Source organism: Rattus norvegicus, chromosome 12 (genome assembly GCF_021556685.1).
Source record: "Rattus norvegicus strain SHRSP/BbbUtx chromosome 12, alternate assembly SHRSP_T2T, whole genome shotgun sequence".
In the NCBI taxonomy this organism is placed as follows: Eukaryota; Metazoa; Chordata; class Mammalia; order Rodentia; family Muridae; genus Rattus; species Rattus norvegicus.
The window spans coordinates 4,354,899-4,499,077 of NC_141545.1; the positions used below are offsets into that span (position 1 = coordinate 4,354,899).

The 144,179-nt window shown below is 40.3% G+C and overlaps 1 protein-coding gene, 1 non-coding gene and 3 pseudogenes across 2 annotated transcripts; 4 read left to right on the top strand and 1 right to left on the bottom strand.

Annotated features, from left to right (window-relative positions):
- Positions 1-2,637: 2,637 nt before the first annotated feature.
- On the top strand, positions 2,638-3,551 carry LOC148001982 (18S ribosomal RNA; annotated as a pseudogene; the record flags this gene model as incomplete).
- A 1,101-nt stretch (positions 3,552-4,652) lies between these two features.
- LOC148001983 (5.8S ribosomal RNA) lies at positions 4,653-4,805 on the top strand. Its single transcript, XR_015634981.1, has one exon. It is a non-coding gene; the product is annotated as a 5.8S ribosomal RNA (ribosomal RNA).
- A 26,032-nt stretch (positions 4,806-30,837) lies between these two features.
- On the top strand, positions 30,838-36,382 carry LOC148001984 (reticulocalbin-1 pseudogene; annotated as a pseudogene).
- Positions 36,383-42,084: 5,702 nt separating this feature from the next.
- LOC148001985 (uncharacterized) lies at positions 42,085-110,653 on the top strand. Its single transcript, XM_087579622.1, has 5 exons — positions 42,085-42,280; positions 43,203-43,362; positions 45,517-45,700; positions 76,512-76,560; positions 109,714-110,653. Exons 1-5 carry the CDS (start codon positions 42,151-42,153, stop codon positions 109,815-109,817), a joined length of 627 nt encoding a protein of 208 aa, XP_087435748.1. The 5' UTR covers positions 42,085-42,150; the 3' UTR covers positions 109,818-110,653.
- Positions 50,134-50,699, bottom strand: LOC148001986 (partner of Y14 and mago pseudogene; annotated as a pseudogene).
- Positions 110,654-144,179: the final 33,526 nt, after the last annotated feature.

Consider the following 144,179-nt stretch of genomic DNA (forward strand, 5'->3'; position numbering starts at 1 on the left):
ATCCAGGAGTTGTTTAGCTTATCTCTGCAAGACCAAGTTGCCTTCATATGAACTATATGTATTCTTTTTTTAATTCTCAATATTATGTTCTGTTGCTCTGTAATACTAGGCAGGAATTCCATGTATGTAATTTTTTTTCTTGCTCCAGAAATGGGAGAAACGGAACACACATATGTATAGAGATACTTTCTCTAAGTCTGGGTATGTATCAGCTTTACAGAATTCTTACCATATCTCATGTCAATCTATTTCCTTACTTTAATTTATGCATATATTTTAAGTCCTATATTTATAGAATTCTAATTTTCTGATTCTTTTAGTTGAGTATTTGCTTGTTTCTGCATGTGATTGCACACATGTGGATGACGGAGTACAATTTATGGCATCCATTTCCTCCTTCCATTGTGTATGTCCCAAGGACCAAACCAAGGTTAACAGCCTTGGTAACAAATATCTTTACCTACTGAGCTATTTCACTCTTCCTAGTATATTTCATAATTTATCGTTGCAAGCCCAATTGCTACCCCATGCCAAAAAATGAATGTTTTCTTGCTGGTGTGTGCTATAATCTAAAGCATTTCTTTAGATTAAGTCATTGTCCTCTTTAAATACCTTATTATGATACATATAATATCTGTGGGCATGCAGAAACACATATACATACATAATTTCACTGACATACACTGTCGGTGCCCCATGCCTGCACCGAGACGGTACCAAGAATCGGGCGAAAGCCTGCGGAATTAAAGAAACACACACACACAGGTTATTATTAGCCATTATTTTGTAAAATTTTTAATATCACTTCAATACACAAGCTTAGAGATATACGCCCACAAACTCTCACCTACAAACTATATAGGAAGGTTTTTTATCAATATGATATAATACTAGAGATAACTTGGAAGAGGAAGAAGAAATCTTTTTTTTTTCTTTTTCTTTTTTCTTTTTTTTCAGAACCCAGGGCCTTGGGGCAAGCGCTCTACCACTGAGCTAAATCCCCAACCCCAGAAGAAGAAATCTTAACTAAGAAAAAAATTCTTCATAAGATTGTCCTATGAAAAAGCCTCTGGGCACTTTCTTGATCAATAATTTTGTTGGAGGGCCCAGCTCCCTGTAGGTTGTCCCACTGCTTGGTTTATTGTTCTAGCTTTTATAAAAACACAGGCTGAGCAAGGCATAAATATAGACCAATAAACAATCTTCTTCCCATGTCTCTCTAACATTTCCCGCCTGCTTAATCACTGGGATATCTTCCCACCCTACCTGATGCAACTAGGATTTGTTTTAGTGATTTTGTGTTTTGGACTGATGGCTGCTAATGGGATCATAAAACAAGACTTAAGTTGAATCTTTCAACGTTCTAGAAAATGTGTAGAATAATTTTATTCTAATACCCCCATCTTTGAGACACAGGACATCATATATGAAAGGTCAGAAAGTTTCTGCCATAAATATAGGCATCCTGAAAGGTTAATTCTTTACAACCAATAGGTCCAGGTAAGAACTAGGTAGACAAATATTAGCAAAATGATTGTACATTGTAATGTTAGTTCATATAAGGAAGTAGCCATGTTTGAAAGTGTTATATAATTGAGGGCCATGTGAAGTAGTAATTCAAAGAAAAAAGTGACAGAATGTATCACAGATAAAATATGCCCAAGTCACATGAGAACAGCTTAGGAATAAGAGAATACACAAGAGTAGAGAAAGAGAGACAAAAATAGATAATAGAAAGACAGAGAGAAGTAGAGCAAGAAAGAGAAGTTGTGTGTGGCATGTGTTTACGGAAGCTTTCTGGACATGATTTTACAGATTCAGGTTCTGAGAGAACAAACTATTCACTGGGGAAAACAGAAAAAGCTGGAGAATTAGAAGGATCCAGAAGATTGTAACACATTGTCCAAGTTAATGTGAGTACAAGTAGAACAACTCATGAAGATGCCAAGAGAAACCACATTGAATCAGGCAGCTTGGAAGGTTGGATTACATGTAGGCTAGAAGCTCCTAGTATTAGGTCTATAAATAGTAGAACAGAGGGAAAAAATACTCTGGCCTCAACCTAAAGGACGTATTTGCATAGCTTGGGTAAGACTCTTATCTCATCACTTTATCTAAGAAAAGAAAAGTGACATTCACTTAGAAAGACATACAGACGGGCACACAGACAGAGAGACAGACACACAAATACACAGAGACACACAAACACACAAACATAGAAACATAGAGCAGTGTGGGGAGGGAGGGAAGAAGAGAGGGAGGGAAGAAGGGAGAGAGAATGCTCGCAGTCAAGCATTGAACTGAGAACAAGGTTCCAAAAAGAGAAGTTAGAGAAAGAACTGAAGTAGTTGAAGGGGTTTGTCACCCCATAAGAAGAACAATATCAACCAACCAAACCCCTGCCCTCGATCTTCCATGGACTAAACAACCATCCCAAGAATACACAAGGATGAGCCTATGGCTCCATCTGCATATGAAGCAGAGGATATCCTTTTCAGACACCAATGGAAGCAAATGCCCTTGGTCCTGTCAAGGCTTGATGCCCCAGTGTAGGGACCTGTCAGAATGGGCAGGTTGGAAGGTGTGAGTGGGTGAGTGAGGAACTGCCCTCATAGAACAGGAGGCATGAGGGGAAATAATAGGTGGTTTCTAGAGGGCAAATCAGGAAAGGGGATAATATTTAAAATGTGAATTAAAAAAATCCCCTCCCCCAATGAAAGAAAAAGAAAGAGAAATAGAGAAAGAATAACAAATGGGGGTGCATAACTAAACAGAAGCAGGCTGGCAATATGGCGGCATTATTCCCATGATAGTCAAGCAGCTTCCGGGAAACCAAAGTCTTAGGGTTCCAGGGGAGTATGGTTGCAAAGCTGAAACTTAACGGAATTGAGGGAAAGGCACCACCAGGAGTGGAGCCTGCAGCTTAATTTGACTCAAGAGGGGAAACCTCACCCAGCCCGGACACAGACAGGATTGACAGATTGATAGCTCTTTCTGGATTCCATGGGTGGTGGTGCATGGCCGTTCTTAGTTGGTGGAGCGATATGTCGGGTTAATTCCAATAAGGAATGAGATGCTGGTTAGCTAACTAGTTACGCGACCCCCGAGCGGTCGGCGTCCCCCAACTTCTTAGAGGGACAAGTGGCGTTCAGCCCCCCGAGATTGAGCAATAACAGGTCTGTGATGCACTGAGATGTCCAGGGCTGCATGCACACCACACTGACTGTCTCAGCGTGTGCCTACCTTACACAGGCAGACACGGGTAACCCATTGAACCTCATTCGTGATGGAGATCAGGGATTGCAATTATTCCCCATGAACCAGGAATTCCCAGTAAGTGCGGGTCATAAGCTTGCGTTGGTTAAGTCCCTTCCCTTTCTACACACCACCCATTAGCTACTACAGATTGGATGGTTTAGTGAGGCCTTGGATCGGCCCCGCCAGGGTAGGCCCAAGGCCATGGCGGAGCGCTGAGAAGACGGTCGAACTTGACTATCTAGAGGAAGTAAAAGTCGTAACAAGGTTTCCGTGAACCGGCGGAAGGATCATTAACGGAGAAGGCCGAGGGGGTGTCCGGTCCTTTCTTGGGCCTGTGTGAGTCCCTCCTCTCACCAGGAGGCGTGTCCCCGGGTCCCAGTGGCCTTCTTGGCGCGCGCTGCGGCCGGTCGGCCAAGTGAGTGTTTCGGGAAAGGCGGGGGACGTTACAGAGCGGTGTGGTGGGGGGTCGGGTCTGGTCTGTCCAGGGACCTCCTCTGTTCTCTCTCTCTCCCTCCCTCCTCTGCTTCTGTCCTCGCCTCTGTGCGCCTGCCTCTGCCTCCGCCTCCGCCACTGCTGCCTCCGCTGTAGCCGCCTGCTTCTCCCTTGCCCGCCCGCCAGCCACGGCCCTCGGAGGACTGAGGTCATTCTGCCTCTCTCTGGACCGGCTCCGTAATCTCATCTCGTGTGCACCGGGGGCGGTACATGATCTCTTCCCGGTCGGAGGCCGGGACGTGCTCGCTGTCCTCATGCCACCTGCTGCCCCTCCGCCACAGCTCTCGCGCTCTGACGGTGCTGGGGTGGCTCTGTCCCGTGCGGGGGGTGCCTGTGCCGCGGGTGGGCTCACGCATCCACCCCGCCTTCTGGGCCTCGCGTGGCCGCCCCGCTCTTGTCCGGTACCTACCTGACCTGTTCCAGCGTGGAGGTTTAAAACCCGGGGGGGGGGGGTGTCGCCCTACAGTCCGTAGGTCGTCCGTGGGAGGGCTTCCCGGTTCCTCCCCGCACCTGGTGCTCCCTCAGACTCAGCGGGCCCCCTCCGGCTGCCAGCGCTTCCAGAGGCGGCGGTCCGGGGTCCGTGTCGCGAGCCCCCTCTGGGCGCCCTTGGGGTCCCAGCCCGAGCGCCCTACTTGTCCACCCATTGGCCGGCCGCCGCCAGGTGCTGGGTTGGCAGCGTCCCATGTCCCATGTGTCCTGCCTTTCCGTTGCCGACCCTGTCTTTTTTTTTTTTTTTTTTTTTTTTTTTTCATTTCACATGTATCCTTTAGTTTCCCGCTGGCTGGCCTGAGGTGGAGCCGCCTCGCCATGGCCCCTCTCTTCCCATGCAGCAGGGGCGGACGGGTGAGCTGGTGCCATCTTTAGCACCCATACGAGTTCGCTCACACCCCAGATACCGATACGACTCTTAGTGGTGGATCACTTGGCTCGTGTGTCGATGAAGAATGCAGCTAGCTGCGAGAATTAATGTGAATTGCAGGACACATTGATCATGGACACTTCGAACGCACTTGCGGCCCTGAGTTCCTCCTGGGGCTACACCTTTCTGGGAGTTGCTTGAGGATCTATTGCCACCCCCCTGCGGTTTCACTGTCTCGGGGAGGGGGGGCGCGTTGCGCGGCTGGGACTCTGCTCGCAGGGCCTCTCCCCTCGGCCCTCAGTCTCCCTAAGTTCAGATGTGGGCGGCGTACGGCGGTCCTCCACGCCCGGTGGGTCTGGGATCGCCTTGTCCTCCCTGTCCACCAGCGCCGCTTGCCGGCCACCCTCCTCGTGGCTCCTTCCTGCTCGCTCAGCCGCTCCCGCTCCCATTCTCGCCCGCTCTCCCCCACAGTGGGGACGTGTTGGCGTGGGCTGGTCGGGTGCCTGGGCGCGAGACGGGCCCTGTCCCAAGGGTCGGTCACAGTGCCTCTGGTCTGGTGGGAGGCGGGCCCCGCCCACTGGCTCAGTGCATCCATCGCCTCCATGCACCCGCCAGTGCTCACAGAGAGAGCGACCTGGGAGGGTCGGATGGGGGTAGAGGGGCATATCGCACCCGCCCGGGCGGGTCTCAGGTACCTCTCCTCCCCCCCTCCCTCTGCCGGGGGGCAGACCGCTCGGGTGCCAGCCGGCGGGATGCCGCAGCATCCGTGCGCTGATGTGACTTGTCCCCGGGATGTGGGAGCTGGCCGGGGTAGAGAGGTGGCAGGCCCCAAGCCCTCTCGCTCTCCTCTCCATCCGTCCGCCCGCGGCCACCCGTTCCTTCTTTTCCTCCTTCCCCTCTCTACCGAGACCTCAGATCAGACGTGGCGACCCGCTGAATTTAAGCATATTAGTCAGCGGAGGAAAAGAAACTAACCAGGATTCCCTCAGTAACGCCGAGTGAAAGAGCCTAGCGCCGAATACCCTCCGCGTGCCGTGGCTCCGGAAATGTGGCGTACGGAAGACCCACTCCCCGGCGCCGCTCGTGGGGGGCCCAAGTCCTTCTGATCCAGGCCCAGCCCGTGGAGGGTGTGAGGCCGGTAGCAGCCCCCCAGCGCGCCGGGCCCAGGTATTCCCGGAGTCAGGTTGCTTGGGAATGCAGCCCAAAGCGGGTGGTAAACTCCATCTAAGGCTAAATACCAGCAGGAGACCGATAGCCAACAAGTACAGTAAGGAAAAGTTGAAAAGAACTTTGAAGAGAGAGTTAAAGAGGGTGTGAAACCATTAAGAGGTAAACGGGTGGGGTCAGCGCAGTCCACTGGGAGGATTCAACCCGGCAGCACGTGTTCGGCCGTGCAGGTGATCCCAGCGGATCTTTCAAGCTCCCCGTTCCTACCGACCCCTCCACCTGCGCGTTTTTTCTCCCCCCTCCACGCGTCCCGCTGTCACCGTCCCTGCTCCTCCTAACAAGGGGGTCGGCGCACGTTCAGGCGGAGGGCTTGGTGTGTGGTGGGGGCGCGCGGGTTGGGCCGGGGTTGGGGTTGGTGGGTGCGGCACCCAACCCACTCACCCCCCACCCCCGTCAGTTACTGGCCTCCGCCGGGCGCACTTCCACCCTGGCGGTGCGCAGAAAACAGCTACGGGGCCGCTGGGAAGGCCCTGCGGGGAAGTTGACTGGGGAGGCAGTGTGGCATCACCCGTGGGCCCCGGAACACCCCATCCCAAGTGTTACAGCACATGCTCTCCATACAGAAGACACTGACAGACAGACAGACAGACAGACAGACACACACACTCACACACACACACACACACATATTTAAATATTTAAAATGATGTTTAAAAAAAACCGTCTTCCTGTTTAACAGAGGTTTAAAGGGAAGTTGGCTGACAGAACGTTTTTGTGGTTTTTTATTCTCTTTTTTACCAAATAGGAGGTAGATTTGTTGGCCCTTCTATTAAAAGCCAAAGTATTAAGTGGCCAGCCGATGTTTCAACTTTTCCCATTCTGTTCCTTTCACGAAAACCAGGGAGTGTTGTTTCTTTGGCTCTTCCTTTTTGAAACAAAATGCAAGGAGCTCTACCAGTTGACCTAGTTTCCCTGTTCATTTTCCGTCTTCCACGGTATGCTCGATGAAATTAAGTAAATAAATGAAGTTTCTAGTTATTTATTTGTTTGGGAGACCTGAACTCTCACTCGAGATATTTCCATCCCCCCCCCACACACACACAAGTCCTCCTCCCTGTATGTGGGGGAAGCAGGATGGGTGGACTGGAGCTAGCTGAGAGGGGGTGGGGTGGGGTGGGGCTGGAGAATATGCATGTCCCTGAAGGTCTATCGGGGAAATACTGCTGCTGCCCTAGCATGCTTTGCTTCATTGCTGAGTCAGGTGGTGCCTCTTTAGGGGGGGCAAGTTTTCTACCTCAAATCAGTGAGTGATGATTTCAGTGTGAATGTCTGATCCCTCTATGTCCTTTCAGTGCTCTGGCTCATGGCAAATGACTGAAGAAAACCTTAGTTAGACTCACACCCAGCTGTTTGGAAAGGGTAATGGAGTTGATAGCACACCCTCAGGTGTGCTCACTCTCAACACCCAGCCTCGCCCTGCCAACTCTGGATTTCTAAGTAAGGCTGAATCTGGACCATATTTACAGGATTTGGCATTTCTGATTCATGTTTAATGTTTAGTTAAATAAAGCTTGTGAAGGGCTGGAGAGATGGCTCCGAGGTTAAGAGCACTCACTGCTCTGCTCTTCCAGAGGTCCCGAGTTCCATTCCACAGAAATCATATAGTGGCTCACAACCTTCTGCAAAGGGATATCCCATGTACTCTACTGCCGTGTGTATATGAAAAGGGCTTTAGTGTGCTCATATAAATGAAAATAAATAAATAAACCTTTAAAAGAATGAAGCAAAATGAAGCTTGCACAGAAATTGAGCATCTTATAATGCCAGGCATGTCTACCCACTCCTTTTATTTTATTTCGTGGGTGGATCACATAACCACAGAGGTGGTTCCCCTTTCCTTAACCTCGACAGCCCAACTGGGACAGAAGTGCAAACTATCATCTACCTATCTGGGAGTGGAGTGGTTGGATACAGGGAGATGGAGAATTTGCAGTTAGTAAAGTTCTGCTGTCGGTTTTTATTTCCTTTCATTTTTGGATAGATATCGGGAGCCTTTTTTTTTTTAAGTACAAATTTTGTTTTCTGTGCAACATTCTGATCATAGCTTCCCATAGCAAAGCTCGTTCCAGATCCTTCCTCCCTATCCACCACCCTATTCTACCCAAGGCCTGCCCTTATATGTGGTTGATGCATACCCAGGTGAATCTCCATTGGAGAAAGCATGATATTCACATCTCCTATGACTGTCAATGGCAGATGACTTAAATGCCAGTGACTTCGGACGTGACTCCATTTTTCCCTTGGAGAACTGTGTTTGGATTTGTTGAACGAAGGCAGGCCCTGTGATTTGAACCAACCAAACAAACACACCAAAAAAATATTTAAAGCAGGCAACAACTGCCTGCACGCCAAGAGACTGTTGACTCCTCTTTGGAGCTAGTACGATGTGAAACTTGCAGAATCCACACAGCACCAAGGGAACACTTTAACAAATTATGAAGAGAGAGAGAGAGAGAGAGAGAGAGAGAGAGAGAGAGAGAGAGAGAGAGAGAGAGAGAGAGAGCTGTTTATCTACCTCCTCTAGTTTTTCAGACTAGAGATTTCATCTTCAACTGCTCTGGTGCTGGTGGTTTTACCGCTGGTTTGGGGGGATTGGGATAGGGATAGGAAGAAAAAAGGCTTGAGTGCTGATTTTAAAGCTCTCTTTCTCTCTAAAGCTCTCTCTCTCTCTCTCTCTCTCTCTCTCTCCCTCTCCTCCCTCTCTCTCTCTCTCTATACACACACACACACACACACACACACACACACACACTTCCTAGGATGAAAGAAAAAAATGAAAAGGAAGGCACCCATGGTGATTCATGACTTTGATCTCACTTTGATCTCAGCACTGGAGAGGAAGATAGGAAGACCTATCTAGATGCAATGTGAAGAAGGCCTATGTCAGATGAGTTAATGGCTAGGGAACTGCTACCTGGCTAGTCTGGCATTTTCTTGCAGTTGTTAATATTATAAGGACACTTTCTCATTGGTTGTTTCTGCTGTTACTGCCAGAATTCATTACATATTCTGTTAGGTTCTTCTGTGTGATAACACACTCAGAAACCAAATACTGTAGAAGTAAGTCTAACTGCTTTCTTTGTTGTCTAGTTACCCGCAATAATCTTGGACCTGAACTGAACACCTAGCAGCATTTCCCGCACCCACCCATGTGTAAGCTTTTATAAGCTGGACCACCAACACTAGAGGGACCGTGCAGACAGAGACTATTTGGAACCAGACTTCTATTTTGAGTTTTTGTTTTCTTGTTTTTTTCTCCTGTCCTGTCCTGTCCTGTCCTGTCCTGTCCTGTATGTCTGTCTATCTGTCTGTAAATCCACACATATAGTTCTTTCCACGTCTTATATTTCAATACAAATAATGCTTGTTGTGATCCTCTCATTTCATTCAAGGGTACTACTCTCTAGATCAGAGAAGCCCCCTTACAATTCTCCACAGGTAGTGATGACCCGAGTGTTCAGTGTGACTAAGCAGGAATTACATGGTTGCCGCCATTATACTTGATCTTACCGAAGGTAGGGTTGTGGGGCATGGTTGTCACGATGGTGACCAATAGACAGTGATTGAAGAGATGGAACAATAACCTACAATTCTCCCTCTCTGTCAACTGTTTCTCTGTTACTCTCTGTCTCTCTTCCCTCCTTCCCTCCCCCCTCTCTCCGAACTGAATGAACATTGGAACTAACGTAAATGTACATGTGAAAAGAAGCCAGGTGTGGTGCTGCAGGTCTTTAATTGCATCACTTGAGAGGTGGAGGTGGGTAGAACTCTGTGAACAGGCTGCAGACCTGATCCAGGTACTGATTTCCAGGGCTTTTGTGCAAATACCCCTTACTCAACTAAAGGAATGAAGAGGAAAATAAAGAAACAGATAAACCAAACAAACTAAGAAAAAGGAAAGGCAGTAATGGGGTGACCTGGCTTACAGAGGAGGGGCAAACATTTATCTGTCATTGCCTCCTCATTTGAACACACAAGGGGGAGAGAGAGAGAGAGAGAGAGAGAGAGAGAGAGAGAGAGAGAGAGACATCTGTTAATCTTTTTGTCTCCCTTCCCTAGTTTTTCAGACAGGGTTTCTCTATGAATTCCTCTGTAGACTGGTGGCTCAGAGGGCAAAGCTGCTGGCTGTTAAAGGTCTAGGTAAAATAATGTGATGGCCTAAGGGAATTGTTAAGGCCTAGATGCCGTGTGAAGGAGGCCTACATCAGATTGGTTACGATAACTCTGACCTGATTAACCTGCCCTTTTTTACAGTTATTATTATTGCAAGGACGCCTTCTCATAGGTTGTTTCTGCTGTCACTTCCAGAGTTCATTACATATTTCTCTTAGGTTCTGTATGACACAAACTCAGAAACCAAACATTGTAGAAGCCAGTGTGTCCTTGAGTGGGTGTCTACAGTGCCTGTGTGCGTGTGTGCGTGTGTGCGTGTGTGCGTGTGATCGTGCATGCCCAGGGCCATTCTAGAGCCCACCCCAGATTTGTGTTTCAGAGATCTTTACTTATTTATTTTTCCTGCCATGGCTTGTGTAGGCACTAAGTCACCACACTTCCCAAAAAACAAAATGAAACAAAACAAAACAAAATCCACCAACAAATGGACCAAACCGAAACCCCAAGCCAAACAAACAAATATTCCTGCCTACCTGTCTGTCTATCAGGGCTACAACAGAGAAGTGGAATCTTGAATAAACAAACCTTGAATACCTAAGTCTGCCTGTTTCCCCTCTTCCCGCCCTCCAGTGCCCCCAGCCCATCCCCTAGAGCTGTGAAAGCTGAAATGGAATCCAATCTATCATGTATAACTCACTGTGCTATCAGGATTGAGGCACATGTTCTCTCAGCTGCTGGGAATTTGATCCAAGGGCCTTTAACTCTCCTGAGCTAATGTCCTCTGACCAGGATCCTAGTCCTTATTCAATGGCGAATTTAAGACTGGGCCTCCTGCTTGTTCCAATTCAGGCTAAGAGTTCAGGGTCAGGCCACACTCCTGAGCCCCACACAGGGCTGCCTGCATACTCTTGTGACTGCAATAGAGGCAGAGTGCTCTCTGCCCAATTCTCTTCTCTCCTCTTTGTCACAGCCATGGTCCCCAAGAGCACTTGTCAAATACATCTATCTCTGTCTAAAAGTTAAGTTCCCAGAGAATCAATCCCCATAACTGATCATAAATGAGGATTCACTCTGTGTATGTATATATTGTTGCAGTTTGTTGCAGTTTCCTCTCCAACGCGAATCGGCCAGTACAATGAAAACGCAACTCAATTAATATGAAAACAATCTAGCGTCTAGATTGGGCAGATCCACCCTACACTGTCCTATTCCTAGCTCCCAACTCCCTCATCCCTTGCACCTTTTATTTGCCAGGTCTCCAGCTTCTCCTTCTCCCAGTACAACTCTCTCCTCACTTCTTTCCTTTCTCCTCCCTGACTCCTCCTCCTCCTGACTCCTCCCCTCTCCTGACTCCTCCCCTCTCGCTCCCGACTCCTCCCTCTGCCCAAATCTCGAGTTCTTGCCTTTATTTTACAAATTCAGAGAGAACTCCAAGGCAAACCACAACATTTCTCCCTTTCTGTCCAGTTAAAAAACCTTTTCCCTATACATATGTGAACTAAGTATTATTACCATTCTGCAATTTATAAAACCAACAATACACTCATCACCCAGTCCATCAATTTTGTTCATCAACCATGTCATCTATACTAAAAACTATACCTGACTATATCCTGGTTCTAGATCCTATGCCACCTGAAAACAACCCTAACAGATTCATCATCTTTCCCAATACTAAACCGCTTGGGTTGTCTATGAGACTACCAGTCTCCAACCACATCAGAAATCCAAGAATGATTAATATTACCTGAAAATATGGGAAGCACAAAACATGGCTTCCAAGCTTAGCCAATTTATAGAGACTACTGATCACCTGGACAGTCCCCCTATTCCTTAATATGTCAGAGCTTCAGTCTTCAGCCTTCTGGCCCAGGATCATCTGACAGACCTTTGTAATGCAGATTTTGAAGGGCTGATCACCCTGCCTTGGCAGAGATTATCAGTCGAGTATTCTGCATAATTTGTCCTTTTCTGGACAGTGCTTTGTCTGTATATGAATTGAAGCAATTTGCTCAGTGGCTGTGTCACCACGATTTGAGCAACTCCATTGATGCTCAATTTCTTCTTCGAGTCTAAGGGGTCCTGTCAGGGGCAGAGAGGTCTCTAGTCAAATGATCTAGATGAAGAAATGTCCATAAATGGGTTATTCTGTTGACTTCTGATTCCCTTGAAGATTTCCTATCTACATAGGCGTTTCTGAACTGTTAAGCATAGACTACAGTTGGCCCTCTCTAATCGAAGTATTTCCAAAACCCATCTAAACTGACTCAGAACCATGACTTTGCTATCTGGTCTTTAGTTGGTACTGGTTAATCAATTAAAAATAATGTATAATAGCATTTATAGGACTGGGTCCAAGACTTGTATTCTTAGATGCATAGTGGAGGCACAATGCTTATGTTAAAGTAGCAATATTAATCTCAATTATAAATCAATAAGAAAGTATACCAATGAAAACCTCGCATTTGTGTAAAATGCATTCTATACCAATGAAAAGATTGCAGCTTCAACTTTGTATCAATTACAAACATTTCTCTCAATGTAAGATATAGCTGTAAAATTTTGTTTAAGAGTAAGTTTGCTAATCTATCCCTGTTTGTCTATTTCTCTAAATTCTATGTATTACTATATCACCCCCCCTTTTTTTAAACTAAGAAGGATAGAAAAGAGGAAAGGAAATGTAGCAATCCCTGAGTTTAAATTCTCTAGTTCCCCCTGACCAAAGCTACATTTGTATAGTATCCCTTAAAAGAAAACATATCCACAGTTCTTAGAATAACCAGAACCATCCACCCCAACATAAGGAACTGGGACAATGATCTTCCTCATCTGATTCCAGCTGAATTGGGGTGAAGAATTCCCTTCTGGGGCCCAAGGGGAATTAGGAAAAGTTGGCTTTGTCGAAGTAGAGCTAGCTGGGATTCGCCTGCCAGTCACTCTGTGCTGAGAAAGTTCATCGCTTAGCTGACATCTTGACTATGACAGTCTGAAGGACTGGATAAGTAAGCTGGCCATTCTGGAAAAGTTCTGAAAGCAAGCCTTTAAATGAAGCAGCTTCAGTGTAATTGAGGGAGAATCAAACACGAAGTTGGACTGGAAGGTCCCGGAATCTCAGCATCCCAGAGTGTGGATTATTTCAGGGCTGTCTTTCTCTTCTTTCATCCTGCAGCACACAAAACTTTACAAGCATCATATAGTTCTGTAAGCACATTCACATGGAGTAAGCAGGGTGCACAGCTTAGTTAATAAAGATCAACAAAGAAAGGTGACTGCCTTTCTTCAGGTTAGTTTGATCATATAATCAAACCGTAACATAATTTTGTAATACATGCCATTTTACAGGATGCTTGTAATAACAAGTTATGAGAAATTCGTACTCAAAATGTTACTGGCTGTTTATAGACATTTTAGTCTCAGCCAGTTCATACACGGAGACCTAAACATCCTCATATATACATCACCTATTTGTTGATTGTCTTAGTCTCCCTTTTCTTCTGTGTTGCCAAGGACTTCAGGAGGTCTCCCCTTGTCATGTCTGATCTTTATCAGCTTGGAAAGAACCCACAGCTTTTCTTCTCCTGTAGAAACATAGGCATAACCCCTTCCCCAGAATAACACATTTCCCATTTTCCATTCTGACGTCAGAATATCCTTAATATAAGCAGGCTGGTTTAGTTCAGTAGCCTTTTCCACAATCCAATGTCTTTCAGCAGCTGTGCTGTTTTGTTCATCAGCATTTAAAAAATTTAAGGTTAATAAAGCACTATGTAGCCTATCTCTGGGAGTTTTTACTGCCCCTTTTTGCCTGTTAAGCATCTCCTTTAGACTTCGATTAGATCTCTCCACAATTGCTTGTCCTGTAGGATTGTGTGGTATACCTGTAACATGTTTTATATTATAATATTCAAAGAAGCGCTTAATCTTGTTAGAAATATATGCTGGACCATTGTCCGTTTTAATTTGTATGGGTATTCCCATTATAGCCATAACTTCTAACAAATGTGTAATTACAGAATCGGCCTTTTCTGATGCTAAGGCAGTTGCCCATTGAAATCCTGAATATGTGTCTATAGTATGGTGTATGTATTTCAGCTTACCAAACTCTGTAAAATGGAGAACATCCATTTGCCAAATTTCATTTCTTTGGGGGCCCTTAGGGTTAGTTCCTGTAGGCAATGCAGTTTGATTATATAACGAGCAAGTAGGACATTGTCTCACAATCTCCTTGGCTTGTTGACAAGTGATAGAGAATTCTTTCTTTAAGCCTCTGCTGTTAACATGGTGTTTTTTATGGAATTCTGAAGCCTCTAGTACACTTCCTATCAGTAGCTGGTCAATTTCATTATTACCTTGCGCCAGAGGGCCTGGCAGACCTGTATGGGATCTTATGTGTGTTATATATAGTGGGTAACTCCTATTTCTGATCTTTTGTTGTAGCTGAATAAATAGCGATGTCAATTCAGAATAATCCTGAATAAGTTCAGCAGTCTCTATGTGTAAAACAACCCTTTCTGCATATTGAGAGTCAGTTACTATATTAAGAGGCTCTTGAAAATCTGACAACACCATGAGTATTGCATACAATTCAGATTTTTGAACTGACTTATAGGGACTCTCAGTCACCGTGCTTACATTTTCTGATTTATATCCTGCCTTTCCTGACTTACTGACATCAGTGTAAAATGTAGGGGCTCCCGATATTGGAGTTCCCTTTATTATACGAGGGAGGATCCAGTTAGTTCGTTTTATGAACTGAAGTCGCTTGCTTTTAGGGTATCTGTTGTTAATCTCTCCTAAGAAGTTACTGCATGCTCTTTGCCAATGTTCATTTTGTACCCACAAAGAGGCAATTTCTGCATTAGTAAAAGGTACCACAATTTCAGCCAGATCCATTCCAACTAATTGTCAAAGTCTCAATTTTCCTTTAAGTATCAATTTAGAGACCTTCTCAATGTAGGTTTTCAGTTTCTTACTCTGTTTATGTGCTAAAAATATCCATTCTAAGATATAATCTTCCCTCTGCATGAGAATTCCTGTAGGGGGATGAGTAGAGGGTAAGATGACTAATATGCAGGCCATCTTTGGATCAATACGATCTAGATGTGTGTCCTGCAATTTCCTTTCTACCAAAGCTAGCTCTTTCTCAGCCTCAGCTGATAGTTTCCTTGGGCTATTTAAATCTTTATCGCCTTGTAACTTTTGAAATAAATTGCTTAACTCTTGAGTGGTCAAGCCAATCACAGGCCTCAACCAGTTAATATCTCCCAGTAGTTTCTGAAAATCATTAAGTGTCCTTAATTGATTTCTTTTGATTTGCACCTTTTGTGGCCTAATCTTTTGTAGACTTATTTTATACCCTAGATAATTAATAGAATCCCCTCTTTTATTTTCTCAGGAGCGACTTGTAATCCCCAGCAAGGTAAGGTTTTTTTTCACTTCATCAAACATTCTTTCCAGGATATTTATATCTGAATCAGACAATAAAATGTCATCCATGTAATGATAAATAATAGATTGGGGAAATTGTTTGCGAATCATCTCCAATGGCTGCTGTACAAAATATTGACACAAGGTAGGGCTATTCAACATTCCTTGTGGCAGGACTTTCCATTGATATATTTTTATGGAGCGACCTCTATTGAGGGTAGGCACTGAAAAGGCAAACCTTTCCTTATCGCCTTCATGTAGAGGTATAGTGAAAAAACAATCTTTTAAATCAATCACTATAACAGGCCACTCCTTAGGCAACAAAGAAGGCAGTGGGATCCCAGGCAGCAGGGAACCCATCGACTGAATAATCTTATTAATTGCTCTGAGATCTGTCAACACCCTCCATTTGCCAGACCTTTTTTTAATGATAAATACTGGAGAATTCCAAGGGCTGGTGGACTTCTCTATATGCTGAGCCTCCAGCTGCTCCTGGACTAGGTCTTCTAATGCCTGTAGTTTTTCTTTTGTCATAGACCACTGATCAATCCAGATGGGTTGGTCAGTCAGCCACTTTAGTGGCAAGGCTGTTGTTGTCTTAACAGCAGTGGCTCCTTGGGGTAGCACTAAATTGTCAGCCTCTGCTGTATCTTGCTTATGGACAGCTTGGACAGTCTCTGACTGTCCTTGATAACATTCCCTGACTGATTTAAAGTTTTTATTAGGAGCCTGATGAATTTCGGGGCCAGACCCTGAAACTGAGGGGATATTAATTTGAGTTTTCCACTGCTGTAGTAGATCTCTTCCCCATAAGTTAATGGCTATATCAGCCACGTATGGCCTTAATTTTCCTACCTGACCTTCTGGTCCTATACATTTAAGACACCTCGTGCTTTGTTTCATGTGGGATAAAGTGCCAACACCTTGAAACTGCATATCCACTCCTTGAAGTGGCCAACTAGTGGGCCAAGATTTTGGAGAGATGATGGTAACATCTGCTCCAGTGTCAACCATTCCTTCAATTTCAATATTGTTTACCAGTATTTTTAGTTTTGGCCTTTGGTCCTCTATAGACGTTTGCCAAAATATTCGTTTTTCGCTCCCTTTGAGACTTTTGGAATTGTCCATAGGACTTCCCTCAGCCTCCTCTGGTCCCAGAACATCTATTTTTGAAGTCGTGCCGTTTAATTGTTCTGAGGAAGAGAAGTCTCCCTGCCTGGCATTGGGCCCTGCGAGAGCCCCCCCTGGGAGTTTTTTGGGAGGATGTGGCCCCATCTGTCTGTTATTGCTCTACATTCCTTAGTCAAATGTCTACCTCTGCCACATCTTTGACACATTCCAGGAGGCATAGTCCCCCTTTTGGTATTACTTTGGTTTTTCTTGCAGTAATATCTGAGATGACCCTGCTCACCACAATTAAAACATTTGAAATCTTGGGTCATCTCTAGCTGCCCAGTGGCAGCTTCTCCTATCACAGTCGTATCAGGAGAACAAGATCCAACAATAGCTGTATATCTAATCCACTCATCTATTGGTGCAAACCTAACTTCAGTGGTCTGATTACTTCCCTGCATTCGGTATTTGCATTTTCAAAGGCTAAAGACTCAATTATCGCCTTTCTTGCCGCTGAATCTGATACACTCCTTTCCACAGCTGAGGTAAGCCTTTGTAAAAAGTCAGGAAAGGTTTCTTTAGGACCTTGTATGACTTGAGTGAATGTTTCAAGTCTTTTCCCTGATTCTGCGACTTTGGCCCAGGCCTTTAAGGCTGACAATCGACACCATGACAGAGTTTCTTCATCATATACAGCCTGCACCTCTACTTCAGCAAAGCGGCCTTCACCAAGCAGTTGATCTGTGGAAATCTCTCTGCCCCTAGCTCTATTTTGTCGTGCTGTCTCCCTCACTTCTTCTCTCCACCACGAAATCCATTGTAAATATTCAGCAGTTTCTAGAATTGCTCTTACCATATCTTTCCAGTCTTGGGGGACTACTCTATTTTTAATAGCCCAAGAAATCAAGATTTGTTTTACAAATGGTGAATGCATTCCAAAATTAGTTATGCTTTCCTTAAATTTCCTCAATTCTAACACATCCATGGGTTGCCATTCAAATTCTTCATAACCCTGTGGATGATCATCGTCTGGAGGCCTTTGTTGTACAGTAACTGAATAGACTAAAGTTTGTTTCCTAATAACCTTAGGTTGGCTTTCCCTAATTTTATCTTCTTTCTCTACCTGAGGTTTTTCTTTAGTTGTAATTTTAAATTCCTCTCTTAAAGTCTGTACCCATGCTTCATATCTCTCCTTCTGTCTTTCCCCCTGTTCCTTGAGTTCCTGAATTCTCTGTTCAAGGCTTTGCTTCCACACTTTGAATTTTTCTTTATATTGTACTTCTAATAATCTGCTATCCATTATCTTTTGATTGATTAATTTTAAAAAGTTATTCTCCAAGTCTTGCTTCCAAACCTCATTACTTTCTCTCTGCTGTTCAGTATTACCTGTGAGCTGTTGTATGTTCTGTTCTAACATCCTTTCCAGTTCCTGTCTACCACCTTCATTTTCATCTTTTTGTCTCTTATTCTGATCTATAATTTCCTGTGTCTTCAATTCTATTGTTCCTTCTAGGCTACATTGCCAAGACTTAATTTTCTCTTTCTGTTGTTCATGTTGTTCCATAATTACTTGTATCTTCTGTTCTAAGCCCTGCTTCCATAATCTTAGCTTCTCTTTATGTTGTAATTCTGATATTGCAGCCTCTGCCTTATTTTGATTTGCTAGTTTTAGTAAGTTATCCTCTAGACTTTGCTTCCAGATTCTATCTCTATCTCCCTGATGTTCAATTTGATCTACGAGTTGTCGAAATCTTTTTTCTAGTGCCTCTTCTAGCTCCTGTTGCTAAGACTTAAGCTTATCTCTCTGTTGTTCAGAGTCATGTATAAATTTCAGAAATTTCTGTTCTAGCATTACTTGTAATTTCTTTTCTAAGGCTAGAAATTTGCTATTTAGGTCCCTGTCTTTGAGAAGATATAGTAAAACAGAAGAATGAGTATTGCAATACCGGTAAATGATAAAGTGTCTATTTCCTCAAAAGTCACAACCGTCAGACCATTCAAAATATCATCCCATAAGGCCCAAAAGATATTCATTGTGTTTCTCATCTTTAAGTATCAAAAGGTTATATATCTCTCTTACATCAAAGTAGTACCTGATCCGAAGCCCTTTATACCTTTTTCTCCCTCCACCTCAGAACATGTGCAGTCCTCTCGATTCTTTGTTCCCAGAGAGGGGCCTCTTTGGGTTGTCTCCGGCTTTGCTTGGTCGTGTGGTGATCTCAGGAATCCTGTTCAATGTGCCGGCCAGAAAACTCCCTCACAGGTAGTTGTGCTCTAGGTTCTCCTATCCCTTTCCTCGATTCTAGATGATGCCCTCGGCTGTAGCTCTCTGTCTGGGGTTTGGGGAAGGAAGCCTCTCTGCAGTTCTCCGTAGACCCCTCAGACCCAGTCACCTCCCAATCCACCAGTACTCCTGCCTAGATCTCTATCAGAGCCCTATTCTGGGGGTGAGAGGGAAGTAAACTTTTATCTCATGTTAGTTGAGTTCTAATGGATACGTTGGGCGCAATTTTGTTGCAGTTTGTGGCAGTTTCCTCTCCAACGCGAATCGGCCAGTACAATGAAAACGCAACTCAATTAATATGAAAACAATCTAGCGTCTAGATTGGGCAGATCCACCCTACACTGTCCTATTCCTAGCTCCCAACTCCCTCATCCCTTGCACCTTTTATTTGCCAGGTCTACAGCTTCTCTTTCTCCCAAGACAACTCTCTCCTCGCTTCTTTCCTTTCTCCTCCCCTGTTTCCTCCCCCTCCTGACTCCTCCCCTCTCACTCCCGACTCCTCCCTCTGCCCAAATCTCGAGTTCTTGCCTTTATTTTACAAAGTCAGATTGAACTCCAAGGCAAATCACAACAATATATAATGTTGTAGAACACAGAATAGGGATTCTTGGTGAAAGCTTTGTGGATATGTGTCTTTCCTAGATGTCTTTGCCCTGGGATTTTTCTACATGACTTAGATATCCCCGCCACCTTGCCATTTCAGTTTTGTTTTTCTTTTGGATGCTAATGCTGTTTGACATAAGATCCAAGGCTGAACTTCCATACTGGGCTATGGTTTCAGACTTGATTTATAGCCATGTGGCCCTCGGGTTGCTTCCTTCTGATCCTAGAGGTTTATTAATCTTTCTCGAAAAGCTTCCAATACTTGATAGGATTGTGCTATATGCTGTCAGAGCAGAGTTACACAGAATTCATATGCTGACCTTCCTCTGATGATGCTTACCATTTCCAAGTCCTCAAACAGGGCAGCGCTTGGAAAAAAAAAAAAAAACCAAAACACCGCAGGCAAAGAAATCATATATGTGGGTCTACCCCTGGCTCCATGAGAAATGAAAGAGGAATAGATTCTTGGCTTACTGGTAGTATTATCCCAAGTCTAGGGAAGGGGACTCCTAGAGAGTACTAAGCCTTCTCCTCATCCATCAGAGTCTGTATAGCTTGTAGCTTTCATTTGGTCGGTGTGGTGACCTTAACATGTTCTAGGTATTTCTGCCATGTTACTTCTCTATATCTAGACAAGACCTCAGGTGTACAGTCACATTGGAAATATAAAAAGCCTCTCATCTGAACTGTGAAATTCAATGTGTGTTATATTTAAAACCACAATAATTGAGTGGCCATTGCCACAGTAAATTATTAGGGGGTTTCTACCCCACCATAGATCATTTAGTTCCCAAATAAAAGACACAAAACTTTTAGATTTATAAGAAGCCTGAAAGTACTAGAACTGGGCAGACATCAACCCTCTGTGCTATTTTTCCTGCTTCCCTGTCAATAACCCTGAGGTATGGATTGCCATGCCCTGCCTGGGCCACACCTGTTCTAACATTCTTGCCCTCATGGAAATATACTCACGGTCCACCTACCCTATGGGGTGGTGTCTCCTTCCTTCTCCTCCCATGTCCTTTCCTTCTCCTCATGGACCCTGCCTGAGCCCCCAAGCCCTGGAAAACTTTGCTCTGTCCCCTCTCTTCTGCCCAGCCCATGTTGTAGGGATATTTATTAACCAGTAAGGGATAACTCGGGAGACAAAAACAAACAAACAAAGAAACAAACAAACAAACAAAAATCTGGTATACATGAGGATCTCCTTGTCCTGGAGCAACCAGATCTTCGGGTACAGAATTTAGCATTTGAATATACAGCAGGACCAGACCAACCCATTATATGCCAATCTACTTTTAGCTGGACTCAAACCTTGGCTCTCACACCGGTTAGATGTTCAACTGTGGAGAAGTTATTTTACCTGTGTGTGACTCAATTCCCTTATTGCACAGTGAGGATGAAAATGAGTGTTTAATTCAGACTTGTCTTGGGGACTGATGAGTTAATGTACCAGTATTAAAATATTAAATACCATCTACTTTGCATAATTAATAAAAGTCTGTGGAAAGGGCAAAGTAATAAAGCCAGAAGAACATTTGATTAGAAAATAGAGCCATACAACTACCTCTAATAATAAACTGAGAATCAGGGAATGGTGGAAGACTAAGACCAGAGAATTGGGAAATCAAGGCAAGCCTGGGTCACGTAATAAGATCCTATCTCGAAATATCAAGACAAGTCATTATCGTAGTAATTATAAATCAAGAAATAGCCATTGAAAAAATTTACAAAATCAAGGCAATGGAGCAGTGTGGATGCTGTGTGTCAAGTCCCTCTGCTGTCCATCTCTGGGACCAAGTATGCACCAGATAAGTGACTGGAATTGAGTGCTGAGTGCCTAGAGCAAAGGGATGCTGGCTGAATGGCCACATTTGAACAGCACTAATACAGGACTAAATGCTAAGAAAAAAAAGTGATATCCAAAACATGTAAATTTTAATGTCCTCCAGAAAGGCAAAACCACAATAATTTTAGTTTGTCAAGGTGCTTGTGTCCCAAAACTTCTAATATTGGTAAGGATGCGAAAAACTCTTCTGATGCAAACCAGTTGCCAATAAGAAGAACAACCACTGTCCTTACCAAGGTGACCTGGATGCTGTCAAATAGGCCGAGGCAGCCTGAACAGCCATCAGAGTAAGTTAAACACACAGATATCTGTCATTTCAAAAAGGGGAAAATGAGGACTGACCCCGCCCCCCCTTTAAGGAAAACCAAGAATACTCCAGCATTGAGGCTTACAAATCAAAATATGCCAAGAAACTTCATAGAATATACATTTATCCTGTGTGCTACTGAGTGTGCGGGTGTGTGTTTTCTGTGTGTGTGTGTGTGTGTGTGTGTGTGTGAGTGTGTGTGTGTGAGTGTGTGTGTGTGAGTGTGTGTGTGAGTGTGTATGTGAGTGTGTGTGTTTGAATGTTTGTGCATGTGTGTGTGTGTGTGTGTGTGTGTGTGTGTGTGTGTGTGTTTGTATGTCTTTGTGCACTAATGCTTCAATTAGCTGCTATGGTGAATACTATCCCCAACTCAATTATGAAGGTTAATATTAAGTTGTAAGTAGTATGTGGAGAGTGGTCACAAAGAATAATCAGGAGTCTTCTTCTGTTAAGTTGTCTGAGACTTCCAATTGCTGCATGCTGTGAGTGGGCCTCACATCTCAGCACACGAATGTTTTTATGTACAATTCCCGTGTGTTTTACTTAAACAATTTTCTATGAAAAACTTTAAGAATTTTTTTCTCCCTTTCATTTTTTGGGGAGGAGCATGGGTCTTTTTTTAATTTTTTTTGTTGTTTGTTTTTTGTTTTTGTTGTTGTTGATAGTGGTGTGTTTTTTTTTTGTTTGTTTGTTTGTTTTTTTGTTGTGGTTGTTGTTGTATTTTTTTTATTTATTTAATTTTTTTTTTTGCTTATTTTAGGTCCACAGGATTTTCTGTAGCCTGTGAGGAAATCCTAGATTTAGGACACTGGATCTGTACACCTTAGAGAATTAACCACTTCACTGCCCATTTTTTTTTTTTGGTTTCTGTTTTTCTTTTGAGATCTCACTGTGTGAGCAGAGGAAGCCCCGAGGAAGTGAAGCCCTGAGTGGATGTGTGCAGTAAGCATGAGCATGTCCATGCCAAGGACACAAATCCATTTATCCATGGGGAAAAGGCAAAGGCCCCCATGCCCCTTGAGGCTCAGACACATGCCAAATCCTTCTCAGGATGGTGTTGATAGTGTGTGCAGAAAAAGTCTACTCTACCTTTCTTCCTGGCCCCATCTGGATATTTACAGCCTGAAGACTGCTCCCTGCAGAGACTGCTCCTACTGAGATTAGCTAAATCTGCCCCTTGTCATTTACATATACATAGTCCTCCCCTCCTTGTTTATCTGCAAGTAATGCCCACCTCCTTGCTGCTGTGTGCAACATCACTGCTTTCTGGCCAACTATATAATACACATGCTGAGCTTCTGGGATGCTGCATTTTCTCCAGCCCATGGACCCAGCCTTCCCCATGTATGTGTGTCCAATATCATTCTTCATTTCCTCCTCTCTCTCGGTCAGGCCCAAGTCCCTGGAGCCACGCAAAGGACTTGGCAATCTCAGTCTGCTCCACTTTGAAGGAAGTGCTTACTAAACTGAAATCTAAAGGACACAGTGGATTAAGCTCCCTATCAAGTGTCTTTGGTGAGGGTTGGGGTGGGTGTGAGACCAGTTACATTCTGACTATTGCAGAAGAGTAAAGGATTCACAGTTTGCTTTTGGTAAAGGTAAGCTCCCCAAGAGGCTATCATTGCCAACGTTTTCCCAAGTCACTTCTAGGAGGTCAACTGACTCCTAGGTGAGTCTTTGGTTACACTGCTTCAGTTTTCTGTGGCTACACTGTCCAAATGACACCCACTGGTCACACATGGCTATTTGAGACAAACTAAACTTAGAACTAAAATCTTCCTCTTTAATTACAGCAGGCAAACCAGGAGCAAACAGCCAGCCAGAATCCATAGCCAGAAGCACAGCAGATATTGAATATTTCTATCATCTAGAAATTACTCATGGACAGCAGTGGTCTAGGTTCCTGCTGTCTGGTTTTTCCTTCAGGGAGAATTACTTGCTGTACCAATATCCAAAGATTTATTTTTAAAACAACTTTACCAAAATATGACTTACTATCCCCTAAATTAATCCAGTTTAAGTCTACAATGCAATGGTTCCCCATAAATCTACCCAAGTTCATCACTAGACCACAGAACAAAAGAAAGAGAGTGTATGCAGTTACATAAAATAGTATGCAACTGTAATGACCACTGCATATTTATACTGCACTACTTTTGAATTCTTCAAAATTCATGCCTTTTATTGCTAGTTGTACAAAAATACAGTATTCTAGAGTTAAAAAATATTATACAGTATTTCATTGAGACTTTAAAATTTATTATCTTTTGCTAGTATTTTTAGATTCTTTATAAGAGTTTTACTTTGTGGATTTTTTTTTTTTTTTTTTTTTTTTGCCAATCTGGTCACTATTTGATGCCATTTCAACGTTCTCAGGATTTTGTCGAAAATATTACCACAATGATATAGTGATACTCATTTTCTTTAGGCATTTACATATGTATATACACATATATGGGAAGTTATATATACATATTTTTATGCTATACTGTTAGAATCCAATTCTATTATACATCAACATATACAGTTTGCTCAATCTGATTTCTGCGAATGTCATCAGTCATGGGGAAATATTAAGAGCCTGAATAAACATGGACAATATTTGCAGAATTCACATAAAATTGAAGATGGTATATAAGCAAAAATGTGAAGTATATCACTTACAGCCTTCATATAGAATGCACTTTAAAATGTTTAACGGATGAAAAATATTTCAATTATCTTTACCTACTTTTTTGTTTTTTTCTTCAAAATGTGTCTCCTAGATGATTTGAATTATATATGTCGCTCAAGATTCTTTTGACAACTGTAACCTAATGCCTTAAATGTGTTTCTGATATTTCTATTCAGTTGATCACTGTTCAGTAACTGTACCAAGTTGATAGGTGTAATTTTATTATCACTTTCAGAATGTAAATTTCATGGGTGAGTATACACTTTTGATTCTAGCTCTTGGGTGGCATAGGCAGGTGGATCTGTTTTTTGAGGTCAACCTGGTCTACATAGCAAAACCCTATCTTAAAAAATCAATCAATAAATAAGCAAATAAATAAAAAGATTCTAAAATATTTGAAATTTGTATGAACACAACCACATCTTTAATAACAATTGAGTTTTATTGCAGATAATTAGTATAATTAATATTTACAAAATGTTACATAGTGTCATATAGGAACTCAATTTCATTGTAAATTAAACCTGCTTTTCTCTTTTCATTGGTTGCTCTTAGTTAACATTTTTATACACATATACAATTTATTCCGATTATTCTCTCCCCCACATCATCTCATCCCTTCCCCTATGACTTAAACATACATAGTCTTCTAAATTTAGGCTTTCCAATGTCTGATTTCTCTTTTATTTATTATACATTCTTTTACTTTTCCATCTACATTTTATGGTATCATAATAAGAAATCTATTCTGTCATTAGCATTATCTCAGTGTTTGGTAGGAGACATTCACATTCTTCAGTAGCTTGTCATCAGTGCAAGAAATGACATTGAGGTATCTCTCTGTGTCTCTGTCTCTCTCTGTCCCTGTCTCTCTCTGTCTCTGTCTTTGCCTCCCACTCCTATGTCTCTATGTCTCTCTGTCTCTCTGTCTCTCTGTCTCTCTCTCCATCTCCTCCCCAATTGTTTTGTTTTCTAATATATGGTCTCAGACTGTAGTCTAGGCTAGCCTTGAACACAAGGCAATCCACCACCCTCAGCCTTGTGAGTGTTGGGATTCCAGGCATACACCATCTGGCCCAGTGAATTTTATGACTCCCTTATATCCCTTTACCATTTCTGAATTATTTTTAATATTTCTCTGACCCTTTTCTAGCTTCTAGATGTAGATACATTAACTTGATTAGAAGGTTTTAGTTTTTAAAGATTTATTTATTTATTTATGTACATGAGCACTCTGTTTGCGAGTGTGCCTGCATGTCAGAAGAGAGCATCAGACAGAAGAGGGCATTGGATCCCACTAAAGATAGTTGTCAGTCACCATGTGGTTGCTGGGAATTGAACTTGGGAGCATTGGAGAATTAGCACTCTTAACCACCAAGCCGGCTGGCTCTCCAGCCTGAAAAAAAAGATATTAAAATTTCATTCTTTTTTGTGTTTGTTTGCAATCTTTCTTCTTGAGAACATTGTGATGGAATGTCCAAATGGTACTTAGTGGCAGTTGGTGTAGAAGGAGCCATACCTGTGTTGCTAATTTTTTATAATCAAGTACACGGATACAAACAGTCTACTCCAGGGAGAATCTTGACTGTTTCTCTGTTGGATGGGTTCCCTCCTCTTTTTCTTTACTTGTAAAATGTTACTGAGGTTTTGTACTTTTATGATGAAGTTGGGGCTCAAAAAATTCATACTGTTTTGAAGAAAGCATGCTGTACCTTAAAACTTTATCTTAGAGCAATTTAAGTAGTATAGGAATGACTTATTTTTTAAAAGCTTTGGAAGAACTCATAACTAATGTACTGGGAAAATATCACCTAGCTCACCCAACTGTTTTCTGTTTCTGACTCTGTGTTTTTATTACATGCCTGTGCAAAGTCAGGAAAGTATGACTATTAAATCAATTAGTCATTCACTTGCAGCTCAGAATAATGGCTTTTTGTTGGTTCCTTTGTTTGCAGGCTAGGGATGAAACCCAGGCCAAACCCTTTACCACTAAGCTAAATAACTAACACTGAACAGTGTTTCTTAAAATGTAATAAAAATCAATTTAATGTTCCGCTGATCACAGCGAAACCTTTTTGCTGTTTTTTTAGTGGTTAATACTCTGCCAGTTTGTCCTGATTTGTCAGAATGCATACTACTTTTGTGTTGGATTATTTTATATGATTGTGTTTTTATTTTCTTACTGTGTTTTGGCTCATTACTTCCGTGCTAGGCATTTTGCGTACAGAGTTAATATGTGTTCGTTGTTACTCTAGTTTCCTTCTGAGAGGACTAGTGTGGAACATTGGCTTTTATTTTTCTGACCTTGTCTCTGTAGAACACTATTCTTTTTATTTAAATGTAAATGTAATGGGAGAATGTGCTGTCATAGAATTCATGCTCTTGTTTCTTGTTTCAGCAGAAGGGCATTTGTCTATTTCTATATACAATTAGTTTGTGTAACTAAAGAGCATGTTTTAACCCTTTGTTCTCGGTATACTCTCCATATGTTGCGTAGTCTGCTTTACTTCTCCTGTGCCCCTGTCAGCCGTGGACTTTCTTTTCAATTTGTCTGAAGATTCTGTCATATACTATAGTGCCTTCACCTGCAGTCATATTTCTCAGGGTCCCCTGCTGTTCCCATATGTGCTTACAGAGGGAGCTTCCAGGATGTTATGACCCACCCATAGGTTCCTATTCTCAGCATTCAGTTTAATTCTTGCTGATCATCTGCTCTCAGTGTCCTGGGATTCTTAGTCATCTCAGCACTTGCCCTTTGCAGAGAGCCCTCCTGCCTGAGTCATGTAGCCAACCCTGTGCAGTCAATGGCCTTGCTGAGGTACATTTTGTCACAGGCTGATTGGAGATACTTTGTTGGACTTCCTAGATAAGCCATTGCATCATCTAAATGAAATAGGACTCTGGCAGGCAGTTTGGGAAATGTTCTCTCGTTAGCCTCCTCCCCGACCAGGGTGAAATTAGTACAAGCAGTTCTCTCTGTGTCTCCTTCATTTAATCTCAAATGTTCCCTTGTTGCTTCCAGAGGAGCTTGAGGTCAGATGTCCACCAGATGGGACCGAGCTCAAGCCCCACCAGTTCTTTAGTTTGGAGCAGCTGGAGTAAAAGGAAGCTCGGGTTTTAATCTTTTTCTTCCAGAATCCTTCTGCCTTAATTACATCCCACCATCATCCTGGAAGTCCAAGTCTCACACTCCTTTAAATACAGGAGGAGTGGAGGAGGCAGCTGAGTCTTCTCTGTGAGTTCAGAGATTGGAGATGTCTTTGGTAGAGTAGGGTGGGGTTTAAGCTACTCCAGAGTGTAAGAGAGATCTCACTTCTTTGTCAGGACACTCATAATCCTGACTCCTTATTTCTCTCCATAAAATGGGGAAAGAGCAGTAACAGCCCATGTGTATTTGTGTGAGTTAAGAGAGGTGACTCTGAGAAACCTTTAAACGAAACCAGGTGCCTAATACAAACTCACTGCTTCTTTGCTGAGCTGCATGGACGAGCCTCGAGCTTACCAAGATGGTGATGGTTCCTGGATATTCGGAAGTATCTTGTTGTCCTGTTGTTCCAGGGAGGAAAATGGGGAAAGAACAAGAAGATTGGCATTCTCCAAACCTCAGTGCTCTGGTTAAGGTATTAACTATCCAGGTGACTGTCGTGGGACTGTTCTGGAAACGATGGTCCTGTCTACAACTACCCATTCTATTGACCTGTACTTTAGTGGATGGCGTCCTTGAAATTGATCAGTAGTGACATAAACAGGGTTGGCTCAAGAAGAGCTGCATAATTTCAATTATGCTTTAGCATCTTGTCTGTGAAATGGGAACAAATGTCTGCCTGCTCTTGCTATGCTGTTTTTCCTTCTGTCACAAGGGCGTGGTGTCAGCTCAGAGGGACATAAGCATGCTTTGCAGACAACCTGGATGTGAACTACTCTCTGATGCCCTACTCACCCCAGAAATCTTAGATGTTCTTAGAATTCTTGAATTCTTAGAATTCAAGCCTCTTACCTGAGGCTTGGAATCAGCCGCACATGCCAGGAGGACCACTAATACACCTTTCAGTCCTCTCTGCTGTTCTGTTCTTGCCTGCATTCGATGACTGAGCTGGCTGCAGAAGGAAGGCCCTAGTTCTCATATGTTCTTTCATTTTCATCCTGGGAATATTCCCAACCTGTGATCCTTGTTACACCAACCTGCCTTTCAGAATTGATGAGTGCACTTCTCTAAGACAGTCTCTGTTTGCTAAGCAGGCACCTCTCTTTTTCAAAGAGATCATCTGTTTCTCTCAGGGTTCTAGTTCTCCCTCTTTGGAATCAGCAGCTTAGATTTAGAAGACTAAAGCAGTTTTTATTTTTTAGGGATTCTTGTTTTTTTTTCCTTGTTTCTTTTTTTTTTCCACCTTACATCCCAATAAGCCCCTCATCCCTCTTCTCCTCCCAGCTCAACACTTACAAATCCTTCCCCCACTACCTCCTCCTCCTCCCTTCTTCTTAGAGAAGGGGAAGTCCCATTGTGTACTGCCACACCCTGGAACCTCCATTCATAACAAGACTAAGTGCATCCTCTCCCACCGAAGCACAAACAGGCTGTCCAGTTAGGGGAAGAAGAACCAATAGCAGGCAACATAGTTGGCAACAATCTCTACTCCAATTGTTAGGGGACCCACATGAAGACCAATTAGCACATCTGCTACTATGTGTAGGAGGCCTAGGTCTAGCTCCCTGCATGCTCTCTGTTTGCTGGTTCAATCTCTGTGAGCCCCTGTGAGTCCCAGTTAGTTGACTCTGTAGTAGAAGACTAAAATGTTTTATAGGTCAATATGGATGGATAAGTGGATGTGCAAAGAACTCTAACTTCTATGAAATTTACAATGCCATGAAAACACTTCAGCAAAAATTTTGGCATGCTATTTACAATCTCTTGAACACCATTCCTCACAGAACAGGCGTGATGGAAATCCCATAGTAACTGAAGAGGCATAGGCATGAAGGAGGAGAAATACTTGCTTACTCTATTGTTTGTAAGGAAAAAAACCTCTTAACTGAGCTTAAAAATCCGGTTGCCAGCCAAGAATTGCATGTTCCAAGAACATGCCTCTTCCTGTCACCATATCAAGGTACCAAACCGTTGGCTGCTTGTGGAGCCAGTATCTTTCTAACCCACGTGTGAGCAGGAGTTTGTGGGAGACAAGTACTTAGGTCAGGGATCAATCAGAACCTGGTACAGGTCTTGGGTCTCTGGCATCATTAGTTACAGATATGCCAAGATGCTTTGGGGAAGGTTTTAATTTAAATCCCAAGTTTATTTCAATGAAATCTCCCTGATACGATCTGTTGGGAATTTAGAGTGAACTAGACAAGTGTTCATTTTGGAGGGCATTTGTGAATTAGACAGTAGGTCCATAAACAACAACCAAACAAACAAACAACTAAAACAACAACCCATTCTGGGTGTATGACTCTCAGGATGCCCCTACTCAGTTCAGAGCTCTCAGTGAAAGGGTTGAAGAATCTTTGTTGGCTACATCAATTTTTTAATTGACATGTAAATGCAGAAGATTAGAGTCCACTACAGGAGTGGCAGGATCCTTTAGGTGATTAGTGAAAACATCACTTTTAGAGAACTCCTACAGGAAGACCCCTTCATTCTGTCCTGTTGGGTTTAGCAGTCCAGGGACATAAAAGGAATTGATTTCTGTATGTGAAATGGGTTTGCTCCACTGAGGAAGTTCAGTGGGAGCAGGATGGCAAGGGACCGGGTTGTGAGTGGGGGGCTGGCAACAAGGTGCAGAACGAAGACCAAGGCCCGGTGCCCTGCGGCCTGCCTGTGGGATGTGAGCTAGCTGCCCCCTCAGGATGCCTTCAGGTGAGGACAGGTGGGGGTGGCTTGTGCCCTGCTGAGCCGGTTTAGGAGAGTGTCAAACACAATCCCAATGCTCGCACTGGAGCCTGAACAGGTCCCCGCAGCCTGTAGGGGGCAGCGTGCAGCTCAGCAGGCGATGGCCGCGGGCAGATCATGGTGTGCCTGGGCCTCCGAAGAGCCACGAGAGGGGACTGAAGGGCCTTGGTGGAGCCCGGACCTCCGCGTTACGCGCCTCCCCGCGTTGCCCGTGTTGCGGAGTGGCTGCATGTATCCTCCCCACCCCGGCTCCACCGAGCATGAGCCTGGACTGAGGGCACACAGAGCTCTTCAAAGAGCGTGGGACCTTAAGGCACTGGGAATTCGTAGGTGAGCGCAGGGCCTGACGGGAAGCGGCGCGCGCGATATTTTTGGCGACTGCAGTGGCGCGTGTGCTTGGGCGTGTTTTTCTTTCACATGTGCCAGCAGTGGGGTCGCAGCTGAGAGTGACTAAACTCTCTCTCCCTCTCGGATCGCCGCAGGCCAAAGAGGTGATTCTGCCTGCATGTTATCCTCCTTGCTGGAGGCGAGCTCTTTAGGCGCCACATCGCGATCAAAAAGAGAAAGAAAAAAAGAAATGAAAAAGTGGAAGAAGCAGCCAGGTAAGGGGGTGGTAGCGGCGCTGGGGGTCACCTGGGCCACGGTCAGGCGCGCTTTGATTGTGGCGGGGTTTCCAATGGTGACCTCAGCCTCGGAGTGTCCAGGGACGTAGCCCGGGCCAGTCCTGCCAGGGTACCTCGAGGCATGGCATTCGCACAGACCCCTAGCCTTGCCGCAGGTCTGATCCCCAGGGACAGCAAGCTGCCAGAGCAGCAGCATCAATGTAGGTAGGAGACCCGCGGGCATTCTTGAACTCACTCTCACAGCCCTGGGGAAGCAGTGCCAGAAGGAGGCGTTGCAAAGTGAGCCCATTGGGTAGGGGAAGCGAGGATTCAGGGATGTTTGGAGAGCTGAAGCAGGGATTGCAAAGCCCATGGCATTGAGAAAGAATGGACAGGTGATTTGTTGTGTGCATGAGAGCTGTGCTCTGACATCCCCAGAGCAACTTGGGGCTCTCACCTCTCTCTAGATTGACTTGAATTAAATTGCCTTGTACCTCCCAGGGCAGGACAGGCTTTTCAGAGGCAGCTTAGCCTGGTGGCGCCCTCCATGTAAAGTTTCTATTGTATGTTAAAGAACGGGAATCGGGGATCGTGGGAAAATATTTTCTTAAAACCTCAGGCAATGAATATATATATATATTATTTAATAGATTTCTTCTAATCTATTTGTAATTGGTTGCGCCTTGCAAGGGATTGTATTGGGAGGATGTAAAATACCCCTCCTTCACTTACTTGGAGAAAGGGAACAGAAACAGAGATTCCCTCTTTTTTAGCCTGCAAAGCTCTGAGAGATTACAGCTCCGCATAATTTAATTCTTCCCCTACCTGCTCTGAGCAGGCCTCCAGATCAGCAAGTGCCTTTGGAATGGTTTTGCTTGTTTTCGTTTATTTTCCATGGTGCTGTTTAGAAGGCCACGAATTGTTATGTGAATTTTAAATTTCAGGAGGTGACACCCAGAGTTTATGGTGGTTTCGTTCAAATATTGCCGTGTAGTTGCAGCGTAAAAAAATATTTCCTGTGACAAGAAGTGGAAAAAGAAAGTTGATCAGCTAAGAAAAGTAAAGCCTTGAGCCAGACCAACCATTTGGCTTCCTAAAATATGGAGCAAGCATGGAATGTCGCTTTTTCAGAATCGAAAGGGTTTTTAGAACAGGGAAGTGAATACTGTGTGGTGCTAACCCGTCCTTTTTGTGGCTGACAACAATTAGGATACAGGTCAGAATGTGCCAACAGCACAGAGTTGGCGCTGGAGGTATTTGAACTAAGAAGTGCTCAGGAACTGTGAACGTTTCTCTGTTATCACCCTGGATCCATCTAGTGAAGTAGAGCACTTTGATGCCGTGTAAGAGGCCGTTGTGAGGGCTGGAGAGATGGCTCAGTGGTTAAGAGCACCAAGTGTTCTTCCAGAGGTCCTGAGCGCAAATCCCAGCATCCACATGGTGGCTCACAACCATCTGTAATGAGATCTGATGCCCTCCTCTGGTGTGTTTGAAGACAGCTGCATTGTCTAACGTATAAGTAAGTATATTGTACAAAAAAAAAAAAAAAAAAAGAGGCCATTGTAAAACTGCATCTAGCCTTGTCATCTACTGCTTCAGTTTCTATGCGGACAGGGCACAGTTGGAGAGCTTCAAGATCAAGTTCATTGCCTGTCTTTAAAGATCAAGTGTATCACCTAACTTTTTTTTTCTTTTTTTTCTTTTTTTTTTTGGAGCTGGGGACCGAACCCAGGGCCTTGCGCATGCTAGGCAAGCGCTCTACCACTGAGCTAAATCCCCAACCCCCATCACCTAACTTTTAAACCAAGAATTGTAGTGTCTTTTTTGCTGCTTGTGTAGCTTTTAGTGATGTATCTTATCTCCTAGTACATCCTTTGTTTCCATGATAGTTGTTTTCAAGTATATATGATTATTGATCCTATTTGTAGACCTATTCAATATTTCTGCTTTTATTGGTTAAATATTTTTGGTGAATTTGCATTGTGATATCAGTAAAATCCTATGTGAATGTTTTAGAGAATATACCGGTTTGTGTAATTTGCCCTCAAGGATTTTTGGTGGCCTGTATTCACATTTAAAAGACTCGAATTTATACCATCCATAGCAGGATTGATAGGGAAGCACAATGGACAGTGACAGTGTTGTTCCCGTTGACAGTTGTGGGAGCCAAGAAAGAAGTGTGACTTGCATATTTGCGACTAACAAAATCGAGACTGAGTATCATTACTGTTGAAGCCCATGTAAAAATGATGAAATTTTCAGAAATCACCAGTTAAGAAATCGTAGTGTTGCTTAAATGGAATCTGAGTTTCAAAGTTATGTTTCATTTTTCTTTATTCCTTAATGAAGCTTTTTATTAAGTTTTTTATTCACCATTTCACCCTTAGATGCACAGTGCTAAGATCATAGTAGATGCTCAATAAATCACTTAACCATCAGGGCAGAGGAATGGTAAGAAAGTATGTATTTTCTATAAGTTCTGTTAGTTTTGGGAACAGGTGGTTTTAGGTTTACCAGTCATATCTTGGTATCTTGTCCCACATAAGACAACTTGACAGAATCCCCTTTCTGGCCATTATGTTCAAGTTATTTTTGTCTTAAGCCTTCTTGAAAATCATGGAAGTAGTGTAGAAACTTGATTATACCTGCAATATAGCAAAAAAGGTCAGTCTAGATAGGTAAGCAGTTATGTTTCTCCATGAGCTGATGTCTTAAAACATGTAAATTTTAGGAATTTAGTGTTGTGTTTTCTAAAGATACATCGTACAACATACAGATAACATTGTAATAGAATAAAGGAATCTTTAGATTTAGCACGAAATTCCATAAAGCAACGACTACTGCACAGCTCTCTTGGCCATATGAATAGCAGAAATTGTATTTCACTTTTTTAAAGCAGTAACAAAAGTACTTAAGGTTAAGCGGAGCCCATGGGAAAAGGTCCCGGTGGTGTTTCTCTTTGGTTTCTTGTGCTCTTTCTAGAGAATGGCTTTAAGAAATAAGTGCGGTCAGGTGGTCAGTGTGGCCAGGCAGTCATGAGCAGATGGTTAAGCAATGTGCTAGGACCCCATAGACCACTGAGCCCAGCTGAAGAGGAGAGGCTAGGCAGTGAGCCCAGCTGAAGAGCAAAGGCTAGCCAGTGAGCCTAGCTGAAGAGCAAAGGCTAGCCAGTGAGCCTGACTGAAGAGCAAAGGCTAGCCAGTGAGCATGACAGAAGAGCAGAGGCTAGACAGTGAGCCTCGCTGAAGGCTGAAGAGCAGAGGCTAGCCGTTGAGCCTGACTGAAGAGCAGAGGCTAGCCAGTGAGCCTCGCTGAAGGCTGATGAGCAGTGATTTTAACATTTCGATATAAGTTCTTCAGTTTTCCTAAAAGTTTGTACAAAAGTTTGCCTCCAAAAAGTTCGCTTAAAAAGTTCTCTTTGTACTCTTCTTATCTCCTTTCCTCTTGCTCTTATGTCACAATAATTTCCTTACTCTCAAGGCCTTATTCTCAACGCTATGCCTTTACTTCTAAGTTCTTCTTGAGTTCTGTCCTGTTCGGTTCAGTTCTGTGTAAAAAGCTTTCTCTCTCTTTGTCCTCAGCATTTGTATATCTTTCGGAATACATCATCACATGGTAAAAAGTTCACCACAAGTTTGCACACGAATTCAAATCATAAGTTGAATAATAAGTTTACAACAGAGAATATTTACATGCATATCCATTAAGAGTAATTATCAGGATAAACTGTCATCATCTGTCACTGGCTCTACAGGTTCGTGGAGAGTAAAAACTGTAATTTTTGTGAGAAAAGAGTAAGTGAAATTACCTATAGGCAAATCCAGTCAATTTTTTATGGTCGGTCCTTGCACCTACAGTAAGTCATTAATTCTCTTTTTATGAACTTTGGTTAATTGGTTTATACGCTCTTAGAATGGGCTCTAATTTGGAGATGCCTGCTTGGTATTGCAGAAGCAATTTACTCATGACACTTTAAGAATGGAAGAGTTTTCAATGCAATTTTGATTATCAGAGAGAACATAATAGCAGTCCTATTATAAACAGGCTTTGAATTACTAATCTAATTTTAGGAATTCTTTTACAATCATCATTAAGAAGTAAGAAATCATCTATTTGTCGATACAACATCACTCCAAGACAATACATCTTTGTTCTTCTGTGGTGATCTGTTCAAAAAAGTAGACTAAAGAGCATGACAAATACAGAGGAAGATGCTTACAGCCGACCACTTAGCTGAGAACAGGGTCCTCAATGGAGGATTGAGGGAGCTGAAGGGGTTTACAGCCCCATAAGAACAACAATAAGGAACACCCAGAGCTCCCAGGGCTGACACCATCATCCAAAGAGTACACATGGACAGACCCATGACTATAGCTGCATATGTAGAAGAGGATGGCCTTGTTGGGCACCAATGGGAGGAGAAGCCCTTAATCTTATCAAGGCTTGATGCCCCCGTGTAGGGGAAAATCAGAACAGGGAGGCAGGTAGGCCTGGGTGGTTGGGTGGTAACACCCTCATAGTAGAAAGGGGAAAGGGGTGTTATAAGGGGTTTTATGGATGGGAAACCAGCAAAAGGGATAACATTTGAAATGTAACAAAAGCCCTCTGTGGGTAGGGGACAGCGGATAAGGTGCTGCTAGCCCCCTACTTCCCTGCTGCCTCCCTTTGTTCGTGACTCTGGTGCCAGGTGTCATCCTGGGACTCTCCATGGGCTGCTGCTGGCACTGGTGCTGGTGTTCAGGGCCAAGAGCATGATGAGCAAGGAGCACATAGTTTGTCCCGATTCAGAGCTGGGCCAGTGGCCACCAGAGGACAAGCACAGCTTCCTGTACGATCATGAGGTCTTCCTGGGCAAGGAGGACTCCAAGACCTTTGATAGCTAAGCCTGGATGAGAGCAAGGAGAGGCTGGGGAAAATTGTTGATTCAATTGACAGTGATGGAGGCAGCCTTGTTACTACTGAGCAGCTGAAAGTTTCGATCAAACAGGTACAAAAAAGATACATCTACCATAATGTGGCTAAACTCTGGTAGGATTATGATAGGGACATAGACGAAAAGATCTCCTGGGAAGAATACAAGCAGTCTACTTTTGGCTACTACCTGGGAAACCTTGCTGAATCCCAAGATAGCTCTGATCTTCACACCTTTAAAAAAATGCCTCCATGAGATGAGGAGGTTTAAGGCTTCAGTCATTGACAGCAACCTGACAGCTACTCGAGAGGGATTCATTGCCTGTCTGAACTCAGAGGAGTTGAAACATATGAAGGAGATTGTAGTTCTGGAAACCCTGGAGGATATCGACAAGAACAGGGAAGGACTTGTGGACCAGGATGAGTATATTGTGGACATGTTTTTCCCACGAGGACAATGCCCCTGAGCCAGATTGGGTTTTGTCCAAATGGGAGCAGTTCAATGATTTCCCAGATCTGAACAAGGATGGGAAGCTGGACAAGGATGAGATTGGACACTGAATCCTCCCTCACAACTATGACCATGCAGGGGCTGAGGCCCGGCGTCTGGTGTATGAGTCAGACAAAAACAAGGATGAGATGCTAACCAAGGAGGAGATTCTACAAAACTGGAACATGTTTGTGGGAAGTCAAGCCATCAATTACAAGGAAGATCTTACCAAAAATCATGATGAACTTTGAAAGCTACTCATCCTCATGTGGCCTACCGTCATGGGCTTTGGGCAGATGTTCTGGGTGATTGCTATAGTTGTCAGTTGTATAGCAGTTGTGTCCCTAAACCATGAGAAACCTTACTAAAGCTCAAATCACACATTGCACCTCAAACAATAATAGTTCTACACCCCACTTTCATCAATGGACAGTTTGGGGAAACAGAAATTAACCAGAGACACGGAGAAACTAACAGAAGTTATGAAACAAATGGATTGAATAGATATTTATAGAACGTTTCACCCTAAAACCAAAGGATATACCTTCTTCTCATCACCTCATGGTACCTTCTCCAAAATTGACCATATAATCGGTCACAAAACAGGCCTCAACAGATACAGGAAGATAAAAGTAATCTCATTCATCCTATCAGATAACAATGGACTAAGGCTGGTCATCAATAACAACAAAAATGACAGAAAGTCCACATATACATGGAAGATGAACTCAATGTCAACTTAGTCATGGAAGAAATAAGAAAGAAATTAAAGACTTCTTAGAATTTAATGAAAATGAAGATACAACATACCCAAACTTATGGGACACAATGAAAGCAGCACTGAGAGGAACACTCATAGCTCTGAGTGCCTGCAAAAAGAAACAAGAAAGAGCATATGTCAGTAGCTTGACAGCACACCTAAAAGCTCTAGAACAAGCATTAAATAAACCCAAGAGCAGTAGAAGGCAGGAAATAATCAAACTCAGGGCTGAAATCAACCAAGAAGAAACAAAAAGGTCTCTACAAAGTCAACAAAACCCGGAGCTGGTTCTTTGAGAAAATCAATAAGATAGATAAACCCTTAGGCAGACTAACCTGAGGTCACAGAGAGTGTATGCCAATTAGCAAAATGAGGTCTGAAGAGGGAGTCATAACAACAGAATCTGAGGAAATTAAATAAACTCATCAGATTGTACTACAAAAACCTATATTCAACACAACTGGAAAATGTGGAAGAAATGGACAATTTTCTAGACCGATACCAGATACCAAAGTTAAATCAGGAACAAATAAACCATGGAAAAACCCCATAATTCCTAAAGAAATAGAAGCAGTTATTAAAAGTCTCCGATCCAAAAAGAGCCCAGGACCAGATGGGTTTAGTGTAGAATTCTATTAGACCTTCATAGAAGACTTCATACCAATACTGTGCAAACTATTCCACAAAATAGAAACAGACAGAGCACTACCAAATCCCTTCTATGAAGCCACAATTACTCTTTTTTTTTTTTTTTGGTTCTTTTTTCCGGAGCTGGGGACCAAACCCAGGGCTTTGCGATTCCTAGGCAAGCGCTCTACCACTGAGCTATCCCCAACCCCGTCACAATTACTCTTACACCTAAACCACACAAAGATACAACAAAGATAGAGAACTTCAGACCAATTTCCTTTATGAATATTGATGCAAAAATGCTCAATAAAATTCTTTCAAACTGAATCCAAGAACACATCAAAACGATCATCCATCTTGATCAAGTAGGCCTCATCACAGGGATGCAGCAATGTTTTAATATACGGAAATCCATCAACAAAATATCCATGTAAACAAATTTAATGGAAAAAAACCCATGATCATTTCATTAGATGCTGAGAAATCATTTGACAAAATTCAATACCCTTTCATGAATAAAGTCCTGGATAGATGAGGAATTCAAGGCCTATATCTAAACATAGTCAAAGCAAAATACAGCAATCCAGTAACTAACATCAAACTAAATTGAGAAAACTTGAAGGAAAATCAGGTTTTCTAAAATCAGGGACTAGACAAGGCTGCCCACTCTCTTCCTACTTTTTCAATATGGTACTTGAAGTCCTAGCTATAGCAATCAGACAATGAAAGTAGGTCAAAGGGATACAAATTAGAAGGGAAGAAGTCAAAACACTAATATTTGAAGATGATACGATAGTATACTTACGTGACACGAAAATTCCACCAGAGCATTACTTAATCTGATCAACAAATTCAGCAAACTGTTGGAGTATAAAATTAAGTCAAAGAATTAAGTAGCCTTCCTCTATTCAAAGGGTAAACAGGCTGAGAAAGAAATTAGGGAAATGATACCCTTCACAATAGGCCCAAATAATATAAATTATCTTTCGGTTACTTTAACGAAACAAGTAAAAGACCCACATGGGGTGGGGGTGGGGCGCTGGAGGGGGCTTATGGACTGGACACCTGGAAAGGGAATAACGTTTGAAATGTAAATAAAGAAATATATCTATTAAAAGTTAAATTAAAAAAATAAAAAATAAACTGAGAAATAATCAAAAAAAGAAAATATGAATAAGAAAGAAATTTTTGGATTTGAAAAATGATGAATGCCAGGCATTTGACAAACTGTATGACCATGGTAAACCCTTTAATATACTTGAGAAATTTTTTTTACTTGTTAATGAACTGGGTCTTTTTTTTTTTAATAGTGAATAGAAATATAGTCCCTTTCTGAGTGTGAGGCTAGGAATCCAGGTGTAGTGGAATTTATTATTTGTTAAGTCCTGAACCATTGAGCCTGCCCCTAACACAGCTTATGCTAAAGCAACAGGCCAAGGTGATATCTAAGCCATAGACCAAACTATCTGGACTAACAATTACAGATGAAATTCCTACTTGTAAATGGGAGGAGAGGAATAAAGGATACCTGCGAGGATTGAAAAAAAAAAAAGAAATATACCCAAAAAAATCCAATAAAAATGTCAAAAATAAAAAAAAAGAAATAAAAGAACTTAGGAAATGCAAAAGATTGGGGTGTCATTCCACAGTCATGATGTGTTTCTTCTGTGATAGCTTACAGATTAACTCACTTCTCTAAGACTGTTTTCTTATTTGAAAGTAAGTAATGGCATCATCTGTTGACTGGTTGGTAAGAACAAAAGCTTTGCCTAACTTGAATAATAGGTCCCTCCAGAGCATGTGCTTAACATTCTAAGCACAGAGATATTTGCTGAGGGGAGTAAAAACAATATCCAAACATAAAAAAGCGATTTAAAAAAATTCTGCACGCTGATATTAAAGGCATGTTGCAACTTTAACCAGCTTTGTAGGTATTTCTAATAAACAAATTAAGAAACAAAAGCCCTATTACTCTTCTAGCAGTTGCATCCAACAAAGAGAGAGCTGTGAGGTAGTGTGTGCTGCTTCTTTCCCCAGATACCGCTGGGCCTCAGGCCTGCATCCGGTGAGCTGGACCTAAGAGCAGCCTAGTTGAAACTCCTACTGCCATGGCAGGATTCTGCAGGAATATTTTCCTTTGACAACAAGGAATCTGTGTTGAGGAGACCTCTTGGTGGGTCCTCAAGGACTCTACAGTTCCTATTCTACAGGGAGAAGCCCTGCCAGGTCTTTGAGTAAGGCCAGCCAGTTGTTTGGGGAAATCTCTGGTCTTGTGGCAGAGATGAAGGACTGGGTGAAAGAATGGCAGCTCCACTGAGACCAAAGGCAACCCCTTGTAGGCCTATGACCTCCTAATTGATCTTTTTACCTGATGCCTTATTCACATTTTCTTAGTATCATACCACTATGATCTTGAAGAACAGCTTGTCTCTTGTTTTCTCAATCAGGTCTTTGTCGTCACAGACTTTTTTAACTTACTCCAGCACGTGGGACTTATTCATACCTTCTGTATGGAGTAGGACCCTTGGTGGGCCTGTCATATCTAAAATACAAGCTCTGGTAATCCAAAAATTGGACCCCAGTATATCTCAGGCCAGGAAAGATGTCATCCATCATTAGTGAAAAAGAAAGGGGAAAAAATTACATAGGAAAAATATGTGCCTTAATCAAAATAAAAGACCCTCAACTTCCAAGGACTCCACAATCTCCACCCCTCTGTTTTGAGCTTTGCATAGTGATATTGTACAAATGGAGATGGTAGTAAAAGGCATTTCTCTGCCCACAAATGCCATACATGAGCTTCACTCTGACATTAGTGAGGTTAGGTGGCATTATAGCACACATTCAGGTGGCATTACAACTCCTCTGATAAGAACACAGAATCCATATATGACAATGCCATATGGACTCCCTCATGAACTTCTGGATCCATTAAAATTGAGGTTTAACCTGACCTTAGGCCTTTCCAGTCCGTGCCCATCCTCCGATTTTTATGTGTGATATGAGTAAAAGATCACAGTGCAGTCCCCAATATCCTTAAAATAGGACTTGGAAATTCAGGAAGAATGGTATTGGAGAAGTGATGGCTATGTCGTTACAATGTAGTAACACAAGGTCCAGGTTGACGTTTGCTCACTGATGTCCAATTTAATTGTCTTGTTGTGTTTCAAAAAGTGAGGATGTCCAACTTAGTATATAAAAGGCACAGAAATTTATAATTTTATATATGCCCTGTAGTTGATCCCTATATTCCCAAGAAAAGGGAGTTTTATTACAAAAAAATAGGATTATAGACCATTGATTTTGTGGAATACATGGATGTCTAAATGAAACAATGTCAAGGTGTGAAGGACTGCACAGTAAGCAAATATTTCCAGGTTTTACACAATCAAAGTATAGAAGAAAGATATTGGCATCCAGAAGAAAGGAAAACCTTGGGAATAGAAATGTATATCACATCCATTGTCTAAGGTGGTAGATTTATTTTTAAGAAAAATCTCCCTCGTCCATGGTCCCTAGAGATTTGGGTGCTAAGAAAAATCTCTTATCCAATTCAGGGTTGTAAGCCATTCTCAATGCCATCAAAAGCATTGATGACTTCTTTTTTTTGTTTTTTTTTTGTTTTTTTTTGTTTTTTTTTTTTTTACCTGTCATTTACCTATTTATTTTTCTTTTTATTAACTTGAGTATTTCTTATATACATTTCGAGTGTTATTCCCTTTCCCGGTTTCCGGGCAAACATCCCCCTCCCCCCTCCCCTTCCTTATGGGTGTTCCCCTCCCAACCCTCCCCCCATTGCCGCCCTCCCCCCATAGACTAGTTCACTGTGGGTTCAGTCTTAGCAGGACCCAGGGCTTCCCCTTCCACTGGTGCTCTTACTAGGATATTCATTGCTACCTATGGGTTTGGGGTCTCGAGCCCCTTCAAGCTCTTCCAGTTCTTTCTCTGATTCCTTCAATAGGGGACCTATTCTCAGTTCAGTGGTTTGCTGCTGGCATTCGCCTCTATATTTGCTGTATTCTGGCTGTGTCTCTCAGGAGCGATCTACATCCGGCTCCTGTCGGTCTGCACTTCTTTGCTTCATCCATCTTGTCTAATTGGGTGGCTGTATATGTATGGGCCACATGTGGGGCAGGCTCTGAATGGGTGTTCCTTCTGTCTCTGTTTTAATCTTTGCCTCTCCCTTCCCTGCCAAGGGTATTCTTTTTCCTCATTTAAAGAAGGAGTGAAGCATTCACATTTTGATCATCCGTCTTGAGTTTCGTTTGTTCTAGGGATCTAGGGTAATTCAAGCATTTGGGCTAATAGCCACTTATCAATGAGTGCATACCATGTATGTCTCCCAGATGCCCTTCAACAGAGGAATGCATTGATGACTTCTAGTGAAGCAGAGAGAAATATCTAGCTTCGGAATTGAGGTTGCCAAACGGTATTTCCGGTGACACATTAGAGACTGCAGGAAAGGGCCCCCACAGAAATTGATCAATTTGGGGAGAGCTAGTTAGCAGGTAGGCCATAGAACTTCCCAGTGACATCATCAGTAAGCCCTTCATTGGACAATCTATTGTATCTAAGAGATCCCTAGAATCTTCTGTGATTGTGTTGTGGTGACACCAACTGCCTTTGGGAAATTACTTCAGTTCCCTTTGGGTTCACAAACAGGCATGTTTTGCCAGCTGCTCAGGCTATTTTGGAAGGAGAGTGGAGATCAAGGAGAGACCACACCAAGGCAGAAGGAAGCTGACCTCCTGTCTACTAAAACAGGAAGGATGAAATCATTCTGGGGAAGGCTTGGTGAGTCCTGGGCAGAGTTGGGGAACTTCCTTGAGGAGGTAGGTTTGAGATGTGCCTTCTAAGAATAGGCCTTACAGCATGAGCCTTGGGATTTCTCAAAGGCAAAACAAGAGTCAGGAGTTCCTGATTATTAATTTGAGAGAAAGTCAGAAATTGGTAAGCCTTCAGTTTCTTTTCTAGAAGCTTTTTAATTGTTTGTGTCAATGAATGGCAGAGGAAGGCACTGTGAGATTAACAATGTGACCATCCATGGTTGGGAATTGAATCCCTTCGTCCTCTAGATTATTGTAGGTTACATAAGTCTCTGATAACAAGAACAAGGAAAGATGCACCCCTAGTCATGTGTTTAGGTCTTAGACACTTTGGGCTGGAACACATATGATTAGAGCTTGATGGTGCTAAACATTATGAACTCCAGGATTTATCTGCACCACATCTGATATGACATAACAATGTCCCACATGTTTATGTCTGAGTCAGGTTATACGTTTCAGGGCGAGGGGTTCTATAATAGTGAACTTGGCACATGTATGGCATTAGAGTTTGGAAAGAGGGACATAGCTTAAGAATCCAGCTCGAGGGCTGGAGAGATGGCTCAGTGGTTAAGAGCACCGACTGCTCTTCCAGAGGTCCTGAATTCAAATCCCAGCAACCACATGGTGGCTCACAACCATCTGTAAAGGGATCCGATGCCTTCTTCTGGTGTGTCTGAAGACAGCAACAGTGTACTCATATACAAAATAAATAAATAAATCTTAAAAAAAAAAAAGAATCCAGCTCAAAGAAAGCTTTTCTGCTGTTTCAGGCATTCACCCAGTCTCTACCATTTCCTCTTCCTCAACCTCCTTTTGGGATTCAGAATGCTCTTTACCTCCCATGGGCCATCAAATATGCAAATTCACTTGGGTTTATCTATCTACAGGTTTTGGTAGGAAGGCATCATCCCCAAATGTCATCAGTAAGCAAGAGAAGCGTCTAAAGGAACTGGAGGAACTCAAATTTGAAATCCAGAAGTGTAAATTCGAGAGGCATGCACTTTATCAAATCCTGGACCTTTATATCTATGATGATTGGGACTACAGGTAGCCCAGTAACCTGTCCACTGTATTGTGCTCTGTCTCTGCTAACCCAAGATTTCCTCATATCACGAGAGAGTTTCACCTCTCATCCTGGATTTTGAGGAGCCTTGGCAGGCATTGGCTTGTGAGATAAGCTAGGTGCTGTGTGTTTAGGGTCAACCTCCTTTTTACTTGACCCTGAGCTCCTTGGATAAGCATAAGTTCTGTCAATAGCTGGAAGGACCTGGTTAGACTTGATGCATCTAAGTGAGGGAATGAAATTCCTGCATGCCATCACTCATTTACTCTGATTTTGTTCACTATACACTGATTCTATGGCATCTCCATGGAAGTAGTTGGCATTCTAATTGTGTTTGTATATGGGTTGGTATGTATTTATATGAACGTATTTCTGGGTGTTTTGCTCAGGACCTGGAGACTGGGACCTTTGATGGGATCTGAGGATCTGTCTGATGGACAGTTTGCAGGTCATGATAGCGTGGAAGCCCACATGGACCAACAGAACTCTTTGCACCTTCTATTTACTTTGGTGGTAGATAGGACTCTCCTGAGGGAAGGAGGGGGGTTACAAATCCTCTTCCCTGTCTAAGTAGTTATGCCCTCTGGGAATTCATGTAACAATAGGAAGCAAGGTTTGAGAATCCCTGCTTTCAAAACAAAAGAAATGTCATCATAACTATCTGTTGGACCCAAGGCTGTGGCACAGACTGGAGGAAACTTCTTACAGAATTAGTCAATGCCTTCATGCTTACCTGGCCAACTCTTGACAGTCAGCTCCTTGGACCTGGTAACCTGGCTCTGTTGTCCTGTGCTCAGGATAATAAGTTTAATCAGCACAAATAGGACACAGTTCAAAGGAGCAAGTATGTGCCATAAATTGGCTTTAAGTAATCAAGTCAATAGTCTGATTTCAGGTAATCTTTTTTTGACTGATTTGAACTTCATTTATTTTTTGACTTTACTTTTTTTTTTTTTTTTTTTTTTAGCTATCAGGGACCGTTTATTGTGACCTAGAAATGGTGATTGTGGTAATAAATTCTGGACATTTGTTATTCCTAAACAGGCATTTCACAGGCTCCACCCACTCTAGTACAGAGGGGTCTTTGCAGAACCATATCTCCACAGCCTTTTAAAGAGTCCTTTTTTCAAAATAAATGTTTGCTGATTTGCGTAGAAATATTTCCTTGAAAGAATTGATGTTGTCTCACTGTTGTGGTTTTGCTCTGGTCTTTGTGTTTGCCACATTCTTCCCTCCCCACTCTTAAATTTGAATTTTTAATGGATATTTCTTATTTACATTTCACCTAATTCTGAAATCATGAATTCACACAGTTATTTGTTCCTTGGGCCATGCCCTAAGACAGGCCGGATCTCGAATTGCTAATACTTCAATCCAAACATGAGATGAGAATGATGGCTATGCAAATGGTGACCAACTCAATAAGTTATGCCATGGAGAGGTACAAGGAACTCATACAAGTGAATAGTTCCTACCAGTGAGTCCCTGACAGAGATGAGAACCCAGCACTAGGCAGGGAATGCTTCTGTCCTGTATGACTTTGAACAAAAGTCAGGGCTCTGGTTCTGTAGTGTCTGACTTTTAACAGGAAAGCCTGCCTCCTGGCACAGGGTCTTGGATTTGTAACTTTAGGACTCAGTGGTCCTACCTGTGAAGAGTTTAGAAGACCCTCCAATTGTTATTTTCCCCATTATCGATTGCTCCTCTACATAGAAAAGATTTGCACCATGATGGGAATATCAATCAACTCTCAACTTCTAGGACACTGACAGGTTCTCTGTGATCCATGAGATACACATGCAAAGATTGTATAGCTATTGGGTCTTCTATCATCCATCAGAGGGGATTTGCCCTCTACTTGCAGATGGTTTTAGCATACTATGGACATATGAGCACCCATATGGTCCAATTCTTCTACCTTGATGTAACATCTTAGTGTCAGGATTTTCAGAAGTACTTTGATTCACAGGGAATGTGGCCTCTGGATTTGGCCTCCTCTAATTGGTGCTAACTTGTATACTGTGGCTCTAGCCTGTTGGTGTCTGGAGATGAGGGCCCTTGAAGGGATGATTGTACTTGCAGGAGTGACAGGCAAATAGAAGCTTCCTGGGATTTGACATTTATTGTTTGTGGTTCAGCAACACGCACTGCCAGCTCCTGCGTGAATGGATTCAATTGAAGAACAATATAAGGATTTTGCTGAATGAGAACAGACAACTGCTGGTGGAGCAGACTAAACTGCCAGCATCCTATGAGAAAGCAAAGAGGTTCTGTGAGGAGGCCAGCAATTACATCTGTGTCCCCAGAGCCAAGCAACAGCAGGTAATGTTAGGCCTCAGGGACAGGTTGTCCTCATGTCTTATCATGAATTTAGACCAACCAATGTAACTGTCCATTACTGTTACATGTACTGACCTATGTCCCATCCAAGTGTTCATTTATGTGATCATTTACAAGGCTTTCTGTGGAGATAGCCCTTTTTCAAGAAACTGCATGTTTGGAAAGCAAATGCTCCTGCTCTTTGAGAATCTGCAGTTTATTAAGGGAGATAGGTTGATCACACATCACAGCACTACATGCCATTATGTGTGGAGAGTGCTATGTGGGAGCCACTCTTTAGACTTGCACAGGGCTTTGATGGATGAAGCAAAATCCTGGAGCTCATTTTCTTTACAGGGATCCTGTGAGATTCCAGGAAGGTAGTAGTTTGCGAGGAGGAGAGCCTGGTGGAAATGCTAAAGAAATGGTTCTCATTGTCTTCTTTTGGTGGATTTGTTCTTTCTCCCCCATTTTCCCTGTATATCAAGACCATCTCTTCATGCTTCGTAAATCTTAGGTACCAGACAGAGCCTGAGTAGCAGCATGTCAGTCCTGTTTTGTTTGAGGTTTCCTAGAGAGTTCATATCTTGTCCTTATACTCTGAAGCTGGTTGGAAGAGCAGGGATGTGGGTTCTCAAACTGAGAATTGGCATGAGAGATTTGAGACTTCAAGAACAAAGCTATCCATATATACCCCCATTCTCATCAAGAAGAGTGCAATCTAGGCCCTTTTATTCCTTTAGGGAAAAATAGCTGAGTAGAAATTCTTAAAATACCTTCTTTGAGTAGTCTATATTATGTTGTTCCTCAGCATGATGGAAACTTCATTGTTTTCTGCCAACTTATGATTTTTGGTATGTGTGTGTGTGTGTGTGTGTGTGTGTGTGTGTGTGTGCGTGAGAGAGAGAGAGAGAGAGAGAGAGAGAGAGAGAGAGAGAGAGAGAGAGAGAGAGAGAAAGAGAGTGTGTGTGAGTGTGTTTCTGTGTGTGTACATTGCTGTGGTGACCTACAATTTGTGGGTATATGGGGACGCCAGATAATGACATCTGATTTTGTCCAGTCATTCTCTAACTTAGACCTAACTTAGTCCTTTTAGCCTAGGTCTTTCAGCAAACCTTCAGCTTCCTGTTTTGTGCTGGCCAGCAGTCTTTGCATCACTTGTCCAGTTCCAGGTAGAGCCCTCTCTCTTATTTGTCAACACATTCTTTAGCCATTCAGCTATTTTAAAAATAAGGATTAGATTTCTTCACTTTACCTGAGTAGAGGTATCCTCCTTGAAGATTCTGGTTTGTCTTATTGGCTTCACCATGATCTTGCATGGAATCTTATAGTGCATCCCTCTGCTGACATTGTTTTCCTGACTATATCGTTTGCCTGTCATTCTTTCAGGCTAGATTCCCTCTCAGTCTTGTACAGAAAGTTGTAGTTCAGAAAAGTCACTGTAGTTTATTTCATTATTCTCCTTCTGACTGATATTGAGGTTGTTTTAATATCATGTGAACTATAATGTTATGAAAAGTTCCTGAAAACTGACTATGAGTCACTGTCTTCTTCTGATGCTTCCAAGGTCTTCTATGAAGGAAGCAGGTTAGTTTTAGTGAGGGGCCTATGATGAGTCAACATGAAGCTTACTGAAGGCTTTTCTTCAAATCCTCTCTCTGGGGAATTTGGTGTTGTGTTGTTTATGTTATCTGTGCAAAGTTTGTAACTCAGGTAGGACCAGCAAGTATCTGCATAGAAAGATTTTCTGAAGTGGATATAAGTACAGGCCAGGGCAGCACAGCCTGCTGGAGTCTAAGAGACTTGTACACATAATAGCTCCCACTAATTCCTCACTGAACCGGAAACCTGCTGGATAAAAACTTAGTTTTCCTTTGTGTGTGTGTATGGGGCAGTGTGTGTGTGTGTGTGTGTGTGTGTGTGTGTGTGTATTTGTGTGCATGTGTGTCAGTATATGTGTGTGTGTGTATCTGTGAGTGTAAGGGTGCATGTATGCTTGGGTGTGTGAGAGTGTGTGTGTTTATGTGTGTGTATGTGTGCGTGTTTGTGTGTGTGTCTATGTGTGTGTGTGAGAGAGTGTGTGAGGTTGTGTGTGTGTGTTTTTTTGTGGATGTATGTGAGTGTGTGTGTGTTTGTGTGTCTATGTCTGTGTGTGTATGTGTGAGTGTGTGTTTGTATGTGTGTGAGAGTGTGCATGTGTATGTGTGTGTATGTGTGTGTGTCTGTGTGTGAATGAGTGTATGAGTGTGTGAGTGAGTGTGTGTGTATGTCTGTGTATTTGTGTGTGTGTGTGTGTCAGTGTATATGTTTGTCTCTGTCTGTGAGAGGGTGCATGTGTGTTTGTGTCGGTGTCTGAAAGTGTGTGTGGGTATGTGTGTGAGTATGTGTGTGTGTTTATGTGTATATATGTATGTGTGTGTGTTTATGTGTTTTTATAAGTGTGTGTTCGTTTGTGTGTGTTTCTATGTGAGTGTGTGTGTGTGTCTGTGTGTCTAGCATTCGCCTCTATAATTGACATGGTTCATCTGTGCCTCCCAGTAGATCGCTATAGCAGGCTCCTGTCTTCATGCACTCCTTAGCTTCATGAATCTTATCTACTTTTGGTTGCAATATATATGTGTATATATGTATATGTGTGTATGAACACACACACACACACACACACACACACATATATATATATATATATGTGTGTGTGTGTGTGTGTGTGTGTATCTCCATCCATTCTATATACCCATGTGGGTCAGTCTCTGAATGATCATTTGTTCAGTGTCTGTTCCAACCTTTTGCTTCCATATCCCCACCTATGAATATATTTGTTCTCCCTTTTAACAAGGAATGAAGCATCCGCATTTCGGTGGTCCTGCCTCTTGAGAGGTGAATGCTAGCAGCAAACATTGAACTGAGACTGGCCTTCCCATTGGAGGAAATAGTGAAAGTACTGGAAGAGCTGAAGGGGTTTGCAACCCCATAAGAACAACAATGTCAACCAACTAGAGCTCCCAGGGACTAAACCATTACCCAAGGACTATACATGGACTGATCCATGGCTCCAGCTGCATATGTAGCAAAGGATGGCCTTGTTGGGCACCAATGGAAGGAGAGGCCTTTGGTCCTGCCAAGGATGTATCCCACACTGTAGGTGTATATGGGGGGGCAAATTGGGTGGAGAACACCATTATAGATGAAGGGGAGGGGGATGGGATAGAGGGCTTATGTCCAGGAACCAGGACAGGAAATAACACTTGAAGTGTAAATAAAGATATTCAGTAAATGACAAAAATACTGAAAAAATGAATTTGTGACCAATGGTGCTGGGTTAATTCCTCACAAGTTGATCAGATCTTGAAGAAGCTCAGATTGATAGATTTCTAGGGTAGGAGCGCCCAACATTCCCTGCTCAATAAAAATAGGGCTATGTATTCAGGCCCTTCTCAGCTTAAGAGATACAGGCTGTCCCTTCATAGATCATAGGAGACAGAACAAAACAAAACAAAACAAAACAACCAAAAGTTCAGAGCCTATACACTGGAAAAAGGAGGCTGGGTGTGGTCGTTGTTTGGCCTTGTCTACCTGGATGGTTAATCACAAGAGTTCCACTTTTCTGTATTTGAAATATGGAAATGAGCTGGAGAAATGAATCAGAAGTTAAGCACAGTGGCTGCTCTTTCAGAGGACCTGGTTTGGATCCCTAGTACCCACATGGCAGCTCTCAACACTCCATAACTCTAGTCCCAGGGATCTCATGCCCTCTTCTGATCTTTCTACACATCAGGCACACACATTAGTGCACAGATATACATTTAAGCAAAACAACTGTGGACATAAAAACAAAGAAACAAACAAATACAAGCGAATAAATAAATCTATGGAAACCATTATATCTCAACAGGACATAGGTTTGCTACAAACAATAAGTGAACTTTTTTTTGTCGTCTACTTGAATTTATTTCTACATTCTTAAATAAAAGATGAAAAGGAGGAGGAGGAGGAGGAGAAAGAAGAGGAGGAGGAGGAGGAGTTGGTGGAGGTGATGGTGGTTGTCTTGGTGGCCACAGAAGTTATTCATAAACACTGAACAGGAACTAAGACTCCAAATCGTGGGTACTCCTTGTACCCTCAGCCTCAGATCCCTGACAGACTCCCACCCTCTCGGGGTTCCTTTTCAACAAGACACCCAGATCAGCAGCAGAGGTACCTGGGGTCATCACTCAGATTGTGAACAATGGGATAGAAGGGAAAAGTTCAAAAATGGGAGCTGAGAAGGAGAAGGGATGAAGAAGAGAGATACTAGGCTCTAGAGGACAGAGTTGGGCCACAGGAGGGGAAAGTGAGCCAGTATGGGAGTGCCCCTCCTGACTGTTGTGGCCCATGCCCCCTGGACCCCACAGTACCCCATGGTTTGTTCTTCAGTCCACTCCACTATTCCTGAAGCCTCACAGGCCCAACTCCAAGTCCTCCAGCTCCTCCTCCAGAACCCTGTGCCATGTCAGCTTCTCCAGCTGTTCTCTGCTGAACTTCCCAGCCTGGAAGTGCTACTGCAGCTCCTCCACCTATCAGATTCTTCCTTAGGTGCTTGATCTTCTTGGCTTTCTCTGTGGTAGCAGCAGAATCGGGTGCATGGAAGGCAGCTAAAGATGTGGCTTGGGGGCCATGGTGAGCACTGGGTGTCTGGGCTGAGTGTCCCACAGACACCTTATCAAGGGTCCTGCTCAAGGCCTCTGCATCTTTCTCCTGTGGCTGGCTCCTCTTCTCCTTCCACTTCAGATTGCATTCGTCTGTCTTGGAGAGGCCTGCTTCACCACTGTGGCGTCAGGGCATTGCCCTGGGGGAAGTTCTGGTTTATTCTTGAAAAACTTCACATACTTGTTTTCATAGGCTAGGATTCTTGGAGCACGTATCCTTCTTTGACCCTCCGCTGCTTGTGCCTTGTCCGATCCGGTCTCTGTGTTGAGGCAGTGTAGTTGCCGCTGGTCTCGTCAGTTACATAGAGAGTCGCCATCGAACCCAAAACATGAATTTCTAGGGGTAATAAGTGGAATTGTCCTGCTTTTAAGCTCTTGATAAATGGCAGCATTCATTCCTTTTTAAAATTGCTTTTTAGGTGACCTGGGTTGGATCTGGAATTGTGTTGGCTCGTTTTGAGTTCGAGAACTCAAGTAGACTAGGCCTTTTATATGCATCATTGTTGCTGTCTAGTGGATGAGTTAGGTTCATTTTAAACCTAATGCAGGCACCACAGAGTGAGTTTGGAGAGGATATACTTAGGACAACTCCCTGGCCTCTGGGTTAAAAATTCTAGCTGTCTTCTAGATAACCCACTGTCTCTACAGGGAAACCTTGCTCAGGCTACCTTCTTAATTTCCACCACCTTATGTCACTGACATGACGGATGCCTGAAGAACACTTTTCTTCAGCCAGATCTGCTTCTTCCCAGGTGCCCCCTTGTTCTATGTGTAGAAGGCTCATTCATGTTCATTCCTTCCACAAACCCTGTGTATCCTTCAGAACACAGTTGAGTTCTTCCCAGCATATGGGAATAACACCAGACAATGGAGACTCTAGAGTCAGGAAAACATGTAAGAAGCCAGGACACTCAGATTGCATATGATCCTGATAACCAATGGGGAAGACTGGGTGATTAGACAGATAGCCACTTCTCTATTCAATATTTGAGAGCTCACATGCACTTCATAATTCAGGAAAGACTCTCCATGTATACCTGTAAATATCTCAGCTGATTACTACTAATTGCTGGTTTGCTCTGAGTTAACGTCTAATCCAGGAATACTTCAAGAGGAATATAAGGTTTGACGGCCTTTGCGTATTCAAACCCAGTTGCAGAAATACCAAGGAGGGAGAGTTACAGGAATATTAAATACAGAAGCCCCTAGCATGAATCTCAGGAACAAGGCAGCTGCCTAACCAGAGGAGCAAGCTTGAGCTTTGAAATGAAGGACTTTGCTCCCACCCACTCCTGGCTGGAGATGAGATGGAAGTTAGGACATTAATCTCAGATCTCTAGCTCCCAGAGCATAACACAGCTTCATGGTTCAGTTCTTTGTTAGCTGTTGTTTTCTTGCATGCTGCTTTTAGGATTATTTCTTTTAATTTTCTTTCCTTCTCTTTTCTCCCTTCCTTCCTTCCTTCCTTCCTTCCTTCCTTCCTTCCTTCCTTCCTTCCTTCCTTTCTTTCTTCCTTCCTTCCTTCCTTTCTTTTTTAAGACAGGGTTTTACTGTGGAGCTGTAGTTTTCCTGGAACTCAATCTTTTGACCAGTATGGCCTTGAACTCACAGGGATCTGCCTGCCTCTGTCCCACAAATGGTAGGATTAAACACAAGGCATGCACCATCACTGCCTGGCTAGAATTATTTCTTTATTTTGTATTTTTGACATCCTGATTGTATGTCACAGAGAATTTCTTCTCTGATTCTGTCTGTTTGGATTTCTCCATGGCTGTTATACTTGCAAGCTTAATTATTTCTATAAATTTGTGATGATTTCTGCTAGAATTTCACTGAAATATAAGTCTGTCTCATCCATTCGATGTTACTTTGGCTGTTCCCTGCTATACCCCATGAATTCTTAGGTTTGGAATCTTTATTGTGTCCCAGGATCTTTGGAATATTGTTTATGCTTCTTATTTTCCCTCTTGTCCTCTATGTCTGAGATTTGTTCTTGTGTATGATCTTATATCTTTTTTTTTCTTTTCTTTTTTTTGGAGGTGGGGGCTGAATCCAGTAATCTTATCTCTTAATGACAGTGTTTGTTGTGGTTTCTACCAGTTTGACCATCCTCTTCAAATATTTTTATTAGTTTAGTTTTCAAAGATTCAATCTCCTTCCAAAGTTTTTCCTCTATATTTTGAAATTCTACTACTGTTCTGTTAACTATTACGTTTACTTTTGAGGCTATCTGGACAAGTTTTCAGATATATTTCCTTAATTCATGAATGTATTTGACTCCTTATGATCATCAATTCTTTTGAATAGTAAGGCTGTAAATTCTTTCTTGGACATTTCAATTATTTCTGTATTGGATACTTTGGTTTCTGTAACTTAGATCTGCATGCAGTCCAGCTATGATGACTGGGGGAATTTGACTTTGATTTCAGATGAGTGACTTAGGCAATCTAGTCCTCGCTATGTGCCAACAGGATCAAGCATGGGGAAACACCTTAAGCACCAAGGTGACCAGATGGAGTCAAAAGTTTGGTCACCCCCAGATTCTACAAACCTGTTGGAGACTGGATACCCAATTTCAGACCAGATAGCCTGTCTACAATCAGGTGACTAAACACAGAGCTACAGGCCCAAAGTAACCTCTAGAACCATAGAAAGGGAGACTTGAGGCCTGGCAGTAACCTTTGGCAACTCAGACTTCAGGATTTCATACCCATATTGATGTCAGATAGCACTGGAAGCAAAATTGCAGTATTTCGAGGGAAACCTGAGCAATCTGGAACCAAACCTCAGGCCCTGTACTGACCTGGTCTGGAAATGTGGTCCTGTAGGAATTGGAAGTCTGGATCCAGGACTAAGTCCCACATAAGCTGGAGGCTCAGTCACAGGCACACTCTAGACATCAGACATTTCTGCAAAAAAAATAATTTTTCATCGGTTCATGTGGTGATAAACTCTGAGGCTGACTCCATATTTTCCCTTGAGTATCCACCAGGAGTGGTATATATGGATTATGATTGTGGTTTTGTTTTTAGTTCCTTCAGTAGCCTCCATATTAGTCTCTACAGCCATTATGATAATTCACATTCCTACCAGCAATGTAAACCTATAGTCATTTATTTCTGTATTAAAAACTAAAACCACAAATACTATTTGGATGTGTGACTGATATATATGTCAGGGGATATGTGTACCACAGGACAGAGTTAAGGGTTAAGGAGAGTCTGTATGGAATCGGTTCCTTTTCCCACCTTTATATTGGTTCTAAGAATTGAACCTGGGTCAACAGGCCAGGATCTAAGTTTCTTTACATACCGAATCATCCTTTTGCATGAGGCGACATGGAATTTCATTGGAGTTTCTGTTTGTATTCCCTTGGTGGCTAAAATCATATTTATTGGTTTTCTGTACATCTGTTTAGGAGTTGAAGGCTGGAATTGTGGCTTAGTGGTAGAATATTTACCCAGCATCCAGTTCTGGCTGCAGGCCCGAGTCATACACACACCCTCACACACACACACACACACACACACACACACACACACACACAATCACACACACACAGAAACACACAGAAACACACACACACAGAAACACACACACAGAAACACGCACACATGCTCACACATGAGAGACAGAGTCACAAAGACACAGAGAAACAGAAACTGATAGACAGACAGACAAATTTTTATTCAGATCATTTGCCCATCTACTAATTATATTGTTTATTAGCTATCATTGTTTTATTTTGGTTTTGTTTTTAGATAAGATCTTACTGTAAAGCCCTAGATGGTCTAAAACAAGCTATGTAAAGGGGATGGCCTAGACTTCACAGAGTTTGCCTGTTTATGCAGACACTGGTTAGGATTGGAATGTGCCACACTGTCCTTCCCTACTTTACTTCTTTATAGGATGGAGATTAATCTGGGTTAGATGAATGATTGAGCAAAGATATCCTCTCCAGAATACTTTGGGGTCTTAAGTTACCGAGTTTGATCCATTTTGAGTTGATTTGCATGGAGCAGGAGAGACAGGGATCTAGTGTTAATCTTCAATGTGTAGCTACTCAATTTGCCTGACATCACCTGTTTAAGAATACCTGTTCTCCAACACACCTTTATTAAGTAAGGATCAGATGGCTGTTACTACATGACTTATTTCTCAGTCCTCTCTTCTATTCCATTGACACATAATGCATGCGTTTAAATAAAATCCTGCCTTTTATTATCCTGACTCAGTCTAATTTTGAAATTAGGTAATGTGATACTGGGAGCATTTGTGGTCTTGATCAGGATTCCTCTGGCTATTCAAAAGAATCTTTTTTAACAATAAAAGAAGACCTTCAATATTGATCTCTAGCCTGTATATCAGTGCTTCTCACCCTTCCTAAATCTGTAGCCCTTTAATAGAGTCCTTGTGCTGTGGTGACCCCTAACTATAACATTACAAAGTGGTTGCAATCCACAAATTGCAAAACGTTACTCTAAACACACCGACACACTTGACCTCACTCTCCAGAAGGTATAAATGGACTCTCTCCATAACAAGTACATCACACACACAGACACACACACACACACACACACACATACACACACACTCACACACACACACACACTCACACACACACTCACACACACTCACACACACACACATACACACACACACGTGCGCGCACGCGTGCGCGTAAAGTCTTAAAATATCTGGTATAATTCAACAGTTCATCTGTCCCATCTTATCCTTGTTGGAGAATTTGGACACCATTTTTTTTTTACTACAGCTTCAATATCATTGGTTTTTAAAGGTATATATTTGGAACAAGGTTTTACTGTGCAGCCCTGGCTATCCAGGGACTCACTCTGTAGACTAGGCTTTCCTAAATCTCACAGAGATCTCTGGGCTTCTGCCTTCCAAATGCTGCGATTAAGGTATGTGTGTCACCAAGATCAATAACATTGTTTTTTACATTTCATTTAGGTGTTTTTATACCCTGCAAATGGTTATGAGTCATGAAGTGGGTGCTGAGACTTGAACTTGGGTGCTGTGGATGAGCAACTGGACCTCTTAATCACCAAGCTATCGCTCCAGTCCCTTACATGGTTTTTGGTCAAAAGAATAAGATATGAATTATATTTTTCTCTCTGAGTGGAAACATGACTGTCTGAATTATTCAAGGCCTATAATATAGATACATAGCATAGGCTCCTCCCATCAAATTAATTCAGATGGATTTGTCAATCACATGGACAGAAAACAAACTTCAAAAACTATAGCCTTGAAACATAAGTCATCTAAAGACCTTAAAAGGATACAAAGAATAACTATCCCTTCGATGAATTGATGTACTTATACATTCCAGGCGCCCCTCCCTTGATGCAGCTGCTTACAGATTGTCCCAGTTAGATTTATTTTTTCTTTTTGGTCACCTTGGCAAAAACCAGGATCAACAGGTAAGAAGGAACTTCTGTTGAAAAATTCTCCCCTTAAACGTGGCTATACAGAAGTCTGTGGAGGAATTTTCTTGAATGAGGGCTAATGCAGGAGGCCCCAGCAAATGTGTTGTTGTTGCTGTTGTTGCTGTTGTTGTTTTGTTGTTGTTGTTGTTGTTTTGCTTGTATTGTTTTGTAGACACCGTTTTGATAAAGAGTGGAGAGGCATGAGGTCAGCTTACATCAGATGATAAAGGAATAAGTGGGATCCAATGGGGAATTTAGGAAGGATTGTATCAAATTTAGTAAGTAGTTTTCTCCTCTGTGTCCCTGTGTCTGACAGGATGAGGTTGGTCCTTTTCCCCAGGTATACTGAGGGAACTATCTTCTCAACGACAGCCGCTTCTCAAATGCCAGCACAGCTCAGCAGTGAGGGGACAGAGACACAACTCCATTCTGCTGACCTTGGCAACTTGATGAGTTCCCTGGGAATTTTAGGAACTTTGACTAAGGACAATCCAGGATTCACAGCTTCAATATTGAAAAGAATTTTGGGATTAAACAGTTTATCAGAAGAGTTGGAGCCTTTTATTAAAGATATTTTTTATTATGCACATAATCATGAGGCTTAAGAGCATGAGGCATGCTCAGAAGAAAGTAAGATACAAGGGAGATTACAGATATGGGTTTGTAAAAGAGAGCAAAATGTACCGAGGTGTGGGAAGAGGCTGCCCAAGGGAGATGGAGCAATCATTGTGTGAGCATTAATCATATGGTCAATTTTGGTGGCTCTTGGGTGTCTGCTTCTGCAGAAAAGAAGCTGTTTCTGCAGAGAATATTTGACTGAGTAAAACTGCAGCCGTGTGGAGACTTTGGGAGGTTGCTGACCCAGAAGCTAATTCCCTTACTGGAAGCTAGCTTTAGCGTCTTGAAATCCGAGCCATTCCTTGCCCACTTCTATTACTGAAACGAGGAATGCCGAATGGCCGAGAAACACCTAAAGAAATGTTCAACATCTTTAGTCATAAGGGAAATGCAAATCAAAACAACCCTGAGATTTCACCTCACACCAGTGAGAATGGCTAAGATCAAAAACTCAGGTGACAGCAGATGCTGGCGAGGATGTGGAGAAAGAGGAACACTCCTCCATTGTTGGTGGGATTGCAGACTGGTAAAACCATTCTGGAAATCAGTCTGGAGGTTCCTCAGAAAATTGGACATTGAACTGCCTGAGGATCCAGGTATACCTCTCTTGGGCATATACCCAAAAGATGCCTCAACATATAAAAGAGACACGTGCTCTACTATGTTCATCGCAGCCTTATTTATAATAGCCAGAAAATGGAAAGAACCCAGATGCCCTTCAACAGAGGAATGGATACAGAAAATGTGGTACATCTACACAATGGAATATTACTCAGCTATCAAAAACAACGAGTTTATGAAATTCGTAGGCAAATGGTTGGAACTGGAAAATATCATCCTGAGTGAGCTAACCCAATCACAGAAAGACATACATGGTATGCACTCATTGATAAGTGGCTATTAGCCCAAATGCTTGAATTACCCTAGATCCCTAGAACAAACGAAACTCAAAACGGATGATCAAAATGTGAATGCTTCACTCCTTCTTTAAATGAGGAAAAAGAATACCCTTGGCAGGGAAGGGAGAGGCAAAGATTAAAACAGAGACTGAAGGAACACCCATTCAGAGCCTGCCCCACATGTGGCCCATACATATACAGCCACCCAATTAGACAAGATGGATGAAGCAAAGAAGTGCAGACCGACAGGAGCCGGATGTAGATCTCTCCTGAGAGACACAGCCAGAATACAGCAAATACAGAGGCGAATGCCAGCAGCAAACCACTGAACTGAGAATAGGTCCCCTATTGAAGGAATCAGAGAAAGAACTGCAAGAGCTTGAAGGGGCTCGAGACCCCAAAAGTACAACAATGCCAAGCAATCAGAGCTTCCAGGGACTAAGCCACTACCTAAAGACTATACATGGACTGACCCTGGACTCTGACCCCATAGGTAGCAATGAATATCCTAGTAAGAGCACCAGTGGAAGGGGAAGCCCTGGGTCCTGCTAAGACTGAACCCCCAGTGAACTAGTCTATGGGGGGAGGGCGGCAATGGGGGGAGGGTTGGGAGGGGAACACCCATAAGGGAGGGGAGGGGGGAGGGGGATGTTTGCCCGGAAACCGGGAAAGGGAATAACACTCGAAATGTATATAAGAAATACTCAAGTTAATAAAAAAAAAAAAAAGTAAAAACATTTGGCACCATTAACTGAGGAGATCCTTGCTTCTGCCAACTGAGAAGTTAAAGATGTCATCAGATAGACTCTTAGGCATATAGAAAAGCTTTCCCGTCTGGCTGCAACTACGTTCCTGGTGTACCTACTGATGTATTCTAAACTTGCTCTGATTTATGACTTTCTTTGTTTTGTAAACCTATTAAAGTTCAGGAAACTGCTTGTTAACCTGTGCTTCCAGGCCATAAGCCAATCAAGATGGAAAACAGCAACAAGAAACCACCCTGTCCTATTTCCTTAGAGCCGAGGGCTGTGCTGTGTTTTTGTCTCCTTGTTGTTTGGTTTAGTTGCATAGACAAAGGTTTCATCTCAAAACGTTGCTAAGAACCTACCTCACAAGCCCCATTTCTTTCTTCTTGGTGAGAGAGGTAGGTCGTGGTTCCAGAAGGATAGGATGGAATGACAGTCTGGTAAGGGAAGAGCATGCACTGCTGGGGTGAACAAGGAGCCTAGCTGAAGAGTCTTTCTGTAAAGTGTGGTTTCTGGTGAGATCCCACAGAACTGCAGAAAGTGGCTAGAAAGGGGGAAGGCCCTTAGTGATTGTCTGGAATTCTTGCTGTGCTGCTAGAGGAAGCTGAAATGTTCCAACAAGATTCATGACCCCCAGTATTCTGTGCCTTTCTATTCTGCCCCATGGCCCACCAAAGCCAAAAACACAGTTTAGATTGTTTGGTGCTTTAGGCCAAAATGGGACATTGATTAATGTGAAATTCTAATTTTCATTACAGATATGTTTAATTTATGTAGTAATATACCTAATTTATGAGAGTACTAAGAGCTAACATTTCTCAGTATTCACTATGGGTCAAATCGTCGCCTCAACTCGCATGAGTGTCCCATTCACAATGACAGCCTCCTCATAGGGAATGGGGTCAGTCCTCTCGCTTACAGAGGAAGGGAGACTTGACTAGCTAGTTTTGTGTCAACTTAATAGAAGCTAGAGTTATCTGAAAGGAGGAAAACTCAATTGAGAAAATGCCTCCATAACAACTGACTGTAAGGTATTTTCTCAATGACAGATATGGTAGGGCCCAGCCCACTGTGGCTGGGACCATCCCAGGACTGGTGGTGCTTGGGAGCTAAAAGGAAGCAGGCTGAGCAAGCCATGAGGAGCAAGTTAGCAAGCAGCAACCCTCTGTGGCCTCTACAGCAGCTTCTTCCTCCAGGTTCCTGCCCTGTTGAGTTCCTGTCCTGGCTTCCTTCAGTGATGCTATGAGGTTAAATCCCTTTCCTCCCCAGATTGCTCTCCTTGTGGTTTCAGCAAGGCAGTGGTAACCCTGACTAAAACAGTTTAGATCAGTACAGCCACGGTTGTTACCTCAGACTTTGTGTGCTTCCAGAATCCATGTTCTTAACCACACAGAATTCTGGGATAAAATTAACCACTGTGTATAAAACTTTCAACTCAAAGATAAGGAATATGGGAAGAGGCAGACAGCACAAAATGGCAAAAAACAGGAATTAGCAGACCTGGACTGTCCTCAGGAAAGTTGGGTCTTGATTCCCCTGAGAAACAGAAAGAAGCCTGAAGCAAGGAGGAATCAGAAAGGACCTAGGAAGCTCTTTCAGGAGCTTTGTAAGCTGACAGGTTTCTTGTGTGTAGGTTCTGCTGCCTTCCTTCACATTCCTTTCCATTTTCCTGAACCCATACCACTCTGCCCTGGAAGGATTTCAGTGGTAATCATTCTCTCTGAGAGTGCATGAACTCACTGGGCTGCTTCCAAGGGCAGCACAAGAAGAATTTACAATTTATCAGACACTGCTTTTTTCCTCTCTAAGAATAAAGAAAGAAAGAACAGAACAATGCAATATAGGTTAAGCGAAAGGTCTTAAGAGGTAATAATCAGTTTTATGTGAAGTATTTTCCTTAAATTGCCTTTTACAGAGTAGCAGGTGTCCCCCAAACTTCCCAGGGGCTCCTTAGAACATTTCTTTCTTTTCATTCTTCAGTTGGAGGTGAGGGAGGGTTGGGAAGCCACTGTGTCCACCTTCATTGTCCCTTCAGGGAGCCCAGCAGGAGGCTCTGCTCTCCAGAGTCAGCAGAAATGGCATGCATCTGAGCCAGGAGATGGAGACACTAATTCAGTGTGCTAGCTAGCTGGTGGCTTTAGGGTAAGTCTCCAGTCAAAAACCTTATGAGTAGGGCTCTGCAACAGGACAAGCTTGGGAGCCACTTGTTAAAGCAGAGAAGCCTACTGGAGGAAGGAACCATGTCACCAGTGCTTCATGGATCCCTTTCCTCCACAACGGAAAGACACTGGGGAGAAACATAACTTTCTTCTATGAAAAGGCATTTTTTTAAAAAGTTAAGCATAAGAAAAAATTAGACCAGCAACGTATAATGGAAATAAAATACAAATCACATTTGTGATTTCACATTTTCTAATAGCCCTATATTTTAAAAATAATAGGTCAAAAGAAATCAGCGAAATTTGAGGAATACATCATGGTTCTAGTCAATGCATTATCATTTAACATATGATCAGTATAGACATTACCAATGACGTCATTAACACTGATGTATTTCGTATTAAACTCTGTTTTCTAATATGCATTTTACACATGTTGGCACAAAACAAAGCTCTTGCATCCAAGGGGCTAAGAGTCAAATAAATGTGACCAGAAAGGTGGATTCAACTTGCTGGATATAAGATGAGAGAGAGAGAGAGAGAGAGAGAGAGAGAGAGAGAGAGAGAGAGAGAGAGAGAAGACAGAGGAATCTAGAAGAGTCCAGAGCAAAAAAAGAAAGCTGTAAACTGAACATTGCCAACAGACTGGACAGGGCCAGACTCTCTGCAGGAGCATAGAGAACAGAGAAAAGAGGGAGAATAGCAGGGTTGTAAGGAATTTGACTGGCTGGGGGCAGGGAGCCTGTGAACGCAGGAGGCTGGGATGCTGGCATGGACTCTGAAATGTGCACTAGTACCTGGGTACCAGTAACATTGAAGAAGCCTGGATCTCTCACAGGGTAATGAGGACCGCAGGTACCCATGTGTCCCTTCTCCTGGGTAAGAGGAACAGAAGCTAGTTTCACAAGTTCCAGAGGAATGCTGACTCTTATCTAACTGCCACAGGCTGAGCTCATTGGACTTCCCCTTGCGATTAGGGAACTTAAGTTTCCTATGGACCTGACACCAGGGGGATAGTAACATGATCTTTTATAATAATAAAAAAAGACAGTCTAGAATCAATTTACTAAGTGAATTAATAGGGAAATATAGGATAAGTCGGCTAATACCCCAGAAGGGAAATCTCTGGTACAGGTTTCAGATGCTGTGAGATGACATTTGCACCTTTAGGGTTGTTCTGATCTAAGTTACAACATCTCAAACATTTTACATAATAGTCACAAGAATGAGGGCCCACGGCTTGCCACAGAATGATACCCGGACTCATTGAGTGTTTTATTCTGCAGAAATCCAGCATGCTGGAGTCCCCCATTAGCAAGTCAGAGAAACTACCAATAAGTTTGCAGGCATGATTTAAAGTACATTAGGGAATTCTGGAGTAGGTGACTGTACTGGCTGGTTTGTGTGTCAACTTGACACAAGCTGAAGTAATCACAGAGAAAGGAGAATCAGTTGAGGAAATGTCTCCATGAGACCAATATGCAGGGCAGTGATCTCAACTAGTGATCAAGAGGGGAGGATCCAGCCCATTGTGGGTGGTGCTGTCCCTCACCAGGAGTTCTTGGGTTCTATAAGAGAGCAAGCTGAGCAAGCCAGGGGAGGGAGCGCAGTAAGTAACATCCCTCCATGACCTCTGCACCAGCTCCTGTTTCCTGACCTGCTTGAGTTTCAGTTCTGGCTTCCTTTGGTGATGAACAGCAATGTGGAAGTTTAAGACGAATAAACCCTTTCCTCCACAACTTGCTTCTTGTTCTTGATGTTTGTGGAGGAATAGGAATCTGACTAAGAGAGTGACCTCTATGTTAATGTCAGGTCCATCTCAACTTTATGGAAGTGTCAGGGCTGGAAACTTGTCAGGCAGGTCTGAAAACTGCTGGTGACCCTTAGTCCTTGCCTCAGACTAACTTCTTCGGCCTGGAATTGCCCAGTTCATGGAAACAGATGTTTAGACCTAGTCTCCTTAACTGCCAAGTTGAAGCCTGTTGTGGAATCAGCCTACCTTTCTCAACAGTGATATCAGGGAACATATAGGCATTGATAATAAGTAGCTATGAAGGAAGTAAATATAGGACAAGATCTAGAACATTTCATTGCTTAACAATTTCCACGTTCTAATCAGACTGTGATCTTTAACTCAGATGTGGCTTATGCTCTACAGTGGCTCCTGTTTTGCTGAGACAGAGCAGAAGCAGATGCCGATTACGGTCCTTGCAGGTGTGCATCTCCAGAAACTGACCTTCCTTCCATCCACTCTTTGGGGCTTTGGTAATTGAGTTTGCAGAAACAAATCAACGATTGGCAGAAATAAAGGAACAGAATTACTAATGTGCAAGTAGACAGCTGTCACGCTGAGCATGAAACTCAGAGACGAGCCCTGACGATTGTGGCTTAAGGATTCTTTATGAGGAGGACAGAAGTGAGGCCACACCAATTTCAGAGGAGGAGTCAGTGATTTATAGGGGACATGGGCCAGGCACATAGAAGTGACAGCATCTGGGAACACAGTCTGCCTGGGATCTATGGGTGCGAGTTCTCTTCTTGTCTCCTGCTTGTTATCCTTCAGGAAGATTATCCTTAGGAGCTTTACACAGATAAAGGAGCTTCAGAAATGATACCTAGTATTTATTTCAGGTGCAAAGGAGGACTGACTGCAAGCCAGAACTCCTGAAGCTGGTTTGTTAATTTAAAAAACAAACAAAAAACAGACAAACAAACAAAAACACCAGGCTTCACTTTGAAGTATTTGTGTTTTCTGAGTTCCAACACATTGCTTTACTCAGCTCTTAAGAACAAGATCCAGGATTTCTAGGAGCATGACATGTAGTTCCACATTACTTCAGCTTTTGCTCAAGTAAATAGCAAACACCTTGAGTACAGAGTCGTCCCTTAACCCAAGTCCTACAGTCAATGTCTGGGCACTGGGCACTCTAACAAGTTTGGATAAATGCCCACCAAATGTGTGTGTTCCTGTGCGTGTGCGTGTGCGTGTGCGTGCGTGCGTGCGTGCGTGCGTGTGTGTGTGTGTGTGTGTGTGTGTGTGTGTACATATACAACTAGCCACATTAGGAACAAACCAAATAATGAGACCCACTGACTCATCCAGCCAAGTCCATCTTCAGGCTCCTGCACAGGATTAGGCTTGAATACAGAGTGGTCAGGATGTGGTCCATCCCACCCATTGTTGATCCTGGCACTGTCTCAGTGGCACTCTCTCCTTGTGAAATCTCTTTCTAGGGAACAAGTTCCTTTCTTTCCTTCTTCTTCTTTTTTCCCCAAGGAGACTCCTTGGAAAAATGCAATTCCTTGGAACCTCTAGTCCCAGGGGCAAAAGGCACAAGGATGTCTCTCCTTAGAACATCTGATGCTACAATGGTGGTGATAATTTGCAGCCTGATTTGAATTATTCCCATGTTTGAAAGCAGTGTTTAGAATTTAGTGGGTGATTTATCTGTCTGTAGGGTTTATATAAATACTAATTACTAGTCTTTCATATTATTTGTTTTTCTTTTAATTTTTCTAAGAGAAGACATGATGAATCCATGGCTGGATTTGAACTCCTGATCTTTCTACTTCTGCTTCTGCCCAACTTCTATGTGCTTGCAAGTATTATAATGTGCTTTTAGTATTGCAGGGCATGCATGTGCCACCAGGCCTGGCTAGTCTGCTAGTTTTTATCCTATTCTATTTTAAATGTCTTATTTTTGAAGTGATCTCTATACATTTGTACCCAACCATCTATACAACTCCAGGAAAAGGTGCACCCCATATAATAAAGCCAATACTAATATATATCCATATCCATATATATATATCCATATATATATCCATCTATGTCTATATCTATATCTATATCTATATCCATATATATTTATATATATCAAAGAAAGACTTTCTCTGCTTTTCCTTCCTTCCTTCCATAGCCCAGGCTGACCTTGTCCTCCCTATCTAAGCCTCTCATGTGCTGGGATTGTAGGTGGATGCCATCACTCCCAGTCTTGATAGTTTTACCTTGAAAAGCTCTTGTAAGTTTATGAACTTTAAATGTCTGTTTTTGTTTCACATCAGACTTCTTGGGTTGGTTCAGAACACACTATCCAACACAGGACCCCTTAGCATTAGTAAAAACAGCAGCATAAGAAAAGTAATTCTCACCCTCCCTTCTTCCTTTCACAAACTATAACATCTAGGAAAAATTTCCTAGATTTCCCATTTTCCTTCTCCATACCGGATAATATGACCCTCATTTTAAGAGGCGACTTTCCTGTACTCAGGTGACAAGAGCACTCTACTCTTTTAATCTTAATCTCTTCCTTGTACTAAAAAGCCATAGATTATGTAATTTATGAACAACAGTTTAGGTAATTTAGCTCTCAACTCTAAAAGTTGGCCTCCAATGCTATTTCTCTATGACAGACCACTCTTCCTTATGACTGAGCACGAAACTGCACAAGTCAGGACAGGAGAGTTGGCTAAGTAGTTAAGAATGCTTGGTACAATTACAGAGCATGCAGGTCTGTAGGTTGATGGTATTATGCAGGTGAAGGTAGGCCAGAAAAAAACAAGGCCTGTCATTGGACAAAAAGGAAGGGAAGTGGGAACTCTTTTTAGAAGTGAAGGAGAAGCAGGGGAGGAGTCAGAGGGAGGGAAAGGACCTGGGAGAACATGGCAGCAGATGTTAAGATTCTTTTCTGTGTACAGATACAGGTTATAGTGAATATTTCCAAGGGATGGGTATGTATAGGACTTTGTGTTATCTAGATGGGCAAATTATCTTATCAATTCGATTAGAGGTTATTATGTGATGTGTTCTTTCATGTGGTGACTTAATTGAGTTCAAGAGAAGGTGTGATGGCAGGAAGCACCAAGCCTGCCACGAAATTGGTGGTGTATGCTTGGTGTGGAAACAACCTGCCTTGGGGACTTAATGGGTAGATAGATTGCGGCCGGTCTCAGAGAGTAGCCATCAGCAGTGTGAGATGGGATGGAGCTTAGCAGGTGACATATTTGCTGACTGAGATGAAAATAACCCAAAGATGCCACATGTGTTGATACTAGTGGGGAATAAAAGAAACCATTTTTATTTTTTATAATAACACAGGTTTGGTACCCAGCACTCACATGGTGACTTCCAAACATCTTAACTCCAGTTTCAGGGACATAATACCCTCTGAAGACACTCTTCTTCAGAGAGCCCCACCGTGACCACTCATCATAGTTTTCTCGAAACTCCTATCTAAGGGGACCTGCTTAATTCTGCTCTCCTAAGTCTACTTCCTTCTCTATATTCCCAGTGTTATCCAGTCTACTTTCCCCCACATGTCCCTGAACACTCCTCTCTCATCTATCCACACCCATTCCCTCACTTAGAGGATAGTACATGGTATAAACCTGATGAATATTTATTGACTGCATGAATTTATGCTATGAAAAATGAAGTATACTGTTAAAACTTCTAAAATAGTTTAAAAATATTTATTTTTTCCCCACACCTTCCATAAAAAAAACTTATGTCCAATTTTATTCAATCTTGTGGGAAAATTTGTCTTTTTTGACAAGGTGCCCTGATGTCTTTGGTTTTCTCCTGTATGTTTAAGGAATTTTATTTAGGGCATTAGCCTGAGGGCAACAGAAAAGTGACAGATGTGTTCTTTGTCCTCATTGTTGAGTGCTGCAGCCACCAGGCAATGTGTGGTGACCAAATACTCGAATACACCATGTAGCTCGTGCAAGTGAGAAGGAGAATTTTTTTATATTATTTCACTGTGATGGGTTTGCATTTCAATGGCTGCATGGCTAATGGCTTATACATGGGAGAGAGCAACTCAATCCTTAAATACTGTATATAAGCTGTTTTGTTACCAAACTGGCCGACAATCTCCTTCTTATTTAAGTGCAAGGATACCGGTTAAAATCACCTCCTATCTGGAATATGTGAAAGTTTTGCAGAAGAAATAACTGGTTGAGAATAAAATTATCAGCAGACATAAAGCTTTTAGTTAAATCAAGATGGTCAGTACTCTGAAGCAAGGCAGGGCAGATCCCCATCTCTTTTCCTCTCTTCGCTGCCAACCACAGCAGTGACAATAAATAATACCCATGCTCCTCTGCAAGCATGGTCATCATCAGTCTCATGGGCACAACCCCTAAGGCTGTCATCACCCCATTTCCCAGATGCAGAAAGTGAGGTTCCAAGAACACTACTTGGCAACAGCAGACCCAAGATGCTAAAAGTTTATGTGGTCCCAGGGACAGGCCGCATGTGCCATATCACTTCCCTTCCCACACCAAGATCCCAGATATTCTTAAAATAGATGAAAGATAATTTAAGAGCATCTCTTGCCAGCACTGCTTCTTGTACACATCAATGCTGTATACACACAAAAGACTAAGTGGATTCAAATCACAAAGCAAAACTGAATTCCACGTCATTCATTAAATTATTGAGCGTATTAAAAATGGAAGTGTGAGAGGGGCATTGGGACTCTAATTTTGCAGCACAAACACTTCCACCCACATGCCAACCTCTCATTATGGTTCTGGGAAGGGGGCACAGATGATATTCATAGCCTTCATTTCACTCAGCTCTTGCTAAAACTGTGAACATACTAAGTCATCACTGTAGTTCATAGCAACAAGGAATCCAGCCCACCCCATCAGGCTCTCCTCTACCAGTAGGGGAGCCCAGCACTTCATAATTCCACATTAATGAAGAGCAGACTCCGTCCTTGTTTCGATTTTGCATTTCATTTCCACAATAACTTGAAGAGCATGCGGAGTGGGGATCACGTGAGGAAATGTAAACAGTGCTCAGTTACCACAGCTCTGAAAGATATGTTCTTCCAACAATGTACATGACTACTGTATCAAGCCTCAGGGCCATGTCCTTGACCTGGTTACTCCCTGAACTAACACATGCATAAGATATACTTTTTCAAAAGCTGACTCCCTGAGTGTTCTCTAAACCTGCACACATGCAACTGGAGAAATGGCCAGAGGAATCTTACCAATACATACGACCTTTAAGTTGTCTTTCGAGTGTATATATGTTGTTCCCTAGTCTAGACATTCTGACTCTATCCTACACTTTCCTACATGACAGTGGCTGCTCTCCATCTTCCTCACTCTCCTTCCCTATCTGTGCCTTCAGCCATTGGCCTATTTCTCAGAGAAAACAGAAATGGTCAGAAAAGAAGCTTTCCAAACTCCTTCGGGCAAGTGTCCCATGGACCCCGTGTCCCCATCTGTATACAGTGCTGCCTTTATCTGAAGCCATTTCTTTCTCTTCTGTTAAACTTCCAGCCCATGAGTGCCAGGGTTAGTCTTGTGTTTGTCAGACTTATTGGTGGGACAAACTGTCTGTTAGAAATCATGTAAAGGAGGGAAATCTTTTGCTTTTGTTTCCTTGCTTGTGGTTTCAGTCCAGGTCAGCTGGTTCCTGTGGAGAGGCAGAATATCCTGGGAGGAAGCTAGGGTGGGAGGAAAGCTCCAATCGAGGAACAGCCAATTGACGTGGGGGCCAGGAACCAGAGTATAATCTTGACCTATCTCCCAACATCCTTTATCTGAATTGGAACCCACAGCCTCTGGAGAGCCACCCACATCCATGGTGAGCTGTTCCTTTCTAAGACCGCATCCCAGCCACTCAGAGGCATGCTTTACTAATCTCCTAGGTGCTTAATACCATCAATTCCATAAGCAAGAGCAGTCGTCACAATTCCCATTTTAAACACTATGTGCTACTTACCTTCTTATACAAACAAACACTTCTGTCAACCCCACTGCCACAGCTAATAACCCTTCTTCTCCTATCTTCTAGAGCAGAACTCCCTGGAAGATCCCTTTCTGTGTCCTATCCCCTTTTGCAATTCTCAGTTGACTCACTGTGTAACAAACTGCTTTTGTTCAAATTAGCTGTGACTGCTACATCCGGAAATCCAGTGGCTCTTAGTCCTGTTTTCTGTTTTGATACTGGCCGCTCCATTGTCTTGTATCTGCTCTCCATTTGGTCTTCAGGAACCCTGCTTTGCTGAGGAATCCTCAGTTTCCCCACTGTTCTCCCCTGGATTGAAGAGCCACACAGACTCTTGTTCGTCATCTCCTCTCTTCTCCCATTACCATGCATTTTCATGGCTTTAGCTACATGCTGGCATGCTGCCCTGTGTAATCCAAAGGCAGTGTCCCCAGACTCATAGCCAGTTGCTAATTTCCCCTGGGAATTCCAGTGTCTGGTAGATCTCTCAAAACTTAGCTTGTCCCAAACTAGCCAGGGACAATCCTGAAACTTGAACGACTCTGTCTTCTACTTTCAGAAGTCTAGAAGAAGACTTGTCTATGACAAGTCCAGCCTCCTGTTTACTAGGTCAAAGTCTTACCTGACCCCCTCTCCTTCTTTCTCTCATGTCCCAGGCAATGCACCACGGTCCACAGTGTTTGTGATCCAAGTGTGCTGAGCCTCTGTCCACTTTTCACCCTCTCTGCTCTTGCTCAGCCCCACCAGGTCCTCATTAGCTGACCTCAGCTGTGATGGCTTCCTGAGTATCTCCCTGCTCCTTGCGTTGCTCCACAGTAGTCGATTACAACAGTCAAAGTAGCTCCTGTAAGATGTCAGTCAGAGAGTGTTCCTTGTAATGTCATTTGCCTTAGTATAAAAGCTGGAGTCTTGGGTGATGGAGAGATGGCACAGCAGTTAAGAGCATTTGTGACTCTTCCAGGTGACCCATATTTGGTTCTTAGCCCTAATGTCAGGTGGCTCTCAACTGTCTATAACTCTGACTCCAGGTGATTTGATGCCTCTACCTTCCAGGAACCTGCACTAACATGCATGAATCCACACATAGACATGCAGACATAACTAGAAATAAAATAAATGTTCAAAAAAATCCAAGCCCCATTATCTTCCCCCAGCCCCAAAACCTCCCACCCAATCCACAGGCTTGCTCTACTCCACTGAGCTCCTTCATGTCTTCTGGACAGAGGGTCTCTAGAAGGCTCTAATGTATGGTGAGTGCTTAGGCCAGATTGATAAACACAGCCCACAAGGCACAGGACAGTCCTCTCTATGAAGAATTACCAGATCTAAAAGTTAAGAGTTAGGCAGAGACTTCATATAAACTGAAGCACAGACAAGAACTCCAGGCTAAGTTGGAGCCTGTGGCAGTTGACTAGATGGCTATTCCTGCTTCTGATGTCATAGTGAAAGTATTCAGCTGCTGGATTAAACACCTTTGTCACATAGCTGGCCATGCAACCGACTCCTATTGGAGATACTGGGAAGGATCTAGCTGCAGGCATTTTTTTCAACAGCTCAGCCCATGTCAGCACACAGGAACAGAATACAAAGGGGATTAGGCATGCTGTCCTTGCTCCCCCTTACTCTGATGAGACCCCCAGTCTATGGGACACTTCATATTCATCAAAGGAAAAATCCACCAAGATGAACTCTCAATCCTAAATGTCTATGCCCCAAATACAAGGGCACCTACATTCGTAAAGGAAACCTTACTAAAGCTCAAAACACACATTGCACCTCACACATTAATAGTAGGAGATATCAGCACCTCACTCTCATCAATGGACAGATCATGGAAACAGAACTTGAACAGAGATGTAGACAGACTAAGAGAAGTCATGAGCCAAATGGACTTAACAGATATTTATAGAACATTCTATCCTAAAGCAAAAGGATATACCTTCTTCTCAGCTCCTCATGGTACTTTCTCCAAAATTGACCATATAATTCGTCAAAAAACGGGGCTCAACAAGTAAAGAAAGATAGAAATAATCCCATGCGTGCTATCATACCACCACGGAGTAACGCTGGTCTTCAATAACAATAAGAGAAGAACGCCCACATATACGTGGAAGTTGAACAATGCTCTAATCAACAATAACCTTGTCAAGGAAGAAATAAAGAAAGAAATTAAAGACTTCTTAGAATTTAATGAAAATTAAGGTACAACATACAGAAACTTATGGGACACAGTGAAAGCTGTGCTAAGACGAAAACTGATAACTCTGAGTGCCTGCAGAAAGGAACAGGAGATAGCATATATCACCAGCTTCACAGCACACCTAAAAGCTCTAGAACAAAAAGAAGCAAATACACCCAGGAGGAGTAGATGGCAGGAAATAATCAAACTCAGCTGAAATCAACCAAGTAGAAACAAAAAGTACCATAGAAAGAATCAACAGAACCAAAAGTTGGTTCTTTGAGAATATCAACAAGATAAACCCTTAGCCAGACTAACGAGAGGACACAGAGAGTGTGTCCAAATTAACAAAATCAGAAATGAAAAGGGAGACATAACTAAAGAATCAGAGGAAATTCAAAAAATCATCAGATTTTAGTATAAAAGCCTATATATAACAAAACTTGAAAATCTGCAGGAAATGGACAGATACCAGGTACCGAAGTTAAATCAGGAACAGATAAACCAATTAAACAAGCCCATAACTCCTAAGGAAATAGAAGTAGTAATTAAAGTTCTCCCAACCAAAAAGAGCCTAGGTCCAGACGGGTTTAGTGCAGAATTCTATAAGACCTTCATAGAAGACCTCATACCAATACTATCCAAACTATTCCATAAAATTGAAACAGAAGGAGCACTACCGAATTCCTTCTATGAAGCCACAATTACTCTTATACCTAAACCACAAAAAGACTCAACAAAGAAAGAGAACTTCAGACCAATTTCCCTTATGAATATCGACTCAAAAATACTCAATAAAATTCTGTCAAACCGAATCCAAGAGCACATCAAAACAATCATCCACCATGATCAAGTAGGCTTCATCCCAGGCATGCAGGGATGGTTTAATATACGGAAAACCATCCACACCATCCATTAAAAAAACAAACTGAAAGAACAAAAGCACATGATCATTTCATTAGATTCTGAGAAAGCATTTGACAAAATTCAACACCCCTTCATGATAAAAGTCCTGGAAAGAATAGGAAATCAAGGCCCATATCTAAACATAGTAAAAGCAATATACAGCAAACCAGTTGCTAACATTAAAATAAATGGAGAGAAACTTGAAGCAATTCCACTAAAATCGGGGACTAGAAAAGGCTGCCTGCTCTCTCCCTACTTATTCAATATAGTTCTTGAAGTTCTAGCCAGAGCAATCAGACAACAAAAGGAGGTGAAGGGGATACAGATAGGAATTGAAGAAGTCAAAATATCACTATTTGCAGATGATATGACAGTATATATAAGTGATTCCAAAAGTTCCCACAGAGAACTACTAAAGCTGATAAACAACTTCAGCAAAGTGGCTGGGTATAAAATTAACTCAAATAAATCAGTAGCCTTCCTCTACACAAAAGAGAAACAAACTGAGAAAGAAATTAGGGAAATGACACCCTTCATAATAGACCCAAATAATATAACGTATCTTGGTGTGACTTTAACCAAGCAAGTAAAAGATCTGTACAATAAGAACTTCAAGACTCTGAAGAAAGAAATTGAAGAAGACCTCAGAAGATGGAAAGATCTCCCATGCTCATAGATTGGCAGGATTAATATAGTAAAAATGTCCATTTTACCAAAAGCGATCTATAGATTCAATGCAATCCCCATCAAAATACCAATCCAATTCTTCAAAGAGTTAGACAAAACAATCTGCACATTCATCTGGAATAACAAAAACCCAGGATAGCTAAAAATATCCTCAACAATAAAATACTTCAGGGGGAATCACTATCCCTGAACTCAAGCAGTATTACAGAGCAATCGTGATAAAAACTGCATGGTATTGGTACAGAAACAGACACATAGACCAATGGAACAGAATTGAAAACCCAGAAATGAACCCCCACACCTATGGGCACTTTGTTTTTCACAAAGGAGCCAAAACCATCCAATGGAATAAAGATAGCATTTTCAGAAATGGTGTTGGTTAAACTGGAGGTCAACATGTGGAAGGATGCAGATCGATCCATGCTTATCACCCTGTTCAAAGCTTAACTCCAAGTGGATCAAGGACTTCCACATCAAACCAGATACACTCAAACTAATAGAAGAAAAACTAGGGCAGCATCTCAAACACATGGGCACTGGAAATAATTTCCTGAACAAAACACCAATGGCTTATGCTCTAAGACCAAGAATCGACAAATGGGATCTCATAAAACTGCAAAGCTTCTGTAAGGCAAAGGACACTGTGCTTAGGACAAAATGGTAACCAACAGATTGGGAAAAGATCTTTACCAATTCTACAACAGATAGAGGGCTTATATCCAAAATATACAAAGAACTCAAGAAGTTAGAACACAGGGAACAAATAACCCTATTAAAAAATGGGGTTCAGAGCTAAACAAAGAATTCACAGCTGAGGAATGCCAAATGGCTGAGAAACACCACTCCAGTGAGAATGGCTAAGATCAAAAACTCAGGTGATAGCAAACGCTGGCGAGGATGTGGAGAAAGAGGAACCCTCCTCCATTGTTGGTGGGATTGCAGACTGGTACAACCATTCTGGAGGTTCCTCAGAAAACTAGACCTTGAACTACCTGAGGATCCAACTATACCTCTCTTGGGCATATACCCAAAAGATGCCCCAACATATAAAAAAGACACGTGCTCCACTATGTTCATAGCAGCCTTATTTATAGTAGCCAGAAGGTGGAAATAACCCAGATGCCCTTCAACAGAGGAATGGATAAAGAAAATGTGGTACATCTACACAATGGAATATTACTCAGCTATCAAAAACAATGACTTTATAAAATTCATAGGCAAATGTTTAGAACTGGAAAATATCATCCTGAGTGAGGTAACCCAATCACAGAAAAATACACAGGATATGCACTCATTGATATGTGGCTATTAGCCCAAATGCTTGAATTACCCTAGATGCCTAGAACACATGAAACTCAAGACAGATGATCAAAATGCAAATGCTTCACTCCTTCTTTAAAAGGGTAACAAGAATATCCTTGGTAGGGAATAGAGAATCAAAGATTAATACAGAGACAGAAGGAACAACAATTCAGAGCCTTCCTCACATGTGGCCCACACATATATAGCCACCCAATTAGACAAGATGGATAAAGCAAAGAAATGCAGGCCAACAGGAGCCGGATGTAGATCTCTCCTGAGAGACACAGCCAGAATACAGCAAATTCAGAGGCAAATGCCAGCAGCAAACCACTGAACTGAGAATAGGACCCCTGTTTAAGGAATCAGATAAAGAACTGGAAGAGCTTGAAGGGGCTTAAGACCCCATATGAAAAACAATGCCAAGCAACCAGAGCTTCCAGGGACTAAGCCACTATCTAAAGACTATACATGGACTGACCCTGGACTCTCACCTCATAGGTAGCAATGAATATCCTAGTAAGATCACCAGTGGAAGGGGACTGTAAAACAAACAATAAGATCAAACTCAGGAAAGGCAAAGAAACTAGGGCCTTCAGAGGAGGACAACGCTTCTAAAGCTGAACTTTATTCTAGTGGGAATCTTTCAGCCACCTAATAACCAAAATGTAAATGGATGGATTTGTGTTGCTTAGGCATCTAGGTTCAAAGCAGAAATAGAGAGACTATTTCCCCCTTTCTCCTATCTATGTAACAATCCATCACAGGCCTGGAGAACATTAAGAACATTGTATTCTTTGCCTGAAAGAAGTTTCCACAGCAGGTGACATCTGTTTAAAATAAACCAGGTGCTCGCCTTTGTTCTTCTGAGGTCTACAGTATTCATTGGGAAATCTCTCCACATCCTGTTAAGCTAACTCTTGAATGTCACACTTTTTACAAGCAAATATTCTTTTTGTAAAAAAAAAAGAGTCCTACTTACAATTATGTATATTCTAACTGGGCAATATGACTGGCAAAGGCCTTAATTGAGGATCATCATTCACACCTAGTGTATTATTAGGCCTTTCCTACACATTGGCATTTGTGAACATTGTACCATGGCCCTGTCATCTGCACAGCTTCTTGCAATTCCTGTGATTACAAAGGACTTGTGAAAGCTGAGGTGACAAAGAATGGCATTCCACTCACCTGAGGGACACATCCTTTGCTCACACTAATCTAAATCCAGAAGAAAGGCTTCCACATCTATCCACAGGAAACTGGTTAGCTGTTCTTATATTTTACTGAGATACAAAGTAGTTAAGAATGTGGCATGGGGAGGAAGGAAGGATTTCATTCAAATCCAGGAACACTCAGGAGCATGGCTCTGCTGATATTTTGAACTCTGGGGAATTCTACTCTGGGGAATTGGAAAAAAATTATGATTTCTTTTCAAATTTTAAGTGATCCTGTTTCTTGTACAGTTATCTTCTGCATAAAAAGCAGAAACCCTGATAACCTGAACTCGATTCCTTGAACCGATATAGAGGTGAGAGAATATCAACTCCATAACTTTTCTTGGACTTCCACAGGCACCAGGGTACATATCAATCCTCTTTGTGTGTGTGTGTCTTTCTGTCTCTCTGTCTCTCTCTCTCTTCTTACACATATACATACACATACACGTAAATGTACACACTCTTGCGCATGTACACACACACACACACACACACACACACACACACACACACTCATGCTCACACTAAATTACCCAAAATGTAAGCTCTCAGTTGGTCTTGACACCATGGCTTCTCTCTGCCATCATGGACTCTAACCTTCTGGAAACATCATCCTAATTTTAGTTTTAATGTGCTTTGGCCATGGTGTCTTTCAAAGCAATAAAGACATAAATAATACATACTGTCATAAATAATACATTCAGTCTTTAATGGATCAAATGTTGCTGTGTGGCCAGTTGTTAATGTATACTTTAACTCCACTGTGTCCCAGCAGCCCTAAGAAAGCAGTGCAACACAGATACCTACAGTGTCCAAAGATAAGAAATAGTCTGACAAGACTTCCTAAAAGCTGACTGGAAGCCAGTCTTCTCCTATCTGCCCTCAGAAGATGTTGAACTCTCAGCTTCTCCAGCCCCACATCTGTGTGGACACTGTCCTGCCCCCGCCCTGATGATAACGGACTGAACCTCTGAACCTGTAACCTGGCCCCACTTTTTCCTAAAAGCAGGAACCATAGAGGTTGGAAAGGAAAAAGACATTGGAGTACTTAGCACTCCTTGAAGGAGGAGATAGTGAAGATACACTACTTTACACCTATCCTGTGATCAAAAATTATTACACAGATCAATAAGGAGGCAACAGAGAATCATTGATAGAGTCTTTGTCTAGCACACACAAGGTCATGGTTACCAGCATCAGTACTCAAAAGAATGGAAAGAAGGGTGGGAAAATGAAGGAGGGTGTGGTTGAAACATTAGAAACTATAGCGTGTCAAATGACTATCTTTCCAGTACCTTCTTCTCCCTCAATGACCTGCTCCACCTCACACTGTACACAGTGTACTAATGAACGCTCATGAACAGATCATAAGCACAAAAACACACGTGTCAAACTATGCTTTGAAGTCAGAGTAAGTTATAATGTGGGTTGCCTCAAAAGGTATGGTTTCTAAAAGCAAAGATAGATCATCTTTGACTGGTCCTTTAGTTTTTATCTAATACCTGTCTGCAATTTTCATGTCCTCTTTACATGGGTACATGGGTATGTTACCTTCTTCATCTTCTAGATTTTCCCAGCATTCTCTGCTGACTTAACAGTCAGTCTGTAAGAGAGGGTGTGTGCTCCAGGCACTGTTTGTTGCCAGCCAAGGCAGGCTGGTGTGCACTTGTGTGTTTTTTCTTCACACTCAAGAGAGAGGAAAATGGACTCCCATTTTGGAGTGATTTCTTTAGAACTACCTGCAAAAGCAAAAAGACTCTTAAAAATCCCTCTGGTGCATTTGTATCTTTGGCCTTTTGCAAGAAGGGGAGAGAAGGAAGAGAAAGGACGACTGACTGAAAAGGTTGTTCTCATTCCCACTGCTGGCGAGGGGTTTGATTTCCTAAGTATTAATCAAAATCACTCTTGATTATAGCAAAAACAACCTTTGCTATAATTTTAATGAAGTTAATGAGAATATATGGTAATTCTGAGCAATCTTGCTCTAGAGATTAAAGAACAGCCTGCCAGGAAACATACGAATAAAGCTTTAGGACCAAAATGAATTTTTGTCCTGTTTTTGTGGTGGTGGATGTTTGTGTAAATCACTGGACTGTAGATAGGTATATCCATAGCACCAATCTTTATACAATTTTTTTTTAAATGACTTTCCTAAATCAGGTAATTTCATTCACACTTATTGAAGTTACCATTTCATATCTCTTTAATTACAGATAAGAGGCTACAGAAATAAACAGAAGTTGATACTCAAGAATATTGGAGGTATAAAGAATACAAATTTTATTCTGGCAAGTAGTTAATTATGAATTTCATTTACATTCATTTCGGTTGGACATATTTTGGGAAATCACATAGTATGTATGAATTATGGACATTACATACTATAGTATAATATTGTAAAATGTCTGAAGATACATTTATGAATCAATTATTTCCTTTAGTGATTTAAGTTAAATGAGTAAGACAAGAATCTGAGAAATTGTCACTGTAAATGGCACATTAACATTAAAGAAGAGGTGTGTAATGGAAATCATTGTTTAGGGATATATATCTGAATAGGCCTTGTGAACGAGGTTGAATTTGACCAGGGTATTCTAGGGCAATACTATTTTCATAGTGGTGAAATAAACAATTCACATGGATAGATACAATGAAAGCAAAATGGTACTCACTTGAGAAATGAGAGATCTGTAAGACTGAGATGTAAGTTTGTGAGGGACTTTTGTGTAAAATTTCATGGGTTCACATTGCATTGTTCTATTAAAACAAGTTTCTTGGTAAAATATAAGTATGGCAGATAACCAGATGTGGCAGACTCTGAATGGCCATTGCTTCAGTCTCTTCTCAAAACGCTATGTCCACTTACCTTCCTATGAATATCTTTATTTCCTCTCTTAAAGAGGACTACAGCATCTCCACTTTGGTCTTCCTTCTCCTTGATCTTAATGTGGTCTGTGGATTCTAGCCTGGGGAGTATGAGATATTGGGCTAATAACATATCACTGAGTATATATCATGTGTGATTTTTTTCTTTTCTTGTCTTTGTGATTGGGTTACCTTACCCATGATGCTACATCTCAAGATCACTGTCACAATGTTATTTATTGAACTTAGCTTGCTACTTCCCACCCTGTTGAACTTTTTCTGTTGAATGTCAAATATATTTTCTAGCTACAGGAACACTCTCACTTCCAAATCTTGGCTACTTTTAGGAATTCCAGGCCAATGATCTGACCAGCCTGGCCTCTGTACATAGAGAGAAGATTCAAGCTGTTGTAACGGAGACAAATGTGCACTGTGAAATATTTGTGTTAGACAGGTGTGGCAAGTACCTTTCCTTAATGAATAATGATTTAAGAGTACCAATCACTGGGTAAGCAGAGGGGACTTTCAGGTCAAATGGGGAAGAAGAGAGTGGGACAAATGGGATTTGATGCTTTTGGGATGGAGAGAGAGGTTAGGGTTAAAGATGTCACTAACTGGAGGCCTTAGATGAGCCACCATAGGATTTAATTTTTAGGATGTTTGTAATTGCAGCCAATGGTTGAGTTACCTGTTCTTTCTAAACTAATTTTGTATAGTGTTTTTCTACATTGGTATGGAATCCAACTGTTTTGAAGAGGGTGGTAAGGGCCATGCAGAATTTAGATCTGTGGGGCTGCTGTGATAGTGACCTACCAAGGGAACTTAGCAAGTTCAGGGAAGATATTTCAAGAGCTCTGGGCAAGAAATGGCTAGAAATATGAACAGCGTCTGAGACAAGAGAGCCCTAGGATTGTGGTCTCTACAAGGTGCTACATGGGGCCAGAGAAAAGCAAACTGGGATATTGCATGCATTTTTTCACTATTTCCCACTATAGACATGTTCAGTAATTTGGATGATTTAGTTAATGAAGAGCAAACATTAGACCTAGAAATCTACCATCATGAGGTACTGTAAACAACATCACTAATGAAAGGAAATGACATGCATTGTGGGGAAATTTATTTTTTTACATTAGTTATTTATTTGTTTATGTAGTCATTCATATATTCATTCCATCATTCAATTAAAAATTCAACATCAACCCCTTCTTCCTAGTCCCCATCTCACACTGTTTTTTACTCAATACCCACTCTCTTCTACCCATTCGCTCCATTCGACCTCTGAGAAGAAAGAGCCACCTTATTATCTCCCCACCCTGACATGTCAAATCAGCAGAGGATTGCACACATCCTCTACCACTGATACCAGACAAGAAAGCCTATTTAAAGGTATAGGATCTACAGGCAGTCTACAGAATCAGGGAGACTTTCCACTTCACTTGGGACCCAAATAAAGACCAAAATGCATGTCTACTACATTTATGGCAGTGGCCCAGGTTCTGTCCATGTATGATCTTTAGTTGGAGTTTACGTTTTTGAGTCTCCATAGGTAGAGGTATGTTGATGCTGCTGAACTTCCTGTGGAGTTTCTACCCACTCAGGTATCTCAATCTCTCCTCAAACTTTTCTACAAGACTCTGTGAGTATCTAATGGTTGGGAGTGAGTTGCTGTAACTATTTCCATCAGCTGCTAGGTGGATCCTGTCAGAAGACAGTTAAGCTATGATCCTCTCTGCAAGCATAAGAGAGTATCATAATGTCAGGAATTGATTCTTGCCCATGGGGTGCATCTGATTTGGGTTAGTCAATGGTTGGCCATTACATCAGTCTCTGCTCCACCACTGTTTCTGTATACAATGTAGGTAAGACACTTTCAGGATGTAACTTTTTTCTAGGTGGGTAAGTGTCCTTATCCCTAAAATGGAAGTCCTGTCTGCCTATAGGATGTGGCCATGTCAAGATACATACCGCTCACTGATAGGAAATCTGCTAGTGTCACTTCATAGACACTGCCCTCCACCCTTGCCCATTGCCAATTTTTATTCTCTCTCCCCTTCTTTCCCTTTGTTTGATGTACCTATTCTGTTACCCTTCCCACACCCTCTCCCACTGAGTTGCCCCTACTCCTCCACCCCCAATTTCAGTTTATTTCCCCTTCTGTTAAATATTCAAGCATGCTCCTCTGACTTTTTATTTTGGCTTCTTTGAGTCTGTAATTGCAGTGTGGTTATCCTGCCCTTTATGGCTAATATTCCCTTATAAGCAAGAATACACCATGCACTAAGAAGCATATTTCCTAGTCCATCAATTTGCTTTTGAATTTCATGACATCTTTGTTTCTAAACACTTTATACTATTGCATTTTATAAATAGACCAAATTTTCTTTATCCATTTATCAGCTGAGAGACATCTGGGGTGTTTCCAGCTCCTGGCCATCATAAATAAACATATATATATATATTTGTATATATATATTTATATATATGTATATATATGTATGTATATATACAAACATAATATAAACATATATCCACATATATGTATATATTAATATTCATATATCCAGAAGAGATATAGCTTGGTATGGAGGTACTGAGGTAAAATTGTTTCCAATTTTGTGAAAAATGGCCAAGTTGATTGGAGTACAGTAGTTTGTACGCCAATCACCTTGGAGGCGTTTACCCATACTATGTAAAATAAGTTTTAAAAAGTTATGTAGACACCGGCGGATCCCGGACCGCAGCAGCTCTCTGCTCCCAAAACCCGTGGGAGAGAGACCTCACCGCCTGATCAGGTGGGCACTCCTGAGGCTGCAGAGCGGAGGAGACCACCAACACTGCCCACCCCTGCCCACATCCCTGGCCCAAGAGGCAACTGTATAAGGCCTCTGGGTTCCCGTAGGGGAGGGCCCGGGAGCGGCAGGACCCCTGCGCCTGAGACACTGCCGGAACCTGAAGGAAACAGACCGGATAAACAGTTCTCTGCACCCAAATCCCGTGGGAGGGAGAGCTGAACCTTCAGAGAGGCGGACACGCCTGGGAAACCAGAAGAGACTGCACTCTGTGCACATCCAGGCGCCAGAGGAAAACACCAAACGCCATCTGGAACCCTGGTGCACGGAGGCTCCCGGAAAGAACGGCACAGATCTTCCCGGTTGCTGCCACAGCGGAGAGGACTTAGGCAGTACCCCACGAGCAAACTTGAGCCTTGGAACCACAGGTAGGACCAACTTTTCCCCTGCAAGAAACCTGCCTGGTGAACTCAAGACACAGGCCCACAGGAACAGCTGAAGACCTGTAGAGAGGAAAAACTACACGCCCGAAAGCAGAACACTCTGTCCCCATAACTGGCTGAAAGAAAACAGGAAAACAGGTCTACAGCACTCCTGACACACAGGTTATAGGACAGTCTAGCCACTGTCAGAAATAGCAGAACAAAGTAACACTAGAGATAATCTGATGGCGAGAGGCAAGCACAGGAACCCAAGCAACAGAAACCAAGACTACATGGCATCATCGGAGCCCAATTCTCCCACCAAAGCAAACACGGAATATCCAAACACACCAGAAAAGCAAGACCTAGTTTCAAAATCATATTTGATCATGATGCTGGAGGACTTCAAGAAAGACATAAAGAACTCCCTTAGAGAACAAGTAGAAGCCTACAGAGAGGAATCGCAAAAATCCCTGAAAGAATTCCAGGAAAACACAATCAAACAGTTGAAGGAATTAAAAATGGAAATAGAAGCAATCAAGAAAGAACACATGGAAACAACCCTGGACATAGAAAATCAAAAGAAAAGACAAGGAGCTGTAGATACAAGCTTCACCAACAGAATTCAAGAGATGGAAGAGAGAATCTCGGAAGCAGAAGATTCCATAGAAATCATTGACTCAACTGTCAAAGATAATGTAAAGCGGAAAAAGCTACTGGTCCAAAACATACAGGAAATCCAGGACTCAATGAGAAGATCAAACCTAAGGATAATAGGTATAGAAGAGAGTGAAGACTCCCAGCTCAAAGGACCAGTAAATATCTTCAACAAAATCATAGAAGAAAACTTCCCTAACCTAAAAAAAGAGATACATATAGGCATACAAGAAGCCTACAGAACTCCAAATAGATTGGACCAGAAAAGAAACACCTCCCGTCACATAATTGTCAAAACACCAAACGCACAAAATAAAGAAAGAATATTAAAAGCAGTAAGGGAAAAAGGTCAAGTAACATATAAAGGCAGACCTATCAGAATCACACCAGACTTTTCGCCAGAAACTATGAAGGCCAGAAGATCCTGGACAGATGTCATACAGACCCTAAGAGAACACAAATGCCAGCCCAGGTTACTGTATCCTGCAAAACTCTCAATTAACATATATGGAGAAACCAAGATATTCCATGACAAAACCAAATTTACACAATATCTTTCTACAAATCCAGCACTACAAAGGATAATAAAGGGTAAAGCCCAACATAAGGAGGCAAGCTATACCCTAGAAGCAAGAAACTAATCGTCTTGGCAACAAAACAAAGAGAATGAAAGCACACAAACATAACCTCACTTCCAAATATGAATATAACGGGAAGCAATAATCACTATTCCTTAATATCTCTCAATATCAATGGCCTCAACTCCCCAATAAAAAGACATAGATTAACAAACTGGATACGCAACGAGGACCCTGCATTCTGCTGCCTACAGGAAACACACCTCAGAGACAAAGACAGACATTACCTCAGAGTGAAAGGCTGGAAAACAATTTTCCAAGCAAATGGTCAGAAGAAGCAAGCTGGAGTAGCCATTCTAATATCAAATAAAATCAATTTTCAACTAAAAGTCATCAAAAAAGATAAGGAAGGACACTTCATATTCATCAAAGGAAAAATCCACCAAGATGAAGTCTCAATCCTAAATATCTATGCCCCAAATACAAGGGCACCTACATATGTAAAAGAAAACTTACTAAAGCTCAAAACACACATTTCACCTCACACAATAATAGTGGGAGATTTCAACACCCCACTCTCATCAATGGACAGATCATGGAAACAGAAATTAAACAGAGATGTAGACAGACTAAGAGAAGTCATGAGCCAAATGGACTTAACGGATATTTATAGAACATTCTATCCTAAAGCAAAAGGATATACCTTCTTCTCAGCTCCTCATGGTACTTTCTCCAAAATTGACCATATAATTGGTCAAAAAACGGGCCTCAACAGGTACAGAAAGATAGAAATAATCCCATGCGTGCTATCGGACCACCACGGCCTAAAACTGGTCTTCAATAACAATAAGGGAAGAATGCCCACATATACGTGGAAATTGAACAATGCTCTACTCAATGATAACCTGGTCAAGGAAGAAATAAAGAAAGAAATTAAAAACTTTTTAGAATTTAATGAAAATGAAGGTACAACATACCCAAACTTATGGGACACAATGAAAGCTGTGCTAAGAGGAAAACTCATAGCGCTGAGTGCCTGCAGAAAGAAACAGGAAAGAGCATATGTCAGCAGCTTGACAGCACACCTAAAAGCTCTAGAACAAAAAGAAGCAAATACACCCAGGAGGAGTAGAAGGCAGGAAATAATCAAACTCAGAGCTGAAATCAACCAAGTAGAAACAAAAAGGACCATAGAAAGAATCAACAGAACCAAAAGTTGGTTCTTTGAGAAAATCAACAAGATAGATAAACCCTTAGCCAGACTAACGAGAGGACACAGAGAGTGCGTCCAAATTAACAAAATCAGAAATGAAAAGGGAGACATAACTACAGATTCAGAGGAAATTAAAAAAATCATCAGATCTTACTATAAAAACCTGTATTCAACAAAACTTGAAAATCTTCAGGAAATGGACAATTTCCTAGACAGATACCAGGTATCGAAGTTAAATCAGGAACAGATAAACCAGTTAAACAACCCCATAACTCCTAAGGAAATAGAAGCAGTCATTAAAGGTCTCCCAACCAAAAAGAGCCCAGGTCCAGACGGGTTCAGTGCAGAATTCTATCAAACCTTCATAGAAGACCTTATACCAATATTATCCAAACTATTCCACAAAATTGAAACAGATGGAGCCCTACCGAATTCCTTCTATGAAGCCACAATTACTCTTATACCTAAACCACACAAAGACACAACAAAGAAAGAGAACTTCAGACCAATTTCACTTATGAATATCGACGCAAAAATACTCAATAAAATTCTGGCAAACCGAATTCAAGAGCACAACAAAACAATCATCCACCATGATCAAGTAGGCTTCATCCCAGGCATGCAGGGATGGTTTAATATAAGGAAAACCATCAACGTGATCCATCATATAAACAAAGTGAAAGAACAGAACCACATGATCATTTCATTAGATGCTGAGAAAGCATTTGACAAAATTCAACACCCCTTCATGATAAAAGTCCTGGAAAGAATAGGTATTCAAGGCCCATACCTAAACATAGTAAAAGCCATATACAGCAAACCAGTTGCTAACATTAAACTAAATGGAGAGAAACTTGAAGCAATCCCACTAAAATCAGGGACTAGACAAGGCTGCCCACTCTCTCCCTACTTATTCAATATAGTTCTTGAAGTTCTAGCCAGAGCAATCAGACAACAAAAGGAAATCAAGGGGATACAGATCGGAAAAGAAGAGGTCAAAATATCACTATTTGCAGACGACATGATAGTATATTTAAGTGATCCCAAAAGTTCCACCAGAGAACTACTAAAGCTGATAAACAACTTCAGCAAAGTGGCTGGGTATAAAATTAACTCAAATAAATCAGTTGCCTTCCTCTATAAAAAAGAGAAACAAGCCGAGAAAGAAATTAGGGAAACGATACCCTTCATAATAGACCCAAATAATATAAAGTACCTCGGTGTGACTTTAACCAAGCAAGTAAAAGATCTGTACAATAAGAACTTCAAGACACTGAGGAAAGAAATTGAAGAAGACCTCAGAAGATGGAAAGATCTCCCATGCTCATGGATTGGCAGGATTAATATAGTAAAAATGGCCATTTTACCAAAAGCAATCTACAGATTCAATGCAATCCCCATCAAAATACCAATCCAATTCTTCAAAGAGTTAGACAGAACAATTTGCAAATTCATCTGGAATAACAAAAAACCCAGGATAGCTAAAGCTATCCTCAACAATAAAAGGACTTCAGGGGGAATCACTATCCCTGAACTCAAGCAGTATTACAGAGCAATAGTGATAAAAACAGCATGGTATTGGTACAGAGACAGACAGATAGACCAATGGAATAGAATTGAAGACCCAGAAATGAACCCACACACCTACGGTCACTTGATTTTTGACAAAGGAGCCAAAACCATCCAATGGAAAAAAGATAGCATTTTCAGCAAATGGTGCTGGTTCAACTGGAGGGCAACATGTAGAAGAATGCAGATCGATCCATGCTTATCACCCTGTACAAAGCTTAAGTCCAAGTGGATCAAGGACCTCCACATCAAACCAGACACACTCAAACTAATAGAAGAAAAACTAGGGAAGCATCTGGAACACATGGGCACTGGAAAAAATTTCCTGAACAAAACACCAATGGCTTATGCTCTAAGATCAAGAATCGACAAATGGGATCTCATAAAACTGCAAAGCTTCTGTAAGGCAAAGGACACTGTGGTTAGGACAAAACGGCAACCAACAGATTGGGAAAAGATCTTTACCAATCCTATAACAGATAGAGGCCTTATATCCAAAATATACAAAGAACTCAAGAAGTTAGACCGCAGGGAAACAAATAACCCTATTAAAAAATGGGGTTCAGAGCTAAACAAAGAATTCACAGCTGAGGAATGCCGAATGGCTGAGAAACACCTAAAGAAATGTTCAACATCTTTAGTCATAAGGGAAATGCAAATCAAAACAACCCTGAGATTTCACCTCACACCAGTGAGAATGGCTAAGATCAAAAACTCAGGTGACAGCAGATGCTGGCAAGGATGTGGAGAAAGAGGAACACTCCTCCATTGTTGGTGGGATTGCAGACTGGTAAAACCATTCTGGAAATCAGTCTGGAGGTTCCTCAGAAAATTGGACAATGATCTGCCTGAGGATCCAGCCATACCTCTCTTGGGCATATACCCAAAAGATGCCTCAACATATAAAAGAGACACGTGCTCCACTATGTTCATCGCAGCCTTATTTATAATAGCCAGAAAATGGAAAGAACCCAGATGCCCTTCAACAGAGGAATGGATACAGAAAATGTGGTACATCTACACAATGGAATATTACTCAGCTATCAACAACAACGAGTTTATGAAATTCGTAGGCAAATGGTTGGAACTGGAAAATATCATCCTGAGTGAGCTAACCCACTCACAGAAAGACATACATGGTATGCACTCATTGATAAGTGGCTATTAGCCCAAATGCTTGAATTACCCTAGATCCCTAGAACAAAGGAAACTCAAGACGGATGATCAAAATGTGAATGCTTCACTCCTTCTTTAAATGAGGAAAAAGAATACCCTTGGCAGGGAAGGGAGAGGCAAAGATTAAAACAGAGACTGAAGGAACACCCATTCAGAGCCTGCCCCACATGTGGCCCATACATTTACAGCCACCCAATTAGACAAGATGGATGAAGCAAAGAAGTGCAGACCAACAGGAGCCGGATGTAGATCGCTCCTGAGAGACACAGCCAGAATACAGCAAATACAGAGGCGAATGCCAGCAGCAAACCACTGAACTGAGAATAGGTCCCCCGTTGAAGGAATCAGAGAAAGAACTGGAAGAGCTTGAAGGTGCTCGAGACCCCAAAAGTACAACAATGTCAAGCAACCAGAGCTTCCAGGGACTAAGCCACTACCTAAAGACTATACATGGACTGACTCTGGACTCTGTCCCCATAGGTAGCAATGAATATCCTAGTAAGAGCACCAGTGGAAGGGGAAGCCCTGGGTCCTGCTAAGACTGAACCCCCAGTGAACTAGACTATGCGGGGAGGGTGGCAATGGGGGGAGGTTTGGGAGGGGAACACCCATAAGGAAGAGGAGGGGGGAGGGTGATGTTTGTCCGGAAACCGGGAAAGGGAATAACACTTGAAATGTATATAAGAAATACTCAAGTTAATAAAAAAAAAAGTTATGTAACAGATAATGAAATTATATCCATTGTGTAAATACCACAACTGAATTATTATAAAGGCTAATAAAACATGTTTTAAATGTAGAATGTACTTTTGATCAATTATAGTCATTTATATGGTCAGAGGAAGTGACAGCTCTTGTGCAATCCAGATTAACATGGGTCACTGATTTTTTTTTTATCTTTACTAACTTGAGTATTTATTTTTTTTTAAATTAACTTGAGTATTTCTTATTTACATTTCGAGTGTTATTCCCTTTCCCGGTTGGTTTCCGGGCCAATCTCCCCCTAAGCCCCCCCTTCCCTTCTTTATGGGTGTTCCCCTCCCTATTGCCGCCCTCCCCCCAACAATCACGTTCACTGTGGGTTTAATCTTAGCAGGACCAAGGGCTTCCCCTTCCACTGGTGCTCTTACTAGGCTATTCATTGCTACCTATGAGGTCAGAGTCCAGGGTCAGTCCATGTGTAGTCTTTAGGTAGTGACTTAGTCCCTGGAAGCTCTGGTTGCTTGGCATTTTTGTTCATATGGGGTATCGAGACCCTACAAGCTCTTCCAGTTCTTTTTTTGATTCCTTCAATAGGAGTACTGTTCTCAGTTCAGTGGTTTGCTGCTGGCATTCGCCTCTGTATTTGCTGTACTCTGATAAACATTGATTTATCAGATATCTTACAAAACATTTTGCCCTAAAACAAAAGCTTACACCATGTTCTCATCACCTCCTACTACTATACAAAAACTGACCTTGTAATCAGACATAAAACAAACCTCAACAGATACAAAACATTGAATTAATCCCATGGATTCTATTGGACCAGCATAGGCTAAGGATGTTTTTCGGAATAACAAAAATATCAAAAAGCCCACATGTACAAGGAAGCTGAACAACTATCTATTTAATGTTTGCTTGGTCAGAGAAGAAAGAAAGAAAGAAAGAAAGAAAGAAAGAAAGAAAGAAAGAAAGAAAGAAAGGAAGGAAGGAAGGAAGGAAGGAAGAAAGAAAGAAAGAAAGAAAGAAAGAAAGAAAGAAAGAAAAAAGAAAGAAAGAAGGAAAGAAAGGAAGGAAGGAAGGAAGGAAGGAAGGAAGAAAGAAAGAAAGAAAGAAAGAAAGAAAGAAAGAAAGAAAGAAAGAAAGAAAGAAAGGGAGAGAATTGGAAAGACTTCTAGAGTTTAATGAAAATGGAAGCACAACATATGAGATAGAATGAAAAATTCAGGTGAAAGTAGATGCTGGAGAGGATGTGGAGAAAGGAACATTTCTCCATTGTAGGTAAAAATTTTCAATCTGGTACAACCACGATCAAAAACAGTCTGCTGGTTCCTCAGAATACTGGACATAGGACTTTCTGAAGACCCAGCTATACCACTTCTGGGCATATACCAAAAGATGCTCCAACATAAAACCAGGACAAATATTTCACTATGTTCATAACATTATTTACTACAGCCAGAAATTGGAAACAACTCATGAGTTCTGCACTGAAGGAATGGATACAAAAATGGTGGTACACAATGGAATACTACCTAGATATTAAAAGCAATGACTGTGTAAATGTTGCAGACAGATAAATGGAATGAGAAAATATCATACCTGAATGAGGTGACCAATTCACAAAAGAACACAAATGGTATGTACTCATTGATAAGTTGTGTTAGGCAAAAAGCTCAGAATGCCCAAAATACAACTCACAGACAATATGAAAAAGAAGATTGAAGACCGAAATGTGGACATCATCAATTTACAGTCTTATATTTGATATTTATAGGATCTAGTATGAATTTTGTGTCAAATTAAACATCCAGAAGAGTAATTAGATATCCAGAACAGTTTTTAATCTTACTAACAATAGAACAATTCTGTAAAACCGTTTTTAGTAAAGCATTTCTGAATTAACGCAAACATTCAAATACATAACTTTTGAAGTTCATACTTCAGTTTGAACTTCATAGATTTTAAATTAAAATTTCTTCATTTTTAAAAGTATCCTTTTTTGGTTTTTGTTTTTTTGCTTTTTGTTTTCTTTTTTTAGTTTTTTTAATGTAATGTTTGAAATTTACATTTCAAATATCATTCTTTTTCTTGGTTTCCCAGACATAAGCCCCCTATGCCATTCCCCTCCTCTTCTTCTGTAAGGGTGTTCCCTTCCCCGTACACCTCCCCCTTCCTGCCCTACCGAACATTGCCCAATACTGGTTGTCCCAACCTTGGCAGGACAAAGGGCTTCTTCCATTGGTGCCCCAACAAGGCTATTCTCTGCTACATATGCAGTTGGAGCCCATGGTCAGCCCATCTGTAGTCTTTTGTTAGTGGTTTACTCCTTGGCAGCTGTTTGGTTGGTATTTCTGTTCTTATGAAGCTGCAAGACCCTTCAGCTCTCTCAATCCTTTCTCTAATTCCTCCACCAAGAACCCCATTCTCAGTTCAGTGGTTTGCTGCTAGCATTCTCCTCTGTTTCTGACATGCTTTGTCTGTGTCTCTCAGGAGAAATCTATATCTGGTTCCTGTCAGCATGCACTTCCTAGCTTTATCCATCTTACCTAGATTTGCTGGCTGTCTATATATGGGCCCCAGGAGGGGCAGTCTCTGAGTGGCCATCCCTTCAGTCTCTGCTCTAAACTTTGCCGCCCTATCACCTCCTATGCGTATTCTTGCTGCCCGTTTAAAGAAGTGGTGGACGTATGTGAGTATTGGTCATCCTTTTTCTTGAGCTTCATGTGGTCTGTAGATTGGATCTTGGGTATTTCGAGCTTTTGGGCTAATACCCACCTGTCATTTAGTGCATACCATGTGTGCTTTTCTCTGATTGGGTTACGACACTCAGGATGATATTTTCTAGTTCCATCCATTTCCCTGTGAATTTCATGAAGTCATTGTTTTTGATAGCTGAGTAGTACTCCATTGTGTATATCCACCACATTTTCTGTATACATTCTTCTGTTGAAGGGCATCTGTGCTCTTTCCAGCTTTGGGCTATTATAAATAAGGCTGCTATGAACTCAGTGGTGCATATGTCCTTGTTATATGTTGGAGCATCTTTTGGGTATATGCACAGTAGTGGTTTAGCTGGGTCCTCAGGTAGTACTAAGTCTAATTTTCCAAGGAACTGCCAGAATGACTTCCAAAGAGGTTGTACCAGCTTGCAATCCCACCAACAATGGAGGAGAGTTTCTCTTTCTTGACATCCTTCTCAGCATCTGCTGTCACCTGAGATTTTGATCTTAGCCATTCTGACTGGTGGAATCTCACAGTTCTTTGGAATTGCATTTCGCAGATGACTAAGGATGTTGATCAATTTTCATTTGACTCTCAGTCTTTGTTTAGCTCTGTACACCATTTTGTAATAGGGTTATATGATTCTATGGAGTGTACCTTCTTGACAAATTTATGTATACTGGATATTACCGTCTATTAAATGCAGGGATGGTAAAGATCTTTTCCTAATCTGCTGGTTGCTCTTTGGTTCTATTACAGTGTCCTTTGCCTTACAGAATTTGGCAGTTTTATGAGGTCCCACTTTTGATTCTTAATCTAAGGGCATGAGCCATTTGTGTTTGTTCAGAAAAATTTCCCCTTTACATATGTGTTCAAGAGTCTTGCCACTTTCTCTTCTGTTAGTATCAGTTTATCTGGTTTTAGGTGGAGGTCTTTGATCCACTTATGTTGGGCTTTGTATAAAGAGATAAGAATGAGTCAAATTGTATTCTTCTACAGGCTGACCTACTGTTAAATCAGCACCACTTTTTGAAACTATGTCTTTTTTCCACTGGATGGTTTTAGCTTATTTGTCAAAGTTTAAGTGCCCATAGGTTTGTGGGTTCATTTCTGGGTCTTCAAGTATATTCCATTGATCTACCATCTCCTTTCTATACCAACGCCATGCAGTTTTTACCAGGATTGCTCTACAATGCTAGGACAGGGATGGTGATTCCTGAAGAATTCTTTTATTATCGAGAATATTTTTCAGTATCCTGGGTTTTGGTTATTCCAAATGAATTTGCAAATTGCTCTTTCTAGCTCTATAAAGAATTGAGTTGGAAATTTGATGGGAATTCCACTGAATCTGTGCATTGATTTTGGAAAGATGGCCACTTTCACTATATTAATCCTGCAAATACACGAGCATGGGACATCTTTCCAGCTTTGAGATCTTCAATTTATTTCTTCAGAGACTTGAAATTCTTGTCATACAGACTTTCACTTACTTGGTTAGTGTCCCACTAAAGTATTTTACATTATTTGTGACTATTGTGAAGGATGTTGTTTCCCTAATTGCTTCCTCAGTCTTGTTATTCATTGAGTATAGGAAGGCTGCAGGTTTGTTTGAATTAATTTTATATCCAACAACTTTGCTGAACTTATTTGTCAGATATAGTTGTTCTTTAGTGAAATATTTTTGGTCACTTAGGTATACTATCATATCTTCTGCAAATTGTGATATTTTGATTACTTCAATTCCAATTTGTGTCCGTTTGAACTCCTTTCCCTTTCTGATTGCTCTGGCTAGGACTTCGAGGACTATATTGAATGAGTAGGGAAAGAGTGGAAGCCTTGTCTAGTCCCTGAGTTTAGTGGGATTGCTTCAAGTTTTCTCCATTTAGTTTGATGTTGGCTACTGGTTTGCTGTATATGGCTTTTACTATGTTTAGCTATGGGCCTTGAATTCCTATTCTTTCCAGGACTTTTATCATGAAGGGGTGTTGAATTTTGTCAAATGCTTTCTCAGCATCTAATGAAATGACCATGTGGTTTTTCTTTGAGTTTGTTTCAATAAGGGATTATGTTGATGGATTTCCATATACTGAACCATCCCTGCATCCCTGAGATGAAGCCTACTTGATCATCGTGAATGATTGCTTTAATGTGTTCTTGAATTCAGTCTTGAAAAATTATATAGAGTACTTTTACATCAATATTCATAAGGGAAACTGTTCTGAAGTTCTCTAACTTGGTTGTATATTTCTGTGGTTTGAGTACAAGTGTAATCGTGGCTTCATAGAATGATTCGGTAGTGTTCCTTTTGCTTCTATTTTGTGTAATACTTTAGAATATTGTCCTTAAGTATTTTTGTAGGTCTACTCTTTATTTTTAAATATAAATTTGTCATGGGATCTAAATATTTTCTTATATATCTTACATTCTGAGGTTTATTATTATGTGATTCTAGTTTCTTTTTATTTATGCAATGGATGTTTCACCATTCCTATAATGAAGGATGGCTTCCCTAATCAATATGTTAAGGAATCCTGTTATTGATGGGATGCACCCTGTCTTGCTCTTTCACTGAAGTTAATGTTCACTATAAGTAAGAGGAATTACAAAACCTAGCAGTAGAGTCTTCAAACTTAGGCTGATTTTCTTTCTTTATCTACAGAATATTATACCTGGACCAATCCCCAGAGGGTTAGAGGCCTTTAGATTCAACAGTTAGTTTTAGGATAGTCAGTAGTGTTTAGAAAAAGTATCTCAAAATCCCCCTAACTGAAGAATTCCTTGAAAGGCAATGAAAACAAAAACAAAAAATCAAACAAAAACAAAGTAGTATGTGAAGTCTGGGGGTAACACTATCCACCAGAGATAGAAATAATGCAAAGTATTAATGACTTTTATCTTGAGTATGTGGTTGAGGCCTAGAAATTTACAAGGTACCACAAAGTTTGTTTGATTAGTTGATTGAAATTCTAAATTAAAGTGTATAACATACAACAAGGAAAGTTATTTTTTTCTCAGCACTTTGGATCATATGCGGTTATGGGACAAGGTCTAGAACTGCAATACACCAATAACATGGTCTTACTTGATCAAAAACATTTTGTATGTTGATTGCTAGTTGATGTTTGCAGTTATGGTTGCTATAGGTATACACACATAATTTTGATGTGATTCGAAGAACTTTTGCACATAAACATGTTTGGGACAAATGTAAATTCCTATGATCAATATAAAATCTAGAGAAATTTATCAAAAACTAGGAGCAATCGTTCTTCTAAGAAATGTAAAGAAATTCATAACAGGTATTGATATATTGCACAGAAAAACTAAACCTTTTTTTTAGAGTAATGTAGCGAAGAAAGGTGAGAAAAATGTCTCCTTTCCTGTTTCTAGGTTCCTTCTAGCAGACAATAGGAGCCAAAATGCAGAATATGCCTGCCAGAAAGCAAGGTAGACTGCATGCTTGTGTACTTTCCTCACTCTCTAACTAATACAATAGTTAGCTTGCCTTCCCACCTTGCTGCTAAATTCTCCATACATCTCAAGCGGAAACCTATGGCACAAGCTTGACTATGTCTACCAGAAGACATGGAGTCTTCTTTGCTTAAGGTACTCTATTTTCTCTCTAGTTCCTCAGCCCTAAAGACATTCTTCCCTCCCTCTTCTTCACTCATGTCCAAGTTTCCAACTCAGATTACAGATAAACCCTGCTGTCACCAAAATACATGCTACCAAACAGAATTCCAAGTCTGCTCCTGCCAAAAGATTTCCTCCACTCTCAGATTTTTTTCACACTCTCTCCTCAACAACTCCTCTTTTGATGCTTTGTCCTAGTTTGTAGCTCAGGGAGAAAGTCCCCATAGTCAAAAGGCCACACTAGTCACCAAAACTCCAGTAAAAGCTTCCTGCCCAGTGTCCCTCCACTTTCTTTGTGTACAACCACAGTAGGCCTGGTTGGTTGATATTGTAGTTATTCCAGTGTAGTTGAAAACCCCTTTAGCTCCTTCAGTCCTTTCCTGAATAGCTGCGCTGGGTACCCAAGCTCAGTCTAATGTTTGGCGAGGAGCACCCACATCTGTATTTGTTAGCCTCTGACAGAGCCTTTCTGGAGACAGTTATACTAGGCTCCTATCTGCAAGCATTTCTTGGCATCAGCAATAGTGTTTGCATTTGGTTTCTTTAAATGGAAGAAGGACCCAAGGGGGGGGGGCAGACTTTGGATGATGTGTTCTTCAGTATGTGCTCCACTCTTTGTAGCCATACTTCTTTTCAATAGGAGCCATTCTAAGCTAAAAATTTGGAGATGAGAGGTGTCCCAATCCCCCAACTTGGGGCCTTGCCTAACCTCTTTTTATGGTTTCTAGAAGTTTTTCCTTATATTTGTTGAGCATTTTAACAAATTTGATCTGCTTCGGGTCCTCAGAGCCAATTGCTTTCGTGAAATCTGGGACTTGTTGGTGGCCACTGCCCATTACTCTTCACCCATTGCTACACACATTTGTTTAAATTCCTAACCCTCTGTATATTATTCTCATCTATTCACATACCTGATTCTGGCCCCATTTTTCCCCATTCCCTCCTTTCTTTCTCCCAAATCCTTTCTACCCTCTATCTTCTGTAAAGATGTTGCTCCATTTGCAAAGAAGAACAGAAACATCCACACTGTGGTCTTCCTCCTCTTGAGCTTCATGTGGTCTGTGGATTATATAATGGGTATTACAGAGCTTTTAGGCCAATAACCACTTATCCGTAGTACATACCATGTATGTTCTTTGGTGACTGGTTTCCTTGCTTATGATATTTTCTAGTTCCATCCATTTGCACAAGAATTTCAAGAAGTCTGTTTATAATAGCTGAAAAGAACTGTGTGGTATAAAAGGACAACACTTTCTGTATCCATTTCTCTGTTGAAGGGCATCTGGGCTCTTTTTACATTCTGGCTATTAAAAATAAGGCTGCTATGAACATAATGTACTGTATGTTCTTGTTATATGGTGGAACATTTTTTTCCGTTTTTTTCTTTATTAACTTGAGTATTTCTTATTTACATTTCGAATGTTATTCCCTTTCCCAGTTTCTGGGCCAACATCACCCTAACCCCTCCCGCCCCCCATCCTCCCCCCAATTACCGCCCTCCCCCCAGCAGTCTAGTTCACTGGGGGTTCAGTCTTGGCAGGACCAAGGGCTTCCCCTTCCACTGGTGCTCTTACTAGGCTATTTATTGCTACCTATGGGGTCAGAGTCCAGGGTCAGTCCATGTATAGTCTTTGGGTAGTGGCTTAGTCCCTGGAAGTTGGCATTGTTGTTCATATGGGGTCTCCAGCCCCTTCAAGCTGTTCCAGTCCTTTCTCCGATTCCTTCTATGGGGGTCCTGTTCTCAGTTCAGTGGTTTGCTGCTGGCATTCGCCTTTGTATTTGCTGTATTCTGGCTGTTCTCTCAGGAGAGATCTACATCCGGTTCCTGACAGCCTGCGCTTCTTTGCTTCATCCATCTTGTCTAATTGGGTGGCTGTATATGTATGGGCCACATGTGGGGCAGGCTCTGAATGGGTGTTCCTTCTGTCTCTGTTTTAATCTTTGCCTCCCTATTCCCTGCCAAGGGTATTCTTGTTCACCTTATAAAGAAGGAGTGAAGCATTCACATTTTGATCATCTGTCTTGAGTTTCATGTGTTCTGTGCATCTAGGGTAATTCGAGCATTTGGGCTAATAGCCACTTATCAATGAGTGCATACCATGTATGTTTTTCTGTGATTGGGTTACCTCACTCAGGGTGATATTTTCCAGTTCCCTCCATTTGCCTATGAATTTCATAAAGTCATTGTTTTTGATAGCTGAGTAATATTCCATTGTGCAGATATACCATATTTTCTGTATCCACTCCTCTGTTGAAGGGCATCTGGGTTCTTCCCAGCTTCTGGCTATTATAAATAAGACTGCTATGAACATAGTGGAACATGAGTCTATTTTATATGTTGGGGCATCTTTTGGGTATATGCCCAAGAGTGGTATAGTTGTATCCTCAGGCAGTTCAATGTCCAATTTTCTGAGGAACCTCCAGACTGATTTCCAGAATGGTTGTACCAGTCTGCCATCCCACCAACAAGGGAGGAGTGTTCCTCTTTCTCCACATCCTCACCAGCATTTGCTGTCGCCTGAGTTTTTTTTTTCTTTTTTTCGGAGTTGGGGACCGAACCCAGGGCCTTGCACTTGCTAGGCAAGTGCTCTACCGCTGAGCTAAATCCCCAACCCCGTCACCTGAGTTTTTGATCTTAGCCATTCTCACTGGTATGAGGTGAAATCTCAGGCTTGTTTTGATTTGGATTTCCCTTATGACTAAAGATGTTGAACATTTCTTCAGGTGTTTATCAGCCATTTGGCATTCCTCAGCTGTGAATTCTTTGTGTAGCTCTGACCCCATTTTTTAATACGGTTATTTGTCTCTCTGCGGTCTAACTTCTTGAGTTCTTTGTATATTTTGGATATAAGCCCTCTATCTGTTGTAGGATTGGTAAAGATCTTTTCCCAATGTGTTGGTTGCCATTTTGTCCTAACCACAGTGTCCTTTGCCTTACATAAACTTTGCAGTTTTATGAGATCCCATTTCTCGATTCTTGACCTTAGAGCAAAATCCATTGGTGTTTTGTTCAGGAAATTTTTTTTCTATTAGTTTGAGTGTATCTGGCTTGATGTGGAGGTCCTTGATCCACTTGGACTTAAGCTTTGTACAGGGTGATAAGCATGGATCGATCTGCATTCTTCTACATGTTGACCTCCAGTAAACCAGCACCATTTGCTGAAAATGCTATCTTTTTTCCATTGGATGGTTTTGGCTCCTTTGTCAAAAATCAAGTGTCCATAGGTGTGTGGGTTCATTTCTGCATCTTCAATTCTATTCCATTGGTCTATCTTCCTGTCTCTGTAACAATACCATGCAGTTTTTATCACTATTACTCTGTAATACTGCTTGAGTTCAGGGATAGTGATTCCCCCTGAAGCCCTTTTATTGTTGAGGATAGTTTTAGCTATCCTGGGTTTTTTGTTATTCCAGATGAATTTGCAAATTGTTCTGTCTAACTCTTTGAAGAATTGAATTGGTATTTTGATGGGGATTGCATTGAATCTATTGATCGCTTTTGGTAAAATGGCCATTTTTACTATACTAATCCTGCCAATCTATGAGCATGGGAGATCTGTCCATTTTCTGATGTCTTCTTCAATTTCTTTCTTCAGAGTCTTGAAGTTCTTATTGTACATATCTTTTACTTGCTGGGTGAAAGTCAGACCGAGGTACTTTATATTATTTGGGACTATTATGTAGGGTATCATTTCCCTAATTTCTTTCTCGGCTTGTTTCTCTTTTGTGTAGAGGAAGGCTACAGATTTATTTGAGTTAATTTTATACCCAGCCACTCTGCTGAAGTTGTTTATCAGTTTTAGTAGTTGTCTGGTGGAACTTTTGGGTTCACTTAAATATACTATCATATCATCTGCAAATACTGATATTTTGACTTCTTCTTTTCCAATCTGTATCCCCTTGATCTCCTTGTGTTGTTTGATTGCTCTGCCTAGAACTTAAAACTATATTGATTAAGTAGGGAGAGAGTAGGCAGCCTTGTCTAGTCCCTGATTTTAGTGGTATTGCTTCAAGTTTCTCTCCATTTAGTTTAATGTTAGCGACTGGTTTGCTATATATGGCTTTTACTATGTTTAGGTATGGCCCTTGAATTCCTATTCTTTCTAGGACTTTTGTCATGAAGGGGTGTTGAATTTTCTCAAATGCTTTCTCAGCATCTAATGAAATGATCATGTGGTTTTGTTCTTTCAGTTTGTTTATATAATGGATTACGTTGATGATTTTCCATATATTAAACCATCCCTGCATGCCTTGGATGAAGCCTACTTGATCATGGTGGATGATTGTTTTGATGTTCTCTTGGATTCAGTTTGACAGAATTTTATTGAGTATATTTGCATCGATATTCATAAGGGAAATTGGTCTGAAGTTCTCTTTGTTTGCTGTGTCTTTTTGTGGTTTAGGTATAAGAGTAATTGTGGCTTCATAGAAGGAATTTGGTAGTGCTCCATCTGTTTCAATTTTGTGGAATAGTTTGGATAGTATTGGTATGAGGTCTTCTATGAAGGACTGATAGAATTCTGCACTGAACCCGTCTGGACCTGGCCCTTTTTGGTTGGGAGACATTTAATGACTGCTTCTATTTCCTTAGGAGTTATGGGGTTGTTTAACTAGTTTATCTGTTCCTGATTTAACTTCGGAACCTGGTATCTGTCTAGGAAATTGTCCATTTCCTCCAGATTTTCAAGTTTTGTTGAATATAGGCTTTTATAGTAAGATCTGATGATTTTTTGAATTTCCTCTGAATCTGTAGTTATGTCTCCCTTTTCATTTCTGATTTTGTTTATTTGGACACACTCTCTGTGTCCTCTCGTTAGTCTGGCTAAGGGTTTATCTATCTTGTTGATTTTCTCAAAGAACCAACTTTTGGTTCTGTTGATTCTTTCTATGGTCCTTTTTGTTTCTACTTGGTTGATTTCAACTCTGAGTTTGATTATTTCCTGCCTTCTACTCCTCCTGGGTTTATTTGCTTCTTTTTGTTCTAGAGCTTTTAGGTGTGCTGGCAAGCTGCTGACATATGCTCTTTCCTGTTTCTTTCTGCAAGCACTCAGCGCTATGGGTTTTCCTCTTAGCACAGCTTTCATTGTGTCCCATAAGTTTGGGTATGTTGTACCTTCATTTTCATTAAATTCTAAGCAGTTTTTAATTTCTTTCTTTATTTCTTCCTTGACCAGGTTATCATTGAGTAGGGTATTGTTCAATTTCCATGTGTATGTGGGCATTCTTCCCTTATTGTTATTGAAGACCAGTTTTAGGCCGTGGTGGTCTGATAGCACGCGTGATTATTTCTATCTTTCTGCTCCTGTTGAGGCCCGTTTTTGGACCAATTATATGGTCAATTTTGGAGAAAGTACCATGAGGAGCTGAGAAGAAGGTATATCCTTTTGCTTTAGGATAAATGATCTATAAATATCGGTTAAGTCCATTTGGCTCATGACTTCCCTTAGTCTGTCTATGTCTCTGTTTAATTTCTGTTTCCATGATCTGTCCATTGATGAGAATGGGGTGTTGAAATCTCCTACTATTATTGTGTGAGGTGCAATGTGTGTTTTGAGCTTTAGTACGGTTTCTTTTACGTATGTAGGTGCCCTTGTATTTGGGGCATAGATATTTAGGATTGAGAGTTCATCTTGGTGGATTTTTCCTTTGATGAATAAGAAGTGTCCTTCCTTATCTTTTTTGATGACTTTTAGTTCAAAATTGATTTTATTTGATATTAGAATGGCTACTCCAGCTTGCTTCTTCTGACCATTTGCTTGGAAAGTTGTTTTCCAGCCTTTCACTCTGAGGTAGTGTCTGTCTTTTTCTCTGAGGTGTGTTTCCTGTAGGCAGCAGAATACATGGTCCTCGTTGCATATCCAGTTTGTTACTCTGTGTCTCTTTATTGGGGAGTTTAGGCCATTGATGTTGAGAGATATTAAGGAATAGTGATTATTGCTTCCTGTTATATTCATATTTGGATGTGAGGTTATGTTTCTGTGCTTTTCTTCTCTTTGTTTTGTTGCCAAGATGATTAGTTTCTTGCTGCTTCTAGGGTATAGCTTGCCTCCTTATGTTGGGCTTTACCATTTATTATCTTTTGTAGTGCTGGATTTGTAGAAAGATATTGTGTAAATTTGGTTTTGTCATGGAATATCTTGGTTTCTCCATCTATGTTAATTGAGAGTTTTGCAGGAAATAGTAACCTGGGCTGGCATTTTTGTTCTCTTAGGGTCTGTATGACATCAGTCCAGGTTCTTCCGGCTTTCATAGTTTCTGGCGAGAAGTCTGGTGTGATTCTGAAAGGTCTGCCTTTATATGTTACTTGACCTTTTTCCCTTACTGCTTTTAATATTCTTTCTTTATTTTGTGTGTTTGGTGTTTTGACTATTATGTGACGGGAGGTGTTTCTTTTCTGGTCCAATCTATTTGGAGTTCTGTAGGCTTCTTGTATGCCTATGGGTATCTCTTTTTTTAGGTTAGGGAAGTTTTCTTCTATGATTTTGTTGAAGATATTTACTGGTCCTTTGAGCTGGGAGTCTTCACTCTCTTCTATACCTATTATCCTTAGATTTGATCTTCTCATTGAGTCCTGGATTTCCTGTATGTTTTGGACCAGTAGCTTTTTCTGCTTTACATTATCTTTGACAGTTGAGTCAATGATTTCTATGCAATCTTCTGCTCCTGAGATTCTCTCTTCCATCTCTTGTATTCTGTTGGTGAAGCTCATATCTACAGCTCCTTGTCTCTTCTTTTGGTTTTCTATATCCAGGGTTGTTTCCATGTGTTCTTTCTTGATTGCTTCTATTTCCATTTTTAATTCCTTCAACTGTTTGATTGTGTTTTCCTGGAATTCTTTCAGGGATTTTTGTGTCCCCTCTCTATGGGCTTCTATTTGTTTATTTATGTTTTCCTGGAATTCTTTCAGGGATTTTTGTGTCTCCTTTCTATGGGCTTCTACTTGTTTATTTATGTTTTCCTGGAATTCTTTCAGGCATTTTTGCGATTCCTCTCTGTAGGCTTCTACTTGTTCTCTAAGGGAGTTCTTCACGTCTTTCTTGAAGTCCTCCAGCATCATGATCAAATATGATTCTGAAACTAGATCTTGCTTTTCTGGTGTGTTTGGATATTCCATGTTTGTTTTGTTGGGAGATTTGGGCTCCGATGGTGCCATGTAGTCTTGGTTTCTGTTGCTTGGATGCCTGCGCTTGCCTCTCACCATCAGATTATCTCTAGTGTTACTTTGTTCTGCTATTTCTGACAGTGGCTAGACTGCCCTATAAGCTTGTGTGGCAGGAGTGCTGTAGACCTGTTTTCCTGTTTTCTTTCAGCCTGTTATGGGGACAGAGTGTTCTGCTTTCGGGCGTGTAGTTTTTCCTCTCTACAGGTCTTCAGCTGTTCCTGTGGGCCTATGTTTTGAGTTCACCAGGCAGGTCACTTGCAGCAGAAAAGTTGGTCTTACCTGTGGTCCCGAGGCTCAAGTTCGCTCGCGGGGTGCTGCCCATGAGCTCTCTGCGGAGGCAGCAACCAGAAAGATCTGCGCCGCCGTTTCCGGGAGCTTCAGTGCACCAGGGTTCCAGATGGCGTTTGGTGTTTTGCTCTGGCGTCCGAGATGTGTGTGCAGAGTGCAGTCTCTTCTGGTTTCCCAGGCTTGTCTGCCTCTCTGAAGGTTTAGCTCTCCCTCCCACGGGATTTGAATATTTCTTTTTTATTGAATATTTTATGTATTTACCTTCCAAGTATAATTCTGTTTTCAGCCTCCCCCAAACCTCCTCACCCCTTTTGGCCTGCTTTTATCAAGATGTTCCCACTATCCACCACCCACTCCCAACTCAATGCTCTAGCATTCCAATACATGGGGAAATGAAGCCTTCGCAGAACCAAGGGTTTTTCCTTCTATTCATTGAAGACAAGGCCATGCTCTACTACATATGCAGAAGGAGTCCTTGGTTTATCATTTTGTACTCATTTGTTGGTAATTTTCACCGTGGGACGTCTGAAGAGGGTCTGTTGGTTGATAGTTTTATTATTCATAAGGAGTTGCAAACCCTTTCAGCTAATCAGTTCTTTCTCTAACTCTTCCATTGTAGTTGCCATGTCCAGTACAAAGTTTAGCTCTGAGCATCCTCGTCTGTTGATAGCGATGCCCTTGAAGCCCTCCATTGTTGATGTTAGAATTAAGTATGACTAGGTTCATGGAAAATCCCCAGCCAGCTCCAGAAGACTAATACAAATCTGGTGGTCAAGAAAAATAATCATATGATAAAGTTGTCCTGCTGACTAATAATATGATAAACCTGTGACCGTTCTGCCATCCTGTCAACATCAACCAATTCCCTGACCACACGAATACTGTGTCCTTGGCCTGCATAAATGTTTCTTACTTCCACCTTCCCTCTCTTACCCATGTTATGGTATAAATTCAGCCTTGGGGAAAAATAAAGTTGTCGCCTTGATCAGACTCTTGTCTTGGCATCCTTCTTCGCATCTTTTGTCCCCCATTCTCTTCCAGGTACACCCAATACCCATCGTTTACACTCATCTGTATCAGTAAGGCTCTGGCAGAGTCTCTCAGGAGATAGCCATATCAGGCTCCTTTCAGCAAACACTTCTAGGCATCAGCAATAGTGACTGAATATAGTGACTGCCTATGGCATGTATCCCCAAGTGGGGCAATCTCCGAAGGAACTTTATTTCAGCCCCTGCTACAGTCTGTGTCAATGTAAATTTTCCCATGAGTAATTTGGTCACCCTTCTAAGAAGAACTGAAGCATCCACATTGTGGTATTTTTTCTTTAGCTTCATGTGGTCTGTGGATTGTATCTTGGATAATTTGAGCTTTTGGGTTAATATCCCCTTATAAGTGAATGCATCCCCATGTGTGCTCTTTTGTGACTTTGTTACCTCACTTAGCATGATATTTTCTAGTTTCGTTGATTGACCTAAAATTTTTATGTAGTCATTGCTTTTATTAGCTGAGTAGTACTCATTTGTGTAAATATACAACATTTTCTATATCCATTCCTTTGCTCAGGACATCTCAGTTCTTTCCAGCTTCTGACTATTATAAATAAGGCTGCTATGAACATAGTGGTGCATGTGTCCTTGTTATACAATAGAACATCTTTTGGGTATATGCCCAGAACTAGTACAGTTGGGTCCTCAGGTAGAACTAGGTACAATTTTCTGAGGAAAATCCAGACTGATTTTTAAATGAGCTGTAGCAGCTTGCAATTCCACAAAAAAATGGAGGAGTGTTTCTTTTTCTGCACATCCTGTAGAGCAGCTACTGTTACCTGAGTTTTTGGTCTTAGCCATTCAGGCAGGTGTGAAGTGGAATCACAAGGTTGTTTTGATTTGCATTTCCCTGATGACTAACGATGTTGAACATTTCTTTAGGCCCTTCTCAAATATACATCATTTGAGCATTCTCTGTATAGCTCTGAAATCCAATTTTAATTGGGTTAATTGTTTCTCCAGAGAAAAAATTCTTGAGTTCTTTGTATATATTAGAAATTAGAATTATATTGGATGTAGGATTGGTGAAGATCATTTCCCAATTTGTTGGCTGCTGTTTTGAGCTCTTGAATGTGTCTTTAGTTTTACAGAACTTTTCATTTTTATGAGGTTCCCTTTGTACATTCTTGATCTTAGAGTATAAGCCATTGCTCTTCTGTTTGGGAAAAATTCCCCAGTGCCCATGTGTTCTAGGCTGTTCTCCACTTTCTCTTCTAGTAGTCTGGCTGTATCTGGTTTTATGTGGAGGTCCTTGATTCAGTTGTATTTGTGCTTTGTACAAGGTGATATGTAGATCAGTTTGCATTCTTCTAGATGATGACCACCAGTTGAAACAGCACTATTTGTTGAAAATTCTTTCTTTTTTCCACTGGACGGTTTTAGCTTCTTTATCAAAATCAAGTGACCATAGGTGTGTGGGTTCATTTCTGTGTCTTCAATTCTATTCCATGTAATTTAACTGCTTTTTTCTGTACCAGTGCCATTTGGTTTCCCTCACTATAGTTCTGTAGTAGAGCTTGAAGTCAGAGATAGCAATTCCCACAGATTTTTTTTTTAAGATTTATTCATTTATTATATATAAGTACACTGTAGCTGTCTTCAGATACACCAGAAGAGGGCATCGGATCTCTTTACAGATGGTTGTGAGCCACCATGTGGTTGCTGGGAATTGAACTCAGGACCTCTGGAAGAGTAGTCGGGTGCTCTTAGCCGCTGAGCCATCTCTCCAGCCTTTTTCTTTCTTTTTTTTTTATTGTTGAGAATGGTTTTAGCTGTGCTGGGTTTTTTGGATTACCAATTAATTTTGAGAATTGGCTTTCTATCTCTGTGAAGAATTGAGTTGGCATTTTGATGGGGATTATATTTAATCTGTTGATTGTTTTTGTTAAATTGTCCACTTTTAATATGTTAATTATGCCAATTCATGGACATGGGTGATCGATCTTTCTTCTCAAAACTTCTTTGATTTCTCTTTTAGAGACTTGAAGTTCTTGTCATACAGATCTTTCACTTTCTTGGCTAGAGTTACACCAAAACAGTTTATATTATGTATGACTATTTTGGTGTGTGTGTTATTTCCCTAACTTCTTTCTCTGCACATTTTTCTTTTGAAGAGAAGAAGGCTGCTGACTTGTTTGAGTTAATTTTTATATCCAGACAGTTTGCTGAAGCTGTTTATCAGCAGTTGGAGTTTTCAGGTGGAATTTTTGTAGTCACATATTATTATATCAACCACAAATAGTGATATTGTGTCTTCGAGCTTTCCAACTTGTATTGCTGTGACTGCCTTTTGTTATATACTTGGTAAGGCTAGACTTTTGAGTACAATATTGAATAAATAGGAAAAGAATGAGCATCCTTTCTTGTTTCTGATTGCAGTGGGATTGTTACAAATTTTATCCATTTAATTTAATGTTGACCCTTTGTTGGCTGCATATTGGTTTTACTTAGGTATAAACCTTTAATTTCTTATCTTTTGAAGAATTTTAATATGAAAAGGCATTTTTGTCAAAGGCTTTTTCAGAATCTAATGAGTTGTTCATATATTTTTCTTTGTATTTCTTTATAAAGCAAATTAATTTGCCATATTTCCACATATTGAAACAACTATTGATCCCTGGGATGAAGTTTACAGGGTGAATGATTGTTTTGATGTGTTTTTAGATTTGGATTGAAAAAAATTAATTACTTTCACATCAATACTCATAAGGGAAATTAGTGTGAAGTTGTCTTTCTTGGATCTTGGTGTGGTTTAGGCATTAGCTTCTGGGCAGTGTTCCTTCCTTTCTATTTTGTGGAATGATTTCAGAAGTATTGATATAAGATGTTCTTTGAAAGTCTTTGAGAATCCTGCACTAAAACCTTCTGGCCCTAGGATTTTTTTTTTTTTTTTTTTTTTTTTGGTTGAGAGACTTTTATGACAGCTTCTTTTTGTCTAGGGGTTATGGGAAAGTTTAGATGGCTTATCTGATCCTGATTTAACTTTGATACCTTTTATTTATCTAGAAATTTTGCATCCATCCTAAATTTTTAGTTTTGTTGAGTTTAGACTTCTGTTGTAAGGTCTTATTTGAATTTCCTCTTTTCTTTTCTAAATATGTTATTTGGATAGTGTCTTTGTGCTCTCTATTTAGCTTAGCAAAGGGTTTCTTTATCTTCTTTATTTTCTCAAAGAACCAGCTACTAGTTTTGTTGATTATAAAAAATCTCTTTGTTTCTACTTGTTTGATTCTATTCCTGAGTTTGAATATTTCCTGCAATCTACTCTTCTTGAGTATATTTGTTTCTTTTGTTTCTAGAACTTTCAGATATGCTTTTAAGCTACTAGTGTATGATTTCTCAAATTTCTTTATGGAAGCAGAGATGGGTTTTCCTCTTGGCTCTGCTTACATTTTGTTTTAATTGTGTTATAAATTGTAAAAAAAATAATTTATTTCTTCGTCGAGTTGAGGCTTACCTTCTGTGCATATGTGAAATTTAATTCTGTTGTTGTGGATGTTGTTATTGTTGTTGTTGTTCTTGTTCTTTTGGTTATTATATAAGACCAGCCTTAGTCAGTGAAGATCCAATACAATGCATTGGATAGTTTCGATATATTTTTATGTATTGAGGCTTATTTTGCATCTGATTATATGGTTCATTTTTGATAAAATACTTTGAAATGCTGAGAATGGGGTGCCCTTGCATTTGGGTCATAGATATTCAGAACTGAGAGTTCATGGTAAAATTTTTTTTTGAGTAGTATGAAGTGAATTTCTTCATCATTTTTTAAAACTTTTGGTTGAAATTCAATTTTATTTGATATTAGAGTGGCTACTCCAGTTTTTTCCTTGGGACCACTTCCTTGGAAGTATTTTTCAGACATTAGCTGTGAAGTAATATGAGTTTTTGTCACTGAGGTGTGTTTCTTATATGCGGAAATCTGTTGGGTTCTATTTACATATTCACTCTGGTAGTCTATGTCCTTTCATTGAGGAATTGTGTTCACTGATTTTGAGAGATATTAAAGATCAATGATTGTTTTTGTTTTGTTTTGTTTTGTTTTCATTTTTGTGGTGAGAGGTGGAATAATGTTTGTGTGGTTCTCTTCTTTTGGGTTTGTTGTGAGAATATTAATTTCTTGGTTTTTCTTGTGTGACATTTTCTGCCTTGGGTTAGAGTTTTTCTTCTATTATCATCTGCAGGGTTGGCTTAATGGATATAAATTGTTTATAATTGGTTATGAAATGTCATATATTGCTTTCTCCATCTATAGCAATTGAGAGATTTGCTAAGCATCATAGCCTGGCACTTGTGTTTGTTTATAGACTTCCTGATACCTGTGAAAGTTCTGGCTTTTTGAGAATCCTGGTATCATTTTATAGGTTGACTTTATACGTTATTTGGCCTTGTTCCCTTAAGTCATTTAATATTCTTTCTTTGTTCTGCGCATTTAGTGTTTTGATTATTATAACATAGGAGTAATTTCTTTTCTGGTCCAATGTATCTGGTATTTTTTATGCTTCTTTTAAGTTTATGGCCACTGCTTTTTCAGGTTAGGAAAGCTTTCTTCTATGATTTTATTTCAGATGTTTTCTGTCTCTTTAAATTTAGAATCCTCACTCTCTTCTATTACTACTATTCTTAGATACTGTTTTGTTCATTGTATCCTGCATATCCTGGATATTTGAATTAGGAGCTTTTTGCACTTTCTATTTTCTTGGACTATTGTGTCAATATTTTCTATGGTATCTTCTATTCCTTAGATTCTTTCTTGTATCTCTTGTATTCTGTCAATATTGCTTGCATCTATAACTGCTAATTTCTTTTCTATGCTTTTCATCTTGTGGGTTGTCACCCTTTTTTATTTCTTCATGGTTTCTATTTTCATTTTTAGATCCTGGATATTTTGTTCAGTTTCTTACCTTGTTGGATCATATTTCCCTACATTTTAAAAGTGATTTATACATTTCCTGTATAAGGACTTCTACATGTATACCTATTTTTTCCTATATTTCTTTAACGGAATCATTTATGATCTCCTTAAGGTCCTCTATCATCTTTAGGAAATGATATTTCAGGTAAGAATCTTACTTTCCACATGCTTTTGCTCATCCAGGGATACTGGATAGGGGAACTGGTGAAATTGGTATCTGATGCTTATGTTCTTTTGCTTGCCCCTTGCCATCAGGTTCCAACTGGATATAACTAGCATGTTGGCTCTGACTGTCCATTCAGTGATCCTCCTTATAATGGACCTCCCAGAGGCAGTCTGCCTCTGTTTATGACCTCCAGAGTGTCATTCTCTTGCTGGGTATTATTGGGGAGAATAGTGGTTATAGTACCGAATTTGAGTCCAGGCACAGTTGTAGGTAGACTGGAAGGATGATCTGTTTCTGCGAGGGCAATAAGTCCTGCATTTACAGGGCTCTGTGAGGGTACCAATAAGGTTAGATATTGTGTTGGGCAGGGTGATCTCACCTGTTAGCTTCATCATGATGGTCCTCCTGGGAGTCATCCTGTCTCTCAGGGATGACTCCCGGGAGGCCTGTTGTTATCAGGGAGAGCCAAATGAGATAAAGAAGCCAAATCCACTGCCTTCTCAGCCCCTAGCAAGGCCAACAATCTTGGACAGTGGGAGCTGGAGCATGAGATCTAAGCCCAGCAGAGATGCAGGATGAAAGGCAGGTTTGGTCTTCTTATAGTGTTCAATTTCCTGGATGAGTTGTGGTAGAAACATTTCAGATTCAGCATTTTCTATGTCAAATTTTTCAATTTCTTCTATTATGTCTCATATGCCCAAGATTCTCTCTTTTTCTCCCTTGCACTATGTTTGTATTGCTTGTGTATGTATTTGCTCTTCTTTATTATAGGTTTTCCATTTTATATCCAGAATTGGCTCAGTTTTTGTTTTCTCTATTACTTCTCACTACATTTTCAGGTCTTGAATAACTTTGTTCATTTATTTTACATCTCTGATTGTTTTTATTATACTTTCTAATATCTATTCATTTCACTTTAAAAGTCTACCCATGTTCGGTTATAGTTTCCTGTATTTAATTAAGAAATTATTTCTCTCCACTCAGAAACCTTTATTAGTTTCATAAGATTAGATTTAATTTTTATATTGTTGTAGTTGTTGTTATTCAAGTGTTTTAGACTACTGAGGGTTGTAATAGAAAAATAGCTGTGCTCTGGCAGTCCTGATGAAAGCATGCTCGTTCTGTCCTAGAAAGCAGCAGGAAATTCAGTGCATAGGAATGGGTTGGGAAGTGGGGGAGGGTGGTTGCTGTTGGCTTTATATATTTAGGATTGTGTTGACCAGTGTTTCCTGGAAGAGTCCAGAGTGGCCACAGCAGACCTAATGATGGTTGGCCTTGCTAGGGGTGGAGCAGGCAGAAGATTTTGGCTTTTTGATCCCATCTCCTTGTCCCCAGGGTCAAGCAGTCACCCCAGAAGTGGAGTGTCTTTTAATTGTTCTTGTTCTTGCTCTTCTTCTTGTTCTTGTTCTCATTGTTGATGTTGTTGTTGTTGTTGTTGTTGTTGTTGTTGTTGTTCTTCTTCTTCTTCTTCTTCTTCTTCATCTGCTTCTGCTTCTTCTTTTCTACTTCTTCTTTTCCTCCTCCTCCTTCTTCTTGTTTTTCTTCCTCCTCCTTTTCTTGTTCTTCTTTTTCTTCTTTTCTCAACCTTCCTGATTTCTTCCTCTTCTATTTTTTCTTCCTTTTCTTCCCTTTCTTCTACTTTTCTTCTTCTTCTTCTTCTTCTTCTTCTTCTTCTTCTTCTTCTTCTTCTTCTTCTTCTTCTTCTTCTTCTTCTTCTTGTTCTTTTTATGGTTCTTCTTGGTTTTGGTCTTGTGCTAGGTCTTGTTCTTTTCTTGTGTTTCTTTTAATTATTCTTCTTCTTGTTCTTCTTGTTCTTCTTCTTCTTGTTGTTCTACTTCTTCCTCTTCCTCTTCCTCCTTCTCCTTCCTCCTTCTTCTTCTTGTTCTCCTCCTCCCTTCCTCCTTCTTGTCCTTCTTCTCCTACTTCTTCTTCTCCTCCTCCTCCTTTTCTTTGTCTTTCTCTTATCCTTTTGTTCTTTTTCTTGTTCTTTTTGTTCTGTTGTTGTTGTTCTTTTTCTTCTTCTTCTTCTTCCTCTCTTCTTCCTTTTCTTTTCTTTTTCTTCTTCGTCTTCTTCTCCTTCTCCTTCCTCCTTTTCCATCTTCTCTTCCTCTTCCTCCTATTGCTCCCACTCTCCATCTCAATCTTAACTCCGTTCCCCTTCCTTTTCTCCTTCCTCGCCCTTCCCCTATCCCCTTCTTTTTCTTTTTCTTCTTGTTTTTCTTCTTGTTCTTTTTCTTCTTCTTCCTGTTCCTGTTCCTGTTCCTGTTCCTCCTCCTCCTCCTCCTCCTCCTCCTCTTCTTCTTCTACTTCTTCTTCTTCTTCTTCTTCTTCTTCTTCTTCTTCTTCTTCTTCTTCTTCTTCTTCTTCTTCTTCTTCTTCTTCTGGATATATCATCCTTAGTGACGTAACCCAATTATAGTAAACCACACATCGTATGCACTCATTGAAAAGTAGATATAAGCCCAAATGCTTGAATTACCCAAGATGCACAGAACACATGAACCTCAAGAAGGAGGACAAAACTTCTTCTTTAAAAGGGTAACAAGAATACCCTTAGGAGGGGATAAAGAGGCAAAGTTTAGAACAGAGACTGAAGGAACACCCATTCAGAGCCTGCCCTACATGTGGCCCATACATATACAGCCACCAAACCTGATAAGATGCATGTATCAAAGCGGTGCAGCCTGACAGGGACAAGATGTTTATCTCTCCTGAGATACCCAGTCATAACTTGTCACATAGGCAAATGCCAGCCACAAACCACTGAACTGTGAATGGGACCCCTGTTGAAGGAATCATGGAAAGGACTGAAAGAGATGAAGGGGCTTGAGACCCCATATGAACAACAATGCCAACCAACCAGAGTTTCCAGGGACTAATCCACTACCCATGGACTGACCCTGGCCTCCAAATTCATAGGTAGCAATGAATATCCTAGTAGAGGCACCAGTGGAAGGGGAAGCCCTTGGACATGCGAATGCTGGACCCCCCAGTGAATGTGATTGTTGGGTGGATGGCAGTAATAGGGGCACGATTGGGAGGGGACCACACACATGGAAGGGGAGGGTGAGAGGTTATTGGGATATTGGCCTGGAAACTGGGAAAGGGAATAACATTTGAAATGTAAATAAGAAATATACAATTTAATAAAGATGGACAAAACAATAAGAATCAAAAAAATTAATGGAACATTTAAGAAACGCCCTGCATAAGGGACCAGGGTGTGTGTGTGTGTGTGTGTGTGTGTGTGTGTGTGTGTGTGTGTGTGTTTGTGTGTGACTGATAGGTAAGTATAGGCCCTAATCTAAGGAATACAATGAAAAATGAAGTTCAACTGTTAAGAAACACCTTGTGTAAAGGACTGCTGTAAGTATATGTGTGAGCCCGATAGTAATATGCCCTTAGGAAATAATGTATGTGACCTAAATAGGATTGGCCAAAGGAACCTTAAAGAACCACCTCTCGTCACTGCAAAACATTAACTCCTGGAATCCATCTCATTTACAGTGACACTGAGTCTACCAACCCAGCTGCCTATTGGTGAACAAGAGGAATCCATAGAGCAGATTGAATTTCAGCAAGCAGAAGCACAGTTTGGTCACAGAACTTAACAAATATGCCAAAATGACTATGGACCAGACCAGAGGTTCCTAAGGAATGAGTATTGTGTGAATGTGATTATATGTCCTCATCAACTGGGCAAATAAAGAACTACATCCTTTTACCTTACTTTGGGAAGGAGGCATCTCATGTGCCCTACCTCATGACAGTTGGGGAAGCCTGCTGGATCGGTCTTCATAGTTCCTAAGACAGAAAGTAGAAAACTAAACTGGAGCCTGGCTAGACATATACTGCTAAACGTGGTCTATCATATTAGTGGCAATATAATTTGGATATTCTCTTACTTGTGACTTAGAACTCTCATTCATCATGCACTTTCTTGTGTATCTTGAATTTTGAATTACTTGAGTCTAAGGGATGCTACGAAGCCAACCCGAACCTGAGTCACGGGAAGAGAGTAGGTCAATAGAGCAGCAGTAGGCCAAATTTCTTGAGCCTCTAAAGTTGAGATGAAGAGAAGTGGAGAGCTAGATCCAACAGCCCATGGCTGAATGACACCATGATACCAATAGACCTAGGTCCTGGGAAGAAGAGGTCATTGGTGCCAACATAGCTCAGAAGGATAAGGGTAGAAACCCCTTGCCTGATGAAAGAGTGGCTACAGAAAGGAGAGTGAGACAGGCAGATAAATTATTCAAAAACTTATAAAAAAGCGCATCCAAAATTAATTTTATTGGATATCTGAAAAAGGAGGAAGTCTGTACCACACTGCCAAAATACTGACCCAATGAATTGAATTAAAAGTCTCATCAATAGTTTTTAAAAAGATAAAAATAGAGGATGAGGAAACCTCTGACTTAGTGGAAAGGGCTTGGCAGTATACTAACCATATAATTAAAAAGAAAACTAAGTGCGAGAAGGTTAAAATGGACATACTCCTAACAACACCACAGCAGGTGGAACCTATAATGAAAGAGCAGCACAAAATGAAGTCCTCAGTATACTTATGTAAAGTATAGTCAATTAAGACAAAGACAGACCTAGGGGAAAAAGCTAGCCATAAATATTACCAAGAAATTGAAGTACTCTAACCACTTTAAAGATGCCCTGGAATCTCATGATAGAGGAATAGTCACCTCATTACCAGTAACAACTTCCCTATTCTAAACACCAATATGGGGATCAGGGCAGACCAAACCTACAGATGCAATACTTGAAAATTAGAGCATACAACTCACAGGAATTAAATGAGCTAAGGAAATATTATGCACAAAATGTCAGGAAGGATGTGTCTTATATAGCAAAACTGTGAGAGAGGGAGCAGACACCATATCATTTTCAGATAAGGAAATGTGTAAAATTAGTAATATGGTGGAAAATCCCACCATGTTCAAAGGACTGGAGCACATATTGGAAAGCTCCCTAGGAGATATGCACTCACTGATCGATTGGATAACTGCAGCTTGGAGACGTATTTCCTTCTTTAGATTTACCTCAATTTGAGGTGTCAGTTAAGTGGCATATCCTGCAGGAAGCAATAAAATTAGCAAGAAAACTAGGAGTACTTCATTATATCTATAACCAGGTGTCTTCCACTCAAGCAGCACCAATGTTGCCCCAGTTTATGAACATCCTGTTAAAAGGAGTTCCAAAACATCTCAGAATGACACTATCTGGATCATTGCAAGGATGGCAGACCATGGCAAACATCATATGCCTCTTAAAAGCAAACAGAGACTTAGACTCAGAGAAAGTAGTATCTCTAACTATTAAGGGTAGAAAGGTGGATAGAATAAGGAGAGTTAAAAATATTAGACTGTTTGGAAAAACAAATACCTACCTCCAGATTAGACCAGGATCAAACAGATCATTTAATACCACAAGATGCCTCTTTGAACAAACTCCTAGAAGTCTTTTTTTAGGGCTGACAGGGCCAAATGGCTGAGTACCTACAAACATAAGATAAAAAAAACAAAAAACAAACAAACAAACAAACAAACAAACAAACAAAAACCAAGAGCTGATCGCAGGACCAAGACCTTGGAACAAGCTCCCATTCAGGAACAGGCTGAGATGCCATCCCACATTCAAACCCTTCAGGTCTCAGGGTTGCCACATCCAAAACCCAAAATAGCACTACCAATTCTGCTTACCAATGGCACCACTAAGATGGTAAAATGGCTACTGGACACTGTTAGTGAAATACATGTTTATACCTAAGGTGAAGCACAAATTTTAAGCACAGGAAAAGTGTTAGGCCATATAGAAGTAGAAACAATTGGAGGAAGAGTTACAACCTTCATAACCAAATTAACATTACAAGTTTAAGATAAAAATTATGAATTGGACTTCACTTTATCTAGTTCCCCCAAGAATATTTTAGGACTACTATTTTAGGAATAATCACCTCATTACCAGTAACAACTTCCCTATTCTAAACACCAATATGGGGAGCAGGGCAGACCAAACCTACAGATGCAATACATGAAAATTAGAGCATACAACTCACAGGAATTAAATGAGCTAAGGAAATATTATGCACAAAATGTCAGGAAGGATGTGTCTTATATAGCAAAACTGTGAGAGAAGGGAGCAGACACCATATTATTATTTGTGTATTTTAGGAATACAGAAATTGTTACCAAATTTTTTAAATTACAAGAGAATACCAAGGATAGCCACAGTTAAAATCTCAAAGATAGAATTTCCCAAAACACCACCCTCCTTCACATCACAATACCCCATAAAAGGGGAGATGGAGGAAGTAAAAGAGACCATAGTATCTTTACTGAACGAAAATCTCACAGAACCACACATAGCTTCAAGTATACTAGCCCTATTTGGGCAGTTAAAAAACCAAACGGCAAATGGAGATTAAGAATAGACTACAGAAACATAAATAATCCTACACAACAAATGCAAGGACAATTAACAGATGTAGGAGACATATTTCTAAGAATAAGATAAGAGGCAACATAAATGACTAGCCACTGTAGATTTAACAGACAAATACTTTGGAATTCATTTACACCCTAATTCTAGGGAAATAACTACATTTTCATGGGCAGGAAAATAATACCAATTTACAAGGGTTCTATAAGGATATAAGAACCATCCAATGATAGCACATAATGAATGCAATTTGATGGCATTAGAGTCATTTCGAACACCACAGTAAGTCAGCATCTTTTCGTATGTAGATAACCTCTTACTAATATCAAATGAGATACAGATACTATAGAAAACAATGGCTGACTTAATAGCAGACTTAACAAATGAAGGATGGACCATTAATAAGGATAAGGTGAAGGAAACAGCAGAGGAAGTAAAATACCTCAGGATCCACTAAGGGACAATCCTACCACCTGAAGTAATTAATAAAATAAAACATTTACAAAGACCACTAAATAAAACAGAAACACAACATCTCATAGTCCTATTTGGATATTGGAGACAATACACAAACTATTTATAATTGTTGCTCCAGCCACTATATAACATAGTGAAAAATACATCTGGCTTCACTTGGGGACCACCACAGTAAAGACCATATTAGAATACATAGAGCAGTATAGTAATTTAAACTATATTAATACAGGTGATACAGTAGTAATGCATATCCAGTTTATGAAAGGCATGGAAATTGGAATGTTTTTGTAAAGCAGCCTCAAATCAAACCAGTTGGATTTTATTGCAAATCCTTCCCTTGGTCAGATACCAAGTATTCACTGTTTGTAAACACTGTTTATCAAGCACTCCAAAGCTCCTGCAGTATCCTAAGAGGAAACCCAGTATTTCTCTGATCCACTGTACACGTTCTAGAATGGGGAAAGGCACTAGAAAAAGGATGGACATGTCTACCCATGGAAGGGTACCCTTCAGTGGAAATGGTACCTTTCAGAGATCCTTCGAGGAGCAAACCTGACTGCAGAAGGGATGGTAGCAATGGTGTCAGAGCACATACTGGCATCACTCAATGAGAGCCGAATACCCATCACACTCAACAATCCCTCTCCCCAGCAACAGATATTCATAGGATAATAGGTGTCAGGTCAATACATCCCCTCCCTGGTTATTGCCTTGTTTGTTGATGGCTCAGCCACTAATAAAAAGAACCTGGTGTGCTGAAAAGTAGCATCTTTCAGGCTAGAAGACAAATGGTGAAAATAGAGGAAGGAAAAAGCATATCAGCCCAGCATATGGGATTAATAGCCTTTCTGACAGCTGGACAGCCCCTTGATCATGGAAAGGATATACACCTTTCCACAGATCCTTAGTGTCTATCTAGTGGTATAACAATTTGGTCAGGGAAATGGAGACTGTCTAATTGGAAAAATCATGGTAAAGACCTTTGGTCTAAAGATGCCAGAAAAGAATTACCACATATAGTCAAAGACATTAAAATAACACTATATTAGGTAGATGCTGATCAAAATGGAGATGACCTGCAAACCAAATAAAAAATGAGGTAGATAGTTTAGCAAACTTGGTACTGAAACTCAAATCCCAATATCAAAGAGAAAATATAGGACCCACAGAACTTAAGGTCAAAAGACAGTTGGTTAAACAACATTCTCATACACAAAAGAACATTACAAAAAAAGAAATAGGGCAGATACAGTAATTGTTTGGACACACAGGCACCTCTGCACCATACCAGTGGTTCATTCAAATCAACATTGCAGTAATTTGGAATAAGATCAAAAATGCCATATAGGAAAGTGAAGGAAGCCCTGGTACTAAAACCAGTTTTACATACAACTACAAAAGGATAGAAACACACAGATTACATGTCCATCACACACTGAAAAGTGATTTCATAGGACCATTTAATTAATTCAAACAGCAATATGTTTGCACCATAGTAGATATCTGCACAGGATTAGGTACGGCCAAATCGGGATCCAAGCCAGAACAAAAATGAATTATTTTAATTTTGTGGTCATGGATCTCAGTCTGTAGAATACCTTAACTAATCCAAAGTGATCAGCGAACCCGTTTTACATTTAAGATTGTACAGAGACTAGCTAAAAACCTAACATACAAACCCACAGCAGCAGGCAGCATTGAGATTCAATGGAATACTAAAGGTAAAATAATGATGCATAAAGACAGACCATTGACAGAAGCATTAACAAAGGCTATCTTTGAACTCAACAACATACCTAGAATAGATAATAAAAGCCCAAAAGAAGAAGTCCTCAGCATGAAAACAGATATAGATTACCTAAACAGAAGAACACAGGAATATAAGTCAAACTTATACTTGCATCTGCAGGCAAAAGAACAAATTGAATCACACAGAAATCATAGCCCCCAGAACTGGAAACACTGTGTGGACCACAGACACCAAGGGAAGATTACAGCTAACCAAACTGGAGGACTTAATACATGCTAGTAGGCAAAGAGTGTTGGTGGCATGCATGTGTGTTTGTGTGTGTGTGTGTCTGTACATGTATGTATGTATGTGTGTGTGTGTGTATGAGTGTGTGGGGGTTGAAAGAGAGAGAGAGAGAGCACTTTTTTATAGAAAAACCCTGAATGCCATCATTTTCCTAGGAATTGTTCCAGTAATCAATCTGGAATTAAACTTTTATGCAAAATTATATAACATTAATGATGCTATGAGGCTTATTGCCAATTATATAATTTGCTGGTTACATACAGAGGTACAGATCAAGAGTTTATCATTACTCTTCTGCTTCTACATTTATTAGTAATTTCTACTATCTTTTTGCTTGTTAAATTGTGAATTGTTGGTTATATTATATTGCTGAATTTATGAAATAAGTACATATTATGTATTTACTTATCCGGAATTACCTGTTTCAAAATTCCAGTATGGGGAAAAGAATAGCAGTACAACCAGGAGTGCCAAAACTCATGCTCATGTTTCCAATCACACTCCTGCTGGTACACCCAGGGTCACTAGTGATAGCCATCAGCACTGGGAATATCATTAACCCTGCTACACATGGTGCAAAATCCACCACCATTATCCCTAGACCACAATTATCATGGCCTCCCAATAGACCTAATATTTTAGACCCACTGTATAGGATACCTTGATGGTGGATGGATGATAGAATATGGGCAACATTTCAATTGAGAATTAATAACTTATGGATGAAGTATGCTCATTCCTTCAATTACTATTGGTACAAAGGGTACAGACATGGGAGACAACAACTAGCATGGTATCACCCCAGTGAGACATACAGGTAAGATGAAAAGAATGGATATAATACAAATATGTATGAAAGAACCCAAGGAAATGCCACTGTTATTAAGTATGGCCCAACATTTCAAGTGTTAGAGCTATGTTTAATAAGTGCATGCATAATTCTAAATATTACAATATTTAGAAGAAACATATCCATGTTAGCAAAACAGTCACCAAATAACTTTGGATCTAAGAGAGAAAGTATAACCTTAGAACCAATAGGAATATATTTTACATTAAAATTGCAAAATATAACTTAATATAATGAGCATCATTACAAGAAGATATGTAATGTAGAATTTAAACTATTAGATACATTTGAGATACAGCAGTAAATGGCACATGAATGGAATTCCCTGTACCCTTGGATAACAGGAAATTAAACCACTGTCAGCTTTCCAGCAAGGAACATATCTGCAAGATTCAGCTCCATGCCACCATGTATCCCTTGCATGAGTGATTGGATAAATATACCTAGCTTAATTACACAGGGCTAAATAATATTAGATATGAAAAACACAACCTGACAGCAACTCAAACAATGGCAGTACTCTGCCCATATGTTTTGGACAGGCTGTCACCCAAACACTGCATCAAAGCACTGGAAAATATGGTGTGATGGAGGAACACATGGGCAATTACAGGAAATAGTGCAAGGACAATACATCATTCAGGCCTAACATATTACGTTAGTTACATAGTGCCATATCCTCAATACCAGGATTGGCAAATGTCAATAACAGGACTGGACAGTACAGAAACACAAAACAAGTCCGATGTTATGACCAGATGACTGGAATAGGATCATATATCTACACATGCCATTACAAGATTGCCACAAATCAGAACACTCACATAACACTCCTTGCTTAGTTGACATAAGAGGATTTAATATTACCACAAATTATGCTGGAATCTATAAAACTAGTATAATCATGACAACATATTCCCCACTGGGAAGTTTAAATCTAGTACCTGGATCAGCCACAATAAAAGAAGCCCCTTTTGTAGTACCAGATACAACTTTACCAGTAGAAATTAGACTATGAAATAGAATTTGGAAAATCTGGAGTTCTATATCATTACAAGCATTTAAATCACCAAAATTATATTGTGGAGAAATAGATAATATTAATTATCAGTAAAGCAGCCTAAATAAATTTAGTAGAAAGTCCTTACAAGCACTTGCAGTAGGAGAATTTATGGAAGGCACCATTATACAAGGTTTAATGGGTGGACCTGTAGCAGAAACAGTCACAGCCCCTATCAAAGCAAGAATGATTAATATAAAGAAAAATAATAATACATCAGTTCAGGCACTCCACACGCTTTCAAGAAGCCTGGACCCACTCCACACTATAGTAAACACCATGAATACAGAAATGCAAGTATTCAGAAATCAATTTAAACAAGAATATAACAGAACTCGAAATCTTATAACATAAAACCGTAATCTGATAATGTGTCAAATGTACATAGTAATCTTGTGATTGAAGAAATAGAGTTGGACATCCTATAAAGCACATGACTTGTGAGAAGAACCACAGACTTCAAACACTGTAAGTCCAGGAAAAAGGAACATTTTGCTCAGAATGCATATGTGATGTACACTTAATACACGTAATTCTGGATAGTTTATACCCAGATTACCATAACAAAGCTATACCTCAAAAACTACGCAATAAATTCATAATATCTGTCAACCACTTTTTATGGTCAGCTGTCAGCACTACAAATGGCTTAATTTACATAACACTTGAGGATACAATAAAACTAGGAGAAAACACATATGTCTACGCATACTTACAAGACATGAAAATGCAACACACATCTTTTGCCATGTTCAGGTTATCAACAAAACATGGGGAATTATAATTTCATGTTATGCACCAACACCAAAGATAACTAGATGCAGATGGCTAAATGAATCCGATTTGAACACTTCTGAAGCATAATTCAAAATAACAGGGGGATGCTACCTAATGAAATATGACTCACAAGTTACAAAGGATAACACCAGTATTATGGCCCTATTTATTTGATTTATTGAAAACACGTTATTTTGTTTCAGACAGACCAGTTGCTTTTGAATTAAAAATGGAACAGTTTCATGTAAAAGATGAACTAAATCCTAGAGATTAAAACTTAAAATGAGAAAAAAACCTGAAATCTCTAGAAGTCAAAATTAGGAAGGAGCTCATTGTTCTGGGCAACAGCCAGAGCATAGTATACAATCTAGCTGGCTTATTGGAAGGAAATAGTATAATCAATAAAAATGGAAACAAACAAAACCTAGTGTAACCTGTGGGACACCATCTGCAGATTAGCACATCTAGACTTTGTTTGTACCCCAGTGTACTCATGGGAATATTGGGTTAAAAAAGAATATTTTGGTTCTTTGTATTTCTGATTTTTTTCTTTATAATACTAAAGATATTTTTAGTTTGTTTTAAAAGCAATTATGGAACATAAAAGAAAATCAAGAGGAAAAGGCTCCAGACAGAAATATGATCTTGGAACTGTAGCCAAAGCCAATAATTTCATTAGAAGTATATTCTAGGCAAATGCTTTATTATTTGAAATTTGATTTGATAGAGTAAGAACAATTAAGTTGTATGAGTCAAAGTGATTGTGTGTTTTGTATAAGGCCATATTCTATTTGTTTGGTTTTTTTTGAGATTTGATTTAGAAGTCAGATTATTTACTTTGTTTCATCATTGCTTTTATCATATCCCCACCTTATGGGGCTGTGGAGCCTTTGGGAATAAACAGACCTATTATTGCTCTGGTTTTAGCAAAGCTCCAGAGTATGGAATGTATGTAATACATTGAAAAATAATATTTAACGTTTAGTAAATGTCCTGTATAAGGGACAGCTATAAGTGTGTGTGTGTTTGTGTGTGTGTGTGTGTGTGTGTGTGTGTGACCCCAATAGCTAAGGATAAGCCCTAATGTAAAGAATACAATGAAATATAAAATGTAACATTTAAGAAATGCCTTGTATAAGGTATTGCTCTCTGTGTGTGAACCTGATAAGAATGTTCCACAAAGGAGTAATGTATGCACACCAAATATGATTGGCCAAAAGTATCTTAAAAACCCTGGTCTGTCCATGACAAAATACAATTCCAGAGTCCTATGGGGATACCTTCACTCTGAGAAGGAATTTTCCCAGAGTCATTGAATCCACCAACCCAGACCCACCAATCCATAGGAATCCAATCAGGGGTTCTAGTTCAGAGAGGCACAAAGGCACATCTCAGTACTTATCTGATCACAGAACTATGGGCCAGGACAGAGGTTAGTGAGGAAAGAATGTTGTGTGGATGCGGTCCTATGTTCCCATCTACTGGACAAATAAAGAACTACATCCTACTACCTTCTAAGTCCAAGGCTTCCTTCAAGCCTCCCGTGATCCCCTTTTCATGACGTAGATGCAGATATTCACAGGCAACCATTGGACAAAGCCTGGGGATCTCACTGAAAGAGTTATGGAAAAGCCTGAAGCAGGTGAAGTGGATTGGAACCCAATATGAAAATCAACAGTATCAATTAACAAGAGCCCTCAGAGCTCCTAGGGATTAAACTACCAACTAAAGAGTATATATGTTCCTGATCATAGCTCGTGCTAAATAAAGAGTAGAGCATGTGTAGAAATAACTGACTCATCGGCCATCTCTGGGAAGGATGGAAATTGGTCCTGTAGAAACTTGACGTCCCACAGAAGGGCAATGCTAGAGCAGTGAAGTGGAAATAGGTAGGTAGATGGAGAAGCACTCTCTTACAAACAAGAGGATGAGGATGGCATGGGAGTTCACGGTGGAGAGACGAATTATGGGGATGTCATTTAAAATGTAAACAAATAAAAAGACTAATATATACAGAGATGTTAACAGATGTCTCCATAAGGACTAGATATTCATTACCTATAACATAGGTTCATTGAACGTTGAAATACATAACTGTTGTGACTTACTTTTAAGTTGAAATTTCATATTGATAAACCCAGTCAAATATTTTATCTTTCTGTTCTGGCACCTATAATAAGAAATTACTTACCTTTCTAAAACAATTTAAAGGAAATTAGGATTTCTAGTCCATTAGGCGTCCATACAGTGCCTCAAATGACCCTTAATTTTAGCTGTAACTCTCTCTATTCCCTCCTTTGTCACCCTCTTCTCTGTCTCTTCACATTTGAAATTCCTGTTTCTAGCATGGAATGTCTGCAATTCATAAATAAATTTCTTTTTCCCCAAATTATAACAGTCTGTCCTACTTCTCTGATCTCTACAAGACACTAAACATATTTTACACAGATGGAAGAATTAATGGCTAACATCCACATTTAAGTGAATGTGTTCCCCATTTGACTTTTTATGTCTGGAGTACCTCATGCAGAATGAACTTTACAAGATTCATTCATTGTTCTGAAAATTTCACGCTTCCTTTTTGCCTTTTGTAGCTGTTAAGCAGTACCTCACTAAATGCACCATATTTTCTTTATACAGTCATCCATTAGGGGACGACTTGAATATTTCCAAATTCTGACTATTATAGTGGAGTTTCAGTGAACATGGATTGAGCGATGGTCTCTATACTAGGATGTATCAATATGTGGATATAAGACCAGGAGTTGTACCTTAAGGTATATCTTCTTCCTGAAGAACCATCATACTGATTTCCAAAGTTGCTATAGTAGGTTGCAGTTCCACCAGGAGAATAAAAATGTTCCCATTGCTCCATAACCCAGTCAACGTGAGTTTTCACATGTGTCATTAACCTTAGTCATATTGACAGGTGTGAAATGAAATCTCACAATAATTTTGATTTGCACTTCTGTGATGTACAAAGATGATAAATATTTCTTATGTATTTCACAGTTATTTGAATTTCTTCTATTATGAATGTTACCCTTAGTTATATAGCACATTTTACTTATTTTTCTTGATGTATAGTGTTGTAATTTTTCAAATATATTTACGTATTAGCCCACTTTTGGATGTACACCTGGAAATAATGTTTACATTTTTTAAAGAGTCACTTTAAAAATTTATTAATGACAAATTAGATGATGCTTTCTCACTGAACTCAGAGAATTGTCAGACATGTTGTAGTTAACAGAATTCATTAAAGTCACTTTATAAAACATTCCTATAAAATAAAACATTTTCTACGTTCATAATATTAACAAACATACTTTAAATTTTTATTATTTGAGAATTTTCACCAATATATTTTGATGGGAATCCTCCCATTTCTTCCAGATTCACGATTCTCTATATTTTTGCATCCTACAATTGTTTTTCTTCTGATTAAATTATTGTTTAATTATCTCATAATAAACCCTTACAGAAAATTGCTCAACCATCGACCAGAAGACACTGACTCTTCATAATATTTCAGTTATGAATAGGAGCTCTTGTGACTTTCCACTGCATTCTTGACTGTTGACTGTCTTGAAACTGTGCATGTAACCACAGCTGCTATATGTCATGAGGGCAGCACTCCTCATATCCAGAAGTCACTGATTTCATTGAATCCTCTGTGACTTCAGGCACCTACTTTCTCTCTGCCCCACATTTCATGACGGCCTTAAGCATTGTGGAAGCGATATAATATATATCTCCAACTTGTCCTGGCTGAAATCAATAGAACACAAACAAAAATATTAAGAATCAATGAAAGGAAGAGTTGGTTCTTTGAAAATATCAACAAGATTGTCATAACTTCTGGTCTAGGTAAGAAAAGCCGGGAGTTAATAAAACTGAAAAGCTGGCAAAGGAAAGAAAAGCCGGGAATTAATAAAACTAAAGAAAAAACACAAGCCTTTTGAAATTTACGTTCCACAAAATTAACATATTCTTTTAAAGTATTGATGATTTACTGGATGTATATGGTAAACCAATATTAAGTCAAAACTCGTTGCGTAATTTAAGTAGTACCATACTACCCAATTACATAAAGTCAGGCATTTAAAATCTCCCATCTAAGAGATTACAGGAGAGCATGTATTTTGTTTTACCCATGGATCAGACATTTAATGTGCATTTAATGTTTCTTGGACTATTACATAAAAGAGAAGAGAAGGATTTCATACAATAAAATTCTTTTTTTGAATCATGTATTACCCAACAATTGAGAAAGAAAAAAAAGGAGGGGGGAGTGAGGAAGGGAGGGAGAGAGAGAAAGATAGAGAGAGAGATAGATAGATTGAGAGATTACAGACGATACAGAAAGAAAGGAGGAGAGAGTATTATGACCCATTTCCACCTATTCACATATATTCTGAATTAAATTTGTGAGAAAAATCTAAAAAAGAAATGGTTCTGTGTAGGCTGTCTAGCTGAAAGTCTGCCCCAATCAGAAGATGGAGTTTTTTTTCTGAGATTTTTTGTAATGATTCCCCAAGGTCTGGGTAGAAAGTAACAATCCAAGACTGGACATAAACCACTATGTTATAATTGTGCAACAAATGAGTGCTGCTATCATTTTTCAGGATAATGAAATAGCCAATGAATGTACAATAAAAAGAGAGTATTTAGTTTTACCCTGAGGAACTCTCTGGAATGAATCACTTTTCATTGTGAATGAGCATAGAACCTCTGATTACAGGACTGCCCATGAGCTAAGAGAAATACATAAGAATATTGCAACCATCTGCCCCACACATCCAAATCCATGTGTTCTCATGGTCTCAGTCCTTAAGAGAAATAGGTGTAGTCTGTCTGGGACCTAAATCATGAAATTTTCAGTCAGTGTAGGTTAAATTTTTCAAAACCTAATATTTTAAGTGTTTTCAATGACTTAGAGACACCTTTTAGCCCCAAATCAAAGGGTAGGAAAGAAAATAAAACACAGGTAAACAGGCAAGGGGATATGGATCTGTTTATAAATATTTCTTTGCGGTCAATACAAATCTCCTTTGTCAGGATACCAGTTCAGTAGAATCAGGACACCAAAAATAAAACAGCAGAAACAGAATGCGCCAGTCATTGTGAGCAATAGAATCAGCTGAGACAGGAGGAGAAGTGCTCTGTCTTGCCTCATAAATGTAAATATAAGGGAAGACAAGGACCAAGGAAGCTTTTCCACTCTACCTATTCAAGCACCCCATTACTGTCCATGAGTCCTATTTATACTTCTTCCAAACATATCATGTTCTCTCCAGGGCCTGACCTCAGAAAAACACCATATAATTTATGCTAAGGAAAAAGCATGAAGCTGCGCACTCCAGACAGTTCTACTTTAAGCGACCCTTAGGCAAAATTGATTAAATTACATTTTGAGTGACAGAATCAGAGGTTGGTTAAAGTGTGCAATTTACTTAGAACAGATATTCCCAAGGATTTACATTTTCTTCAGCTCTCTTTGATGAGACACTAATTACTGACTTCCTGCCCTATTATCATGAGTTTCATGACCCAACTCTTGTAGTATGTACATGGTCTCCTCCTATTTTTGATCCTGAACAATTTTATAAATGAGCCTTGGAGGAACTGCTGCAAGAGGTATAGGCAATGGTCTACAGAGTCAGCTTAGAAAGTTCATTGTCCATCAAGGGATAACTGTATTACATACCAACTGAGAGGAAGCAAGGGAGCTCAGCAAAGGATTCCAGATATCCTACAGACGCCATACTAAGAGACAGGTTTGACTAATTCCATGTGGTTAGGTATTGCAGACCCTGAATAATAGGGCTTACAGATATTGCAAAGCCTCTACACACCAGCACAAATGAGGGGACTGATCCCTTAATCAGGAATTAACTGTACAAAATGTGCTTAGGACTTTTAACAGAGGTGATTTTTGATCAAAACCTACCATTTCCAGACGCTTCTAAACCCCTTTACCTGTTTGTCTATAAAACAAACAGAACTGCAAATTATGTTTAAACAAATACTTTTAGTGCCACGGAATTGCCCAAGATTGTGCATGCACAAACTACTGGAACCTATAAGTCCAGCGTGGCCCATTTGTCTAAGAGCTATAGTGACTGCTACTGTTAGTGAAAGAAGCAGAATGGTTGAGTCTGGTCAGAATCTTAAACTCATATCACCCCATAGAGTTGTGTCTGTCTTCAAAGGGACATGGGTAACCCTGGTTGTTTAATGCGTTTGTGAACATAGCAATTCCTTCTCAGGAAATCTCCTGGAGTCTGGTTTGAAAAACATACTGACATCAATCCTTCTAACTTCTAGCATTTAGGACCTAAGGATACTTCTCAACAGTGATTATATGAGTTTATAACCTTGGTCCAACATATCTGTCTATACCTAATGGACACTCACCCCATGAAAAATTCTTTAGGGTTGGAAGCAGCATCATTAAACATAGAACCACATACATATGGTCTCCAGCAGTTATTTTAATGAAATTATTTGGACCCAAGCCTTAAAACCAGGAATCTCTGCCTAGAGTGCAGAAATTATCACTCTGAATTAGATAGTCAAAATATCAAAGGGAAAGTCTATAATCACATAGCTGGAAAATCACTATGCTATTATTACAGCACATAGGTATGCTATAATATACAGGGAAAGAGTAATCCTCACTGCATACTTCATAAATAATTGCAGTTATCCTATTCTAGCAACTGAACTGCATATCTAAAAGCTCCTGGAAAAAAAGCAGACACAAACACACGAAAGAAAAGAAGGGAGGAATTACTGAAACTCAGTGCTGAAATCGTTCAAATAGGAATACAGAGAAAAAATGCAAAGCATAAAAAAACCCGTTTTTTTCAAAAATCAACAAATAGATAAAACCATAGTGAAGTAAACTATTGACAAGATATGGCATCCAAAGTAACAAAGTCAGCAATGAAAAGGGAGGAAATAATAACAAAAAATGAGGAAATTAAAAAAAATCATGTTTTATTGGAATACCTATACTTCACAGAACTGGAAAATCTAGAAAATATATGATTTTATAGACAGATGACATATACCAAAGTTAAATCAAGTTAACTTTGATAAATTTCATAAACTATCTAACCACTCCCAAAACATCTAAGGAAATAGGAGTGGTCACTAAAACGCTCCCAACCAAAAAAACCCAGCACATATGAGGACACTAATTCCCTAATCTGGAAGGAGACTGTACAAGATGCGTTTGAGACGTGAAAGACAGGCAATTTAGATTCAATCCTATCACTTCCAGATATCTAGAAACATTTTCATTCACATGTCTGTGAAAGAAAAGTTACCGCAAAGAGTATGTTCCCACTCACTTTAATGAAATGTGAACATTGTTTAGTATACCTGCCCAAATTAAGGAACTCTTCAGCCACAGGCTGGCACATTTGCCTAAAACTATGGTTACTACCATTATTGTGAAAGAAGCAGAGATTTAACGCTGAGTCTGAATCTTAAACTCACATAATCCCATGACATTGAGGCTCTCCTCAACGGAGCACCAGAACCTTGCATTTTTATTACATGTGTGAAACAGTAGCAGGTTCTACTCCTGAACCAACCTGGAGTATGGTTGGAAAACCCCACTGCCAACAATCCTGATAATGTCTTACCTGATGTTGACACAAACATGCTCATAAATGATTGTATGAGGAACCCAACAAAGTGTAAGTAATCTATCTAGACAAAATGGAAACTCCCACATTCTATGAAAGGTTCTGATGCAATGTTCCACATGGATAGTAACACCTTCATTTAACATGGAACCAGGTAAAAAGAGTTTTTGGCAGTTATTGAAAATGAAATGATTTGGATACAAGATTTAGAGACTGAGTACATGGTGAAAATGAAGACGTGTCATCACATAACAGGAAAGTCATTATGCTTTTGATAGTGTTTGGACTTGCTATAATCTATAGGGAGAGAGGTCTCCTCACAGCTTCCAGAAGGTCATTAAAAGTAAAGAATAACTTTTGGCTTTCCTAGTAAATATTTATCTTCCTCCATGTGTTCCTTGGTTTCAAAGCTGAGAGTATCAACGTAATGTCTACCTTGGGGCCAGAGGTTAAAAGGGCACTGAACTGTCTGCCCCAAAGTGGCCCAAAGAATAGTGGGATGTACTGACATTCTGCTGACATACTGTGTCCCCATGTTGCATGAGAGTCCATGGTATAACCATGAGAAAATTGAAGATGTAAAAAAAATTAAAGGCGAACTTGCGCCCATAGGTTGGTGGTGGACATTATAGAAAAGAATAGCTCTGTCAGAAATTAGTGTCAGAACTGTGGTAACTAACCTTTACCAGTCTCCCTGACTGGAGATCACAATACTGAGTTGCTCACACTAAGATATGTTGTAGCTAGACTTGATAGGCTGGCCCTGTATTTCAAAGCAATCTCTCATGTTTGTAGTAATGTAAATCAAAATCAGTGATACTTCTTTCAGAAGTAGGCATTTATGAGGGGAAAAAAGTATGGTCAAGTCTGGGAAACTAAATTCACTGATACCTGCTGGAGAGAGGAAGCTAAGATTACATGATTTTTTTTTTTTTTAGTAAAGCCTTTTGTGTGGGAAGCTGCCTTTTCCAAAACACTGAACATTCCCCAAAAAATAGCTAAAATTTCCTCCAGATACTGTTTCAAACTTTTAATGACTCCCTCAAGATTGTTTCTTGCAATAGCTGAATATTCATAATCAAAACTAGCCAATTAAAGGTGAATGAACAATGTATGGAAGAAAACCGTCAATGTGCATGCAGACTTTAAAACTTTGGACACGTGCAAATAAACAAAAGGACATTACTTAAACAGTAACAAACACCCTAACCCTATTCACTGAATTATCTCAGAGATCTACTGGGCTTTTGACATCCTCAATATACCCCCAGTCCCCATTTTGTGCTTTGTCATTTTGATGCTGTTCAAGGGAGTAATCAAAGGTAATGAAAACAATGTTGAAACGGTTTACATGATTCTATCCCTCCTGTGTGATTAGGCAGGATTTTACCATGGCTTCTGCAGACCCTTGGCAAGAAGGCAGAAGGCCGAGATGACAGTGTCTAAGGGACTCCTTCAGGCACCTAAGAACCCATGAAAATCGAGGTTTTACTAGATCTGAGGCCTTTTCATCCTCTATCTATCCTTGTTAGCTACATTATGAATACAGGATCATGGTCTAAGCCCCAACTACCTCGGGCCTGGGCCTGGGAATTCAGGAAGGTAGATAATGGTGAATGCATAGCTGATGAGGCCACAGAGCAGCAATTGTCAGTGCCTGTTCAACTCTCTTCACTGATGTCTCCATTAATCCTGTGGTTGTATGTGAGATTGTTAGGATGTGGGCCTTTACCTTTTAAGAATTGACAGAATGATAACAATTTGATATTTGCCCTATGCCTGATCACCTATATTGCCAGGATAAGGGAGTTTTCATTGTACAAAATGGGATCATAAGACAGAGATTTCATGAAAACCCATGGTGAATATATTGAAAGCATACCCCCTCTCAAGAAATGCTCAGTGAAAAAAATATACTTAATCTAGAGTAAATTTAAAGGTGTAGGGAAAAATATCAGCCTCTGGGAAACAGCAAAAACTGTGGGAATTGTACTGAATGTCACTTGAATGGACCCTTGGGATAGACATTTCAGGGTGAAGAATCTCCATAATTCAAAAACTTTAGATCTTTGGGACTTAACACAGATCTGATACCCATATCAAAGCCTTAACCAACTCTCCTTATGCTAAAAAATTGAATTATGATGAAGTATATTTAACTCTTTAGCTTTGGAAGTAGAGTGTATCAATAGATATCCCCTGGATCAAAAGTGGGTCTCTGGAAAAGGCACTCCAGAGACTGGACAGTCTGGGTAGAGTTAGTTAGCAAGTAGGTTATGGCATTTCCCAGTGACACCTCAGTAGCCACTTACTGGACATTTTCTTGTATCCAGGAGAACCATAGAATGTTCTGTGATGTACCCAGTGCTGTGATGTCACTAACTGCCTGTGGACAATAACCTCAGAACCTATTGGGTTCACAAGCAGAATGTTGTCCAGGCTGTTCAGTGTATTTCTGACGGAGAATCAAACACATGCAAAGACCAGTCCAAGCCTTCTCTCGGGATGTACAAAGAGAAGGAAGAAATAGCCCTGGGGTATGTCCAGTTTGTCCTAGGCAGGTGTGTAAGGGAGCTTCCAGGAGGATGTATGCTTGAGACGGTCTTCCAAGAGCAGGACTTAAGTTTTGGAGCCTCGGTCTTCCTAAATCTCTCCCCCCCCCCCAGACTCCACAGCTTCTGATGAATAGTTTGGCAGAGAGCCAGGAATTGATATGTGTCAAGTGGCTGTCCTTGGAGATATTTAATGTCATGGGAGTGTCAAAGACTATCAGGAGGAGTTTCTGTGAGAATAACAGTGACCCTCTCAGTCCCCCCTCTTGAAGCACATCATTCTCAGCAGTGTCCTTTAGCATACATGAGTATTTGAGGCCAAGAGGAATACTTTCCTTGGCCATGTATCAAGATGTCAGTTAATTTGAACTTGAACACACATGATTAGGTAATAGGGATGTTAACCAATTTGGACACCAGGCCTTACCTGTATCACATCAGACATTAGCCGAGAATGTACTGCAATTCTTCTTGTTTGGGCCATCTTTTGCATTTCAGGGCAGTGGAAGGGCAGTTGGGATTGTGCTATATGTTTATGATGGCATATGTGATCATATGGTTATGATGGTTGGGAATAGGCACACAGGTGAAAATTAAGCTTAAAGATAGCATTCCTGCTCTATCAGGGATTCACTGTGTCTCTAGATCTCTTCATCTTCAGACTTCTATTTAAGATTAAGCATGGTATTTCCTGGTCCTGTGCCCTCATATATGCCAGTTTACTTGTGTTTATCTACCTACAGAGTTTGTTCTGAAGACATCATCACAACCTTCCACTACCACTGATGAGGAAAAGAGAATGAAGTGTTTGGAGAAGTTAAAAATTGTTCTCCACAAGATTTAAAATGAGAGAGGAACTCTAGGAAATCCCTTCCCATTAGCCACGCAAAGATCTAAGTAACAGCTCTGACGACTCACATTTTTTGTTGACAGTCCTGAGATGTCTGTTCAGCCAATATTTCCTCACATCACAGGAAACTACTAGTCCAGGGTATCCTAATCGTCAAAATCATTTTCCTGATTCCATCTTAAACACAGAATGTTAAATTCACATAGGATTGAGACGGGGGCCAAGGTATTTTGATTCCTCCAAGAGTAAATCATACCCTTTGGCCTGAATCACAATCTGGGAATAAGAATATAAGTGTGTGAGATCTGATTATGTACTTTAAGAAGCCTGGACGGTTGTTGACTTGTGGAAATTTTTGGGTGCTGTGTTTATGACCAATCATTGTTGTAATTGACATTGAGGTGCTTTGGGTTCAATTGGTGCTGTGAATAGCTGGAGGAGCCTAATCCCACTCTCTGCCTCTCAGTGTGTGACTGGATTGGCAACAGGTTATCATTGGTTTTGTCTGATTTTGTTCATTGTATTTGAAATAATGCCACATCATTGTAGTTTTGGCATTCTAAGTGTGTTGTGCGTGTGTGCGTGTGCGTGTGTGTGTGTTTGTGTGTGTGTGTGTGTGTGTGTGTGTGTGTGTGTGTGAATGTGTTTGTGTGTATCCCTTAAGATCTGAGATTCTATGGCCTTGACTTGGCCTGAGAATTAGCCTGACTCAATGTCCATGGCATGATAGTCATCAGTCTGAGGGCCTCACTTTGAGCAGAACAGCATTTGACCTCTGCTCACCTTGGAAGCACATTGGAATCTCTTGGTGTGTGTTATAAATTATTTTCCCTGTAAATACTGATTATGTTTCTTTGGTGTTTTGTGTAACAATAGATTCTACAATTGAGAATTCTTACCTAAGAAAAGGAGAATAATCTTCACAGGTTTAAGTTGGAGCCTGGACTGTGGCAGAGGTTCCTGAAATCTTCTCGGCAAGCTAGTCTATTCCTTCAAGATCACACAGGGAGCTCAAGTCGATCAGATCCCTCCTTTTGTTTGCTGGCTCTGCTGTCCCTGTGTCCATAATAATAAGCTTAATCAGTACCAAATGGATCCAGTACCAAGGAGCAAGGATGTGTCATGTCCTAGCCTGGGGTTGTTCAGGATCCAGTCATAATTCATATAATCCTTGAATCCTTAGTTCAGAAAGTTATTTGATCCTTGGACAATGCCCTACAACAGAATGAATTTTGGGTCCAAAATATTCATGATGCAACACCAGCAAGTGATGATTGACCTACAGAAAATGTGCTGACAGATCAATAAAAGGTGGTACAAATCTAATCAACTCATATGAGAAAATCAGTGTTACTGGTGAATAACTTACAGGATTTTGACACCAGTACTAGTCACCGAATGTGACAGCCCATTCGTGTCTTTGAACTAAAGTGGAGATCAGGTTCTATACTGTTTGACGTGTACCAGGAAGCCTGGCTCTAAGGCATGGTCTAGGAATTTTACCTGTTTTAGTTAGTTTGACCAAATGTAGAGGGGCTCTGAATTTCTCCAATCATTGTCCTTCCCAACTTGGGATCCTATAGATAGAAAATGTGTGCCCCATGATGGAGTTATCAATCAATTTTGATGCTCTGGGGACCTGACTAACTATATATATATATATATATGCATTATGTCCTCTTTTGGGACAAATTTGAATCCTTGGTATTAGGCTTTTGAGAAGTACCCTGTGTCTTCAGGAATTTGCTCCATGGCTAACATGGACTTGGACTACAGTCTGGGACTGTGTTTGGGTCAGGGCCTTAGACTGAGTAATGTACTTTGAGAGTGGGAGAAAAATGTATCCTTGCTGGGATTCACAATTTTTTGTTTTTGGCTCAGCCTCAGGCACTGCCTGCTCCTAAGTGAGGCTATTCCGATGAAGCACAGTATAAAGAGAGCATGGGATGAGAACAGAGAGCTTCTGTGGGATCAGTTTGCACTGGAAGCATCCATTAAGGAAACAACCTGGTTCTGTGTGGAAGTCAATATGAAAATCTATGATGTATGTTCCAGGGAGGATCAGGTATGATGAATGAAGCATCTGGGGTAGGTTTTCCTGTAATCTAACAAAAAACCAAGTCAAACCAATTCAACCATTCTCCAACTTATCCAGACACTCTTATGTCACATCAAGCTGTTCATATCTTTGATCATTTCCAAAACTTTCTCTGGTGTTAGCCTCATGGAAGAAACTGGAGGATTGACAGCCAAATCCTCCTCATCAACTGTATACTACATTTACTTAGGAGAGATACAATGATCACACATTGCGCACTTACATGCCATTATGCTAGAGGCATGCTATGTGCTAGCATAATTTGTAGTGCACAGAATTGATTAAAGCCTAGTGAAATTGCCTAAAGAATGGTTATCATTTTCCATTTGATAGGGCTTCTGTCCTCTCATGTCTTTTCCCCCTACATTGCAAGATGGTCCTTTCTGTGTACGAAGATCCTGGTTCATAGTGATAGAGCTTGAGAAGCAGCCTATCAGTCCTGTTTTATGTAAGTGTTCTAGAGTTCTTTCCTATAGCTTATATCCTGGAGCTGACTGGATGAGGAGGGATGTGAGAAAGGCTTTTCTGAGGTGAGGGTTTGTGTGACTGGAGACAAAATTTTCTCTGAAGCAGAAAGAACTGGTCACTGAACAAAATGCCTTCACTGAGAAGATGCAGCATTATTTCAGTGTCACTGACATGAGGTTAGAGCAAAGGATGGGATGACTCAAGTAGATTACCTGTACTGTAAACTGTCTCTTTGGGTGTCTGATTTGCTACATAGTTATCAGCATCTGTTTGCTACCAGCAGCTCAGAATATTGTTCTGTTCCAGTTTAAAAGAATTTCTGTCCTTGAAATATATGTGATCCCTAGAGATTATGGCTATTGTGCACTGATCCCTCCAGTTTGAGCTCTCTAGTATTGTCTGAGCCCATTGCTTGTAAGTCTCCCCAGAAACAGGTTTACAGTGGCCATAAGCAAAGGAGTGATATTTTCCTTTTCTGCACGAGCATCACCTTTCAAGTTCAATGCCTCCCACTGGGAAGATTTCCATGCAGCATATGTTTGGTGATTATAATATCACTTGAATGTTCATATATTTCTTGAGATATGGTTTCTGCGGTTCTTCTCAAATATAGAGGTTGTCAAGTGTAACCTATGCAGACTCCTGCACTCGTGACATAACAACAGCCTTCACTTCAGTGGTGGCCATTCTTTCAAGAAGGCCTTCATTTGTTTTTATCTCCTGAGCTGATAATTAGACAGTGCAACTTGATTTTTAAATTGTAATATGTATGAACATTTGGAGAAATGTGATTTTTCACACTTCAGTTTCCAGCAGTTTTTAAAAGTTGAAATAATAAACAGACCCGAGTGATTTCTTACCCTTCTCTATTGGGTATGAGATAATGGCCTAAGCTGAAAGATCATACTGGATTGTCCTGCTGAATAGTGCTGCTGTAGGTTGGATAACTGACGTGGCAGGTCCTCACCAGATCTTTATATCTTCCTCCCCTACTTCTGAAATACTCCAGCAGAAGATTGAACAGGGCACAGTTCAGGACTACAGCTCTCAGTGAAAAAACTGTAAACCAGGAGCCCTGAGTGTGCAAAGAATGTCAACAACTCCCCCATCTCAGTCTTAATAACCATGGCAATCTTGGACTTACCCGCAATGTCACCTGTTTATATTCATCTTGAAGAGATTGTTACCATCTTGCCTGCCTTTCTGCTATGTTTGCAAGGCCAGGAACAGGCTGCAAGTGCATGTTGCAAATTATTCAACAATTGGATGCTGCTTAACTTACCTGTTTTGCTTGGGTCTTGGTTTGAAGTTTGATTGCTTTATTTGGTTTTGATTATTTTCATTTAAAATTTTGTCATTTGTTAATTTTTGTAATTAATTTGCTATATTCTTTAGAATATATACACTGAAATCTTTCACTCCCACTTTAAGATGTTGTTGAATAAAATAATGTGTGCTTATGAATAAAAATGTGACCTTGAACCCTTCACTCATAAGTACCTCCTGTATATTCATGTGTGGTTCTCCATCCTCTAACAGCACAAGTATCAGGCAACAAAGGTTTTCTGCAAATCTCCTGCAGCTTAGGCATCATAATCAGTTTGTAGCCAGTCAGAGCTGCACAGAAAACTGCTCTCAATGAGCATAGTATGTCATACTCTGTGGATCCCAACTTCATGATGAAAAAGGATTCTTGCTGTATCCTTGTGCTCATAAAATTAGTTATCCTTATAATATATTACTGTGTGGATATTCATGTTGGACAAAGAAAGGAGATACTCAGTAGTAATTCTCTAATACATATCAGGAAATAAAAACAGTCAGTTAAGGAGCATAAATGAAATCAGGAAACACAGAGTTGTATAGCTCTGGTTTTCATCAAATATAACATTAGCTACAACAAGAGAACAAAGATAATGAATTCCAACACACTTGGAGAGACTAATATTTTGATTATTATTGGTAGTGGTTTAGTTCTTGTTATTTTTGATGATGATAACTTTGTTCCTAGGCCTTCTCAATATATTTGATTGCTTCTTGTTTTGGGGGGCATAGATGCCAGCAGAGGTACTGGATTGCTCCTACAAATGAAGTGACAGAGGTCAGTAAATTGCCATTTAGTTCCTCTGCGATTCAAATGATTTTTTAATAAATTTTATTTTCTTAGATATGTTTTTATTTATTTACATTTTAAATGTTTTGCCCTTTTCCGGTTTACTACCCATAACCCCCCTATCACGTATCCCCTCCCCCTTCTATGAGGGTGTTCCCCCACCAAATCACCCACCCCTTTCCACCTCCCTGCCCTAAAATTGCACTAGACTGCAGGATCCAGCGTTGGCAGGATCATGGGCTTCACCTCTAATTTGTGCCCAAAAAGGCCATCCTCTGCTCCATAGGCCCCTGACGCATTGGTCTATTCTTGTGTAATTTGGATGGTAGTTTATTCCCTAGGAGCTCTGGTTGGTGGGTATTGTCCTTACTAGGATTCAAACCCCTTCAGATCCTTCAGTCCTTAGTTTAACTCCTCCAATGGGGACCTAATTCTTAGTTCAATGGTTAGCTATAAACGTCTGACTCTGTATTTGTCATGATCTGGCAGAGCCTCTCAGAAGACATCAAAATCCGACACCTGTCAGCTTGTATTTCTTGGTACCCCATTAGAGAAATTGGTGTGATGGTTTTATGGATATATATATATATATATATATATATATATATATATATATATATTCATTCCTGGATTCTCAGGTTGACCAGTCTGTGAATGGCCATTCCTTTAGTCTCTGCTCAAAACTTTGTCTTCATATCCCCTCCTATGAGGTAAAATATCAGGGTTGTATTGATTTGCATTTCATTGATGACTAAGGATGTTGACTATATCTTTAGGTGCTTCTCAGCTATTGCATGAATAACGTTTAAAATAGTAAATGTTTGCAACTCATAACCAATGTCTTTTCTTTTTTCCCATTTTATTATGTATTTTCTTTATCTATATTTCAGATGTTATCCCCCTTCCATATTTGCTCTCTGGAATCCCTCTATCGAATCCGCCCTCCTCCTGCCTTCACTAGACCATCAAGGCTTCACAGCAAAAAGGGCTTCTATTCCCATTGATGCTCAACACAGCCATCCTCTGCTAAATATAAACTGAAGTTACAGGTCCCTCCACATGGATTCTTTTGTTGGTGGATTAGTCCCTGGGAGCTCTGGCGTACCTGGTTGACTGATTTTGTTGTTCTTCCTATGGGGTTGCAAACACCCTAAGCTATTAGTTATTTTTCTAACTCTTCAATTGGGGATCCTGTTTTCACTCCAACAGTTGGCTGTGAGCATCGGCCTCTGTATTTGCTAAGTTCTGTCAGAATCTGTTAGGAAACAGCATATAAGACTTCTGTCAGCATACACTTCTTGTCATCTGCAACAGTGTCTGAGTTTAGTGATTGACTGATCCACCAGGTGGGTTAGTCTCTGGATGCCCTTTCCTTCAGTCTCTTCTCTGCATTTTGTCTCCATAATTCCTCCTGTGAGTATTTTGTTCCCCCTTCTAAAAAGTACTAAAGCACCCAAATTTTGTCTTTGTTCTTCTTGAGCTTCATGTGGTCTATAAAGTGTATCTCAGGTATTAGCCTTTGGGCTGATACCCACTTTTCAGTGAGTATATAGCATGTGTGCTCTTTTGTAATTGGGTTTCCTCACACAGGGTAATTTTTAGTTCTGTCCATTTGCCTAAGAATTTCATAATTTCATTGTTTTTAATAGCTGAGTAGTACTCGATTGTGTAATTATACCACATCTTCTGTATCCACTCCTCTGTTCAAGGACACATGGGTTCTTTCCAGATTCTGGCTATTATAAATAAGACTTGTTTGAACATAGTGGAACATTTTTCTTTCATATATATATATTGGAGCATCATTTGGGTAAATGCCCAGGGGTGGTATAGCTGGGTTCTCAGGTAGTACTATGCTCAATTTATTACAGCCAAGGAAACAGATCAGCAGCTTCACTTCTGCTCTGAATTTCCCTCCAGTTGGAAGGTATCACTGTAGGTCTGCTACAGGAAAAGCCATAGGCTAGAAGCAGACTTGAAAACCCACAGACAAAATACACAGACTCCTGCCAGTGTCACTCAGACTTGCAAACACTAGGGATAAGAGGCAAGCACAAGATCTTAAGCAACAGAAGCCAACATAGGTGGATATCTTCATAATCCAGTTCTCCAACCACAGCAAACCCTGAATACACCAACACAACTGAAAATCAGAAAGCTGACCTAAAATTATCTCATGAAGATAATAGAGTCCTTGAAGGAGGATATAAATAACTCACTGAAAGAAATACATGAAAACACAGGTAAACAGGTAGAAGCCATTAAAGAAGAAACAATAAAATACAGGAAAACAAAAGCAAACAGGGGAAGGGATTGCATAAAGAGGTCCAACACCTAAAAGTAGCAGTTGAAACAAAAAAGAAACACAAATGGAAACAAACCTGGAAATGAAAACCTATGAAAGAGATCCAGAATTACAGATATAAGTATCCCCAAAAGAAGGCAGCAGATAGAGTCTCAAGTATAGAAGAGAGTGTAGAAGAGATTGACAAACTTATCAAAGAAAATTTAAAATTTAAAAATCTTCTATCTCAAAACATCCAGGAAATTCAGGACACAATGAAAAAATAACAAATCTAAGAATAATTGGAATAGAGGAGATTGAAGATTCTTAACTCAAAGAACCTGAAAATATCTTCAACAAAATCATACAAGAGAACTTTGCCAACCTAAAAAGAAATGGAGTACCAAAAAGGGACAAAAAGCCCATAGATATACCATACAAATGGTACCAGAAAGGAAATTCCTCTTGCCATATAATAATCAAAACACTAAATGCACAGAATAAAGAAAGAATAGTAAAAGCTGCAAGGGAAAAGGCCAAGTAACATACAAAGGTAGACCTATCAGAACTACAACAGATTTCTCAACAGAGACTATGAAAGCCAGAAGAGTCAGATCAGAGGTCATACAGACTCTAAGAGAACACAAATGTCAAGCTACTATACTCAGCAAAACTATCAATCAACATAGATGGAGAAACCAAAATATTCCAAGACAAAACCAAATTCAAACAATATCTATCTACAAATACAGGCCTACAGAGAATCCTAGTAGGAAAAGTCCAACAAAAGAAAGATCCCTCCCTAAAGAAAAGCTATTAAGAATCTCACAACAAATGAAAGAACCACAATTACATAAAGCCACTTACAAAAACAAATATAACAGGAGCCAACAGTCATCTGTCTTTAATACCTCTCAATATTAATGGACTCAACTCTTCTATAAAAAGAAATAAGTAAACAGACTGCATAAAACGACAATATCTCAGAGTAAAAGGATAGAGAAAGGTCTTCCAAGTAAATGGTCCCAAGAAACAAGCTGGAGTCGCCATTCTAATATTCAATAAAAAAGAATTTCAACCAAAATTTATCAAGCATAATGAAAAAGGACACTTCATATTAATCATAGGGAAAAGTCCCCAAGAGAAGTCTAAATTCTTAGCATCTATGCCCCAAATGCAAGGGCACCCACATACATAAAAGAAACTTTACTAAAGCCCCAAAAATACATTGAACTCTGCACAGTAATGGTGGGAGACTTCAATACCTCACCAATCCTCAGGTCATTGAAACATAAACTAAACAGAGACACAGTTAAACTAGTAGAGATTATGAATAAAATGTATTTAACAAATGTCTACAGAATATTTCACCCTAAACAAATGTATTCACCTCTTTCTCAGCACCCCATGGTCCATTCTTAAAAGTTAAACATGTGGGGTTGGGGATTTAGCTCATTGGTAGAGAACTTGCTTAGCAAGCGCAAGGCTCTGGGTTTGGTCCCCAGCTCCGAAACAAAAAAAAAGCAAAAAAAAAAAAAAAAACCACAAAGTTAAACATGTAATTGTTCAAAAAACAATCCTCAAAAGATGCAAGAAAATTGAAATAATCCCATGTATCCTATTAGACCACCACATGCTTTCAATGGCTTTCAATTGCCAAAAAAAATAAAAAAAGCTCACATACAAGTGGACACTGAACAATGCTCTACTCAATGATAACTTGGTCAGAGAAGAAGTAAGAAAATTAATTAGAAACTTCCTGAAATTTAATGAAAATGTTCACACATCATACCCAAACTCATGGGCCACAATGAAAGCAGTGCTAAGAGGAAAATTCATAGCACTAAGTGCCCTGGTAAAAAAAACAGGAGGTATCTTAATGAAAGCAACTTAACAGTACACCTCAGAGCTCTAAAATAAAAAGAAGCATACTCATCCAAGAGGAGTAGATGGCAGGGAAGAGTCATACTGAGGGATAAAATAAACCAAATAGAAACAAAGAGAACAATGTAAAGAATCAACAAAACCAAAAGCTGATTCTTTCAGAGATTCAACAAAAGAAATAAACTCCTATCCAAATTAACTAAAGTGCCCAGAGCCAGTATACAAATTAATGAAATTAGAAACAAAAGGGAGACATAAGAACAGAAAAGGAGGAAATTAAAAAAAACATCAAATTTTACTACAAAATCCAATACTCAACAAAAGAGGAGTCTAGGTGAAATGGATGGTTTTCTAGACATATACCACATAACAAAGTTAAATTAAGAGCCGGTAAACAATATAAACAGGACTGTATCCCAGAAGGAAATAGAAGAAGACATTTAAAACCTAACATCCAAAAAAGCCCAGTGCCAGATGGATTTAGTACCGAATTCTACCAGACATTCAAAGAAGACCTGATACCAATATTCCTCAAAGTGTTCCATAAAATTGAAATACAAGGACCAGTGCCTAATTCATTCTATGAAGCCACAGTTTCTCTAATACCTATACCACATAAGGACTCAACCAAAAAAGATGATTTCAAACCAATCTTGCTTATGCATACTGATAAAATATTACTCAATAAAATTCTTGCAAATTGAATTCAAGAACGTATCAAGCCATCATTCTTCGTGATCGAGTAGGCATTATCCAAAGGATGCAAGCTTGGTTTAATGTATGAAAATCCATTAACATAATCCACAAGATAAATAACCTCAGAAGAAAATCACGTGATCATCATTTTTGATGTAGAAAAGTCATTTGACACAATACAACCCCTCTTCATGTTAAAAGTATTGGAGAGATCAGGAATTCAAGGCCCATACCTAAACGTAATATAAGATTTTTACTGCAAACTAACAATCAATATAAAATTAAATAGAGAGATACTTGAAACAATCCCAATAATCTCAGGGACAAGAAAATGATACCTACTCTCCCTGTATCTATTCAATATATACTCAAAGGACTTTAAGACAACGAAAAGAAATCAAGGGTATGCAAATTGGCAAAGAAGAAATAATGTTTTGCAAATGATATGATAGTATTTATGAGCAACCATAAGATTTCTATCAGAGAACTTCTCTATCTGATAAACAACTTCAGCAGTGTGGCTGGATATAAAATGAGCTTAAATAAAATAGTAGCCTTTCCTTATAAAATGATAAACAGGATGAGAAAAAATTACAGAAATGACACACTTCAAAATAGCCACAAATAATGTAAAATATCTTGGGATAACTCTTACCAAACAATTGAAAGATCTGTATGACAACCTCTTCTGAGAGACATATCCAGAGCGTGTCAAAAACGGAGGTCAATGCTAGCAGCAAACCACTGAACTGAGAACAGGACCCTCTTTGGGGGAATTAAAGGAAGAATGAAAGAGCTGAAGAACCTTGCAACACCATAAGAACAACAATGCTAACCAAGCAGACCTTCTAGGGACTAAAGCACTATCAAAGGACTATACATGGATTGACCCAGGCCTCGAACTGCATATGTAGCAGAGAATAGCCTTGTTGAGGCACCAGTGGAAGGGAAATCCCTTGGTCCTGCCAAGGTTAGACCCTCAGTTCAGGGGATAAGGGGGGTAAAGGGGATGAATGGAGAGAACACAAAACAAATAAACAAACAACAAACAAAAATTCAAATCTCTCAAGGAAGAAATAGAAGATCTCAGAAAATGGAGAGATCTCTCATGCTTATGGATTGGCAGATTAACACAGTAAAAATGACCAAACTATCAAAGGCAATCTCTAGATTCAATGCAATTCCCATCAAAATCCCAACCAACATCTTTAAATACATGGATAACAATTCTCAAATTTATCTAGAAAGTAAAAAAAAAAAAAACCAGAATAGAAAAACAAACAATCAAACAAACAAAAAAACAAAACAAAAAAACAAAAAACAATTTTTAACAGTAAAAAGGAAAAAAAAAGAAAAAAGGGCTAGGGCAATCAGCATCCCTGACCTCAAGCTCTACTACAGAGCAATATTGATAAATACTGCAAGGTATTGATGTAGAGACAGACATGTTGATAAATAGAGTAGAATTGAAGACTCAGGGGAAACACACACACAGACACACACACACACACAGACACACACACACACACACACACACACACACACACACACACTTACACTTTACTTCTTTAAAAAAGAATCCAAAAACATACATTGGAAAAAAGAAAGTGTCTTCAAAAAATGGTGCTGGTCTAACTGGCTGTGTGTATGTAGAAAAATGAAAATAGACGCATATTCTTCACCTTGCCGAGTGCTCAAGTCCAGGTGGATCAAGGAACCTCAACGTATAACCAGATACATTGAATCTAACAGAAAAGAAAGTGGAAGAGAGCCTTAAACTCATTGGCACAGGGAGAAAATTCCTAAACAGAACTCCAATGGCTCATACTCTCAGATAAAGAATTTATAAATGGGACATCCTGTAACTGGAAAGGTTTGAAGGCAAAGAACTTAGTCAATAAAACAACTGGGCAATCTAGAGATTGGGAATTTTTTTTCACTAATCAAACAACGGAAAAAGGTCTAATACTCAAAATGTATAAATAACATAAGATGCTAACCACTAATAAACCAAAGAACCCAATCAAAAAATGGGGTATATAGCTAAACTGAGAATTCACAGCAGAGGAATCCTGAATGTCTGAAAAGCTTCTAAAGAAATGTTCAAAGTCCCTAGTGATAGCGAAATACAAATCTAAATGATCCCGACATTCCATTTTACACCAGGCAGAGTGGCTAAGACCACAGCCTCTGGGGATAACAAGTATTGGTGAAGATGCAGAGAAGGAGGAACACTTCCTTCCCTTGCTGGTGGCTTTTCCAACTGTCGGGAGCAGTCTGGAAATCAATTTAAAGCTTCCTCAGAAAATTAGTAATACACCTACCAGAAAACCCAGAAATACCACTCTTGGGAAAACACCCAGGCCGTAGGGGAACATGTTCCACTGTATTCATAGCAGCCTTATTTGTGTGTCTCCCTTGAGTCTGTTCATGTGTGGTTTACATTGATATCGATGTATTTTCTTATATTGAACTTACATCGAATCCCTGGATGAAGCCTACTTGATCATTGTGACTGATCCTTTGATATGTTCTAGGATTCAGTTTGCAAGAATTTTATCGACTATTTTTGGTCCATATTCATAAGGAAATTAGTCTGAATTTCTTCTTTGTAGGGTCTTTGTGTGGTTTAGATATAAGAGCAATAGTTGTTTCAAAGAAACATTCTGATAGTTTACTTCTGTTACTATTTTGTGGAATCAAGAGGAGTATTTGTATTAGGTTTTCCTTGATGATATAATAGAAATCTGCATTAAACCCATCTTGTCCTGGCCTTTTTTATTCTTTTGGTGACTTTTAATGATTGATTCTGTGGTACTGTTTAGATGGTTTATCTGATTTTGATTTAACTTTGGAACCTGGTATCTATATAGAAAATGAGCCATTTCCTCCAGATTTTCTAGTTTGTTATGTATAGGCTTTTGCAGTAGGATTTGATAGCATTTTTTTATTTTCTCAGTTTCTGTTGTTATGTCTCCCTTTTCATTTTTATTTTGTTATTTTGGATACTTTCTCTCTGCCCTGTGGTTATGCTTCCTAATGATTTATATGACTTGTTGATTTTTACAAATAACAAGCTCCTGCTTTTGTTGAATCTCTGAATAGTTCTTTTTGTTTCTAATTGGTTGATTTCTGCTCTCTGATTTTTTTCCTGCTGTCTCTTCCTCTTGGGTAAATTTACTTATTTTTGTTCTAGTGCTTTCAAAGGTGCTGTCAAACTGCTAGTGTGTGCTATCTTGGGTTTGTTTTGGTGGCACTCAGTGCTAAGAGTTTTCCTCTTAGTGCTGCTTTCACAGTATGACATAAGTTTGGTATGTTGTGCCTTCATTTTCATTAAATTCTAAATAAGTTTTTTATGTTTTTCTTTATTTCTTCCTTGACCAAGTTGTCATTGAGTAGAGTGTTGTTCGGCTTCCATGAATATGTTAGCTTTCTGTTGTTCGTGTTCATATTGAAGATCAGCCTTAGTCCATGGTGATATAATAGAATGCGTGGGATTATATCAATCTCCTTGTATCTATTGAGTCCTTTTTTGTGACCAATTATATGTCCAATTTTTAAGAAGTTATCATTATGTGCTTTTGTTTTTGGATTAAATGTTCTGTAGATGTCTGTTAAATCCATTTGTTTTATAACTTCTGTTAATTTCACTCTGTCTCTGTTTAGTTTCTGTCTCCATAATCTGTCCACTGATGAAAGTGCTGTGTCGAAAGTCTCAGACTATTACTGTGTAAGGTACAGTGTATTCTTATATATGCATTGAGCTTTAGTAAATTTTTTTTGATTGTGTGTGCCCTTGCATTTGGAGCATAGATGTTCAGAATTGAGAGTTCATCTTGGCATATATTTTCTTGGATGGGTATGAAGTTTTCTTCCTTATCTCTTTGATAACTTTTGGTTAAAAGTTGATTTTATTCAATATTAAAATGGCTACTCCAGCTTATTTCTTGGAACCATTTGCTTGGAAAAAAATTTCCCAGTCTTTTACTCTTAGATATTGTTTGACTTTAGTCACTGAGGAACATTTGCTGTATTCAGCAAAATGATGTACCCTGATTACATATCCAGTCCATTAGTCTATGTGCTTTTAATTGAAGAATTGAGGCCATTAATGTTAAGACACATTCAAGAATAGCAATTGTTGTTTCCTGCTATTTTTGTTGGTAGAGGTGGAATTATAATTGTGTGGCTATCTTCTTTTGGGTTTATTGCCAGAAGTTTGCTGTCTTGCTTTTTCTAGGTTGTAGTTTCCCTTTATGTGTTGGGGGGTTTCCAATTATTATCCTTTGTAGGGCTGGATGTGTGGAAAAATATTGTATAAATTTGGTTTTGTCAAGGAATATCTTGGTTACTCCATGTACGTTAATTGAGAGTTTTGCTGGCTAGAGTAGCATGGACTGTCATTTGTGTTCTCCCAGAATTTGTTTAAAATCTGTCGAGGATCGTCTAGCTTTCATTTTCTCTGTTATAAAGTCTGGTGTAATTCTCATAGGGCTACTTTTATAAAATACTTGAACTTTTTCCCTTTTCATTTTAATATTCTTTGTATTGTGTGTTTCCTGTTTTGACTATTTTGTGAGAGGAAAAATTTATTTTTTGGTCCAGTTTGTTTGGAGGTCTGTAAGTTTCTTTTATGTTCATGGACATCTCTCTCTTTATGTTAGGGAAGTTTTCTTCTATAATTTTGTTTCATTATTTACTGGCCCATTAAGATGGGAATCTTCTTTTTTATATTTATAGTTCTTTAGTTTGGTCTTCTCATTTTGTCCTGGATTGCTTGGATTTTTTTTGCTAGGAGCTTTTTGCTTTTTGCATTTTCTTTGACTACTGTGTCAGTGTTTTCTGATATCTTCTGCCCCTGAGATTTTTCTTTTCAAACTCTTGTATTCTGTTGGTGATTCTGGCATGTCTGAGCTGGACCCATGCACATGGAGAGTTCACCACTAGCTCACTGGATGAATAATGTCCATTATTTCTTCTTGATTATAAACACACAGCCTCTGCCCCCAAAGGGAATATGAGTAATATTTTATAGCATTCAATTGGCAGAAAGTACTTTTTTTTAGAAATACTAGACTGTGTTTTTATTTCTTATGACCCTAGGTATTCAAGCTAAAAAAGGAATTTCATTGACTTTTAAATGTTGCATAGTGACATATATAAGTAGTGGCCTGTTAACTACATTATGAAACAAATATTCATAATATACCTGATATTTGCAGATGCTACATTCTGTCTAAAGAGAAAGGAGATGTTCCTGTTTGACTCATGGATCCAAAAATACCTGATTTTCCAATATTAATATTTAATATTAAGGTGGTTTGTGACCTTACACTTACATTTTCCAATCATTACAGAATCTTTCCAAGATACAACTAAATTTTTCTTTCCTATGTGTAGTTTTACAGAACTCTGTGTGGGGTTCCTTTTAGATCAGAATAAGAAAAAAGAGTTTGTTGGTTTGTTGTATGGACTTTTTTTATTTCTTTGTCCTTTTTATAGGATATTTTTTATTTACATTTCTTTTTTATTGGACATATTTTACTTATATTTCAAATGTTATCCCCTTTTCCAGTTTCCTGTCTATAACCCCCCTGTTCTATCCCCTATACCCCTGCTTCTGCGAGGGTGTTCCCCTACCCACCTACCCACCTACTCACCCACTCCTACTTGCCTGCCTGCCCTGACATTCCCCAACACTAGGACATTGACCCT

Bases quoted from the DNA above. Each gene is read 5' to 3' on its own strand.
- LOC148001985 (XM_087579622.1), top strand. From the start codon at position 42,151: ATGTTTTGCCAGCTGCTCAGGCTATTTTGGAAGGAGAGTGGAGATCAA. The intron at 43,363-45,516 runs GTAGCCCAGTAA...TTTGTGGTTCAG, and splicing joins TATGATGATTGGGACTACAG to CAACACGCACTGCCAGCTCC. The intron at 45,701-76,511 runs GTAATGTTAGGC...CTTTAATTACAG, and splicing joins CCAGAGCCAAGCAACAGCAG to ATAAGAGGCTACAGAAATAA.